Genomic DNA, 132,106 nt, shown 5'->3' with positions numbered 1-132,106 from the left:
GAGGAGGAGGAGGACGAGGAGGAGCAGGAGGAGGATGAGGAGGAGGAGGACGAGGAGGAGGAGGAGGACGAGGAGGAGGAAGACGAGGAGGAGGAGGAGGAGGACAAAGAGGAGGAGGAGGACAACAAGGAGGAGGACGAGGAGGAGGACGAGGAGGAGCAGGAAGAGGAGGAGGACGAGGAGGAGGAGGACGAGGAGGTGGACGAGGAGGAGGAGGACGAGGAGGAGGAGCACGAGGATGAGGAGGAAGAGGACGAGGAGGAAAAGGAGGACGAGGACGAGGACGAGGACGAGGAGGACAAGGACGAGGAGGAGGAGGAGGAGGAGGAGGAGGAGGACGAGGAGGAGGAGGAGGACGAGGACGAGGAAGAGGAGGAGGAGGACGAAGACGAGGAGGAGGAGGACGAGGAGGAGGAGGAGGAGGACGAGGAGGAGGATGAGGATGAGGACGAGGACGAGGAGGACGAGGACGAGGAGGAGGAGGAGGAGGAATGAGGAGGAGGAGGACAAGGAGGAGGAGGAGGAGGAGGACGAGGACGAGCAGGAGGAGGACGAGTACGAGGAGGAGGAGGACGAGGAGGAGGAATACGAGGAGGAGGAGGAGGCGGACAAAGAGGAGGATGGGGACGAGCAGGAGGAGGACGAGTACGAGGAGGAGGAGGACGAGGAGGAGGAAAAGGAGGACGAGGACCAGGAGGAGGACGAGGAGGAGGAGGACGAGGAGGAGGAGGACGAGGAGGACGAGGAAGAGAAGGATGAGGATGAGGACGAGAAGGACGAGGACGAGGAGGAGGAGGACGAGGTGGAGGAGGACGAGGAGCAGGACGACGAGGAGGAGGAGGTGGAGGACGAGGACGAGGAGGAGGAGGACGAGGAGGAGGAGGACGAGGAGGAGGAGGGGGGAGGACGAAGACCAGGAGGAGGAGGACGAGGAGGAGGAGGACGAGGAGGCGGAGGACGAGGAGGAGGAAAAGGAGGACGAGGACCAGGAGGAGGACGAGGAGGAGGAGGGCAAGGAGGAGGAGGACGAGGAGGAGGAAAAGGAGGACGAGGAGGAGGAGGAGGAGGAGGAGGACGAGGAGGAGGAGGAGGAGGAGGACGAGGAAGAGGAGGAGGAGGACGAAGACGAGGAGGAGGAGGACGACGAGGAGGATGAGGACGAGGAAGAGGAGGAGGACGACAATGAGGAGGACGAGGACGAGGAGGAGGAGGACGAGGAGGAGGAGGAGGAGGAGCGGTAGGAGGAGGAGGAGGAGGACGAGGACGAGGAGGACGAGGAGGACGTGGAGGACGAGGATGAGGAAGAGGGAGGAGGAGGATGAGGATGAGGAGGAGGAGGACGAGGATGAGGAGGGGGGACGAGGACGAGGAGGAGGAGGAGGACGACGCGGAGGACGAGGACGAGGACGAGGACGAGGACGAGGACGAGGAAGAGGAAGAGGACGAGGAGGAGGAGGACCAGGAGGAGGACGAGGAGGAGGAGGAGGAGGACGAGGAGGAGGAGGAGGAGGACGAGGAGGAGGACGAGGAGGAGGAGGACGAGGAGGAGGAGGATGAGGAGGAGTATGAGGAGGACGAGGAGGACGAGGAGGAGGTGGACGAGGAGGAGGAGGAGGACGAGGAGGAGGAGGAGGAGGACCAGGAAGAGGAGGACGAGGAGGAGGAGGATGAGGACGAGGAGGAGGAGGAGGAGGAGGAGGACGAGGAAGAGGGGGAGGAGGACGAAGACGGAGGAGGCGGAGGAGGAGGACAAAGAGGAGGAGGAGGACGAGGAGGAGGACGAGGAGGAGGAGGGCGAGGAGGAAGAGGAGGAGGAAGAGGACGAGGAGGAGGAGGAAGAGGAGGAGGAGGAGGAAAAGGAGGACGAGGACGAGGACGAGGAGGACAAGGACGAGGTGGAGGAGGAGGAGGAGGAGGAGGAGGAGGAGGACGACGAGGAGGAGGAGGAGGAGGAGGAGGACGAGGACGAGGAAGAGGAGGAGGAGGACGAAGACGAGGAGGAGGAGGACGAGGAGGAGGAGGAGGAGGACGAGGAGGAGGAGGACGAGGAGGAGGAGGAGGACGAGGAGGAGGAGGACGAGGAGAGGAGGAGGATGAGGACGAGGACGAGGAGGACGAGGACGAGGAGGAGGAGGAGGAGGATGAGGAGGAGGAGGAGGAGGGAGGGACGAAGACGAGGAGGAGGAGGACGAGCAGGAGGAGGACGAGTACGAGGAGGAGGAGGACGAGGAGGAGGAAGACGAGGAGGAGGAGGAGGAGGACAAAGAGGAGGAGGAGGACGAGCAGGAGGAGGACGAGTACGAGGAGGAGGAGGACGAGGAGGAGGACGAGGAGGAGGAGGACGAGGAGGAGGAGGACAAGGAGGAGGACGAGGAGGAGGAGGAGGACGCGGAGGAGGACGAGAAGGACGAGGACGAGGAGGAGGAGGACGAGGAGGAGGAGGACGAGGTGGAGGAGGACGAGGAGGAGGACGACGAGGAGGAGGAGGTGGAGGACGAGGACGAGGAGGAGGAGGAGGAGGAGGAAGAGGACGAGGAGGAGGAGGAGGAGGACGAAGACCAGGAGGAGGAGGACGAGGAGGAGGAGGACGAGGAGGAGGAGGACGAGGACGAGGAGGAGGAGGACGAGGAGGAGGAGGAGGAGGAGGAGGACAAGGAGGAGGAGGAGGAGGAGGAGGAGGACGAGGACGAAGACGAGGAGGAGGAGGACAAGGAGGAGGAGGACGAGGACGAGGAGGAGGAGGAGGAGGATGAAGATGAGGAGGAGGAGGACAAGGCGGAGGAGGACGAGGACGAGGAGGGAGGAGGAGGAGGACGAAGACGAGGAGGAGGACGAGGAGGAGGAAGACGAGGAGGAGGAGGAGGAGGACAAAGAGGAGGAGAAGGACGAGCAGGAGGAGGGACGAGTACGAGGAGGAGGAGGAGGAGGAGGAGGAGGATGAGGAGGAGGAGGACAAGGAGGAGGAGGAGGAGGAGGACGAGGAGGAGGAGGAGGAGGACGAAGACGAGGAGGAGGAGGACGAGCAGGAGGAGGACGAGTACGAGGAGGAGGAGACGAGGAGGAGAAGACGAGGAGGAGGAGGAGAAGGACAAAGAGGAGGAGGAGGACGAGCAGGAGGAGGACGAGTACGAGGAGGAGGAGGACGAGGAGGAGGACGAGGAGGAGGAGGACGAGGAGGAGGAGGACAAGGAGGAGGACGAGGAGGAGGAGGAGGACGCGGAGGAGGACGAGAAGGACGAAGACGAGGAGGAGGAGGACGAGGAGGAGGAGGACGAGGTGGAGGAGGACGAGGAGGAGGACGACGAGGAGGAGGAGGTGGAGGACGAGGACGAGGAGGAGGAGGAGGGAGGAGGAAGAGGACGAGGAGGAGGAGGAGGAGGACGAAGACCAGGAGGAGGAGACGAGGAGGAGGAGGACGAGGAGGAGGAGGACGAGGACGAGGAGGAGGAGGACGAGGAGGAGGAGGAGGAGGAGGAGGACGAAGACGAGGAGGAGGAGGACAAGAGGAGGAGGACGAGGACGAGGAGGAGGAGGAGGAGGATGAAGATGAGGAGGAGGAGGACAAGGCGGAGGAGGACGAGGACGAGGAGGAGGAGGAGGAGGACGAAGACGAGGAGGAGGAGGACGAGGAGGAGGAGACGAGGAGGAGGAGGAGGAGGACAAAGAGGAGGAGAAGGACGAGCAGGAGGAGGACGAGTACGAGGAGGAGGAGGACGAGGAGGAGGACGAGGAGGAGGAGGACGAGGAGGAGGGGACGAGGAGGAGGACGAGGAGGAGGAGGAGGTGGAGGACGACGACGAGGAGGAGGAGGACGAGGAGGAGGAGGACGAGAAGGAGGAGGAGGAGGACGAAGACCAGGAGGAGGAGGACGAAGAGGAGGAGGAGGAGGACGAGGACGAGGACGAGGACGAGGAGCAGAAGGAGGAGGAGGAGGAGGAGGAGGAGGAGGAGGAGGACTAGGAGGAGGAGGACGAGGATGAGGAGGAAGAGGACGAGGAGGAGGAAAATGAGGAAGAGGATGAGGAGGAGGACGAGGAGGAGGAGGACAAGGAGGAGGACGAGGAGGAGAACGAGGAGGAGGAAAACGCTGAGGAGGACGAGGAAAAGGAGGATGAGGATGAGGAGGAGGAGGAGACGAGGAGGAGGAGGACGAGGAGGAGGAAGACGAGGAGGAGGAGGAGGAGGACAAAGAGGAGGAGGAGGAGGACGAGGAGGAGGAGGACGAGGAGGAGGACGAGTAAGAGGAGGACGAGGAGGAGGTGGACGAGGAGGAGGAGGAGGACGAGGATGAGGAGGAGGAGGACCAGGAAGAGGAGGACGAGAGGAGGAGGATGAGGCGAGGAGGAGGAGGAGGAGGAGGAGGACGAGGAAGAGGGGGAGGAGGACGAAGACGAGGAGGAGGAGGAGGAGGACAAAGAGGAGGAGGAGGACGAGGAGGAGGACGAGGAGGAGGAGGGCGAGGAGGAAGAGGAGGAGGAAGAGGACGAGGAGGAGGAGGAAGAGGAGGAGGAGCACGAGGATGAGGAGGAAGAGGACGAGGAGGAGGAAAAGGAGGACGAGGACGAGGACGAGGAGGACAAGGACGAGGTGGAGGAGGAGGAGGAGGAGGAGGAGGAGGAGGACGAGGAGGAGGAGGAGGAGGAGGAGGACGAGGACGAGGAAGAGGAGGAGGAGGACGAAGACGAGGAGGAGGAGGACAGAGGAGGAGGAGGAGGAGGACGAGGAGGAGGAGGACGAGGAGGAGGAGGAGACGAGGAGGAGGACGAGGACGAGGAGGACGAGGACGAGGAGGAGGAGGAGGAGGATGAGGAGGAGGAGGACAAGGAGGAGGAGGAGGAGGAGGACGAGGAGGAGGAGGAGGAGGACGAAGACGAGGAGGAGGAGGACGAGCAGGAGGAGGACGAGTACGAGGAGGAGGAGGACGAGGAGGAGGAAGACGAGGAGGAGGAGGAGGAGGACAAAGAGGAGGAGGAGGACGAGGAGGAGGAGGACAAGGAGGAGGACTAGGAGGAGGAGGAGGACGCGGAGGAGGACGAGAAGGACGAGGACGAGGAGGAGGAGGACGAGGAGGAGGAGGACGAGGTGGAGGAGGACGAGGAGGAGGACGACGAGGAGGAGGAGGTGGAGGACGAGGACGAGGAGGAGGAGGAGGAGGAGGAGGAGGACGAGGAGGAGGAGGAGGAGGACGAAGACCAGGAGGAGGAGGACGAGGAGGAGGAGGACGAGGAGGAGGACGAGGACGAGGAGGAGGAGGAGGAGGACGAGGAGGCGGAGGACGAGGAGGAGGAAAAGGAGGACGAGGACCAGGAGGAGGACGAGGAGGAGGAGGGCGAGGAGGAGGAGGACGAGGAGGAGGAAAAGGAGGACGAGGAGGAGGACGAGGAGGAGGAGGACGAAGAGGAGGATGAGGAGCCGGAGGACGAGGATGAGTAGGAGGAGGACGAGGATGAGGAGGATGAGGAGGAGTATGAGGAGGACGAGGAGGAGGAGGAGGACGAGGAGGAGGAGGACGAGGAGGAGGAGGATGAGGAGGAGGAGGACAAGGAGAAGGAGGAGGAGGAGGATGAGGAGGAGGAGGAGGAGGACGAGGAGGAGGAGGAGGAGGAGGAGGACGAAGACGAGGAGGAGGAGGACGAGGAGGAGGAGGACGAGGACGAGGAGGAGGAGGACGAGGAGGAGGAGGACGAGGACGAGGAGGAGGAGGACGAGGAGGAGGACGAGGAGGAGGACGAGGAGGAGGAGGACGAGGAGGAGGAGGACGAGGAGGAGGACGAGGAGGAGGAGGAGGTGGAGGACGACGACGAGGAGGAGGAGGACGAGGAGGAGGAGGAGGAGGACGAAGACCAGGAGGAGGAGGACGAGGACGAGGACCAGGCGGAGGAGGAGGAGGACGAGGAGGAGGAAAAGGAGGACGAGGACGAGGAGGAGGAGTACAAGGAGGGGGAAAACGATGAGGAGGACGAGGACGAGGAGGATGAGGATGAGGAGGAGGTGGACGAGGAGGAGGAAAAGGAGGACGAGGACCAGGAGGAGGACGAGGAGGAGGAGTACCAGGAGGAGGACGCGGAGGAGGAGGACGAGGAGGAGGAGGACGAGGAGGAGGACGAGGACGAGGAGGAGGACGAGGAGGATGAGGACGAGGAGGAGGTGGACGAGGAGGAGGAGGAGGACGAGGATGAGGAGGAGGAGGACCAGGAAGAGGAGGACGAGGAGGAGGATGAGGAGGACGAGTAGGACGAGGAGGAGAAGGATGAGGATGAGGACGAGAAGGACGAGGATGAGGAGGAGGAGGACGAGGAGGAGGAAAATGAGGACGAGGACGAGGAGGAGGAGGACGAGGAGGAGGAGGAGGAGGAGGAGGACGTGGAGGATGAGGATGAGGAAGAGGACGAGGAGGAGTAGGATGAGGAGTCGGAGGACGAGGATGAGGAGGAGGAGGACAAGGAGGAGGAGGAGGAGGAGGACGAGGACGAGGAGGAGGAGGACGAGGAGGAGGAGGACGAGGAGGAGAACGACGAGGAGGACGAGTACGAGGAGGAGGAGGACGAGGACGAGGAGGAGGAGGACGAGGACGAGGAGGACGAGGACCAGGAGGAGGAGGACGAGGAGGAGGAGGACGATGAGGAGGAGGACGAGGAGGAGGAGCACGAGGATGAGGATGAAGAGGACGAGGAGGAGGACGAGGACGAGGAGGACGAGGAGGAGGAGGAGGATGACGAGGACGAGGAGGAGGAGGAGGAGGAGGAGGAGGAGGAGGACGAGGAGGAGGAGGAGGAGGAGGAGGAGGAGGAGGACGAGGATGAGGACGAGGACGAGGATGAGGACGAGGAGGAGGAGGAGGAGGAGGAGGACAAGGAGGAGGAGGAGGAAGAGGAGGAGGAAGAGGAGGAGGACGAGGAGGAGGAGGAGGAGCACGAGGAGGAGGAGAAGGAGGAGGAGGAGGAGGAGGATGATGAGGAGGAGGAGGATGACGAGGATGAGGAGGAGGAGGAGAAGGACGAGGAGGAGGAGGAGGACGAGAAGGAGGATGAGGAGGAGGAGGATGAGGATGAATAGGAGGAGGACGAGGATGAGGACGAGGACGAGGAGGGGGAGAACGAGGATGAGGAGGAGGATGAGGAGGGGGAGGATGAGGACGAGGACGTGGATGAAGTTTACTTGGAGGAGGAGGAGGAGGAGGATGAGGACGAGGAGGAGGATGACGAGGATGAGGAGGAGGAGGAGAAGGACGAGGAGGAGGAGGAGGACGAGGAGGACGAGGAGGAGGAGGAGGACGAGGAGGACGAGGAGGAGTATGAGGACAAGAAGGAGGAGTACGAGGACCAGGACGAGGACGAGGACGAGAAGGAGGACGAGGCGGAGGACAAGGAGAAGGACGAGGAGGACGAGTAGGACTACGAGGACGACGAGGAGGACGATGAGGACGAGGAGGAGGGCCAGGAGGAGGACAAGGAGGAGGACTAGGACGAGGAGGAGGAGGAGGACGATGACAAGGAGGTGTAGGACGAGGAGGAGAAGGATGAGGATGAGGAAAGGGATGAAGATGCAGATGACAAGGAGGATGAGGAGGAGGACGAGGAGGAGGACGAGGAGGAGGACGTGGAGGAGGAGGAGGAGGAAGAGAAGAACGACGATGATGAGGAGGATGAGGAGGAGGACAATGACAAGGAGGATGAGGATGGGGAGGAGAAAGGGGAGGAGGAGGAGGAGGAAGAGGAGGAGGAGGACGACAAGGACTAGGGCAAGTATAAGGAAGATGGGGAGGAGGAGGAGAACAAGGTAGAGGAGGAGGCAGAGAAGCATGAAGAGGAGGAATAGAAGGAGGAAGAGAGAGGACCAGGACATGGAGGATTATGAGGTTGAGGAGGAGGTGGACAACGAGGAGGAGGAGGAGGAGAAGAAGGATGAGGACGAGGACGAGTAGGAGAAGGATGAGGATGAGGAAAAGTATGAAGATGCAGAGGACAATGAGGACGAGGAAGAGGAGGAGGAGGAGGAGGAATAGGAGGATAAAGAGGATGAGAATGAGGATGTGTAGGGGGACATTGAGGAGGAGGAGGATAAGGATGAGCAGGACAAGGAGGTGGAGGAGGAGGGGGAGGACTAGGATGACAAGGAGGACAAGGAGGACGAGGATGAGGAGGAGGAGGAGGAGGAGGAGGAGGAGGAGGAGGAGGAGGACGAGTAAATGGAGGATGAGGACGAGGAGGAGTGCGGGGGTTTGTAATTTTCCCTTCTTTCCCCCATTCACCCTGCCCCTTTCTTATGCGTTCCCTGTGTAAATAGTGACGGGAGACTAGTCCATTCTATAATGTCAATAAGTCTCAGTTTATTCCAAGCACACATGTACACTTATACCCGTTATAATGAAGCTCATGCATATTGCAAAACTTAGGCTCATCATTGGTGTATTAAAAACAGGTCAACCCCGCCTTTGGAGCTTTCTGAGCTTGCTTTGTTTTCCCTTACATTTATCTTTTTGCTGACCATTCTACTGTTGGGAACCAGCTTACCCAAGGACATAAGATATTATTGCTACATCTGCTATTGCTGCACTGTGCAATTTTCAGCTACTGCTTCACTAACTGCAGGTAGTCATGTCCTTTCTCACGAAGCCATTCATCCACAAAACTCTCCACATTTCTTATCATTCATGCTATGACATTCAATAGCCCATTATCAGCAAATGTCTGTCCTGAGGGAGGATTGATTGTGGAAGAGATAAGGAAAAACTGCCCACTTAACACAGGACAACTGCCATACAGATGGCAAATAGAACACATCTTGCTTTTCAGTCAGGGACAGGAGGACACAAACAAAATCAGCTGAGAAGGCGGCACTCTGAAAAGCAAACCAGAACTGACAGAAACTGAATGGGACAGAAATCAATAATTCTGATAGTTTTACTTATTATCAAAATAAATCACACCCACCCAGCCCCACACAATTCTGATCCCACACCCTCAAATTTGGATCTCACTTCTCCCGATCACCTTCCAACCCCATCTCATCCTGGAGGCTGAGGAATTGAGCAATTTTAGCATGGGACTGAGGTGAGAACCAGCCATTTTGAGGTAGGATTGAGTCACTTTGAGGTGACAGACAAATCCACTTTGGGTTTTGGAGTGGAAAGATATGGAGAATACTACCAGATATCCCCCAAGAACCCACAAATCCTCCAGAATATGTTCCCAAACAGTAAATTCCACCTCAAATACCTCTTAAATGGTGGGACTTCTGACATCTCCGGTCAATACTCTTTTTAGTCATTTTTCAGGTGTTTTTAAGTGATAAAGACAAATCAGAAGTAAATTAGGGCCAAACCAAAACCAGAGACCCCTTGAGCATCCCCTGGACACTGGACAAAACAAACTCAGCAGAAATCAAAGTTAACCCTACATAAAATGCCTTGAGGAAGATTTGCTCTTCCCACAAGTCATTTCTGATGGAAACACAAATAAATCCCAAACATGAATAGACAAACAACAGAAGCAATTCTGTGGCAATTCCAAATTTCATCAGTTCCAGCACAGCTCCAGCTCAGATGCTGGCAGGTTCCAAAAAAAATAAAAAACAAACAAACAAAAAAAAAAAAAAAAAAAAAAAAACAAAAAAAAAAAACACAACATGGAAATTTGGCCCAATACAGATTATTAAAAGGAAGGGAAAGCTCTGTATAGCTATCACAAAGGTGACAGGGACCAAGAAAATAATGCTTTTCCCCCCAAAGCCCGTGAATTCAGGAGTTATTTGGGAAATTACCTACTTGAGCTGGGCTTCTTGTAGGATTTAAGTAGCCTTGTGTTCCTCACTTTGGGGTGAATGATCCTTGTCAGTCTTGCTGGTATCATTTGGTCCCTTTCCTCCAGTGATTTTAACAGAATTTTCAAAGAAGGAAAACAAAATATTTTCTTTACACTGGCCACCCACAAGAGCCATTTTCCTCGTAAGTTCTCCCAAAAGTCACTCAGAGGAAGCTGCATCCAAGCTTCCAAGAGATCCTCCAGAAAGAGCCACAAACTCCTCAGAGGATAGAACCAGGCTGTTGTCAAAAGCACTTGGGGTCAGACAACAGAGCCCTGAACTCACTGTGTAAAATAATGTTGCAATCTGGATAATAAAATTGTTAGAGAGATGCCTCTGCCCCAATTAAGGTGCTAACAAGACCAAATCCAAAGTGGATTTTATTGAACAGTAAATGTGAGGTAGAGAGAGATGCAAAGAAAGAGAAAAGGGGAGAGAGCAAGGGAGTGACAGGGACAGAGGTCTCCCCTGGGGTGGGGCAAGTGTGACATTGTCCCCTGTGTGCGTGGCCTTCCCAGGGTGGGGGTTTTACACCTGAGCCAGTTTGGGTAAGGGGGGTGGTGTTCACCCCCCACCCCGAGCAGGGATTGCCTCACTGTTTCAGGTTTCAGTGTCAGATGTAACCAAAAGTGTTTTCAGTCTCCATCTCCATAAACTGTTATCAACAGGTGGGGCAATGTTCTTTATCTCTTCCATGGCTCAGCCCTGATAACGCCCTCCAGGGGCCATCTTCTGTTAATGGGCCATTGAGTGTCACTGCAGCACTGATAAAATTACATCATCCCATTGTGGGATGCTCCGCCCAGAGGGAGGAACCAAGCATTCCTGCCTGGATATAATCTCACCATTTGCAACACCACAACCACCTTGCCTACTGCATTCCCAGAGGACAAGAGCTCCATAAGCACCACTGGACCTTCAGAGGAAGACCAGACCCTTCTACAGGATCACTGCTTTGACAGAATCACGTTCATCACTCCAGCTGGACTGCAGCCACCATTTCATCAGACTGCTACCACCACCCTGAGCAACGGGGTGTCAGGTTATATCCTGACTCTGTGAGTTTAAACCAGTGTTTCTGTATCATTGCTTTGATCTTAATTTTCTTATTCAATTGTCATTCTGGCTTAGACTCTCCCCCTGGTTTGCTTTGAAGCCAGTACAAATCTCACTGTGCTCATCACTTGTTTTCCTCCCAAAACAGGATTTCCCATACCCAAAAGTTCGCCACATGGAGAACTTTGTGAGGAAGAGGAAGATGCCTCAGGACCCCCAAGCAGGTGAGGAGGAAGTCAGTGCCCCTTTCCCCCTCTCTCCTGCTCCATCTCCCAGCCCAGCATGGCCCCCAGCTGCAGGACAGCCCCGCTGCCGGTGCCCTCCTGCTGGGGATGCCCTGGGGGGATCTCCTTGCCCTTCCCTGTGGCATGGAGGCAAATCCCATCCTCTCCTTGTCCTTCCTCCCCCAGAGCAGGAGCTGAGGATGGAGATCAGGAAGGATAAATCCCTGCAGCAGAACCTTATGGAAGAAGCTGTTTTAAGCAACTCCACAGCGCAGGAATCCAACAGGGAGGAAAATCCCCAGCGACACCACAGGAGGAGGGGCTGCAAGCCCAGCCCAGGATGCTCTGAGGAGGAAAGATCCACTCTGGGCCAGGAAGGTGGGCAGAGCTTCAGCCAGAGCTCCAGGCAGAGCTTGGAGCTGGTGGTCCCTGAGCAGCATCATGATGGGGAGAAGCCCTACGAGTGCTCAGAGTGTGGGAAGAGCTTCAGGCAGATCAATAATCTGAAACGACACCTGATGATCCACACCGGGGAATGGGCCTATGAGTGTGGGGAGTGTGGCAAGGGCTTCCGCTGGAGCTACCAACTCATCAGGCACCAACGCATCCACACTGGGGAGAGGCCCTACAAGTGTGGGGAGTGTGGGAAGGGATTCAGCTGCAGCTCTGCCCTTGTCCGCCACCAACGCATCCACACTGGGAAGAGACCCTACGAGTATCCCAAGTGTTGTAAGAGTTTTCAGACCAGCTACAATCTCCTTGTACATCAGCGGATTCACACAGAGGAGAGGCCCTTCCGCTGCCCTGACTGCAGGAAGGGCTTCAACCGGGGAGAGGCCCTACATGTGCCTCACTTGTGGGAAGACGTTTCACAGCAGCTCAAATCTCCTCCTGCATGAGCGGATTCACTCCGAGGAGAGGCATTTCCTCTGCCCCGACTGTGGCAAGGGCTTCAAGCAAAACTCCACTCTTGTCAGCCACCAACGTATCCACACTGGGGAGAGGCCCTACTTGTGTCCCCAGTGTGGGAAGAGCTTCACCCAGAGCTCTCACTTGACCAAACACCAATGGAGCCACCAGTAAGGGAAGTCCTGAAAATTCTCCAGCTGCAGGAAGAGCTTTGTGCACTGATCCAGTTTAATCCCCCATTGGAGGACAATGTTGGGAAGAGCCCTGGTGATCCATGTTCCCTGTGATCCATGCTGGGAAGACACCTGTACCTTCTCCTGCCCCTGCCAATGACCTGATGTGGGATTGAAGAACATGAGGGTCTGGCCATGGCCCTGTCACTACATTCACTCCCACCTCAGGTCATTGCCGGGGCAGGAAAGGGACTCTCTCTGTCTTTCCCTGAGGAGACGGGTGTCCTTTCCATGCAGGAGGAAACATGTGGATAGGAAGATACAATTGATGGTGATGTAGTTTTCCCTGTAAATAGTTTTTCTTATCCCTTCTGTTGTCAATTTTTTTTCTATTCCTGTTTGTTCCTCATCTCGTTGCTATTCCCAGTAAATTGTTTTTATCCCAGCCTGAGATCTTTCCCTTTTTTCATTCAATGGAAGGTGGGAGGGCAATGAGTGCATGCAAGGTTTTAGCGGGAGCAGGAAATTGAGAAATGCCATTCCTGAACCCCGGCCTGTGGAAACCAAGCATCCCAGCTGATGCCAGCCCTGGTGGCCATGGCAGCAGCCTTGGGAGCGGGTCCCTGGCTGGGGCTGAGGGAACCTCTTCACTCTGGTGCCCAGGGACAGGAGTGGAGGGAGCGGCTGCAGCTGAGTCGGGGCAGGCTTAGGTTGAATCTCAGGAAAAGGTTTTTGCCCAGAGGCTGCTGGGGCACTGCCCAGGCTCCCCAGGGAAGGGTCCCAGCTCCAGGGCTCTCTGAGCTCCAGCAGCGTTTGGACAGCGCTGCCAGGCCCCGGCTGGCATTGTTGGGGTGTCCTGTGCAGGGCCAGCAGTTGGACTCGAGGATCCTGATGGGTCCCTCCCAGCTCAGCCAATTCTGTGGTTCTGGATCCATGACCCTGGGGATGGGAGTGCCAATGGTTGCCATGGCAACGGGCTCCAGGCCTGAGCTGGTGTCCATGGCAACCACTCCTGGCATGGGGTCTCCATGGAGCTGCCCAGGGACTGACCATAGCAACAGGGGCTGGGGATGGTTGCCATGGAAACTGACCATAGCAACAGGGGCTGGGGATGGTTGCCATGGAAACTGACCATAGCAACAGGGGCTGGAGATGGTTGCTATGGAAACTGACCATAGCAACAGGGTTTCCTGGTGATGGTTGCCTCCTTAGGATGAGATTTGTCACTGGACCTCAGATGGGTTCCATGGGGACTTTCCAAGAGTCTCCAGGCTGTTCAAGAGCTGGAATGTCACACATAGAGACAGGGGCTCCATGGAGCCCTCCCAAGGGTTTCTGGGGATGGCAAAGAGCCGTGTGGTCAGAGGCAGTCACAGCCGTTCCATGGTGACATCCCAGGGCACCTTGGGCTGCAAAGACACCAATCTGTCACAGGCACTCACGGGGGCTCCACGGTGACATCCCAGGAGTCCCCAGGCTGCCAAAGAGCCAGGATGTCACACACACTCCTGTCATGTGCAGAGTGGGAGCTTCAGGCAAAAGCTTTATTTCTTTATTGGAGAAACTCCTGCTGAGTCATGAGATGGAAAAATGACACCCAACAGCCACCATGGATCCTCAAACCCCTGCAGGGTCCCCAGACTTCTACAATTCCTTCTAAGAGAGGAGACTGGGAGTGACTGAATCCACACCCAGCCCCAGAATTTGTCAAAGGTTTATGTATAAATGATTGGACAGGTAGAATTGAACAATTTGTCAATGCAATTTTTCCTACAGGATTAATGGAATACCAGATATATTTATATAAATACAATCAGATCATGACTAGACAGTAAGCTCTTAACCAGAGTTATTTACTCCACAGTCCAGAATCTATAACAATTATAGGATATTCTGCTCTAGGAAGCAATTTTGAAGTCAGCAGGGCCTTGCTGGAGTGGTTTGAGCCCATTGCAGGCAGAGCCTCCTGCTCCGGCAGGAACTGCCTTTCCTGTGCCAGGAGCAGGGCAGGTCCCGCTGCAGGAACAGCCCCAGGCCAGCCCCAGCACAGGGAAGGCCTCGGGCACAAGGGCAGAGTGCCGTGCTGGGAGCTGTGCCAGGGACAGCCCGAGGCACTAAAGGCACCTTGGCAGCAGCAGCTGCTTGCAGGGCATGGCCAGAAGCCTCCCTTGGCACCCGGCCTGGTGGCCAGCGCTGCAGAGCTGCTGCCTCAGGGCTCATTTCTGGCTGGGCTCTGAAAAGCCACTTCTGCTCCAGGAGCCTGTCTGGGAAGCCATTGGCCCAGCACCTTGGGGACAAGATATTATCAACAAAAATCTTCATGCCAGCAGAGACAAGGCAGAGGCAGAGGAAAGGGGAGAGCCAGGCCCAGGGGACAGGGCTGCCATGGTGATGGCTGTGAGGTCACTGCCCCTGCAGCAGCCTGGCTGCCCTCAGCAGACATTCTGGCCAGAAGTGTTGTGAGGGCACCCAGCCCATCTGAGAACCCACACAACAGGAATTCCATCCTTGGGGAGGGGATTTCACTGGGTCAGGTTGCACACACTCCCTGATTTTGGAGCATTCTTGGGATGGGGAATACATCTCACTGGAAAAACAGTTGCCATTTTGTGCCACTCTCATAATTATAAAATATTTCATCCTTATAGCAAATGTAAATCCACCCTCATTCAGTTTAAAGATATTGATCCTTGTACTGTCACTGCAAGATTTTGCAGAAAATAACTTTGACTGTTTTTACATTTTCACAGACCTCGTAGAGGATCCAAAAATCTCCCAAGATGGGGTTTGGAGGCCTCATCACATAACCAGCACGTAGAGGCTGCAGGCTCTGGGGTCAGTGATATGGTGATTGAGGACAGAACAGGAATAGCCTGGGAGGGATTGAAGGGTGACTTCAGAGAGGATGGAGATTTTCTTCCTTGTATAAAACAGTGAGAAAAAGAAATAATGGCACCAAGGGCAGCTGGGGAGGCACAGACTGGACACCAGAAGAAAGGAATTTCCCTCCCAGGGCAGGGCTGTGGTGCAACACGTCCCCAGCAGGAGCCTGGAGCAGCCCAAGGCTTTGTGTGGCCAGGCAGGGGCAGCAGGAGGCAGAGCTGCCAGCAAAGGAAGGGCCAGCGAGGTGGGGCAGCCGGGGGTGACGACAGCCTGCAGGGACAGAGGCGCAGGGCAGGGACACCGTGGGACAGCCTGGGCTGCAGAGGGCTCAGGGATGTGCAGCATCTGCAAGGCCCTGACAGAGCCAACCTGTGCAGCCCTTTGGCCATGGCTGCTGGCCCTGGGCCTGAGGCCACGAGGGGACAAGTGACCCTTGCGGCCCTGGGGCCTCAGTGCCTCCTTGTCCCTGCTCAGCAGCCTGGCAGGGGCCGCCCCATGGTCCTGCCCTTGGCACTGCACATCCCCACATGCCAGTGCCCATCCCGGGAAGAGCCCTGAGCAATGAGGGAGGGACAGGATCTGCCTTTCCAGGGGCTGGGGCTCAGGCCTGGGCCCTTTGCATTCCTGAAACACATACAGGTTTGCTCAGCACCAGAGACACCTTCCCCTTGCTTGTCTCCAGCTGTCATCAGTGTCTCCAGTATTGTGCTCTGACTGGAACCTGGGGACACTTTCTCAGTCCTGTCCCTCAGTGGGACCCATGTGTGAGAACCCTGGGTTTGGCTGGGGTTCTCGTGTGGTGGTAAAGCTTCTCCTCCAACCTGTGTTCCCAAAGAAAAACTCCGCAGCCTCTTCTTGGTCGGTCTCAAGACGATTTATTGCTAGTTATCTAACAGATTAGGTTCTCGGGCTGTGGCCTTTTGGTCAGCGGCCCAGGCAGAGACGCACACACTCCTGACACCCTGACTGTCCAGTGTCTTCTTCTCTCTCTCCGCTCAGGGCTGCTGCTATCTTTTATAAGATATATTACATATAACATGTTTACAATTATTCCGCAATACCTATTACCTACGTTACCAAGTGTTTTTCTATTCTAAACCAATCTATGAGTGCCAACATCACCAAGAACATGGAGGTAAGGAAGAAGAAAGAAGAAGGATGGCTTCAGCCCACTTTCCTCCATCTTAGAACTTCTGACCCCCATGTACAAAGTAAAAACCCCCCTCTACATGCACTAAAACCCCCCTGTACACTACCAAAATTTTTTCCCTCTACTTTGTGACTGCATTTACTATACTATCTAGCATTTTGTGACTGCTTGTTCCACCTTCAAAGTTGGTAATTCATGCCATGGTTCAAACTCAAAATCACAGCTAAATCCAGCTGCCTCCGGGGGTCCAGACTGCGTCTGACCACGGCCTGGAACCTCTAAAAATGTCTGAGAGACATTTTGAGTTCCCACATCTCCCCTCCCTGTTTGAACCAAAAACACCTGCTTTGCCACTTTGTTCCAGGCCCTTCGAATACACATGAAAATGCATGGCATGACAAGCAGAAGAACTACAAGCCCTATAAGAATGTAAGATATTATTTTCAAAATTTCTTTCCACACTGGTGAGAGATCAAAAAGGTTAAAGAAATCATCCCACCAGGACCCTGTTACTTTTTTCAACTTGGTGATACTACTTTCTATTTGTTTCATATTTTCATGAATGGATTTTGAATGATCGGACAAATTCATGCAGCACATCCCCTCAAATTCTTCACATCCATGCCCATATGACAGCAGCAAATAATCAATTGCCGCCCTGTTTTGAAGCACTGCCTGTCTTGCACTGCTGATGTCTGTTAACATGTCACTCAGTGCAGACGAAATGGCACAACTGTGTTTGCTCAACCAGCAAGCTATGTGGTCCAATTGTGTCAAGGCCACCCCCGATGATGTTTGGGGTGAGAAAATTGCAACTGCAATTCTCCGAGCCTTGTCCCAGGTATAAACATCATCATCACAATTCGGACTATATTGATCAAGGGATCTTTTTTCCCCTGCGTGTCTGTTCCTTTAAAGTTTTCAAATCAGGCGTTATCAATGAGAGCTCCCCAATGCTGCATGGACCGCCCTTGATTTTTGCAGGGATAGCAGGCCAAACTCTTTCCCCGCAAATCAAAAACACTCCCTTTGGTAAAGTGACTGGGTGTTGAAGGGATGCTTTGCTTGTCACCTTGGTGTAATTGCACCAGGATGATGCATTTTTATAAAAAGACTGATTCGAAGTGACATCTATTGTATGATTATCTGTCTTTGCCACTCCCACTGGATTAAATTTGATACAGTATTTCATTTTTGTTGACCCAAAAATGTCTAACTCTGGGGGTTCCAGGTGAGCCACAGGAAGGTATTGTGTCCAAGCATGCCACCCTTCCACAGGATCCAAAAAGGTTTTCAAAACCTTTGGAGGGATATTTTTTGGAATTGGCCACTCCTTCACTGGCACACCTACCAAACATGTTGAAAGTGGTTTCCCTGGCTTTGAATGAGTCAGACAAATACTGTCCAGACCCGCTGCCTTTGCCAAAGTTTCCCACACATTTTCCCTCTGTTGTTTTATGGGAAAGTCTGTCTCATTGTCCAAAGCAACAGACAAGAGAATGAGACACATGAACACTACCTGTCTAAACTTCATGTCCATGTCCCCAACCTCTGTGAAAAACCCCTCAATGCAGCAATGTTCAAATGACACTTAATTTCCCTGAAAAAACCCCAAGTCTCTGAATAATCAGTCGTTGTCTGACGAGACGTCTGCAGTGTTGTTGTCTGCCTCCGTCTGCGTGCTCTCTTCTTTGCTCCTCGGGTCTGCGTCCACCTGCGTCTGCACCCGGAAAGGTTTCACGTGCCTCGCCGACACCCACTTCGGTCCTCGCTCTGTGGAAACACAAGCGAAACCCTTGCCCCAAGTTATTAATGTAAATGGACCTTCAATTTGTCCTGATTCTGGATTTCTGATCAAAACTAAAGGATTTTCCCTTAACTTTGCTTGTGCACTGTTTGTAAAATGCCTAACAATTGGCGGTGTGGGCTCTGAGAAATAACCATTTAAAAAATTCAATACATACAGAGCTTTGTTCAGCCGCATATAAGGTGTTGAGCCTGCCTCTCCCCTTTTCTGTTTATCCAAGAGGGATTTCAGGGTGTGATGTGTTCTTTCAATGATTGCTTGACCTGAGGGAGAATAAGGAATACCAAAAATGTGCTTCACTCCCCATTTTTTCAGAAATTTGTCAAGCACTATGCCTGTATAAGTTGGACCATTATCTGTTTTTATTTCTTGTGGCACCCCGAGTGATGCAAATGCTTGTAAAAAGTGTCTGCAGGCATGTTCTGCGGTCTCCCCTGTATGTAATGATGCAAAAATCGCCCCTGAAAATGTGTCAACTGAGACATGGATATTTTTGAGCCTCCCAAAAGATGGGTATTTTGTGACATCAGCTTGCCAGAGCTGAAGACTCTGCAATCCCCTTGGATTGACAGCTCCTGTAGACGCAGGAGGCTGCACAAGCTGACAGTCTGGACAAGCATTGATGATCTCCCTCGCCTGACTTTTGGAGAGGCGAAAGGATTCCATCAACGCCTGTGCATTCTGATGGAAAAATGCGTGGCTCAATTTTGCCTGCTCAAAAATATCCAGCAATGTCTGTGACATAGTCATTGTGAGTCTGTCTGCATTAGCATTTTCTTCTGCTAAGAACCCTAGGAGTGATGAATGTGCCCTGATATGCATGTTCTCTACTTTCTAGGATCGTCCTTATGCATGACAAATATGAATATAAAATTTCATTGTCAGTGTGTTTCAAAAGTGACCCCTCCAACCGTTTGACCACATTTGCAACCTATGCTGAATCTGTGATCAGATTGATGGTTTCTGAAACAATTGAAAAACCCTGACCACTGCTGCCATATCCACAATTTGTGGTGAACCCTGTACTATTTTAATATCTGATTCCCACTCCCCTGTTTTTGAATTTTGCCATGTGACCACTGATTTGTGAGTTTTTCCCGAACCATCAGTGAACACTGTCACCCCTTCCACCAGTTCCTGGCTTATTTTTGGTTTTTCCCTGAAATTTACTTTCACATTCAGCATCCTGTGAGCTGGAAAATGAACAGTACAAATTCCTGGATAACCTAACAAAGCAATTGCAAAATCCTGTGATTTTTGCATCACCCATTCAAAATACACTTTCTTTAAAGGTACATGAATAACTGAGAAATCTCTGCTTGACATTGTCAGCAACCTGGTTCTCGCCTTAATAATAATCTGTGCTACCATTTCTAGATCCGTGAGAATTGTTTTTGAGGGCCTGTAAGCTAAGAAAACCCACTCTATCAACAAAAGAGGGTCCACTTGAGACAAATCCCACTGAAAAATCAACCCATATAACTGTGCCGTTTCCCCCAACACCGCTAAATGAAAAGGCAATGATTCTACAAAGTGATGTGCTTGTCTCTGCTGAATCATGTCTGTGATCTTTTCAAGGTCTCTTTTTGCTTCAGGCGTCAGAGTTCTGGGAGATTTGATGTTATTGTCCCCTCTCAAAAGGTCGAGCAACGACGAGATGTCATCATTGCTGATTCCCAGGATCGGTCTCATCCAGTTGATCTCCCCCAAAAGCTGTTGCAAGTCCTGGAGATTGGTGACCTTTGTGTTGATTTCCAGTTTCTGTGGCCTTATTGTTTGTTTCATGATCTTCCACCCTAGGTATTTCCAAGGTGCAATTTCCTGTATTTTTGGTGTACTAATTTCCAGTCCTGCTTTTTGCACCTGTGCAATCACACAGTCACGAACTTCTTGCACCTCCTGTTTTGTTGGTGCTGCAATGAGCAAATCATCCATATAATGGATAATTTTTGGTTTTGGATGTTTTTCTCGTGCTGGATGCAAAGCTTGGGCCACGTACCATTGGCAAATGCTTGGAGAGTTTTTGAGTCCCTGAGGAAGAACCGTCCAGTGGTATCTCTGCAAAGGTTCCTCTCTGTTGATGCTTGGGACAGAAAATGCAAAGCGTGGAGCATCATCTGGATGAAGTGGAATGCTGAAAAAACAGTCCTTGAGATCAATGATCACAAGTGACCAGTCCCTTGGGATCATCGAGAGAGATGGAAGCCCAAGCTGCAGTGGCCCCATGTCCTGATGACCTCGTTGATTTTCCTGAGATCATGAAGCAGTCTCCAAGACCCTGAAGTTTTCTTGCGAATGACAAACACTGGGGAATTCCATGGGCTGTCTGTTGGTTTGATGTGTCCCTTCTGCAGCTGTTCTTGGACCAACTTTTTCAATGCACTCAATTTTTTCCGCTCCAGGGGCCACTGATCCACCCAAACAGGATCATTTGTTTTCCATGTCAGTTTCAAAGTGGCGAGTGCCACAGTGACCCCTGTCAAAAATCCAATTCTAATTTCAGTCTCCATTGTGCCAAAAGGTCCCTTCCCCATACTGTGATGGGCTCTTGCACGATGAAAGGACGGATAACTGCTGTCTTTTTTCCCGGGCCTGTGACAACAATTGCGTTCTCACTCTGCATGCACAGGGAACTCCCCCCTATGCCTGTGAGAGAACCCAAAGGTGCAACCAAGCCCCATTCCCGAGGCCAAAAAATGTATGAAATAACTGTAACATCCGCTCCTGTGTCGAGCATCCCTGGAATAGCAATTGTCTTCTCGTTACAAGTCAACTGACAAGTAACAATGGGCCGATCCCGGCTCAAATGTTTCACCCAAGATGCATGCACTTCTGCTTGATCACCAGGAAAAGAGTCCTGTTTGTTGAACACCGGCATGGCTTGCCTTTCTGGATGAGATGGCAGAGCCACAGCTCGAGCAATCGGTGTGTTTTATGGAATTGTCAGAGGTGGTCGCAAGGCTTTTGCCGTGACCATCAACTCCTCATTACGGTTTGCTGAAATCAAAGATGAATAAACAACAAGTCCAAGGATACTGCTCCTGTCCCTGGCCATTATTAAAAAATCCTGCCTTTTCCAAGAAGTCCCTGTGACACCTGTAGGTATCACTGCATGGCTATTGTCCAAAAGACACGTCAATTTGGAGGTTGCCAAGACGCATTGGAATCCGGGTGGTACCAAGTCTGGGTCGCTGGGGATTTTGGAGATTGCTCTGCTGAGGGGTTTTGTTTGTTGCTCCCTGAGGATTGTCCCTGCTGGTTCTGTGTCACTGCCAGGATTTGTGTCTGAGTGCGCTAGCGTTGATTCGCGCTCTTTTTCCCGTTTCCCGGAATAGGAAGAAGTTTCCCATCCACATCTGTTTGTGAGTGACACTCACTTGTGAGATGTTTCCCTCTCCTGCATCAAGGACAAAGGTCTGGTGGCTTGTTGGGCTTTGAAAGTTGTGGGCAATTCCTTTTAATATGTCCTTGTGCCCCACACCCAAAGCACCGTCTCTCTGCATTAGGGTTGCCCTTTGTATAATTTGCAAGAGCTTCCCTAACACGTTTTTCAATTCGATCCCCCAAGTGTTCCTCCATGATGGAAGCAACATGTTGTGGTGTCCCCACCTTGCTGCATGCCTCAATCATGTCTGCCAAGGTGGCCTGGTGCGCACCATTCTGATGATCCATCTGCACTCTGGATTGGCATTGGAGAACACGAGGCTTTTGACCAGGTGTGGTTTCGCTCCCTCCTCGCTCACCTGCCGCTCCACCGCCTGAGAAAGACGATCCACGAATGAAGAAAACAGCTCCAAAGGACCCTGTTTGATCTCGGTGTAGATGGTGTCCTGGACCCCCGCTGGAGCAATCTGAAGAATTGCCCTCCGTGCTGCCTCTTTGATGTCGCTGAGCACATGACGCGGGAGCCTCACCGCCTGTTGAGTTGGATCATCCTCAGGAGGATCACCAGCAAGCTGCACCATGGTGAGGTTCGCATTCGGCCCGCCCTGGTATCTGGCTCTCAGCTCCTCCAGGGATCTCCTCCACGCCTTCTGCCACACGAGAGCTTGGGTGTCTGTAAGAACTGATGTCGCAAGATGTTTAAGATCATATGGTGTTAAGTCATACATTCCAAAAATACTTTTTAACATTTGCTTGAAATATGGTGATGACAACCCATTGTCCCGAATGGCCTTTGCTAAATCTTTGATTGCTCCACGGTCCAGGCGTTCCCATCTCGGGTTTTGGCCCTGAGCGTCATAGTTCACCAGCATTGTTATATTTCCTGAGCCCTGCAATAAACCTTTCTCTTTCTCCAACTCTGCTTGAATGTCATGCCAGTCCACTTTTGCGCTCTGCAAAGCTGTAAATTCAGTGGGTACTTGCCTGTAGAGTGGAGTCATCTGCTGTGGCTGCAGTTCTGGTGCAGCAGCACTCACTGATACCAACGGCGTCTGCAGCATCTGCGAAGATGAAGGCTGGAAGTCTCTGGAGAAAAGTGAAGCATCTGCTGTGGAGGAGAACACACGACTGCCTTGCATTATTTGGAAAATTTTTGGAAGATGAACCAACAGTTCTGGCTGTGACTCCAAGGCTGTGCTTAAATATTGTAAAAGAAATTCAACAACCCCCTTTGATATTAAAATTGACTCTCCCTGCCCCGAAAGTTTGGCAGACCTTGATTTTGGAATTGTCCAAGCTGGAACACCCTCCGACGCGGTGATGCGTATCGTTTCCTCCCGTTGCTGGGCCTCAGCAGAAGTGTCCTGAGTCCCGCACTGTTCCGGTGTCAGTGGAGGTTCCTGCTGCCGTGCAGATGTGACCTTTTTCACCCTGGAGTTTTTCTTATAAGAAACTGGAAAAAAGTCCTGCAATGTCACAGTCCCACCACTGGGTGGCGCAGTGCCTTGACCGGACAAGTTCTGTGACGCCTGTTGCAATGTTGTGGTTCCGCCGCTAGATGGCGCTGCCGCCTGACCAGCTGAGGTGGGAACCGCACTCTGCTCTTCAATCTGCACTTCCGATAAACATTTGAGCATCTCTTCTGTCAACTGATTTAAATTTGCAAATCCCGCACTAATTCCTGATAAACCTTTGAGCATTTCTCCTAATAACTGATTCACATTTGCGATCCCTGCAGTCGGTGAAACTGACTCTTGTTGCAATAACTGTTCTAACTTGGCCATGTCAGAAGCAGACAGGGTTTTACTGTGGGCTTGGGCTGTCTGTTGCCATGGGAACTGTGACGGAACGGTGCCCTGAGGAATGTTTACCTCCTGGCCACGCCCCATCCCTGCCTGCGTCATCTCAGGGGAGTGAACGCTCCTGCTCCGACCCCGGCTATGCTTTGGCCTCGTTCCGCCCCGCACCGCCTCCGAATCAGAGCCACTGCCATCCCCCCCAAGGCTGCTGTATCCACCCTCCTGTTCCCATTCCAGCCCTGATGTTTCCGTCTCGCTTTGCCCGTCTCCTGGCTCCGTGCCAGCACCCACAGCCTGCACGCGCCGGCTCTGCCCCTGTGTGCCCGTCCCGCGCGTTCGAAATGTGAGAAATCCCCTCCACCCGTGGCTGTCGGGTTTTGCTCAACCTTCGCGTGCATGCCCGCTGTCTGAGCTGCAGCGAGGAACGCCTCCCGCTGTCCCTCTGCCGCTTCCTCAGCAGCCCTGGCTGCCGTGGTCAGGGAGCCAAGTTCCCGCGCCCTTTGGGCGGCCGCTTCTGCGGCCTCACGGATTCTCGACACCGAACGCATCCCCGGGCGCTCCGAGCGTACCACCGCCACACTCGCACCCCCCGCTTTCGCCCCGATCCGTCCTGCCCCATCCGCTCTCCCCGGCCTTGCTTTCTGCGCGGGCTGTTTTGAACTCCCAGCCTGTGCAAATGCGAAAGCACTTTCCTCTCCCTCCTCCCCCTGCTCTGCACTCACGTTCACACCTTCCCCCACTGGAGCTGCTGCCGCCGCCGCTGCCGCCCCACCGTGGGTTTGGACTCGGGCAATGCCTTCCTCCCACTGAGGGTCGCGGCTGTGCCTGGCTTGCTTGCCTCCATCTGGGGAATTTCTGCGTCGGAGGAGCTTAGGGACTCTTGGGAAACTGAGGAACAGTGAGAGCCTGGGGACACGGGACGCGATGGGGTATCATCTCCCTGATGTTCCACAGGAAGCAATCCTGCCTGTCCTGTGTCTGTGGTGAGAGGGGCTGTCCCAAGCTGCTGGCTGGACTGTCCCCCACTCTGTTTGTCACCAGGAGCCGTAGCTGCCTGGCTTGAGCTGCCGTGTTGTGAGAGTGACTCTAAAACTGTTCTTGCTGAAGATAAAAGTTTTGCGGCAAGCTTATTATTTTTTTATAGCCTGATAATATAATTGCTTATTAATTTCCTGCCAAAAATTTGGCTCATACAATAAATCTGGATATGAGTGTGGGAAGTTACACCTCACCCATAATAATAAATCTTTCATCTCCTTTTGAGCAATCTCCACCGGATGGGCAGAGATGATGCCCTGGAAGGCAGATACTATTTCTTTTTCCTCTTGGGAGAATTCCCCCCCCCATGTTCTTAATTTTGACCGTTCTCACCAAAAGCTGTGTCAGCTTGAGGTCAGTCCGGAGATGGCACTGATCACCGTCCAGCAGGTCACAGGTGAGAGATTCCAGGCACGCTTCTGGGTCATCTCCTCCCTGGAAAGTCCCTGAGACGAGTTGTTTCACTGAAGGTCAGGTTCTTATCTCGAGCTGACCGCTCCCTCTCTTGGAATTTACGGCAAGTGTGTGTGCTCTGCTCTTCTCTTTTTTTTCTCCGCTGATGCAGGTTGGAGGTTGTTTGATGTTTCTTTTCGGTCTTCTTGCTGGTGCCCACACTCAGGGATGCCAGATGTGAGAACCCCGGGTTTGGTTTGGGGTCTCATATGGTGGTAAAGCTTCTCCTCCAACCTGTGTTCCCAAAGAAAAACTCCGCAGCCTCTTCTTGTTCGGTCTCAAGACGATTTATTGCTAGTTATCTAACAGATTAGGTTCTTGGACTGCAGCCCTTTGGTCAGCAGCCCATGCAGAGAAGCACACACTCCTGACACCCTGACTGTCTGGTGTCTTCTTCTTCTCTCCCCCGCCCAGGGCTGCTGCTATTTTTTATAAGATATATTACCTATAACATGTTTACAGTTATTCCCCGATACCTACTACCTATATTACAAAGTGCTTTTCTACTCTAAAACAACCTGTGAGTGCCAACATCAACAAGAACATGGAGGCAAGGAAGAAGAAGGAGGAAGAACAGGATCAGCCCACTTTCCTCCATCTTAGAACTTCTGACCCCCATGTACAAAGTAAAAACCCCCCTGTACAAGTGTTAAAACCCCCCTGTACAATACTAAAATAAATTTCCCCTCTGCTTTCTAACTACTTTTACTATACTATTTAACCCTTTGTGACTGCTTGTTCCACCTCAAAGGTTGGTAATTCATTCCATGGTTCAAACTAAAAATCACAGCTGTTTCCAGCTGCCTGCTGGGGTCTAGACTGTCTCTGACCAAGGCCTGGAACCTCTAAAAATGTCTGAGAGACATTTTGAGTTCCCACAACCTGAGAGCCTTTGGCAGTCCCTGCCCTCAGTGGGGCCCAGTGATGCTCCAAGGGACTTGGAGTTTTGCTTCTGACTCCTTGAGCAGCTTCTTCAGCCTTCTCTCAGTGTCTGAGTGTTCTGGACTCAGCCCCAAATCCACCGTGGGGATCATCAAAATACAGAAAGCCCTCAGGGGTGCTTTGTCTTCATTCAATTGTCTGCAAGTCTCCAGGGCTTGTGCAGCTGATTGGAGTCAGTCTGGAGTTCTGTTAAGGAGGAAGATTTCCAAGTGCACGTCATGACCTTTTATTCTTCAATCAAATTAGTGGGGTTTTTAATTTCCCAGTTTGGAGAAGAGCGGATAGAAGCATTCCCCAGGTGATCTTGACACTGAAGTTCTCCTTAGGAGGTCTCGGCATGAAGAAGAATGAGCCCCCTGAGGGCTGACCCTGTTTGGACAAGCTGCTCCTCACCCCCAGCCTCACCATGTCTGACATCGCCCACCTGGCACTGACATCCCTGTGCCCTGCAGCAGAACCTTGTCCCTGAGCTCTGCAGCTCCATGTCCCAGCCCATTGCACCGTGTCCCACCTGCTCTCCTCAGGGCTTTGCCTGCACACAGGCCCAGGAGAAGATTTCCTCTTGGGAAAGAAAGAATGCAAAAGCCTGAGCAGGTTTCCTGAACAACAAACCCCACTCAGGAACCACCTGCTCAGTACAGGCTGCCTGGAATGGTGTCACCTTTCTAGAAGGGACCACACTTTCTACAAGTGTGACCAGAAATGATCTCTGGAAGCAGAATTCTCTGAGTCTCCCAGCTGAATTCTCTGTCCCTGTCCTTTCCCTGGATCTCTGTTGCAGATGGAAGCTGCTGGTGCCATCCTCACCTTTAACTTGTCTTTGGAATGCAAACAGATGTTCCCAAGTGTTTTAAGCGGGATTTGCTCAATGTTTTTATAAATCTTTTGTGTTCCCCATGGAATGAAGGGGACATTTTGGCACTGAGGGGATTACGTGGAAGCAAGGAGTCAATTGTGACCCTGGGGTCCCATGGAACCAAGGGGCCATGGTGACACAGCAGGGCCACATGGATCCAGTGGTCCATTGTGACACTGTGAATCCAAGGAGACCATGGAGACACCCCCAGAACCTCATGGAACCAAGGAGTCCATGGTGACCCAGCAGGGCTGCATGGAGCCAATGGTCCATGGTGACACTGCCCATCCAAGGAGGCCATTTGGACACTGCAGAAGCTCATGGAGTGAGGTGGCCATTGTGACACTGAAGAACTTCATGACACCAAATATCCATGGGGACACAGCAGGGCATCATGGAACCCAGGAACCGCTATTGGCAGTACTGAAACTCATGGAACCAGGGGCCGTGGTGGCACTGCAGCACCAACACAGCTGCTGCACCTTGTCCCCTGCCCTGCACAGCTCCTTGGGAGGCACAGCAGGAGCAGCACCCTGGGAGCCTCGGGAATGCCCCTCTGGGATCCATGGCACACACTCCCAGGGGCTGGAATTCCAGTTCCCAGCCAGGAAAAGATGTTCCTGCCCTTGAAGGCAAAGCTCTTATGGAAGAGTCAAAAGCCAAGTGCAGCAAGATCTTACAGTGAGATTTCACTGCCAGCCTTCAGAATTTCACCTGTGCTTGCTATAGCTCATGGATTGGGAATTAAATCACGGCAGGGCCTTTGGTGAGAGCTGCCCTGGGTCAAGGGAGGCAATGAGAGAGAAACAGAGCAGGCAAAGGAAGGCAGGAGAGAAAGGAGGTGTTTTGGTTTGGAAGGAGAGGTGTCTGCTAAGGATGGCAAGAGCCTCCCCTGAAATGTAAAAATGTAGACCCTTTCTTTCAGAATTGGTATTAATTTGAAATTAAGGGGGGCTCTCAGGTAAAAATATGGGAGCAGGAATCACAATTTTTTTTTAATAAGGAAGAAAATTAAAACATGAACAATGCAGTGAACCAAAACAACACTGACAGAGTCAGAATACAACCTGACACTCTGCTGGCCAGGATGTTGGCCACAGTCTAATTGGAATTGGGGCTGCAGTCCTCCAGGAGTGTCAGGTGTGGTTCTGTTGGAGAAGTGATCCTGTAGGAATGGGAATCTTCTTCTGAAGAGGAAGGGGCAGCTGTTCCTATGGGAAAATCCAGCCCAGAAAAAGCTGTGTTGGTGGGCCAGAATATCAAGACTAGATGCAGGTAGGAATGCTTGGCTCCTCACCCTGGGCGGAATATCTCACAATGGGATGTTACAGTTCTTATCAGTCATGCAGTGACATTCAATAGCCCATTATCAGCAGATGTCTCTCCTGAGGGAGGATTGATTGTGGAAGAGATAAGGAAAACTGCCCACTTAACACAGGACAATTGCCATACAGATGGCAAATAGAACACATCTTGCTTTTCAGTCTGGGACAGGAGGTCACAAACAAAATCAGCTGAGAAGGCAGCACTCTGAAAATCAAATCAGAACTGACAGAAAATGAATGGGACAGAAATCAATAATTCTGATAGTTTTACTTATTATCAAAATAAATCACACCCACCCAGCCTGTAGTAGATAGGGACAGGTGAACGGAAGATTTCGGGATGTGACGGAAAGAAAGACCCCCATCCCCCTCTCACCCTGCAACATGTTATCCATTTACCCCAAAGAATGTAACCACACCTAACCCAGTAGTTTTCCACTCCTGACTAACCCTAGAGACCCTACCAACCCCTCCTGATGTAGCAGAGTCCCCCAAGACTATTTAAACCCATGAGATAAGATAATAAACGCTTTTGACTGTCCACCACATTGGTGTCCTGCGTGTGCCGTTAGCCCGAGTGGCCCAGGGGAGACTGGGCTGCCGTGCTGTTCCTTGCAACCAGGTCGCCTTGCCTTCCCCTGAAGGCAACATAACTGGTGCCGAAGCCCGGGAAAGATTAGCTCGGGTAGCGGGCGTCGCCTGGACAAGAGCAGCGGCCAGACCGGTGAAACCGTGTTCTCGGTGAGGGAGACGTCCCAGGACTCGCGATCGTCATGGACGCCATCGCCAGGGTCGTGAGGTTCATAAGCAATGGGGAATTGAGTGTAAGCTCAAAGACTTTTATCTTGCTATAGCAAGGCTGCTTGAGCTTGGGGCAATTGAACGCCCTGTGGATGTTTTGCATCCAGAGATATAGGAAAAATGCACAGCCATGCTGGCCGAGGACACAAAATCCTCAGGCAGCGGCAAATGCCTTAAGGCGTAGGGCAAAGTAGAGAAAGCCCTACGCAAAGCAATAGAAGAGCAGGAGACATGGAGCGCGGCGCGTACGTGTTTATTAGTTACACCCAAGCTAGGGGTAGGAGCGGCAACGCAAACCGCCCCTGAGGGTGATCCGCCCGGGAGCGGGCATCCGGGGGGGCCCGGCACGTCGCCCCCCTCCCCGGGCCGGGGCCCGGGACCCCCCGCGGAAACCTCCCAAAAATCCGCGGTTTCCCCATCCGCCCCACCGCCGCCGGTCGGTGGCCCGCTGCCAGAAGTGCAGCGGCGCGCGGGGTTCTGTTGGCGGAGGCTGGCAAGGGAAGCCAGAGGCGCGGAGGCCGTGGCTCGGGAGGAGATCCTACCCACGCCGCCTCCATATCCCTTTGAAAATGGCGCCGGCAGCCAAGGGGAGGGGCGGGGCGTGGGCAGTCTCGGCGTGAAGAGCCCAGAGGCGCGGAGTTTCGCTAATGCGCGTGTGCAGGAGAAAGAGGAGGAGAGCGGCAGAGGGCTCGGAGCCGATCGGCAGCCGCGCCTGACGCCGCTACCATGTAAGGGAGAAACCCTCCCCTGCAGGAGGCAGGGCGAGCCTGGGGGGTGGCAGCGGCGCCACCCCCGGGGGGAGGAGCGGGGTCGGAGCTGGACAAAACGGCACCGAGCCCCGGAAGTGTGCTGGCATTCGACTTCCGACTCGGAGTCCGGCAGCAGCTCCGGCAGCTCGGAAGAGCTGTCGGGAGCTGGCTGGGACTCTGAGACAAAGAAAATAGAGCCAATGCAATTTAAAACAAAACCAAGTAAAGCTTTAAGCCGCACCGAAAAGCAGCCACAATACGAACCAGCCCAGTTTACCGACTGGGGAGAAATAAAAATAGCCTGTGCTGAATGGTCCCCAGCCGGCACGGCAGCCCGCCGCGGCGCCTCCACCCCAAGCACGCCCGAGAGGAGCCTGTTGGGGCTGCGGGAGGAAGGGGCATCTGGCCAAGGAATGCAGGTCCCGGACCCAGGGAAACGGGAGAGGGAGGGGGCGTGCGGGCCGCACTCAGCCTCCTCCCGCCGCGAATGCAAGGCGGCCCATCTATGCCAACCCCCAGTGGGGCGGGGTGCCCTTATACCCCATACCCACACAGGAGGCAGCCAACTTCGTACCCTCACCAGCGAATTTCGCAACACAGCCTGCGGTACCTTCGTACCCACTACCACTGCAAACAGCGCCTGTGCCACAGGGTCAGCAGGGGACGCCCCAGAACGGGACCCCTGGGTGGCCCTGGCCATGAAAATAGGGAAGGAGCCACCGAAGGTGTGGGGGACATGCCGCCTTTATGGCAGTCAGGACCCCCACGTCATAGGGCTTCAGTTTTGGGCAGACACAGGAGCAGACTGCTCGATTTTTCCCCAAGCGCTGTGGCCCCGACACTGGCAATGCAAAGAAGTCCCCCCAGTGAACGGAGTGGAAGGGCCGTCCCGAGCTTGGAAAAGCACCCAATTAGTAGCTATAACGCTTCATACAAAAAAGGGACCAGAGCAAACAGTAGCAATCCACCCCTACATTTTGCAAAACTCTCCACCCCTGATAGGAAGGGACATCCTTGCTATGTTAGGAGTCAGGATTACAAATTTATAATAAGGGCCACTGCCGTACACCCACTGCTGCCAATCAAACTGACTTAAAAATCACCAGACCCCATATGGGTCGAGCAGTGGCCCCTGTCAAAGCCTCGAATGGCAGCCTTGCTGGAACTGGTCGACCTCGAGCTGCAAAAGGGTCACATAGAACCCTCCACCAGCCCGTGGAACACCCCTGTGTTTGTATGCTAGAAGCTACCTTTCTAACCCTAAACGAAACCAAACCGAACCTGACTAACTCCTGTTAGCTTTGTTATGATGTTAAACCCCCTTTCTACTAAGGCTTTAGACACCCCCTTCAGTTACTCCACAGCCAGTGCCCCCCACCAGTGCAGATGGGACACTCCCCGCAGAGGAATCACCCTGAGTCAAATCACAAGTATTTTAGCAATGCAACTTTAGCAAAGCAGAAAGGCAACTTCTGCACTAAAGTTGTCAAGCCCAACAGAAAGACCAATAAGTGGGTGGTCCCATCCGCATCTGGGATGTGGGTTTGCCAGCGATCCGGAGTGAGTCCTTGTGTGTTCCTTGCCAAATTTAATGATTCTATTGACTTCTGTGTCCAAGTTCTGATTGTTCCTAGGGTCCTGTACCACTCAGATGAAGAAGTGTACCACCTTTTCGAAGAACCTGACAGACTGCACAAAAGAGAAATAATCACAGGTATAACTATCGCAATGCTGCTCGGCCTGGGAGCAGCTGGTACAGCCACTGGTGTCTCAGCCATCGCAACCCAACAGCACGGACTCTTTCAGCTGCAAATGACCATTGATGAAGACCTGCAGAGGATCGAGAAATCCATCTCCTATCTAGAGAAATCAGTCTCTTCGCTTTCAGAAGTAGTTTTACAGAATAGGCGAGGACTGGACCTCTTGTTCATGCAACAAGGAGGACTGTGTGCAGCTTTGAAAGAGGAATGCTGCTTTTATGCAGATCATATGGGAGTTGTTAAAGACTCCATGGCAGAACTCCGAGATAGACTGGCTCAGAGAAAGAGAGACAGGGAAACCCAGCAGAGCTGGTTCGAATCCTGGTTCAATCAATCACCTTGGCTCACCACTTTAATTTCCGCCCTGGTAGGTCCACTGGCAATACTGCTTTTAGCTGTTACCATAGGACCATGCCTGCTGAACAAGCTAGTCTCATTTGTTCAGGCCCGTCTAGAACGGGCAAACATTCTGTTTGTAGGCCAGCAACAAATGCTGTAAACCAAAAACTGCGAACACAGTCAGCTGCAAAAGCCTTCAAAACTCACCTTGCGAGATTTACTCAGGTTTACCAAAAACCCTTTTTTCCTTACCAAGTTACAAGTTTGTACCTCACTCCAGTGCCTATATCTACGACTACCTCATTTTACTTATGAAAAGGAGGGGGGAGATGTAGTAGATAGGGACAGGCGAACGGAAGATTTCGGGATGTGACGGAAAGAAAGACCCCCATCCCCCTCTCACCCTGCAACATGTTATCCATTACCCCAAAGAATGTAACCACACCTAACCCAGTAGTTTTCCACTCCTGACTAACCCTAGAGACCCTGCCAACCCCCCCTTACGTAGCAGAGTCCCCAAAGACTATTTAAACCTATGAGATAAGATAATAAACGCTTTCGACCGTCCACCACATTGGTGTCCAGCGCGTGTTGTTAGCCCGAGTGGCCCAGGGGAGACTGGGCTGCCGTGCTGTTCCTTGCAACCAGGTCGCCTTGCCTTCCCCTGAAGGCAACAAACCAGTCAGTTGAGAGGCCCTTGAATGACCAGAGAGCACCTAGAGGAAGAAATCTGGGGCAACAGTTAGGACATAGAACCAGCTGGTCTGGTGAAGTGATGCCCATGACCATTTCAACAGGAGAACAGGAAAGCCCTGAAAATGGGGGAGATGTTATAAAGAGAATATTGGAGACTCAAGAAGATGGGAAGATCAGTATTTCTTCTCTTTCTCCAACAGTACACCTCCAGGAAATTCCTGTTACTGGTGGGGAAAACTTTGATACTTCTTAAAAGTAGTGAACTAACCCAGAGAATAAAAATGTCCTTGTATAACAAGATATCTTAAGACTATGCCCATTTCCAGGCAGACATCAGCTGTGTGCCCATGAACAGGCATTGCCACTTGTGCCCTGAGGTGCCGAGCTGGGACAGGATCTCTCCGAGAGGAGCTGAGGGAGAGCAGAGCACCTTGCAAGCTGCAGGTCCCTGCCAGCCCCGCAGGGCTCCTGTGCCATCAACATCTGCTCTGCTCCAGTCTGGAACAGGGCCCAGCACAGTGCTGGGATCATCAGAGAGCTGAGGTGTGTGCTGGAATTCCATGCCCTCCCCATGGCGCAGCAGCCCTGCATTTCCCTGCTCCAGCCTTGGTCTCCAGCACAGCCATGGAGGCTCTTTGGGCTCCTGAGTGTTCCTGCAGCCCCCAAGGGCAGCTGAGCTCTGCCTTGGGCACAGGCAGCCCTGGCCAGCGCAGGCCATGCTCAGCAATTCCTTGTCTGTGCCCGGCCTTGCTGCCAGCCCCGGCAGCGGCTGCGTGGCCCCTCTGTGGCCCTGTGCTGGCCCAGCCATGGTGCCACAGCCCCTGTGCAGCCCAGCCCAGGACAGGAGCATTGCGGCTGGGAACGGCCCCTGTGCCGTGGGGCCCTGGGCAGCCTTGGGGCTCTGTGCCCCATGGCCTCCCTGCTGGGCAGCCTCTGCCAGCTCCTGCCGAGCCCGTGGCACCTGTGGGGCTGCACAGACAGCCCTGCCCGGGCTCTGCCGGCCTCGGGGCCAGCAGAGAGGCGGCCAGGGCTGGCCATGGCCGGGAACAGGCCCTGAGCCCCGCAGGAGGATGGAGCTGGGTCACAGCCAAACTCAGCCCAGGACAGAGCTGGGCTCAGCAGCCAGGGCTGCCCAGGGCTGGCACAGACAGAGGCTGGCGCTGACAAATGTCCTGGGCCCCTCCCTGCTCTGTCCGTGCCCCAAGGGCACAGAGCAGCCTCCTCTCTCGGGCTCTTGCCTGTTTTCAATGCCTGCCCAGGCGCTGGCCCTGCCCCACAAGGCCTGGGCTGAGTCCTGCCCCTGCCCGCTCAGCCAGGCTGAGATGGACACTGATGGTTTCTGTGCCAGGCTCTCCCAGCCCAGCCCAGCTCCCTGCCAGCTCTGCCAGCTGCCCTGAGCTCTGGGCAGCACCAAGGGCCTCTCCCCAGCACAGCCCAGCCGGCTCTGGCCCCACAGCTCTGCTCAGCCCAGGCTGCTCTGGGCACTGCCCCACGGCCTCAGCCCCTGCCAAGGGCACAGCAGCAGCTGCAGCTCAGCCAGGACTCAGCCCCACCATGGGGGAAGGGGCTTGGCCAAGGCCAAAGGAGCTCCCTGGCTGCCCTGCTCCCCTCTGCCTCAGGTGCTGAGAGCTCTGCAGCCCCTCCTGCCATCCCATCTGCCCAGGCCAGCACAAGAGCCCCGGCCCTGGGGCCCTCCAGAGCTGCTCCTGCTCCAGGCCCAGGGCCCATCCCAGAGCTGGGGCAGCCACAGAGCTGTGCCCATTTCTGCTCATTGCTGCTCTGATGGGGATGGATCCTCAGCCACTTGGGGGTTGATGATCAATTTTACTACTCCAGAGGGCTCTTCTTTCTCGAGCTCTTCAGTTACAGAATTCAGTGGGAAAAGCTCAGAAACATTATTCAAAAAAAGGTTTTAATTCTTCTGTGGTAAATTAGACAGATTTTAGAAGTGAATTCAAAGTAAATATATAGTAAATTGAAAACATTGCTGAGAGAATTTTTTGTCCTGTTTTCTTTTCCTGTTTATATATTGATATCAGCAGTGTCCAATCGATATTGACCTCCAGCACCTTGTAATGCAGTCTGAACAGTTGTGGAAAATCAAATCTTTTCATGGCTAAAAATCAAATTTTCTCCCCAGCCCCACCACACCATTTCCCTCATCCAACCCCTGGCAGTCAGAGAAGGATGGCCAATGGATCACAGCCAGCCAGAGTGGATTTAAGAGGGGCAGGTCCTGCCTGAGCAACCTGATCTCCTTTTATAACCAGGTGACCCACCTGTGGATGTGGGAAAGGCTGTGGATGTGTCCATCTGGACTTCAGCAGAGCCTTGGACACTGTCTCTGACAGCATTCCCTGGAATAGCTGCAGCCCACAGCTTGGGCAGGTTCCCTCCTGGGTGGGAGATGGAAGAGCTGGCTGGAGGCTGGGCCCAGAGAGGGGTGGGGATGGTGCTGCACCCAGCTGGTGTCCAGTCCCTGGTGCTGTCCCCAGGGATCTGTGTTGGGCCCAGCCCTGTTTAACATCTTCACCGATGATCTGGGTGAGAGGATCGAGCCCACCATCCCCAAATTTGCAGGTGACACCAAGCTGAGTGTGAGTGTGGATCTGCCTGAGGCCAGGACAAGAAGACACAGCCTTCAGCTGCAGCAGGGGAGGTTTAGGCTGGACAAGAGGAAGAAGTTCTTCACAGAAAGGGTGAGTGGGCATTGGAATGAGCAAGCCAGGCGGGAGGTGGCAGAGTCACTGTCCCTCTCCAGTGGCACTGAGTGTCATGTCTGGGTGACAAGGCGGTATTAGGGCATTGGTTGGACTTGATGATCCCAAAGGTCTTTTCCAGCCTATTTGATTCTGTCATTCTGTGATGATTGGGACACTCTGGGGCCACTGTGACCCTGCAGGGCCTCGTGGAACTAAGAGGACCATGGTGACACTGTGCAGCCCCATAGAACCAGGGCTCCATTGTGGTGCTTTGGGGCCCAATGGAACCAGGGAGTCCCTGTGACACTGAGTCCTGGTGGAACCACAGAGGCCATGGTGACACTGCGGGGCCACGTGTGACCGAGGGGTTTCACCACTGTGACACTGCCAAACCAAGGAGAGCATTGGGAGAGTCCAGGGCCCAGTGGAACCAAGGGGCCCTTCTGACACTGCGGGGCCTCATGGAACCCAGGGGACACTGTGACACTGCAGGACCTTGTGTAACCAAGGGGCCACTGTGACACTCTGGGGCCTCAGGGAATCTGGAAGGTCATTGTGACACTGTGTGGCCTTGTGGAAACAAGAAGTCCATTGTGACACTAAGGGGATTTGTGGAACCACAGAGAGCATTGTGAAAGTGTGGGACCTCATGTGACCATGGGGCCTTTGTGACACCCTGGGGCCCCATGGAACCAAGGGGCCACTCTGAAACTGCGGCACCAACGAGAACATTGTGAAACTGTGGAGCCCCATGGAACCAAGGAGTCCATTGTCACATTTTGGGGCCCATGGAACCAAGGAGACCAGTGTGACAGTGCAGGGCCTGGTGTAACCAAAGGGACATTGTAAAACTGAGGGGCCCCTTGGAACCAAGGACATCTTTGCAGATGACACCAAGCTGGATGTGCGTGTTGATCTGCTGGAGGGTCGGAGGGCTCTGCACAGGGCCCTGGACAGGCTGGATCCAGGGCCCAAACCCAACAAGGTGAGGTTTAACAAGTCCTAGTGCCGGGTCCTGCACTTTGGCCACAACAACCCCTGCAGTGCTACAGGCTGGGGACAGAGTGGCTGGACAGCAGCCAGGCAGAAAGGGACCTGCAGGGACTGATGGACAGCAGGCTGGACATGAGCCAGCTGTGTGCCCAGGTGGCCAAGAAGGCCAATGGCTCCTGGCCTGGATCAGGAATGGTGTGGCCAGCAGGAGCAGAGCTGCTGTGCCAGCAATGATCTGTTCCCAGTTCTGCACCCAAACATTGCTGCTGCAGCTTCAGAGAAAGCAACAAAAGGGCATCTCTGCAGAAAACTGTGCTGGGAGACCCTTGACTTCCTTCAATGCCACTGAGAGTGCAGTCCCTCATTGGCACACTCTGTGGGTACAGGGAAGGTGGAGAGAAACAAAATAAGAAATGGCACAAAAAATGACATTGCTGTGTGGACAACATCAAAATGCAAAACAAAGAAAAATACACTCCAAATGGAAAAGAACAAGAAGTATAAAAAATTACTTTTATTACAAGTGATTTGCAGAAACTGGCCAGCAGTTTAATGTTTCTGAAAGCATTCAGTCATCAGTCACCTCACTGCAGCCTTGAGCTCCTGGTTCCTCAGGCTGTAGATGAGGGGGTTCAGGGCTGGAGGCACCACCAAGTACAGAACTGACAGGGCCAGATCCAGGGATGGGGAGGACATCGCAGGGGGCTTCAGGTAGGCAAACATGACAGTGCTGACAAACAGGGAGACCACAGCCAGGTGAGGGAGGCAGGTGGAAAAGGCTTTGTGCCGTCCCTGCTCCGAGGGGATCCTCAGCACAGCCCTGAAGATCTGCACATAGGAGAAAACAATGAACACAAAACAACCAAAAATTATACAGCCACTAACCACCAGAAGCCCCAGTTCCCTGAGATAGGAATTGGAGCAGGATAGCTTGAGGATCTGTGGGATTTCACAAAAGAACTGGCTCAGGGCATTGCCATGGCACAGGGGCAGGGAAAATGTATTGGCTGTGTGCAGCAGTGAATAGAGAAAGGCACTGGCCCAGGCAGCTGCTGCCATGTGGGCACAAGCTCTGCTGCCCAGGAGGGTCCCCTAGTGCAGGGGTTTGCAGATGGACACGTAGCGGTCGTAGCACATGATGGTCAGGAGGGAAAACTCTGCTGTAGCGCAAAAAGTGAAAAAAAAAAGCTGTGCAGCACATCCTGTGTATGAGATGTTTCTGGTGTCCCAGAGGGAATTGTGCATGGCTTTGGGGACAGTGGTGCAGATGGAGCCCAGGTCGCTGAGGGCCAGGTTGAGCAGGAAGAAGAACATGGGCGTGTGCAGGTGGTGGCCGCAGGCTACGGCGCTGATGATGAGGCCGTTGCCCAGGAGGGCAGCCAGGGAGATGCCCAGGAAGAGGCAGAAGTGCAGGAGCTGCAGCTGCCGCGTGTCTGCCAGTGCCAGCAGGAGGAAGTGGCTGATGGAGCTGCTGTTGGACATTTGCTCTGGCTGCACATGGGCACCTGTTCATGGAGAAAGGACAGGGACAAGTCAGGAGAGGCTGCTTGGAGCCAAACCTGGGCCATTCCCTGCAGCCTGTCCTGCTGGGACTCACCCACCCTTGTTCCTGCTCTGGGAAAACCTTCACCCAGGTCCCTGCCCCTGAGCTCCAGTTGTGCTGGCTGAGTGTGCCAGGAGCAGCCCAGCCTGTGTGTGGGGGCTCTCGAGGAGCCATCCCTGCCCTGCTGCCCTGGATTTGTGGTCCTGTGGCAGAGGAACAAGTCTGGATATTCAGGAGTTGTCAGGGGAGTCACTTCTACTGTATAAAAGTGCAGTACTTTACTTGCTATCATCTCCACTCACACTTCTAAGGTAAACAGATGGCAGGATATGATTTTAGGAATACTTTTCCTACCCACACATCATTCTTGGCTCTCTGAGTTTAGAAATCCCCAGTATTCCTGCTGCACTCAGAATTTGCCACAGAGAGATGTGAGAGGCAAAGGATTCCCTGTGGATGAGGGAAGGTGAGGGGCTGGATGGGCTTGTTCCCCCAGCACTGCTCTGTTCAGCCCCCTCTGCTTCCCTGAGCATCTCCCTGGGCCTGGACATCCCCTCCTGAGAGGTGCCTTGTCCCTGCCAGCGCTCAAAGAGGCCATCCCACCCTGTGTGCCCTCGGCCCGGCCCTACAGAAACCTGCCTGTGTGCAGGGCCCTGGCTGGGGCAGGCTCTGTGTGCAGCTGGGCAAGGGCAGCTCAGGAGAGCCCTGCTGGGCCCTGCAGAGGTGATGCTGCTGCTGCCCAGGGCTGAGGAGTGGCTGAAGGCCCTTTGGGAGGCTCCCAGCAGAGACACTGACCAGCCAAAATCACAGTTCTGGAGTCTCTGTAAATGTTCTAACATTCCTTTGATGATGCTGTGCATCCCTTTCAACTCACAATGTTCTGTGAATCTGGGATTACAATTCCTGTTCTGCTTCTCTCATCCCCCTGTTGTCTATAATCAAAAGAGAAAAAAAAGAACCCTTGCAACAGTGTTAGAACAGTGAAGTTAAAACCAGACCTTTATTGGAAGCTTCCAGGTGTCCCAGAGGGGATGAGGAACACCCAGCCCCTGATTTCAACAATTTGTTAATGTTGATTATTTAGGATATTTAACAGGAACATCCAATGGGAGATTCATTACCCAGTTACACAACCCTGGCTCAACCCACTGGAATAAGTCCAGGGCCTTCTTTGTCCCAGTTTTTCTTATCACTGCTTACATTCAAAACCCAAAATACTCTTCTTGTGGGTTCTTTCTCTGATAAAAAGATTATATAGCACTTTAAAAATGTATTTAGACAGGTTATAGTTCTAAAATCTAAGAGAAGGTAAGGAAACATACTAGAGTTAATTAAGGATCATAAATACATTAAATATATAATAGTAGTTAAAAAGAGTTATTTAAGAGTTTAATAGAGTTAGTTAAGGATTATAATTTTAAAACTACGTAACAGTAATTTACAGAACTATGAATATATGAAAAATATATAAAAAGCAAAAATATTTTTATCATCATCACAACTTCATCATCTTTCTCCAAGCAGAAAATTGAAAACACTCTCAGAAAAGCTCCTGACCTTTACAGCAAACCCAGGCTTACCTCCTTTGGGAAGTGTCCTCCGGAGCTGTGCCCAGGCTGGTCTGGAGCTGGGAGCAGTCCTGCCCCAGCCAGCCCCTCTCAGCAGCAGCACCTGCCCTGCTCAGGGTGGCTCCTTCCCCCCACAGCTCCTGGCCAGCGCTGGGAGCAGCTCCAGGGCCGGCTGAGAGCTGTCCCTGGCAGGCAGCAGAGTCCCTGGCCCAGCACAGCGCCCTGGGCTGCAGGACCCTGCTCTGCAGGACAGCCCTGGGCACCCCTGGCTGCTCTGCACAGGAGATGAGCAGAGAATGCACTCACAGGCTCTGTGGGCATTGGGATGTTCCAGCTTTAGGAGATGGCTCCAGGAGCTGCAGCTGCATTGTCCTGCAGCCAGAGGTTCCTGTGCCAAGGGCTGGCAGTGATTCTGCCCCAGGCACTTCTCAGCCCCTTCCCAGCCCTGACTGATTGAAGCTCTCTGTGCCTCTGTGCTGTGCCCGGGCTGGCTGCAGGCAGTGCCCCAGCCCTGCTGGGCTGGGAGAAGAGCTGCTCAGCAAGAGAAATGTGCTTTTGAAGCTCTGCTTGGTTACCAGGATCACCCTCTGTGCCAGGAGCCTGGCCCAGCTCAGCAGCACAGACACAGCACAAGGACTTTAATGACCCTCTGGGGCTTTGTGCTCAGGCCCTGAACATCAGGCCCTGAGAGGGAGCTGCAGAAACCTCTGGAGAACTCCATGTCAGAATCCAACTCCAAAGTTTCTTGGACTTTTAATGGGTCCCACTGAGGGACACGACTGAGAAAGTGTCCCCAGGCCCCAGGCAGAGCAGAGAACTGGAGGCACTGATGCCAGGTGGGGACAAAGAGAAGCCAAGTCTTGGTGCCCTGGGGCACCGCAGGGTCTGTGCCACCAAGGGCTGTGAGGAGACACCTTGTCCTGAGGCCCTGGGGCCTCCTGGCACAGCCCCAGCCAGGCTGGGCACTGTCAGCCCCTGGTCCTGCCCTCAGCATCCCCCCCATGCCCACATCCCAGTGGCCTCAAGCATCTGCTGGAAGGAGTCCCTGGGGAGCCTTGGTCAGGAATGGCCCTGGGGGCTCCTTCATGCTACCAGGGACTGCAGGTTTTTCAAAGGACTTTAGCTTTTGCTTTTGCCTTGCAGTCTCTGAGAGCTTTGTGCAATCATGGCCTCCAATATTCTGCTGTAATTAGTCCCTGGAGAGGCTTTGTCAGTAACAACACTCAGTGGGGCTCATTAATGCTTCAAGGTACTCAGTTCTTTTAAGGTACTTGGTGTTTCACTTTTGTTACAGACTTTGTGAGAAGTTTATGGAATCATGGCCCCAATTATCTGCTTTAATGAGTCCTGTGAGAGCTTTGTACTGACACTCAGTGGGGTTCATTAATACTCTGAGATACTCAAATTTTGTGAGGTTCTTTGAATTCTTCTTCCAAAACTGAGAGGTTTTTGTGCCATTTTGAGTGTCTGAGAGGTTTTTGTGCCATCCTGGCCTCCAGTTCACTCCTCCAAGGAGTCCATCAGGAACCGTTGTTGGGGATGGATCTCAGTGGGTCCCATTAATACCTCGAGAAACTTTGGGGGTTTTTTCTGACTTTTGCCTCCTGGAAAGGTTTGTGCAATCTCCTCTCAGGCCCTGAGGTTCCAGGGCTCAGCTCCAAATGCACCACGGGGCTCATTAGGATCAAGCAAGTCCTGACAAACCATGGCTGTGCCTCGATTTCCCTCTTGTCTGGGGCAGTTCATCAGGAAGATTTCTATGGTGGTTTCCGTTTGCCTATTTGATATTTCCTGGTCAACGCATCAATTAGTGTGGTGGGTTCAGTGCTGGCTAATTACCAGTGCACTCACTAGAATATACTTACTCATTTCCTGCTGTGAGATAGGATTAGGAGAAAGGAAAAGTGGGCTCAAAACTTTAAAAGAGTGTAAAGAAAAGTTTATTAACAGTAACTAAATGAAAGAGTAATAAGAATATGAACAAAACTTTCAGATCACATCCTCTCTCCATACAACCTGACAATGTAGAGACAAAACCTGAAATTTTCAAGTCAGTTTACCACCTCTAGAATATTCTAATCTTTCTTCAGTTCACATCAGGAGAGAAGTACCTCTTGTTAATGTTATGGAGAATTCTCCACAAGAAAACATTTATCTCATGGCTTTTCATTTCCATGAATAGCCACTGCCTGGAAAAATCTTCAATTGTGAAGTCCCTCCCATGTTTTCACAGCTTTTCCCACAGCTCTGTTTAGCGGCCATGCCAACTTATGGGGTATTAGTTTCAAGATGAGCTGTTTAAGAGCAAAGGATCTCTTCATCTTTTTATGAAATCATCTTAATCTCTGGGAACAGACGCCTTCTTTTCTCCCTGAGGGCACAGGGTCTCATCACTCTTCTCTCTTTCAATGTTCAGACTTCTCATGAGATCACAGCTACTTCAACATTTCCCTACTTTAGCATGGAGGCCTTTGCTGAAACAAGTCATCTCCTCATACTTTTCAATGCCTTATAGGGAAAAAGATTGTCTGATGTATCAATGACATCCTTCTCCACAGCTTTAGCAGAGGATTTCAGCCCCAAGATCAAGGCATCTCCTCATCCCTCCCATCTGGGACTCAACTTCCTCTTCCCTGACCTCAGTGTGTTCATGTTGCTCCTCTGTGTGCCTGCCCTGTGTCCTTTTCTCTCACTGGAGGGAGGATGGCAGCACTGGCAGAGTCAATATCTCCCCCTGGGTCTACAGATGGCTATTTGACTCTGGCTGGGCTTGATGTCCAATTCTTATTTTGGCCATGCTTCCTGGACATGAGGACCAGTTGTTTTCCATAGGAATGAAGGAACAGAGTCCCACTGTTTTAGGGGCAAATGAGAAGTGACCACCTAAGGACAAGGCCAGCCAGAGCTGCCAGATTTTGTTCTTAGAGATACCCTTGAATATAGGAAATTTTTTAGGCAGAGTATCAGTTTTGGCAATGGGCATCTGAAAAGACAGACAGTTCTTTTCCATACAGAGGAGAGCACGGAGCTGCAGTTCTCCAGGAGCTGATGAGAAGCAGCCCTTGACATCCCAACATCAGCCAGACCTGTCAAGTGGCCCCTGGGAGGCCAAGCCAGCCAGACCTGGTCCATGTTCCCTCGCTTCCATGGGGCCCCACAGTGTCCCAATGGACCCTTGCTTCCAGGAGGACCTGAGGTGTCACAATGCCCCCTTGGTGACACCAGGCCCTGAAGGGTCGGAATGGTCTCCATGGTTCCATCAGGCCCCACAGAGTCATAATGGTCTCTGGGTCCATGAAGCCCCGCGGTGTCACCATGGCCCCTTGGTTCCATGGTCTCCAGTGGTGCCACAATGATCCCCTTGGTTCCATGAGGTGCCCACAGTGTCACAGTGATCTCCATGGGAAGGAAAGCACCGAGCCCCAGTGTGGCAGGGGCAGCCACCAGAGGCCAAGGCCAGCCAGACTTGACGGTACTGACAGATTTTGCCTGGGAACAAACCTTGGATATAGGGAATTTTAGAGGTGGGATCACAGTTTCAGATATGGACACCTGGAGAAGTATAGGTTTTTCTGTAGGAAGGAAAGCCCAGAGCCAAAGTGTTTCAAAGGCAGATGAAGAAAGAGGTGGCTTCTGGGAGGCTGAAACAGCCAGACATGATCTTCATGGCAGCTTTTGTCATGGAGGAATCCTTGCATACACAGAATTTGGGAGGAGGAATCTCAATTTTGACAACAGTCACCTTGAGAAGAAGGACAGTTATTTCCACTGGAGGGAAAGCACCAAGCCCCAGTGTTTCAAAAGCAGATGACAAGCAGCTCCCAAGAGGCCAAGGGCAGTCAGACCTGTCTGTTCTGGCAGTTTTCACTTGGGAGCAATCCTTGGATGTACAGAGTTTTGGAGGAGGAATCCCAGTTTTGGCCATGGCCCATGGAGGAGAAGGAGAGTTCTCTCCCATAGGAAGGAAAGCCCAGAGCCCCAGTGCCTCAGGGCAGGTGAGAAGCAGCCCTGGACATGCCAAGGTGGTCAGGTAGTCCCCAGGAGGCCCAGCCAGCCAGACCTGGTCCGTGATCCCTTGGTTTGGTGGTGATGCCTTGAGAGGCTGCCTAGAACAGAGCTAGGCAGTGTTAAAGGAATAAAGCAGGTATTTATTAAAAGGCCTTCAAGGGATACATCTTGGGCAGTACAAGAGCCTGGCCCTGGCTCCATCCTAGATGGAGCCCAGGTCACGAGTTTTCACTGGGACAAACAGGGGGATTCGGTCCGGCAGGATGTGTAAAACAATCTCCTGTAATATCTACCTGTTCTCACAGAGAGCACTTGGCTGCAGGGACACATTCCCATCGTTCCTGCCCAGGTTTCAGGATTCAAACACTGCTGTCCTTCCCAGGAGCTGTTCCTTCATCTGCCTCGGGAGGCCCTTTGGCCTCTGGACCCACACTCTGGCTCCATTATTAGCACTGCTGTAATGCAAACGCTTTATCTCCACCAACAGCAGTGATTTGAGGTGGATCTCCTTTTTTCCCAATTGTTTTAAACACTGACAATATCAATAATTGTGCTACCCTGTCATGGGTTTGAATAATCCAATCTTGTTCAGTATTCTTTAACAAAATTACTTCATTTTCTCCTTGATAATCTGCATCAGTTCCTCCTCCCATGGCATGAGCACTTTGCAAGGCCAAGCTCCAGTGAGCAGTTACCAAACCATAGTGTCCTGGAGGAATCTGGATTCCTGATCCTGTATTTTTAACTCTCCTTTGCTTCTGATTTATCCTGACTAATTCCAGTGGATGAAGGTCCAGCCCTGCAGCCTCTGGGCTGGCCCTGCCAGGGCCATCACACCCAGAACAATTTCCCAGGCAGTCCCAGTCTCACTGCCCAGGGCTGTATTTGCACACTGGGAGCAGCCGTGCACAGCCAGGGGGTTTCCATTTCCCCAGGGGCCATTGTTAAGGGCATGGAGCACATCTGGAGATGGGTTCTCCATGGGGACAGGTTCCCATCTCCTCGTTCTTTAAGTGGTCTTTTAACAAGCCCTTTTCTGCCTCCTCCTCCTCATCCTCCTCATCTTCCTCCTCCTGCTGGTCTTGCTCGTCCTCTTTGTCCTGTTCCTCCTCCTCGTCCTTCTCCTCCATTTACTTGTCCTCATACTCCTCATCCTCCTCCTCCTCATCCTCATCCTCCTTGTCCTCCTTGTCATCCTAGTCCTCCCCCTCCTCCTCCTCCTTCTTGTCCTGCTCATCCTTATCCTCTTCCTCCTCATCATCCTCCTCCACATCCTCATTCTCATCTTCTTCCTCCTCCTATTCCTCCTCCTCCTTGTCTTCCTCGTCCTCCTCCTCCTTGTCCTCCTTATCCTCCTCGTCCTCCTTGTCCTCCTCATCCTTGTCCTTTTCCTCATCCTCGTCCTCCTCCTCATCCTCCTCCTCCTTATCCTCCTCATCCTTATCCTCCTCTTACTCCTCATCTTCCTCCTCCTCATCCTCATTCTCCTCCTTCTCCTCCTCCTCATCTTCCTCCTCCGCCTCCTCCTCATCCTCCCTATCCTGCTCGTCCTCATCCTCCTCGTCCTTCTCCTCCTGGTCCTCCTCATCCTTGTCCTCCTTGTCCTCCTCATCTTCATCCTTTTCCTCATCCTCATCCTCATCCTCCTCGTCCTCCTCCTCATCCTCCTCCTCCTCCTTCTTTTCCTTCTCCTCCTCGTTCTCCTCCTCCTCATCATCCTCCTCATCATCCTCCTTGTCCTCGTTCTCTCTCTTCCTCCTCCTATTCCTCCTCCTCATCTTCCACGTCCTTTTCATCCTTCTCCGCCTCCTCCTCCTCCTCTGAGTGTTGTTCTCAGGATTCAATGACTCTAGGATTCCAGGAACCTGAAACTCTGGGGTTCCATGGCTCTGTGACCCCATGGATGGATTCAGGACTGTCTCCAAGGCCACAAGGGAACTGCAGCGGGAGGGGCTGCAGTGCAGGGGCACCAACAGCTGAGAGGTGACTGCAGCTGCTGCTGCTGCTGCTGCTGCTGCTGCTGCTGCTGCTGCTGCTGCTGCTGTTTGTGGGGGTGCTGCTGGCAGGGGCAGGGCCCTGGTGTGGCTGAGCGTTGCCATCTCAGCCTGTGAGCTCCTGGGAGCTCAGGACAGGGCCAGGACTGACCCAGGTTGGCACTGCACTTGAGGACAGACACAGAGAATGGAAAGTGCCCACAGAGTGGTTCCGAGCAGGTCTGTGGGAAGGAGGAGGGAGGGAGGATGAATCCCCTGCCCAAGGCTGCCAAGGGAAGGCTTTGGGAGGGAAAGCAAGCCTTGACCTGACACTAAGCCCTTCAAGGGCCCAGTTGCCCATGCTGAGCAGGATTTCATTGGGCTTTGTCTCATGACAGTGCCTGGGTCAGAAGTGGTGGGAGGAGCTGAAAAGCAGGGCCATGTATTCCCTCCCCCCAGCCCATTTGGGAACATCTGGGCAAGGTCTCCATTGTCTGCCTGCAGCCAGCTTGGGGGGCCCTTCCTCTCCTCCTCCTGCTTGGGGGACTGGGCTTGGTTTCTTCTGCCATCTGCAATGCTGAGCTTCTCTCTCCTCAAACCCGGCTGCTCAGGTTTGTGTCCCTGTCTTGCACCTTCCTCCTCTTCTTCCTCACCACGTGCTCATGGAGCCTCTTTGGGCAGCTGGACTGGAACTGGCAGCAGCAGGCAAACCCTGAGGAGCACCTCTGGCCTCCAGCCTTTCTGCAGGGCTGGCCAGAGCCTTCCTGCCAGGGGCGAGCCTCTTTCCTGTCTCTTCCCGAGGCAATATAGTCTGGATCTTGGCTCTGTCCTCCTTTCTTTCTCTTTCAGGGAAGGATCAGCCATGGCTGAAGGAATCTTCCATAGGTACCTGGTGCTGATGGCCATTCTCAGCATCAACCAGCCCTCTGGAAAGAATGGGATTTCTCCTGAGGATGATAAAGGAATTGTCCAGAGGATGAAGGAGCAGGAGGTGATCCTTTGGCAACACCAGCTGCACTTGGAGGAGGAAATTGCAGACCTGGAAGCCAGACAGGAGTGTCTGGCATGGCCTCTGTGGGAACTGGAAGAAAGATCCATTGGCACACATGCACGGTGGTTTGCTTGGGTGTCCCTGCCACTCTGGAGGCAGCATAGGAATGGAGCCAGAGGGGAGAACAGAGAAGAAAAGACTGACCCGGGGCTCCTGGGGAAAGCCTGGAAAGGAGTGGCCTTCCTGACAAAGCCCTTTGTGCTGCTCAGGGCCATTTGCATCTCCAAGGGCAGAACTGGAGGATATCTTCCAGCATTTGTGGATAGACTTGTTGAATTACCTCTTCAATTGCTTCATTCCTGTAAGACAAACTTGGTGCTTGAAATTCTTTAAGTTCCTTAGGTTAAGAATGTCCTTATTTCTATGTAATGATTGTTAAATATACTGTATTGATTGCTATAATGTCTTTATTGATGGTTAGAAATACTCTACATTGTTAGAAATACTTTGAATTGACTGTTAAAAATTCTCCATATTGGTTGTTAGAAATAGGTTCTGTATTGATTATAAGAGATACTCTTTGTATTGATTGTTAGAGATACCCTATATTGTTAGAAATACTCTGTACTGATTGTTAAAAATACTCTGTTTTGATTGCTATCATCTCTGTATTGATTGTTATACTCTGTATTGATTGTTAGAAATAGTTTCTGTATTGATTATTAGAAATACTCTCTGTAATCATTGTTATAAACAATAGGCTTCTATTAATAAGATAGATTTAAACAAAGGAATAAACTTTTCAGAGTTGTTTGTTTGCAACCAGATGACTTCCTGTTATCTTTTGTCTCTGGCATTCTCCTTGCACCCTGTGCTCCCCTTACAGACTGAAATGCAAACACCACAGAAACAGAGACCCAGTGTGCAAAGCACAGCCAGGGGTGTGTGCTCCTCTGAAGGGACAGACATTTAGGGGAGGATGTTTCAGAAGGAGGCTGTGGACATTGTGGCTGGAAAGCAGGGAAGGAACAGTTTGGCACGAGCTTTCCTTCAGCAGGAGGGGAGCACACAGAGGAGTTTGTGTCAAGTGAAGTCTGACACTGCCATCCAGTGCTGGCAAGAAGGGTGGAGCAGAGAAGCTGAGAAAAGGGCCTCAGAATGTTTAGTGATGATGTCTGGACTTCAGTGATGGGGACAAAACCTTCCTAAACTGAACATTAATTCTCAAACCCATAGCATTTTGGGAAGGAATGTTACTTTCTTCACAGCATCAATATATTTTCCTACCCTCTTCAGGTAAGAAAGGATTTCAATCCTTGTCTGCATTAATGGATGCTGGAATTCCTAGTGCTTCCTTCAGACTTCTAGGGATTGGAGGGTGCACTGTGGGCTGTGAGGAAACACTTCCCAGGCATGGCCGAGGTTGTACATCTGTTCAAACAAAGGGGAACTGGAGAGGGTTCTTTCAAAGCTTGACTCCTCCCTATTCCATCAGCAATAGTCTCACAGGATTTATGGGTCAGGAACATGTACAACACATCGCAGGGAAGCTGGGCAAGCAGTGAGTGCTGTACCAGCACGGCCAGAACGGTGCAAGAGGCGGCGCCAAACAGGCTGAGGCAGCCAGGCCAGTCCCATCTTTCCAGGGCTCGGGGCTGAACACACAACTTCAATAACGTCAGGTGCTCTCCCCACAGAGCCTTCTGCAGAGCTCTGGGTTAGGACTGACAGCTTTCCTCTTATTTCATATCAGAAAGAGAAATTTTTCTCTTGTTTTGCCAATCTTACCTATGCAGATGTGATGGGAGGCCATCTCTCTGTTTGTGTAGGTGTTGAACCTGGGAAAGACAGTCTGTAGTGTCAGCTGGATACCTGAGGGCTGTCACATAAGCAGTAAGTGTGAGCTGTCAATTTAAATCATGATAAGTAATGTAGTCCGTTCCAATCCTTCTTAACATTAAAATTCAGTGACACCTGTGGCTCCAGTGGGCTGTGGATCAGGCATGTGTCTTTACCAAAAATGTAATGGTTATTATAATACTTTTCAATTGGGATATTTCCAAAAGCAGGAGGGTCTTGGTGTGAAATTAGTATCCAGCCTAATGATTGCAAAAAATTATGAGTTTTATTGAATAAATGCACATGTACAAATGTGCCAGCAGTTAATCTCTGTGATTAGTAGGTTTGAGGCATTTTTTTCATTTAGTCTGTAGTGTGAACTTCAGTGCCTGCAGACTTACATATTAAATTTCTCTCTTGGTCACCACTTGATGATTATCGTCACTAGAATGAAATTCTTAGTGTAGTGAGGAGGTGGGAAATAGATAAGAAAGTCTGTTGGGATTGCATGGGAAGGTTTTGGTAGGTGAAGTAATGGTTTCTGTAAGAAGCTGTTGGAAGCTCCCCCATGCCCACAGAGCAAATGCCAGCCGGCTCCAGGAGAGGCACACTGGCCTGGGCCGGGCACGTCAGGGATGTGCTGATGCCTCTGTTATTGCTGTGAATATGTAAACTCACTGAAGAAGGGAAAAGCAATTGCAGCAAAGGAATTGTGTCCAGAAAGGAGCGAGGATGTGTGAGAGGAGCAGCCCTGCAGACAGCCAGGTCACTGCAGGAGGGGCAGGAGGTGCTCCAGGCACGGGGATGCTGAGATTGCCCTGCAGCCCTGGGGCAGCCCTGGGGAGGCAGCTGAGCCCTGAGCACAGGGAGGGCACGGGGATGCTGAGATTGCCCTGCAGCCCTGCAGGAGCACATGCCCCAGCAGGAGGATGCCTGAGAGGAGGCTGTGAGCCCGTGGGAGGCCTGTGCTGGAACAGATTGCTGGCAGGGACCTGCAGACCTGTGGAGAGAGGAGCCCACCCCAGAGGAGGTTTCCTGGTCGGACGTGTGATCCTGGGAGGACCCAAGCTGGAGCAGGCTGTCCTTGAAGGACTGCGCTCTGTGGAAGAGTGATCCCCGCTGGAACAGTTTGGGAAGAACTTGTCAGGAAAATTAATCCACAAACACCAGAGGTTTATGTCATTGTCACATGCCCCCAGCTGGGTAATAATTAGCATTGACCCCATGATTCACAGAAGGCTGATCAACCTCTTCATTATATTATATATCATTATTAAGAAACCCATTGCTTTTATACAGTTATAATACACCTGGACCTAATTGGTCCACTAATCCAAACACCACCAACATTGGCTAATTAAAAATCACCCTTTGGTAAACAAATCTCCATAACACATTCCAAATGTTCACAACAGCAGGTGCAGCAAGTGAAGATAAGAATTGTTTCTCATTCTTTTCTCTGATCTTCTCACAGCCTGCCCCCAGGACAATGCCTGGGAAAGTTATTTCTCTCTGTGGCCAGAGAGCTGCTGCCACAGGTTTATGTCCTAAACAGAGACAGAGGAGTCCTTTTATTTTATTCAAATAAAGGGAGAGGCCATGGGGCATTCTCTTGAGGTCTTTCCAATTTTTGGAGGACACAGCCTCCTTTTTATCCTAATTTCCCTTCTGTCTTTCCACACTGGATAAGGTACTTAAGTGGTACAGACTTCCTGATATGCCTGATACCAAAGATTCCCCTCTAATCTATGACCCTCACGTTTAGATTTTCATTTTCATGGAATCTATGTTTTTTCCCCATCGTTTCTTTCATCTTTCAATATCCAATTTCATTTATCAGTAAACATACAGTTTGTTTGCTGTCTGAGATTGAGAGGCCAGATGTTTTCTATTGCCATCTGTGTAGCAGTTGCCTCTGGACTGTTTTCCTTATCTCCTGTGAATGGGCCCATCAATGTTTCCCACATGGCTCAGAGATAACTCCCTCCAGAGCCATTTCTGTTTAATAGGGGATCAAGTGTTGCAGCATTTCTGAGCATTTCTGAGGTCATGATTTATGTTTGGAATGAGATTTGAGCTACTCCAGTCTGGGCCTCAGATTTGGGCCCTGTGAGGCCTTCCAGCCTCTGAAACAGTTAGAAATTAAGAGTTTGTGGTGCAGTTAGAAATCGTATTAAGGTGTGATGGGGAGCACTGGGCTGTCTGGGTGTGAAGTAGTATAGGTTTATAGTGTAAGGTTTCGGCCACTTTAAGACAAAGATAAACAATGTTAGCTTGCCAATCAGAGTGCCTTTGTAAATTGTAAACTATGTAGAAGTGTATAAAAACTGCCATCTTCTCTCAAATAAGTGGAGAACATTGCATTAATAATATTGTTTGGATGTGCGTTCTGTCCGGCCAGCTTTCTGGTTTTATGACGTCCCTGGCTTTTATCAAGGACCCACTGTGTTACTGAGAATGAAATCAGCCCATGGTGAGATGCTCCATCCAGGGGGAAGAGCTAAACATTCCCACCTAGATATATCCTGGGATTTCTAGACAGAGAGGCAGCCTTCCCACAGGTTTCCAAGAGGACACAGCTGGGGTTTTCCACTGGACCAACTACACCTTTTATACAGGACCACTGCTCTCACAGAAACCAGCTTTGGCTGCCCTCTGGCAGAGAAGCCCTTTTGGGGCACGGGTTTCTGGGCAGGAGACGGGCACCGGTGCTGCCAGGGCTCGGGGGAACTCTGCTTGGGCGGGGACTGTGCCTCACTTGCTGCTGTCAGCGCTGCCCGGGCCCCAGGGCTCAGAGCAGCATTCCTGCCCTGGCCCACACGTTCCTGGTCTGTGTCCCACGGCCGTGCTTAGGATGGCCACCGTGTGGGACGTGTCCCTAGGAGGCCGTGCCAGCTTCTGTGGAGGCCCCGTGCCCTTCCTGCCGCGGCTGCGTCGGCAGCTGCGGGGGCTCCTGCTGCTCTGAGCCCGCAGAGCAGGACAGCGTTTGCTGATGGGCTGAGCCCTTCCTAAAGATCCTGTTGGGCTGTCTGACACACCTGGGGCAAGGCATTCCTTCCACCCTGGGCCACTCTGGGGGGCTGGGGGTGGCCCCAGGGCAGGTGGCAGTGCGTGCAAGGGCCCTTGGTGACACGGTGCAGCATGGTCACCGTGGAATGGAACGGGACAGGGGATCCAAGGGCCCTTGGTGACACGGTGCAGCATGGTCACCGTGGAATGGAACGGGACAGGGATTCCAAGGGCCCTTTGTGACACGCAGTGGCATAGGTGTTGGTAGTGACAAGGCCACACCACAGTGCTCGGTGCACGCGACGGGACAGGACAGGACAGAGTGGTGCTGTGAGGAGCCCTCGCACAGCCACTCGTTCCTGGCTGACTCCGAGGCTTTCCCGAGGCGTTACTCCTGCAGGTGATGTCGTGGGCAGAGCAGAGCATTTGGTGACCCTTGGCCTTCCCAAGGCATCTCTTCTGCAGCTGCCCTCGAGGGCAGACTGTGGCATTTGCTTTGCACCATCCTTGACAGGAGTCTCCTGTCCTTGTGGCTGGAGCCCCCAAGAGCAGAGTGCAGGACTTGCTGACTTGGACCTTTTCCGAGCCACCTTCTCCTACAAGTAGCCATGAATCCAGGTAGTGACGTAGAGCACAGACCTACAACTGTGCCCAGGGTGGCCTGGGGCAAGGAAAAGAAAGAAGGCCCTGGAGCTGCCCCAGCACAGCAGCCTGAAGAAGTGAAGCAGTTCCAGCCACGGCAGAAGGGTGAGTGGCAGAGCCAGGCCACTTGGACACAGACAGCTTGGCCCTATCCCATCCCATCCCATCCCATCCCATCCCATCCCATCCCATCCCATCCCATCCCATCCCATCCCATCCCATCCCATCCCATCCCATCCCCTGGGGACGTGCCCATAGACAGGACAGAAGAGGGCCTGGGCAGACACCCCGCAGTGCCCGTGCTACATGCCCTGGGGCATCCCGGGTCTGTCCCTGCCTGGGCAGCGCAGGGCTGGGCTGTGTTCTCCGGCCTCTCTCGCAGCCCCTCAGCTCGGGCTGCGCTCGCTCTTTGCCAGGTGCAGCCGTGCAGCGCACACGAGAGCAGGAACGCATCCGTGGCCGCTTCCGCAGAACAGCACAGGTACCTGCAGCCATCCCCACCTGGGCTGGGCCTGCTGGCACTGCTCAGCCCAGCAACACACCTGCAGCACTCCATGGCTTCTTGCCCTTCTCCTACAGCTCGTTTGCAAATTCATCAAGAGAATTCGGCAGGAAGAGACCAGCGCCATGGGCCCTGGGCTCAGAGCATACTCAGAGCTCCTCGGACATGAGACCAGTGCTGCCCTGCTGGATTTGCTTGTGCAGAGGGGTGTTTCCAGAGCAGAGCAAGTAGGCAGCTGTGGCCAGGCTTCAATTCCCCCATGACTCACACGGCTTCTCAAGCCACAGTGCTGGGCCCTGTGAGCCTTTGAGGCCATCACATTGTGGTGGGAAGGGAAGCACTTCTCTGGGGACACTGGGAACACTGCTCCCTCTGGCAGCTTTCCAAGTCTCCCTGTGCCTTCTCCAGGTGTCTGCCATGGTGAGGTACATCCACCAGTGGCTCATGGCCAATAATTCTGCTGAGCACAGGCTGGACAACGCCCTGCTGTATCTCACAGAAGCGCAGCCAAATGACGCAGTAATGACACTCCTGCGTGTGGCCCCATCCTGTGACAGGTACGGGGCCCACCTGCCCAGAGGGCTCAGGGCTCACCCCAACCCATTGCCCTGCACAGCCTGTCCCAGGTGTCTGACCCACAGAGAGTCCCAGGGCCCTCTGGCTGCTCCCTTTGCCAGCCCTGACACTTCAGCCCCCGAGCCTGCTGCCATGCTCCCTCGCTGCCCCACAGGGGCCTGTCCCCACAGGGCTGGGCTGCCTGGCTGCTGCTGGAGAGGAGCAGTGGGCAAAGGCAGAGCCGTCGGTCAACCCGGGCCCCTAGAGATGCCCAGGCCACGGTGCTGTGTCTGAGATCCCCTGAGACAGAGCTCTAACCCCACAGAGCTGCCATGGCCATGTGGAAGACCATCATGTGCACACCCTGGACTGCAGAGCTGGCACAGCAGATACTCCTGGATGTGCTGTGGAGCTGGCCAGAGCACAGCACGTGCACCTCCGATGGGGACAAAATGGGTGTCTTTGTCCTGGCTGTGAGTTTCTGCCAGTGGCCTTTGCTGGCCCCAAGGTCACCTGTCCAGCAGCTCTCCATCCTCCTTCCCCCACTGCATCTCCCTGCCTCAGGCACTGGCCTGAAAGCTGGCCTAGGGACAGCTGCAGGGCCACCAGGCCCACTGCTCCCCCTGTGGCTCTCCGGGCCTCTCCCTCCCGTGCTCGGGCCCTGCCACACGGACACCTCGGCACTGAGCCCTGTCTCAGGGGGCTTTGTCCTTTGCAGGCAACTGTGGTGATATGGAAGATCCACCAGGAGTCCTGTGTCCCAGATATAGTGATGGAGCATTTCCCACAGTTATTTGTGCATCTGCTCTTCCAAGTGCTCTTCAGAACCAAAGAGATGCCAGAGGCGGTTGGTACCTTCTGGAAGGGATGCCAGGAAGAACACGGCCTTGCCACCAGCCCCAGCAGGTGCTCTATCCCAGTCCTTTTGTCCCTGCCACACAGCCAGGGCAGAAGCCAGTGTTCCCAGTGTGACCCGGGCTTTGCTCTGCACTCAGGTTTGCAGTGAGGACCCTGAAGTCCCTGCTGTGCCAAATGGACTATGAGGATGTGGTGTTGTCAATGGAACGCAAGCGTGGCTGGGACACGCTGCTCTGTGCTGACACCCAGCATTATGCCGTGGGTCTGCTGGCCAGCTGAGACCCCCTTCTCCCCATTGCTCCCGGCATTTCTGCTCTGTGTCTGGGGTATTCCACTCAGTCCCTGTGGCTGTGGGCCAGAGGCACGAGGGATGGCCAAGCAGACTGGGAAAGGCTGGGAGAGGAGGGTGCCCAGTAGCAGCCACATCTCAAAGGGCCCAGGTCCCCCTGCAGGTTGGGGGTAGAGACAAGAACTGTGTCAGTCTGTCCTGGGAGGGGCTTCCCCCCACCCTGGCTCAGGGTCTTAGTGTCGTAGGAGCAGGCCCCCAGCCGGGTAATCATTATCACTGACTCCATGTATTGCAGAAGTCTGATCAATAATTAACTTTATTAGGAAACCCATTGTTCTTATAGATAGTTATGATATAGGTAGATTTAATTGGTTTTCTAGTCTAAACACTATCACCATTAGTTAATTAAGAAAGAACCCTTTGGTAGACAAATCTCCATAACATATACCACATGTTCACAATACGAGGTGCAGCATGTTAAGATAAGAATGTTTTTTCTTTCTTTCCTCTGATCTTCTCAGACTTTCTCAGGCAATGCCTGGGAAAGTTGTCTGTTTCTCTCTGAGGCCAGAGAGCTGCTGCCACATCTTAGTGCCATTTTCCTCCATGCAGAGAGATGCACAATGAATCCATCTGCTTGTGCAAAAGCATCTCATGATGTCTCCTTCAGTTGCTCCGCAAAGAGATGCCATACTGGCACTTCCCTGCCCTGGCATTCCTTGTGGGGGTGAGTCTGAAGGCCGGCACTGCCTCCCAGCTCTCTGCCCTCTCGTAGCCGCAGCTGCCTGGGACGGTGCCCACGCCCTGTGCTGCTGCCTGGTCCCCGCCCTGTGCGGTTCTGGGCTCCTGCCGGCCGGGTCCCCTGTCACTGCCCTGTGCCTTTCAGGTCCTGCATTGCCTGGACTTGGGTGCATGCAGTGACAGCATCATGGATCTCTTGTCGAGGCACTTGCTGAGTGAGTGCACAGAGATGCGCCGCCAGGTTCTGAGGGCCCTCCTCTTGCTCAGGGATAATCCCTCGCTGGTAAGGAGGGGCAGCAGCTGAAGCCGTGCAGGCAGCGTGGGGCTGGGGAACAGAGTCGCTGGAACTTGGCTGGGCTTCAGGCACTGGGGCAGCCGCTCCCAGCTCTCCTGCCTCCCACTTCAGCTGCCCGAGTGCTGCGGGACAGGCCTTTGGCCTCTAGGCCCTGTGGCAGCAGGGTGGCCTTTCACACACCTTTGCTCCGCACAGGCCAAAAGAATGTGGAGCCTGACCGAAAGCCTCGGGGAGCTCCTGCAGGAAAATGATAGTGATGTGGTCAGGATGGCCATTGTTCTAGTTAGTGATTTGTTCCTGGATAATGACGCCCCAATACCCAGCCTCATCACCCTGCAGCTGGCTAAGGTGCTCCTGCCACTCTTTGAACACGTAAGGCTCTGTGCCCTCAGCCACGGCCACTGGCTGCTGCCCAGACACTTGGTGCCCTGTGGAGATGCAGGCCTGCACCAACGTGGGCCAGAATCAGCTGATGCCAAGGTCTTGTTTCCTTCCTGTTCCACAGGATGATAGCCACATGCAGCAGCTCTCCATGTTTGTCTTTCGAACCTTGCTGTCTGCTGTAGCAGAAGAAGGAAAAAAGCCCCTGATGACACAAGTGTGTCAGAGCCTGCTGCCACTCTTCTTCCACTGCCATGAGGAGAATCAGTGTGTGGCAGAGGTGAGGACACCTGGGCTGCTGCTGTTCCCCTGGGAGGGGGCTCGGCTGCCTCCTGCCCTGGCGCCTTGCGGGCTGCAGCCTCCTCCTGGCCCTGGCACAGGGATGCTGATCCTGGGCCCTGGGCTGCGGGGCCATTTCCGTGTCTCTATTGCTCTCCAGTCTTCTCGGGAAACCCTGCTTTGTTTGGCCAAATTCCTGAATAGGAGAGACCTTGAAAAATCTGTAAAGAAGGAGAAACTGCGGAGGTTCATTAAGATCCTGGTAAGGAGGGCCGGGAAGCTGCAGCCCCAGCCTGGAGCAGCCCCTGAGCGCGGTGCTCGGTGTGCGGGCTGGCAGCTGTGCCCCTGCCCGCTGCTGCAGCCCGAGGCCGCACGGGCTCTGCTCCAGGCTGTGCTGTCAGTGTCACATCACAGACATGTCAGTGTGACATCACAGAGATGACCGTGTGACATCACAGAGAGCTTCATGGTATCATTGAGATGTCAGTGTCACATCACAGAGAGCTGTGTGAAATCACAGAGATGTCTCTGTGACATCACAGGAGCTTGCATGACATCACAGAGATGTAAGTGTGACATCACAGACAGCTGTCTGTGTGACATCACAGACATATCATTGTGACATCACAGAGATGTCAATGTGACATCACAGAGAGCTGTGTGACATCACAGGGATGTCAGAGTGACATCACAAAGATGTCTAGGTGACATCAAGTGGAGCTTGTGTGACATCACAAAGATGACCTTGTGGCATGACAGAGAACAGTGTGACATGACAGAGAGTTGTGTGACATCAAAGAGATGTCCATGTGACATCACAAAAAATTGTGTGACATCACAGAAATGTCAGTGTGACATCACAGATGTGACCGCGTGACATGACATAGAGATGTGTGACATCAAAGGGATGCCAATGTAATATCACAGTATTTTGTGCGACATCACGGATATGCCAGTGTTACATCACAGAGATGTCCGTGTGACATCACAAAAAGTTGAGTGACACCACAGAGAGCTGTGTGACATCAAAGAGAGTTGTGTGACATCAGAGAGATGTCTGTGTGACATCACAAAATACTGTGTGACATCACAGAGATGACTGTGTGACATCACAGGAGGTTGTGTGACATCACTGAGATCTCAGTGTGACATAACAGAGATGACCGTGTGACATCACAGAGAGCTTTGTGTCATCACAAAGAGCTGTGTGACATCATAGAGATCTCCATGTGACATTACAGAAATGTCTCTGTGACATCACAGTAGATTGTGTGACATCACAAAGGTGTCCATGTGACATCACAGAGAGTGGTGTGACATCACAGAGATGTCATTATGACATCACAGAGTGTGTGAAATCACAGGGAAGTCAATGTGACATCACAGAGAGCTGTGTGACATCACAGAGATGTCAGTGTGACATCACAGAGATGTCATCTTGACATCACAGAGATGTTCATGTGACATCACAGGAGGCTGTGTGACATCACAGAGATGTCCATGTGACGTCACAGAGAGCTATGTGATGTCACAGATATGTCAGTGTGACCTCACAGATATGTCTCTGTGACATCACAGGAAGTTGTGTGACATAACAGAGATGTCAGTGTGACCTCACAGAGAGCTTTGTGACATCACAGGGTTAGTGTGACATCACAGAGAACTGTGCCACGTCACAAAGGTTTCAGTGTGACATCATAGAGATGTAATTGTGACATCATAGGAGGTTGTATGACATCACTGAGCTGACCGTGTGGCATCACAGAGAGCTGTGTGACATCACAGAGATGTCAGAGTGACCTCACACAGATGTCTTTGTGACATCAAGTGGAGATTGTGTGACATCACAAAGATGATCTTGTGACATGACAGAGAGCAGTGTGACATCACAAAAATGTCTCTGTGACATCAGAGGAGGATGTGTGAGAGCACAGCGATCACATAGAGCTTTGTGGCGTCACAGAGTTGTCTGTGTACATCACAAGAGATATTGTGACATCAGAAAGATGTCCCTGTGAAATCACAGAGAGCTGTGTGACATAACAGAGATGTCAGTGTGACATCACAGGAAGTTCTATGATATCACAGAAATGTTTGTGGGACATCACAGAGGGCTTTGTGACATCACATAGCTGTCACTGTGACATCACAAACAGCTATGTGACCTCACAGTTTCAGTGTGACATCACAGAGATGTCCGTGTGACATCACAGAGAGGCCGAAGGCCTTTCCCAAAGCACTGGGGCAGGTGAGGCAGGAGAGCTGGGAGCAGCTGCCTCAGCTCCTGAAGCCCTGACAGCCCAAGGGGCTGCTTTGCCCAGCGCAGCTTCAGCCACTGCCCCCTTCTCACCATCCAAGGATCCTTGGTGAGCAGTGCGAGGCCTCAGTCAGGCTCCACATTCTTTTGGCATGTGTGGAACAAAAGCGTGTGAAAGGCCACCCTGCTGCCACAGTGCCCAGAGGCCAAAGGCCTGTCCCGCAGCACTCGGGCAGCTGAAGTGGGAGGCAGGAGAGCTGGGAGCGGCTGCCCCAGTGCCTGAAGCCCAGCCAAGTTCCAGCGACTGCGTTCCCCAGCCCCACGCTGCCTGCACGGCTTCAGCTGCTGCCCCTCCTTACCAGCGAGGGATTATCCCTGAGCAAGAGGAGGGCCCTCAGAACCTGGTGGCGCATCTCTGTGCACTCACTCAGCAAGTGCCTCAACAAGAGATCCATGATGCTGTCACTGCATGCTCTCAAGTCCAGGCAATGCAGGACCTGAAAGGCACAGGGCAGTGACAGGGGACCTGGCCGGCAGGAGCCCAGAACCGCACAGGGCGGGGACCAGGCAGCAGCACAGGGCGTGGGCACCGTCCCAGGCAGCTGCGGCTACGAGAGGGCAGAGAGCTGGGAGGCAGCGCCGGCCTTCAGACTCACCCCCACAAGGAATGCCAGGGCAGGGAAGTTCCAGTATGGCATCTCTTTGCTGAGAAACTCAAGGAGACAGTCTGAGATGCTTTTGCACAAGCAGGTGGATTCATTGCGCATCTCCCTGGAAGGCGGAAAATGGCACTAAGATGTGGCAGCAGCTCTCTGGCCTCAGAGAGAAACAGACAACTTTCCCAGGCATTGCCTGAGAAAGTCTGAGAAGATCAGAGGAAAGAATGAAAATCATTCTTATCTTAACATGCTGCACCTGGTTTTGTGAACATATGGAATATGTTACAGAGATTTGTCTACCAAAGGGTGCTTTCTTAATTAACTAATGGTGATAGTGTTTAGACTAGAAAACCAATTAAATCTACCTATATCATAACTATCTATAAGAACAATGGGTTTCCTAATAAAGTTAATTATTGATCAGACTTCTGCAATACATGGAGTCAGTGATAATGATTACCCGGCTGGGGGCCTGCTCCTACGACACTAAGACCCTGAGCCAGGGTGGGGGGAAGCCCCTCCCAGGACAGACTGATGCAGTTCTTGTCTTTACCCCCCACCCTGCAGGGGGACCTGGGCCCTTTGAGATGTGGCTGCTACTGGGCACCCTCCTCTCCCAGCCTTTCCCAGTCTGCTTGGCCGTCCCTCGTGCCTCTGGCCAACAGCCACAGGGACTGAGTGGGATACCCCAGACACAGAGCAGAAATGCCGGGAGCAATGGGGAGAAGGGGGTCTCATCTAGCCTGCAGACCCACAGCATAATGGTGGGTGTCAGCACAGAGCAGCGTGTCCCAGCCACGCTTGCGTTCCATGGCCACCACCACATCCTCATAGTCCATTTGGCACAGCAGGGACTTCAGGGTCCTCACTGCAAACCTGAGTGCAGAGCAAAGCCCGGGTCACACAGGGAGCACTGGCTCCTGCCCTGGCCGTGTGGCAGAGACAGAAGGACTGGGATGGAGCACTATCTGGGGCTGGTGGCAAGGCCGTGTCCTTCATGGCATCCCTTCCAGAAGGTATCAACCGCCTCTGGCATCTCTTTGGTTCTGAAGAACACTTGGAAGAGCAGATGCAAAAATAACTGTGGGAAATGCTCCATCACTATATCTGGGACACAGGGCTCCTGGAGGATCTTCCATATCACCACAGTTGCCTGCAAAGGACAAAGCCCCCTGAGACAGCGCTCAGTGCCGAGGTGTTTGTGTGGCAGAGCCCGAGCATGGGACGGAGAGGCCCAGAGAGTCACAGCGGGAGCAGCGGGCCTGGTGGCCCTGCAGCTGTCCCTAGGCCAGCTTTCAGCCCAGTGCCTGAGGCAGGGAGACGCTGTGGGGGAGGGAGGATGGAGAACTGCTGGAGAGGTGGCCTTGGGGCCAGCAAAGGCCACTGGCAGAAACTCACAGCCAGGACAAAGACACCCGTTTTGTCCCCATCGGAGGTGCACGTGCTGTGCTCTGGCCAGGTCCCCAGCACATCCAGGAGTATCTGCTGTGCCAGCTCTGCAGTCCAGGGCGTGCACATGATGGTCTTCCACATGGCCATGACAGCTCTGTGGGGTTAGAGATCTGTCTCAGGGGATCTCAGACACACACCGTGGCCTGGGCATCTCTAGGGGCCTGGGTTGACCGACGGCTCTGTCTTTTCACACTGCCCCTCTCCAGCAGCATTCAGACAGCCCAGCCTGTGGGGACAGGCCCCTGTGGGGCAGCGAGGGAGAATGGCAGCAGGCTCGGGGGCTGACGTGCCAGGGCTGGCAGAGGGAGCAGCCAGAGGGCCCTGGGACTCTCTGTGGGTCAGACACCTGGGACAGGCTGTGCAGGGCGATGGGTTGGGGTGAGCCCTGAGCCCTCTGGGCAGATGGGCCCCGTACCTGTCACAGGATGGGGCCACACGCAGGAGTGTCATTACTGCGTCATTTGGCTGCGCTTCTGTGAGATACAGCAGGGCGTTGTCCAGCCTATGCTCTGCAGAATCACTGGCCATGAGCCACTGGTGGATGTACCTCACCATGGCGGGCACCTGGAGAAGGCACAGGGAGACTTGGAAAGCTGCCAGAGGGAGCAGTGTTCCCAGTGTCCCCAGAGAAGTGCTTCCCTTCCCACCACAATGTGATGGCCTCAAAGGCTCACAGGGGCCAGCGCTAGTGGCTTGGGAAGCCGTGTGACTCATGGGGGAATTGAAGCCTGGCCACAGCTGCCTACTTGCTCTGCTCTGGAAACACCCCTCTGCACAAGCAAATCCAGCAGGGCGGCACTGGTCTCATGTCCGAGGAGCTCTGAGTAGGCTCTGAGCCCAGGGCCCATGGCGCTGGTCTCTTCCTGCCAAATTCTCTTGATGAATTTGCAAACGAGCTGTAGGAGAAGAGCAAGAAGCCATGGAGTGCTGCAGGTGTGCTGCTGGGCTGAGCAGTGACAGCAGGCCCAGCCCAGGTGGGGATGGCTGCAGGTACCTGTGCTGTTCTGCGGAAGCGGCCATGGGCGGGTTCCTGCTCTTGTGTCTGGTCCAGGGCTGCACCTGGCAAAGAGCGAGCGCAGCCCGAGCTGAGGGGCTGCGGGAGAGGCCGGAGAACAGAGCCCAGCCCTGCGCTGTCCAGGCAGGGAGAGCCCCAGGATGCCCCAGGGCATGGAGCACGGCCACTGCAGGGTGTCTGACCTGTAGTAGATAGGGACAGGAGAACGGAAGATTTCGGGATGTGATGGAAAGAAAGAGCCCCATCCCCCTCTCACCCTGCAACATGTTTTCCATTACCCCAAAGAATGTAACCACACCTAACCCAGTAGCTTTCCACTCCTGACTAACCCTAGAGACCCTGCCAACCCCCCCTGACGTAGCAGAGTCCCCCAAGACTATTTAAACCCATGAGATAAGATAATAAAGGCTTTTCGACCGTCCACCACATTGGTGTCCTGCATGTGTCGTTAGCCTGAGTGGACCAGGGAAGACTGGCTGCCGTGCTGTTCCTTGCAACCAGGTCGCCGTTGCCTCCCATGAAGGCAACACTGCCCGGGCCGCTCTTCCATCCTGTCCATGGACATGTCACCAGAGGATGGGATGTGACGGGATGGGATGGGATGGGATGGGATGGGATGGGATGGGATGGGATTGGGCCAAGCTGGCTGAAGGCACCGGCCTTGCAGCCTGGCTCTGCCACTCACCCTCCTGTGCTGGATGGAACAGCACCACCTCTTCAGTCTCCTGTGCTGGGGCAGCTGCAGGGTCGCCTTCTTCCTCCTCCATCCAGGTCAGCTTGGGCACTCTCAGGGCTCCCTGCCCCATGTCACTGACCGGATTTCTGGCTACCCTCAGGAGAGATGCCTTGGAAAACTCTGGGCTACCAAGTCCCACGCTCTGCCCTCAAGGGCACCTGCAGAATTGAAGTCTCGGAAGGCCACAGGTTACTGAGTCCTGTGGTCTGGCCTCGAGGTCAGCTGCAGGAATAATACCTCAGAAAAGCTCTGGGTAGGGCAGGAACGAGCGCGCTGTGCGGGGGCTCCTCACAGCACCGCTCTGTCCCGTCCTGTCCCGTCACCTGCTCCGAGCACTGTGGCATGCTCTTGCCACTTCCAGCTCCTATGCCAGCATGTGTCACAAAGGGCCCTTGGAAACCCAGCTCCATTCCATGCTGCACCGTGTCAGCAAGGGCCCTTGGACACCGGGCTCCATTCCATGCTGCATGTGTCACAAAGGGCCCTTGGAAATACTGCCCCTGCACTGGGGCTGCCCCCTGCCCACCCAAAGTGGTCCAGGTTGGAAGGAATCCCTGGCCTCAAGTGTCTGAGACAGCCCAGCAGGATCTTTAGGAAGGGCTCAGACCATCAGCAAACGCTGCCCTGCTCTGCGGGCTCAGGGCAGCAGAAGGAGCCCCCAGGGCTGCCGACGCAGCCACGCTGGGAAGGGCACAGGGTCTTCCACAGAAGCTGGCACGGCCTCCTCGGGACACATCCCGGCTCGTGGCCATCCCAAACCCGCAAGTGTGACACGGACAAGGAACTGTGGGCCAGGGCAGGAATGCTGCTCTGAGCCCTGGGGCCCGGGGAGCGCTGGCACCAGCAGGTGAGGCAGTCCCTGCCCAAGCAGACCTGCCACCCCTGAAGCCCTGGCAGGGCTGGTGCCATCTCCTGCCCCAGAGACCTGTGCACCCGGGGGCTTCTGTGCCAGAGGGAGCCAAAGCCCAGGGGCACTGGGGGCTGTGCTCCTGCCTGCAGGGGCTGTTGGCAGGAACACCTGGAGCGACTGCTGGCAACAATGAGTAGATGGCAAAATGGTTAACCCTGCCCCGGGATAGAGATCTAAGTGGCCAATAGAGTACAGCTCTCCCCTCTTGTTCCCTGCAGCAGAATCAGGACCATGAACAAAAGCAGTCACAGATATTCTTTCTGGGCCCTATAAGCAAAGCTGTGCCAAACCACAGATGCTGCCTTCAAACAGACTCAAATTCCAGCCTAGACCTCTCACCTCCCAGACAACTCATTCTCCAACACACCTTCAACACCAACAGCCTGCAAACACCGCACAGAAGCCCTCAACATCCCGCCAGGACCCCCAGCTGTCCCTGTCCCTGTCCCGGTCCCTGTCACTGTCCCTGTCCCTGTCCCTGTCCCTGTCCTTGTCCCTGTCCCACCCTCCCACAGATGCCCTGGTTCCCTGATATGCCATGGGATGGCACTCAGGAGGATCTGCTCCAAGGCCTTCCCCGGCAGCAAGCTCAGGCTGCCAGGCCTATGGATCCTGGATCATCCTTCCCACTGAACCTTCCATTGGCATGGCTCTTCCATTGGCACATCTGCGCTCAGCTGGGACTACTCCGCTCACCCAGGGCTCCTGGTAAAGGACGGAGAGCAGCCTGGCAAGCTCTTTCTCCAGCTCCCTCTGTGCTCTTGGGGAAGGTAGAACCTTCCACAGGAAAGCAACTGGTGCCACAAGGAGTGGGTGGCATCAGGCACCTCTGGGGAAGCCCCTCAGGAATGCTGTATCCTGAGGGAACACTGTTGGCCTTGACCTGTTGGCACCTGCAAAAGCTTAAAATCAGCTGCCTCAGCTCCCAGGGCCTCTCTTGGCCAGAATCCTGACGTGGATGCAGAACGGCTGCCAGGCACTGCTGGGACCCAGCGGGACAGGACCGGCTGTCTCGTGTCCACGCAGCATCCCTGATACAGCCAGGGCCATCCCGAGAGCAGACAGACGCTCACGGGCCAGCAGAGAGGAGCAAGGAGCCCTGGGCTCCTCTCAGGGTACCTCAGCTGGGCTTGCTCCACAACACGCCCCCATTGGAAGGCCTGCTGATGCCCAGCTGCCAGAAATGCCTCCCTTGTGCTCTCCAAGATGCACAGGGAGAGCCAGTGAGCAGGACACTTGGGAGGCAAACCTTCCAAGCCTTTTCTGAGGCCTGGCACACACCAAGATCAGCCAAGACTCTCCACCACACTGCCTGGCCCACCCAGCCCAGCTCTGTGCTGGCCCTGGGCCACAGCAGTTCCCAGCAAGCAGGAGGCAAATCTTGCCAAGAGATGCAACACAGCAGACAGGGAAGATGTGAAAAGTGAGCGTGTAAAGGCCTTTTAATTCACAGCTCCCACAGAGAGCTTTGGGGCTCACAGATGGACAGAGATGGTTCTGCTCACCCCTCTGTCCAAAGGGGGGTAACACACGCTGCTGCAGGTGCTTGGGTTGGTCTCTGCAGGTCCAGGTGGATGCCAAACCTGCTCTTCACAGGCTTCTCCCTTGCCCTGCCCCTCTGCCAGGTTCTCTAAAAACCCTACAGCCCTGCCTTTGCCCTGTCTTTTGGGGGTAAGAAATGGATTCTGGAGCTTTGTGAAACCAAGCCCCATCTCGTTTGTTCCTGGCACCCGCAGCTGCACGCTCCCTGGACACCATGAACTCAACTTCTGGAGAATTTGTGGGTTCTGGGGGAATTTTGGGCAGTGTTCTCCATCTCTTTGCACTCCAAAAGCCAAGAGGGATGAATTTGTCACCACAAAACCACTCAATCCCACTAAAAACAACTGAATTTTTACCTATAAAGGCACAATCCCACCTCAAATTGCATGTTCTGACCTCAAAAAAACTCAATCCCACAGAAAGGTCACTTGATTCCACAGCTGCCAGGGTGAGATGGGGTTGGGAGGAGATTGGGAGAAGTGGGATCCCAGTTTGGAGTGGTGGGATGTATTTGATAGCAAAGAAAACTTTCAGAGTTACTGATTTATGTCCCCTTCATTTTCAGTCAGTTCTGTTTGTAGAGTGGCTCCTTCTCAGCTGATTAAATTCCTATAAAAATCATTTTTTTAAAATCAGCTGGCCCAAACAATCCAAAAGCCAACATTCATATAAAACAACCCATCTGCAATTATATTTTTTAAAACTATTTAAATTTTTTTAGAGTGTTTAAGGGTGTTTTTAAAGTTTATTGTTTGCTTAAATTGTATGAGACATTACAGTGGTGTTTGGTTTCGTGTTTAGTATATTTGTAGTATGAATTGTTTCACTAAGGTGTGTTCGAGTGTATGTTTAGATTGGCCGGTGCTGCGAGAGGCGCTGGGCTCTGCCTGGCAACTGATGAGTCAGAGCCGTCCCGGGCGCTGATTGGCTGAAAATCGCCAGGCGGGACCAGCGCCGAGTTCCTGCCTGGGAACTGAATCGTCATCAACGCCGCGCGCTCTGATTGGCCAGGATCTGCTTCGGGGCGGGGCCGGGAGGAACTGGGGACCCCCAGGAGCCCCCCGGGTTTGGGGTTTCCATCCCCCCTCGGCCCCCGGGGCGGCCTTGGGGCCACCCCAACACCCCCAAAATGGGGAGGGTCCCCGGAGCCGCTTGGAAGCCCCAAAAATGGGCTGGAAGCGGCAGGAGCCGCCCCAAGAAGGGATTGAAGGGTCCGGTCCGGGAATGGCTCCGATCCGGATTGGGGCGGGCTGGGATTGAGGGAGGGTCCGGTCAGCGGCTGCGGAGGGGCTGGGATTGGGGAGGGGTCCGGGATTGAGGGGATGGGTCCATTCCGGGACTGGGGCAGGATCGCTCCCTGGGGGTGGGCTCCATTATTGAGTCAGGGTCTCTCCCCTTCCCGATCCCAATCCCGTTCCCTGATCCTGTTCCCGATCCCATTCCCATTTCTGTTCCCGTTCCCGGGCCAGTTCCCGATCTCATTCCCAACCCCATTACACTCCCACTCCCGATCCCGATCCCATTCCCGTTCCTGTTCTCGATCCCGATCCCAGCGCTGTTTCCAGGGAATGGCTCCTATCCCAACCCCGACCCCAAACCCGGGGGGTCAAACACTGGGGTCAAACACCCCAAATCCCAACACTGGGAGGGGGGAGGTCAAACAGCCCCAAACCCAAACTCTGGGATGTCAACCTCCCCCCTGCCCCAAACTCCAAATTTTAGGATCAAACCCCCCAAATCCCAGATCCTGGGGTGTCAAACACTCCCAAAATCCCAAACGTTGGTGTTAAACCCTCCTGACCCGAAATCCTGGGTTTCAAAATATTTGGGGTGTCCAACACCCCCAATTCCCAAAGTCTGGGGTCAAATACCACCAAATCCCAAATCCTGATGTGTCAAACACCCCCAGCCCCCAAAGTTTGGGGTTAAAACCCCCAATCCCCGACTCCTGGGGTTTGAAATACCTGGGTTGTCCAACCCTCCTCCTCTCCAAAGTTTGGGGTGAAACCCCTCAATTCCCAAACTTTGGGGTCAACCTCCTCAATCCCAAACCCTGGGGTGTCAAATCCCCCTGATCTCCCCCACTTTGGGGTTAAATCCCCCAAAATCAGTTGGTCAATCCCCCCAGTTTCCAAATTTTTGGGTCTAAACCCCCAAACCCCAAATCCTGGAGGTTGAAACACCTGGCTTGTCCAATCACCCTGATCCCAACGTTTGGGGGTGAAACCCCCTGATCCCCAAATCATGGGAAAAAAACCGCAAAATCCCAAAGCCTGGGGTGTTGAACTCCCCCAGTTCCCAAAGTTTGGGGTCAAAAACTCCCAAACCCCAAGGTGTCAAACCCCCCTAAACCCCAAATTTTAGGATCAATCCTCCCAGTCCCCAAAGTTTCGGGTCATGACCCCCCCATATCCACTCCAGTCCTGGGGGACACAGTGGGGTTTGTTTGGGATTATTTGGGGTTTGTTTGGGGTTATTTGGAGTTGGTTTGGGGTTATTTGGGGTTTGTTTGGGGTTTTTTGGGGTTTGTTTGGGGTTATTTGGGGTTTGTTTGGGGTTATTTGGGGCAGCTCCAGGTGCAATGTCTGCAGAAAGACCCTGGGTACAGCACCGGGAAAAAAAGGGGAATGGGTGGGAATTGGGGGATTCAGGATGGGGAAAGATCCTGCGTGGGAAAAGGGGATTTATGGTGGACAGGGAAGGATTTGGGATGGGAAAAGGGGATTTGGGATGTGGAAAGGGGAACAAGGCGGGGAATTGGGGTGGAAAAGAGAGATTTTGGTATTGGAAAAGGGATTTGGGGACAGACAAAGGATGTGGGGAGAAAAAAGGAGAATTTGTCATGGGAAAAGGAGGATTTAGGTTGGGAAAAGAAGGATTTAGGGTCAAAAAGACATTAGGGATTAAAAGTGATTTTGGGGTTAAAAAAGGAGGATTTGGAATAAAAAAAATGAGGATTTGGGATAGAAAAGGAGGATGTAGGACAAAAAAGGATTTAGGATAAAAAAGGGAGGATTTGGGCTGGGCTGAGCTGAACTTACCTGGGGGAGTGGGGGCGTGCAGGGGGTTTGGGGCAGGGTCAGGACCATTTTTGGGGCAGTTTTCTGAGATTTTGGAGTATTTTCTTGGGATTTGGTGGGAGGTCTATGGGATTTGGGTGCAGGTTTATGGGATTTAGGGTGTTTAGGGGTGGTTTTGAGGGATTTTTGGGTGTTTCTATGGGATTTGGGAGCACTTTTATGGGATTTCAGGGGTTTCTATGGGATTTTGGGGTGCTTTGAGGGATTTCAGGGTATTTCTATGGGATTTTTAGGTGGTCTGGAGGGACTGCAGGGTGTTTCCATGGGATTTTGGGGCAGCTTGAAGGCATTTGAGGTGTTTTGGGGCAGATTTATGGCATTCAGGTGCAGCTTTGAAGAATTTCAGGGTGGTTTGGAGGGATTTCAAGGCATTCCTCTGAGATTACAGGGTGGTTTGGAGGGATTTGGGGTGTTTGGGGGCAGATTTTGGTTATTTAGTGGTGGGTTTGAGGCAGTTTTTGAGGGGTATTTCAGGCCCATTTTGGGGGGGTTTGGGGTTATTTTGGTGGGGTTTGGGGTGTTCTGGGTCACTTTTTGGCGAAGGAGATCTCCATGGGTGGCTCTGGGTGATGCTGGAGCCCTGCAGGGCCTCGCGGGCGGCGCCCGCCTGCACCTCGGTGTCCAACTGCAGCGAGGCGATGTTGCGGCGCCCGGGCACCAGCACAGCTCCTGGAACCCCGGGAACCTGGGATGGGAACGGGGCCAGGAGAGCCCGGAACACCCGGGAGCCTTCCCCAGACACCCGGGAACCTTCCCCAGACACCCGGGAACCTTCCCCAGACACCCGGGAATGTTCCCCAGACACCCGGGAATATCCCCCAAAATCAAGAAATGCTCAAAAAAAAAAAAAAAATCCTAAACATTTCCCCCAGAAATTCAGAAATGTTCCCCAAAGAAATCCAGAAATGTTCCTCAAAAAACTCCTGAAATATTCTCAAAAAACTAGGAAATTTACCCAGAAAATCCAGAAACATTTCTCCCCAAATCCAAACCCAACCCTGTTCCCCATCCGGAATAATTTCCAAACAATACAGAAACATTCCCAAAAAATCCAGAAATTCCCCCTCAAAAAAATCCAAAAATCCCTCCCCAAAAAACCAGAAACTCCCCCACCAAAAAAATTCAGAAATTCCCCCCTAAAAAATCCAGAAATTCATCCCCAAAAATCCAGAAATTTCCCACCAAAACTCCAAACATTTCCTCCCTAAGAAGTCCAGAATTTCCTCCCACTCAAATTTGTTATTTTCCTCAAAAAACTCAGAAATTTCCTCCTAAAAATCCAGACATTCCCCCCCAAAATTCCAATATTGTCCAAAAAAAATCCAGCCCCAAGCCCCCTCAGCCTCTCACCCCCCAAGCCCCAAAATCCCGCAGTGCCCAAAGCCCGGCCGGAATGCCGGAATGCCGGGATTGCCCCAGATCTCCCTGGCTGAGGAGCAGGGGGAGCATCAGCTCCTGGGGCTGCTCAGGGAGCTGGGCAGGAACAGGATGTGCTTCGGGGCTTTCCCACAGCTGGGGGAACCGGGAGACAAACCCCAAAAGCTGCCCAGAGCTGCCCAAAGTCACTCTGGATACGCAACACAAAATCTGCCCAAAATCCCAAGAGAAAACACCAAAATCCCAACAAAATCCTGAAAAAAACCACAAAAAAATACCCCACCGAAATATTAATAATTAAAAAAAACTCACAAAAATCTCCCCAAAATCCTCCACAAAAATATCACCAACATCCCATAAAATCCCAAAAAAAACTACCCAAAATCCAGCAAAAATCTCCCAAAAAATACTCCCAAAACCCCACCAAAATCCAATAAAAATCACTCAAAATCCTCACAAAAAATCCCACCAAAAATACCATTAAAATCACATAAAAATTCCACCATAGAATCCTCGAAAATGCCAGAAAATCCACACAAAATCCCAGGAAAATCTCCACAAAAATTCCACCCAAAAGCCCACAAAACTCACACCAAAACTCCTCACAAAAATCACCCCAAGGCTCATAGAAATCCCTCAAAATCCCCATAAAAAATTGCCCTCAAAATCCCCAGAAATCCCACAGAAAAATCCCTCAAAAAGTCCCACTAAATTCCCATGAAAATCCCACAGAATCCACACAGAAAAAAACTGTACAAAAATGCCCCCAAAAGTTCCCCAATCACATAAAATCCACACAAAAAAATCCCACCAAATCACCCAAAATATCCCACCAAAATTTCCCCAAAACCCCCCCAAAATCCACTCCAAATCCACTCAAAAAATTCGTACCAAAATCCCACCAAACCACTCTCAAATCCCACAAAAAATGCCCCCAAGTCCTATCACATCCCACCCAAAGCCCGAGGAAATGCACCCAAAAAATCCCCACGAAAACTTCCCTCAAAATCCCAGCCAAACCTCCCAGGAGCAGCCCAAGAATCCCGCAGAGATCGCTGCGAGTGCCCGAACCGCCCGGGACAATCCCCGAGCCATCCCCGCCCGGCCCCGCGCTCCGGCCCCGCTCTCTGTGGGGCCGGGGCCTCTCCCCCCTTGGCTCTGCGCTGGTCCCGTTCGCGCTCCGCTCCCGCTCCCGCCCCACCAGCGCTCCCTGCCCTGGGCCGCGCTGGCCGAGCCCGGCCGGGCGCGCTGGATCCGCTGGGACGGCGCATCCCGGCCCCGGCCCCGGCCCCGCGGGGCTCCCGGGGCAGCTCCGGCCGGGATGCGGCACTGCCGCGGGGCTTTGGGCTTTCCCGGCGCTGCCCGGCGGCTCCCGGGGATCTGCGGCTTCCCGAGGGACTCGGGGAGCTTCCAGAGGGGACCTGGGCTGGCTCCGGGGGGATTTGGGATCAGTCCGGGGGGAGCTGGGGACGGCTCGGGGGGTTTGGGGTTGTTCCCGAGGATTTTGGGGGCATCTGGGAGAGGTTCCAGAGGGGATCTGGGGCTTTCTGAGGGGTCTGGGGGAATTCAGAGGGGATCTGGGGAGAATCTGGGGCTTTCTGAGGGATCTGGGGGAATTCTCAGGGATCTGGGAGAGTTCCAAGAGGGATTTTGGGGTTTTCCAAGGGATTTTCCGAGGTATTTGGGGAGGTTCCAGAAAGGATTTGGGGCAGTTCCAAAAGCAATTTGGGACGTTATTGAGGGATCTGGGGAAGTCCTAGAAGGAATTTGGGGAATTTCAGAGAAATTTTGGGGGAATTCAGAGGAATTGGGGAGGTTCCAACAGCGATTTGGAGTCCTTCCCAGGGGACTGGGGGTGGACTGGCTGGATTTATGTTTCTTCACAGGATTTTGGGTTTTTTCCCCAAAATGTCCTGTTTTCTCAAGGATCTGTGGACTTTTCCCTGGATTTGGGTATCACTATGGGGTAGAAGGGGAAGCTTTGGTAGATTCAGTGTGAATTCTGGGGGGTTCCTGGATGGATTTGGGTGTTTTCCATGGGATTTTGGGTGTGTTCTCAACTGCGTTTTGGGATTTTTTTCCCCAGAATTTCAGGATTTTTCCCAGAATTTGGGTATTTTCCCCAGGATTCTGTTCTCATCATGGGTTTGTCCCAGAAGGGGAAGCTTTGGGTGGTTATAGTGTGGATTTTAGAGATAATTGAGGCTGGATTTGGGGTTCTTCCAAGAATTTTGGCTTTTTTTTCCCTGGAATTTCAGGATTGTTCCCAAAATTCCAGGACTCCTGCTCGGATTTCTCTCTCACGGTGGGTTTGTCATAGAAGGGGAAACTTTGGTGGATTTGGGTGAATTCAGGTGTTTCTGGTTGGATTTGGGGATACAGGTTCATTTGTGCAAGTGAAATATAATTATTATTACTAATAATAGCAGTTATATAAAAATATAACATGATCCTTTTTTTTGACATAATAAAAAATTGATAATGTGAAATAATGCTGACAATACAAATTTGTCAGCTTTGGCTGCCCACTGTGACACTGAAGACCCTACAGAAAAGGACTGGCCAAGACCCAAATGTCAGTGGTAAACTCTGCAAGATTGTGTACGACAAATACCAGAGGAATGCATGAAATTGGCTATTTTTATAGGGCTTGCTGATACTGTGGTGTGGAATGCTTTGTCTGTTACATGAGAAATACAGTGATTAAGAATGCTGGGTTTTTCATGTACCAGACAATCCACAAGCTGCAGGATCGGTTGAACTGGTGAAGGGTTTGTAAAAAGAGCAGTTAAATAATGAGTGCTGGGAACTTGTCCCCATGGAGAACCCATCTCCAGATGCGCTCCATGCCCTTAACAATGGCCCCTGGGGAAATGGAAACCCCCTGGCTGTGCATGGCTGCTCCCAGTGTGCAAATACAGCCCTGGGCAGTGAGACTGGGACTGCCTGGGAAATTGTTCTGGGTGTGATGGCCCTGGCAGGGCCAGCCCAGAGGCTGCAGGGCTGGACCTTCATCCACTGGAATTAGTCAGGATAAATCAGAAGCAAATGAGAGTTAGCAATACATGAACAGGAATCCAGATTCCTCCAGGACACTTTGGTTTGGTAACTGCTCTCTGGAGCTTGGCCTTGCAAAGTGCTCATGCCATGGGAGGAGGAACTGATGCAGATTATCAAGGAGAAATTGAAGTAATTTGGTTAAAGAATAGTGAACAACATTGCATTATTCAAACCCATGTCAGGGTAGCACAATTATTGATATTGTCAGGGTTTAAAACAATTAGGAAAAAAGGAGATCCACCTCAAATCACTGCTGTTGGTGGAGATAAAGGGTTTGGATCCAGCAGTGCTAATAATGGAGCCAGAGTGTGGCTCCAGAGGCCAAAAGGCCTCCCGAGGCAGCTGAAGGAACAGCTCCTGGGAAGGACAGCAGTGTTTGAATCCTGAAACCTGGGCAGGAACGATGGGAATGTGTCCCTGCAGCCAAGTGCTCTGTGTGAGAACAGGTAGATATTACAGGGGATTGTTTTACACATCCTGCCGGACCGAATCCCCCTGTTTGCCCCAGTGAAAACTCGTGACCTGGACTCCATTCTAGGATGGAGCCAGGGCCAGGCTCTTGTACTGCCCAAGGTGTATCCCTTGAAGGCCTTTTAATAAATACCTGCTTTATTCCTTTAACACTGCCTAGCTCTGTTCTAGGCAGCCTCTCAAGGCATCACCACCAAACCAAGGGAACACGGACCAGGTCTGGCTGGCTGGGCCTCCTGGGGACCACCTGACCACCTTGGCATGTCGGGCTGCTTCTCACCTGCCCTGAGGCACTGGGGCTCTGGGATTTCCTTCCTATGGGAGAGAACTCTCCTTCTCCTCCATGGGCCATGGCCAAAACTGGGATTCCTCCTCCAAAACTCTGTACATCCAAGGATTGCTCCCAAGTGAAAACTGCCAGAACAGACAGGTCTGACTGCCCTTGGCCTCTTGCGAGCTGCTTGTCATCTGCTTTTGAAACACTGGGGCTTGGTGCTTTCCCTCCAGTGGAAATAACTGTCCTTCTTCTCAAGGTGACTGTTCTCAAAATTGAGATTCCTCCTCCCAAATTCTGTGTATGCAAGGATTCCTCCATGACAAAAGCTGCCATGAAGATCATGTCTGGCTGTCTCAGCCTCCCAGAAGCCACCTCTTTCTTCATCTGCCTTTGAAACACTTTGGCTCTGGGCTTTCCTTCCTACGGAAAAACCTGTACTTCTCCAGGTGTCCATATCTGAAACTGGGATCCCACCTCTAAAATTCCCTACATCCAAGGTTTGTTCCCAGGCAAAATCTGTCAGTACTGTCAAGTCTGGCTGGCCTTGGCCTCTGGTGGCTGCCACTGCCACACTGGGGCTCGGTGCTTTCCTTCCCATGGAGATCACTGTGACACTCTGGGCACCTCATGGAACCAAGGGGATCATTGTGGCACCACTGGAGCCCATGGAACCAAGGGGCCATGGTGACACCGCGGGGCTTCATGGACCCAGAGACCATTATGACTCTGTGGGGCCTGATGGAACCATGGAGACCATTCCGACCCTTCAGGGCCTGGTGTCACCAAGGGGGCATTGTGACACCTCAGGGCCTCCTGGAAGCAAGGGTCCATTGGGACACTGTGGGGCCCCATGGAACTGAGGGAACATGGACCAGGTCTGGCTGGCTTGGCCTCCCAGGGGCCACTTGACAGGTCTGGCTGATGTTGGGATGTCAAGGGCTGCTTCTCATCAGCTCCTGGAGAACTGCAGCTCCGTGCTCTCCTCTGTATGGAAAAGAACTGTCTGTCTTTTCAGATGCCCATTGCCAAAACTGATACTCTGCCTAAAAAATTTCCTATATTCAAGGGTATCTCTAAGAACAAAATCTGGCAGCTCTGGCTGGCCTTGTCCTTAGGTGGTCACTTCTCATTTGCCCCTAAAACAGTGGGACTCTGTTCCTTCATTCCTATGGAAAACAACTGGTCCTCATGTCCAGGAAGCATGGCCAAAATAAGAATTGGACATCAAGCCCAGCCGGAGTCAAATAGCCATCTGTAGACCCAGGGGGAGATATTGACTCTGCCAGTGCTGCCATCCTCCCTCCAGTGAGAGAAAAGGACACAGGGCAGGCACACAGAGGAGCAACATGAACACACCGAGGTCAGGGAAGAGGAAGTTGAGTCCCAGATGGGAGGGATGAGGAGATGCCTTGATCTTGGGGCTGAAATCCTCTGCTAAAGCTGTGGAGAAGGATGTCATTGATACATCAGACAATCTTTTTCCCTATAAGGCATTGAAAAGTATGAGGAGATGACTTGTTTCAGCAAAGGCCTCCATGCTAAAGTAGGGAAATGTTGAAGTAGCTGTGATCTCATGAGAAGTCTGAACATTGAAAGAGAGAAGAGTGATGAGACCCTGTGCCCTCAGGGAGAAAAGAAGGCGTCTGTTCCCAGAGATTAAGATGATTTCATAAAAAGATGAAGAGATCCTTTGCTCTTAAACAGCTCATCTTCAAACTAATACCCCATAAGTTGGCATGGCCGCTAAACACAGCTGTGGGAAAAGCTGTGAAAACATGGGAGGGACTTCACAATTGAAGATTTTTCCAGGCAGTGGCTATTCATGGAAATGAAAAGCCATGAGATAAATGTTTTCTTGTGGAGAATTCTCCATAACATTAACAAGAGGTACTTCTCTCCTGATGTGAACTGAAGAAAGATTAGAATATTCTAGAGGTGGTAAACTGACTTGAAAATTTCAGGTTTTGTCTCTACATTGTCAGGTTGTATGGAGAGAGGATGTGATCTGAAAGTTTTATTCATATTCTTATTACTCTTTCATTTAGTTACTGTTAATAAACTTTTCTTTACACTCTTTTAAAGTTTTGAGCCCACTTTTCCTTTCTCCTAATCCTATCTCACAGCAGGAAATGAGTAAGTATATTCTAGTGAGTGCACTGGTAATTAGCCAGCACTGAACCCACCACACTAATTGATGCGTTGACCAAGAAATATCAAATAGGCAAACGGAAACCACCATAGAAATCTTCCTGATGAACTGCCCCAGACAAGAGGGAAATCGAGGCACAGCCATGGTTTGTCAGGACTTGCTTGATCCTAATGAGCCCCGTGGTGCATTTGGAGCTGAGCCCTGGAACCTCAGGGCCTGAGAGGAGATTGCACAAACCCTTCCAAGAGGCAAAAGTCAGAAAAAAACCCCAAAGTTTCTCGAGGTATTAATGGGACCCACTGAGATCCATCCCCAACAACGGTTCCTGATGGACTCCTTGGAGGAGTGAACTGGAGGCCAGGATGGCACAAAAACCTCTCAGACACTCAAAATGGCACAAAAACCTCTCAGTTTTGGAAGAAGAATTCAAAGACCCTCACAAAAGTTGAGTATCTCAGAGTATTAATGAACCCCACTGAGTGTCAGTACAAAGCTCTCACAGGACTCATTAAAGCAGATAATTGGGGCCATGATTCCACAAACTTCTCACAAAGACTGTAACAAAAGTGAAACACCAAGTACCTTAAAAGAACTGAGTACCTTGAAGCATTAATGAGCCCCACTGAGTGTTGTTACTGACAAAGCCTCTCCAGGGACTAATTACAGCAGATAATTGGAAGCCATGATTGCACAAAGCTCTCAGAGACTGCAAGGCAAAAGCAAAAGCCAAAGTCCTTTGAAAAACCTGCAGTCCCTGGGAGCATGAAGGAGCCCCCAGGGCCATTCCTGACCAAGGCTCCCCAGGGACTCCTTCCAGCAGATCCTTGAGGCCACTGGGATGTGGGCTAGGGGGGATGCTGAGGGCAGGACCAGGGGCTGACAGTGCCCAGCCTGGCTGGGGCTGTGCCAGGAGGCCCCAGGGCCTCAGGACAAGGTGTCCCCTCACAGCCCTTGGTGGCACAGACCCTGCGGTGCCCCAGGGCACCAAGACTTGGCTTCTCTTTGTCCCCACCTGGCATCAGTGCCTCCAGCTCTCTGCTCTGCCTGGGGCCTGGGGACACTTTCTCAGTCGTGTCCCTCAGTGGGACCCATTAAAAGTCCAAGAAACTTTGGAGTTGGATTCTGACATGGAGTTCTCCAGAGGTTTCTGCAGCTCCCTCTCAGGGCCTGATGTTCAGGGCTGAGCACAAAGCCCCAGAGGGTCATTAAAGTCCTTGTGCTGTGTCTGTGCTGCTGAGCTGGGCCGGGCTCCTGGCACAGAGGGTGATCCTGGTAACCAAGCAGAGCTTCAAAAGCACATTTCTCTTGCTGAGCAGCTCTTCTCCCAGCCCAGCAGGGCTGGGGCACTGCCTGCAGCCAGCGCGGGCACAGCACAGAGGCACAGAGAGCTTCAATCAGTCAGGGCTGGGAAGGGGCTGAGAAGTGCCTGGGGCAGAAACACTGCCAGCCCTTGGCACAGGAACCTCTGGCTGCAGGACAATGCAGCTGCAGCTCCTGGAGAGATCTCCTAAAGCTGGAACATCCCAATACCCACAGGCCCTGTGAGTGCATTCTCTGCTCATCTCCTGTGCAGAGCAGCCAGGGGTGCCCAGGGCTGTCCTGCAGAGTAGGGTCCTGCAGCCCAGGGCGCTGTGCTGGGCCAGGGACTCTGCTGCCTGCCAGGGACAGCTCTCAGCCGGCCCTGGAGCTGCTCCCAGCGCTGGCCAGGAGCTGTGGGGGGAAGGAGCCACCCTGAGCAGGGCAGGTGCTGCTGCTGAGAGGGGCTGGCTGGGGCAGGGCTGCTCCAGCTCCAGACCAGCTCCAGAGGGCACTTCCCAAAGAAGGTAAGCCTGGGTTTGCTGTAAAGATCAGGAGCTTTCCTGAGAGTGTTTTCAATTTCCTGCTTGGAGAAAGATGATGAAGTTGTGATGATGATAAAAATATTTTTGCTTTTTATATATTTTTCATATATTCATAGTTCTGTAAATTACTGTTACGTAGTTTTAAAATTATAATCCTTAACTAACTCTATTAAACTCTTAAATAACTCTTTTTAACTACTATTATATATTTAATGTATTTATGATCCTTAATTAACTCTAGTATGTTTCCTTACCTTCTCTTAGATTTTAGAACTATAACCTGTCTAAATACATTTTTAAAGTGCTATATAATCTTTTTATCAGAGAAAGAACCCACAAGAAGGGTATTTTGGGTTTTGAATGTGAGCAGTGATAAGAAAAACTGGGACAAAGAAGGCCCTGGACTTATTCCAGTGGGTTGAGCCAGGGTTGTGTAACTGGGTACTGAATCTCCCATTGGATGTTCCTGTTAAATATCCTAAATAATCAACATTAACAAATTGTTGAAATCAGGGGCTGGGTGTTCCTCATCCCCACTGGGACACCTGGAAGCTTCCAATAAAGGTCTGGTTTTAACTTCACTGTTCTAACACTGTTGCAAGGGTTTTTTTTTTCTCTTTTGATTATAGACAACAGGGGGATGAGAGAAGCAGAACAGGAATTGTAATCCCAGATTCACAGAACATTGTGAGTTGAAAGGGATGCACAGCATCATCAAAGGAATGTTAGAACATTTACAGAGACTCCAGAACTGTGACTTTGGGTGGTCAGTGTCTCTGCTGGGAGCCTCCCAAAGGGCCTTCAGCCACTCCTCAGCCCTGGGCAGCAGCAGCATCACCTCTGCAGGGCCCAGCAGGGCTCTCCTGAGATGCCCTTGCCCAGCTGCACACAGAGCCTGCCCCAGCCAGGGCCCTGCACACAGGCAGGTTTCTGTAGGGCCGGGCCGAGGGCACACAGGGTGGGACGGGCTCTGTGAGCGCTGGCAGGGACAAGGCACCTCTCAGGAGGGGATGTCCAGGCCCAGGGAGATGCTCAGGGAAGCAGAGGGGGCTGAACAGAGCAGTGCTGGGGGAACAAGCCCATCCAGCCCCTCACCTTCCCTCAGCCACAGGGAATCCTTTACCTCTCACAGCTCTCAGTGGGAAACTCTGAGTGCAGCAGGAATGCTGGGGATTTCTGACCTCAAAGAGACAGGAATTGTGTGTGGGTAGGAAATCAATTCCTAAATCCAACCCCTGCCATCAACTTCTCTTAGAAGTGTAAGTGCAGATGGTACCAAACCTTTCTGCAGAAGGAGTGATTCCCCTGACCAATCCTGAATATCCAGCCTTGTCCCTCTGCCACATGGCCACAAACTCAGGGCAGCAAGGCAGGGATGGCTCCTCGAGAGCCCCCACACACAGCCCTTGCTGCTCCTGGCACACTCAGCCAGCACAACTGGAGCTCAGGCAGGGACCTGTGTGAAGGTTTTCCCAGAGCAGGAACAAGGGTGGGTGAGTCCCAGCAGGACAGTCGGCAGGGAATGGCCCAGGTTTGGCTCCAAGCAGCCTCTCCTGACTTGTCCCTGTCCTTCTCCATGAACAGGTGCCCATGTGCAGCCACAGCAAATGTCCAACAGCAGCTCCATCAGCCACTTCCTCCTGCTGGCACTGGCAGACACGCGGCAGCTGCAGCTCCTGCACTTCTGCCTCTTCCTGGGCATCTCCCTGGCTGCCCTCCTGGGCAACGGCCTCATCATCAGCGCCGTAGCCTGCGGCCACCACCTGCACACGCCCATGTTCTTCTTCCTGCTCAACCTGGCCCTCAGCGACCTGGGCTCCATCTGCACCACTGTCCCCAAAGCCATGCACAATTCCCTCTGGGACACCGGGAACATCTCCTACACAGGATGTGCTGCACAAGATTTTTTTTTCTTTTCTGTGCTGCAACAGAATATTTCCTGCTGACCATCATGTGCTATGACCGCTATGTGTCCATCTGCAAACCCCTGCACTACGGGACCCTCCTGGGCAGCAGAGCTTGTGCCCACATGGCAGCAGCTGCCTGAGCCAGTGGCTTTCTCAAAGCTCTCATGCACACAGCCAATACATTTTCCCTGCCCCTGTGCCATGGCAATGCCCTGGGCCACTTCTTCTGTGAAATCCCACAGATTGTCAAGCTCTCCTGCTCCAAATCCCACCTCAGGGAATTTGGGCTTCTTGTGGTTACTAGCAGTTTATCGTTTTGTTGTTTTTTGTTCATTGTTTTCTCCTATGTACAGATCATCAGGGCTGTGCTGAGGATCCCTTCTTAGCAGGGACGGCACAAAGCCTTTCCCACCTGCCTCCCTCACCTGGCTGAGGTGTCTCTCTTTGTCAGCACTGCAGAATTTGCTCACCTGAAGCCTGCCTCGATGTCCTCCCCATCCCTGGATCTGGCCCTGTCAGTTCTGCACGACGAAATCCTGCTCAGCGTGGGCAACTGAGCCCTTGAAGGACTTAGTGTCAGCTCAAGGCTTGCTTTCCCTCCCAAAGCCTTCCCTTGGCAGCCTTGGGCAGGGGATTCATCCTCCCTCCCTCCTCCTTCCCACAGACCTCCTCGGAACCACTCTGTGGGCACTTTCCATTCTCTGTGTCTGTCCTCAAGTGCAGTGCCAACCTGGGTCAGTCCTGGCCCTGTCCTGAGCTCCCAGGAGCTCACAGGCTGAGATGGCAACGCTCAGCCACACCAGGGCCCTGCCCCTGCCAGCAGCACCCCCACAAGCAGCAGCAGCAGCAGCAGCAGCAGCATCAGCAGCAGCAGCAGCAGCAGCAGCAGCTGCTGCAGTCGCCTCTCAGCTGTTGGTGCCCCTGCACTGCAGCACATCCCGCTGGCACCAACGTTCCCTTGTGGCCTTGGAGACAGTCCTGAATCCATCCATGGGGTCACAGAGCCATGGAACGCCAGAGTTCCAGGTTCCTGGAATTATAGAGTCATTGAATCTTGAGAACCACACACAGACGAGGAGGAGGAGGAGGAGGAGGAAGAGGAGGAGGAGGAAGAGGAGAGGGAGGAGGAATAGAAGGAGGACGAGGAGGCGGAGGATGAGGAGGAGGAGGAAGAGGAGGAGGAGGACGAGGAGGAGGAGGAGGAGGAGGAGGAGGAGGAGGAGGACGAGGACGAGGAAAAGTGCGAGGAGGAGGACAAGGAGGAGGAGGAGGAGGAGGAGGAGGAGGCTGAGGAAGACGACGAGGAGGAGGAGGAAGAGGAGGAGGAGGACGAGGAAGAGGAGGAGGAGGAGGACGAGGAGGAGGAGGACGAGGATGAGGAGGACGAGGATGAGGAGGAGGAGTAGGTGGATGACGAGTAGGAGGAGGACAAGGAGGAGGAGGATGAGGACGAGGACGACGAGGACGAGGAGGACGATGAGGACGAGGAGGAGGAGGTCAAAGAGGAGGAGGAAGAAGAGGAGGAGGATGAGGACGAGGAGGCGGTAGAGGACGAAGAGGAGGAGGAGGAGGAGGACAAGGAGGACGAGGATGAGGAGGAGGAGTAGGTGGAGGAGGAGGAAGAGGAGGACAAGGAGGAGGAAGATGAGGACGAGAAGGACAAGGACGAGGAGGACGATGAGGACGAGGACGAGGAGGACGACGAGGACGAGGAGGACGAAGGGGACGAGGAGGACGATGAGGAGGACGAGGAGGAGGACGAAGGAGGAGGACGAGGAGGACGAGGAGGAGGAGGAGGAGGAGGACGACGACGACGATGACCAAGAGGAGTTTGAAGATGAGGAGGAGGAATAGGAGGAGGAAGAGAGAGAACGAGGACAAGGAGGATGATGAGGAGAAGGAGAACGAGGAGGAAGAGGAGAATGAGGATGAGGAAGAGGAGGAGGAGGAGGAGGACAATGACAAGGAGGGTGAGGATGGGGAGGAGAAAGAGGAGGAGCAGGAGGAGGAATAGGAGGAGGAGGAGGACAAGGAATAGGAGGAGGCAGAGAAGCATGAAGAGGAGGAATAGGAGGAGGAAGAGAGAGGACAAGGACAAGAAGGATGATTAGGATGAGGAGGAGGAGGACAACGAGGAGGAGGAGGAGGATAAGAAGGATGAGGACTAGGACAAGGAGGAGAAGGATGAAGATGAGGAAAAGGATGAAGATGCAGAAGACAAGGAGGACGAGGAGGTTGAGTAGGAGGAGGAGGAGGAGGAGGAGGAGGAGAACGAGGACAAGGACGAGGACGAGGACGAGGACGAGGACGAGGACGAGGACGAGGACGAGGACGAGGACGAGGACGAGGACGACGACCACAAAGACGACGACGAAGAGGAGGTGGAAGATGACGAGGAGGAATAGGAGGAGGAAAAGAGAGAACAAGGACAAGGAGGATGAGGAGGAGGAGAACGAGGAGGAGCAGGAGGAGGAAGAGGAGGAGGAGGAGGACGACAAGGACTAGGGCAAGCACAAGGAAGATGAGAAGGAGGAGGAGGACATAGAAGAGGAGGAGGAGGAGAAGAATGATGAGGACGAGGACGAGGGGGAGAAGGATGAGGATGAGGAAAAAGATGATGATGCAGAGGACAAGTAGGAGGAGGAGGAGGAAAAGGAAGATGAACAGGAGGAGGAGGAAGACAAGGTGGAGAATAAAGAGGAGGAGGACAAGGATGAGGAGGACCAGGAGGAGAAGGAAAAGGAGGATGAGGATGAGCAGGATGAGGAGGACAATGAGGAGGATGAGGAGGATAAGGATGCGGAGGATAAGGAGGAGGAGGATGAGGAGGAGGACAAGGATGAGGAAAAGGACGAGGATGAGGAGGATAAGGAGGACGAGGAGGAAAAGGAGGACAAGGAGGAGGAGGATGAGGAAGACGAGGAGGAGGAGGAGGAATAGGAGGATAAAGAGGATGAGAATGATGATGTGGGGGAGGACAAGGAGGAGGCCGACGAGGAGGACGAGGAGGATGAGGAGGAGGACGAGGAGGACAAGGAGGACGAGGAGGAGGAGGAGGAGGACGAGGAGGACGAGGAGGATGAGGAGGAAGACGAGGAGGACAAGGAGGACGAGGAGGAGGAGAAGGAGGAAGAAGAGGAGGAGGACGAGGAGGAGGACGAGGAAGAGGACGAGGACGACGACGACGATGACAACGACGACGACGACGAAGAGTGGGTGGAAGATGATGAGGAGGAATAGGAGGAGGAAGAGAGAGAAGGAGGACAAGGAGGATGATGAGGAGGAAGAGGAGAACGAGGAGGAAGAGGAGAATGAGGATGAGGAGGAGGAGGAGGAGGACAATGACAAGGAGGATGAGGACGTGGAGGAGAAAGAGGAGGAGCAGGGGGAGGAAGAGGAGGAGGAGGATGATGACAAGGACTAGGGCAAGCATAAGGAAGATTAGGAGGAGGAGGAGGACAAGGAAGAGGAGGAGGCAGAGAAGCATGAAGAGGAGGAATAGGAGGAGGAGGAGAGAGGACAAGGATAAGGAGGATGATGAGGATGAGGAGGAGGAGGACAACGAGGAGGAGGATGAGGAGAAGAAGGATGAGGACGAGGACAAGGAGGAGAAGGATGAGGATGAGGAAAAGGATGAAGATGCAGAGGACAAGGAGGAGGAGGAGGAGGAGGAGAAGGAAGATGAACAGAAGGAGGAGGAGGACGACAAGGAGGAGAAAAAAGAGGAGGAGGACAAGGATGAGGAAGACCAGGAGGAGAATGACGAAGAGGATGAGGATGAGCAGGATGGGAAGGACGAGGAGGAGGAGGAGGAGGAAGATGAGAAGGAGGAGAAGGAGGAGAATGGGGATGAGGAGGACAATAAGGAGGATGCGGAGGATAAGGAGGAGGAGTATGAGGAGGAGGACAAGGATGAGGAAAAGGACGAGGATGAGGAGGACAAGGAGGACAATGAGGAGGAGGACGAGGAAGACGAGGAGGAGGAGGAGGAATAGGTAGATAAAGAGGATGAGATTGAGGATGTGGAGGAGGACAATGAGGAGGAGGAGGAGGACTACGAGGACGAGGACAAGGAGCAGGAGGAGGAGGAGGAGGACGACGACAAGGACAAGGAGGAAGAGGAGGATGAGGAGGACGAGGAGGACGAGGAGGAGGAGGATGAGGACGAGGAGTAGGACGAGGAGGAGGACGAGGAGAAGGACAAGGAAGAGGACGAGGAGAAGGACAAGGAGGAGGACGAGGAGGAGGACGAGGAGGAGGAGGAGGAGGAGGAGGACGACGACGACGAAGAGGAGGTGGAATATGAGGAGGAGGAATAGGAGGAGGAAGAGAGAGAATGAGGACAAGGAGGATGATGAGGGGGAGGAGGAGAACGAGGAGGAAGAGGAGAATGAGGATGAGGAGGAGGAGAAGGAGGAGGACAATGAAAAAGAGGATGAGGATGTGGAGGAGAAAGAGGAGGAGCAGGAGGAGGAAGAGGAGGAGGAGAAAGATGACAAGGACTAGGGCAAGGACAAGAGAGATGAGGAGGAGGAGGAGGGCAACGAGGAGGAGGAGGAGGAGAAGAAGGATGAGGATGAGGATGAGGAGGAGAAGGATGAGGATGAGGAAAATGATGAAGATGCAGAGGACAAGGAGGACGAGGAGGAGGAGGAAGAGAAGGAGAAGGAAGATGAACAGGAGGAGGAGGACGACAAGGAGGAGAATAAAGAGGAGGAGGACAAGGATGAGGAGGACCAGGAGAAGGACGAGGAGGATGAGGATGAGCAAGATGGGGGCGAAGAGGAGGAGGAGGAGGAGGAAGATGAGGAGGAGGAGAAGGAGGAGAATGAGGATGAGGAGGACAATGAGGAGGATGAGGAGGATAAGGAGGAGGAGGAGGACGAGGACGAGGAGGAGAAGGATGAGGATGAGGAAAATGATGAAGATGCAGAGGACAAGGAGGACGTCCTCCTCCTCGTCCTCCTCCTCATCCTCCTCGTCCTCCTGCTCATCCTTGTCCTCCTCCTCGTCCTTGTCCTCTTCCTCCTACTCTTCCTCCTCCTCCTCCTCGTCCTCCTCATCCTCCTCCTCCTCATTGTTCTCCTCCACATCCTCCTTCTCATCCTCTTTATCCTCCTATTCCTCCTCCTCCTCCTCGTCCTCCTTGTCCTCCTCATCCTCATCCTTTTCCTCATCCTTGTCCTCCTCCTCATCATCCTCCTCCTTATCATCTGTATCCTTATCCTCCTCATCCTCCTCATTGTCCGCCTCATCCTCATTCTCCTCCTTCTCCTCCTCCTCATCTTCCTCCTCTTCCTCCTCCTCGTCCTCCCCATCCTGCTCATCCTCATCCTCCTTTTCCTTCTCGTCCTGGTCCTCCTCATCCTTGTCCTCCTCCTCTTTATTCTCTTCCTTCTACTCCTCCTCCTCCTCCTCCTACTCAACCTCCTCGTCCTCCTTGTCCTCTGCATCTTAATCCTTTTCCTCATCCTCATCCTTCTCCTCCTCGTCCTCATCCTCATCATTCTTCTCCTCCTCCTCCTCCTCCTCATCCTCATCATCCTCCTTGTCCTTGTCCTCTCTCTTCCTCCTCCTATTCCTCCTCTTCATGCTTCTCTGCCTCCTCCTCTTCCTTGTCCTCCTCCTCCTCATCGTCCTTGTGCTTGCGCTAGTCCTTGTCATCTTCCTCCTCCTCCTCTTCCTCCTGCTCCTCCTCTTTCTCCTCCCCCTCCTCATCCTCCTTGCCATTGTCCTCCTCCTCCTCCTCATCCTCATTCTCCTCTTCCTCCTCGTTCTCCTCCTCCTCCTCGTCATCCTCCTTGTCCTCGTTGCCTCTCTTCCTCCGCCTATTCCTCCTCCTCATCTTCCACCTCCTCTTGGTCGTCGTCGTCGTCATTGTCGTCGTCCTCCTCGTCCTCCTCCTCGTCCTCATCGTCCTCCTCGTCCTTGTCCTCGTCTTTCTCCTCGTCCTCCTCCTCCTCGTCCTCGTCCTCCTCCTCCTCGTCCTCCTCTTCCTCCACGTCCTCGTCCTCGTCCTCGTCCTCCTCCTCCTCCTCCTCCTCCTCCTCCTCCTCCTCCTCTTCCTCTTCCTCCTCGTCCTCCTCATCCTTGTCCTCCTCCTCTTCCTTCTCCTCCTCCTCCTCCTCCTCATCCTCCTTGTCCTCTGCATCTTCATCCTTTTCCTCATCCTCATCCTTCTCCTCCTCGTCCTCGTCCTCATCCTTCTTCTCATCCTCCTCCTCCTCCTCATCCTCATCATCCTCCTTGTCCTTTTCCTCTCTCTTCCTCCTCCTATTCCTCCTCTTCATGCTTCTCTGCCTCCTCCTCTTCCTTGTCCTCCTCCTCCTCCACATCTTCCTTGTGCTTGCCCTAGTCCTTGTCGTCCTCCTCCTCCTCTTCCTCCACCTGCTCCTCCTCTTTCTCCTCCCCACCTCATCCTCCTTGTCATTGTCCTCCTCCTCCTCCTCCTCCTCCTCCTCCTCCTCCTCATCCTCATTCTCCTCTTCCTCCTCCTCATCCTCATTCTCCTCTTCCTCCTCGTTCTCCTCCTCCTCATCATCATCCTCCTTGTCCTTGTTCTCTTTCTTCCTCCTCCTATTCCTCCTCCTCATCTTCCACCTCTTCTTCGTCGTCGTCGTCGACGTCGTCGTCATCGTCGTCCTCCTCCTCGTCCTCCTCGTCCTCCTCCTTGTCATCCTCCTTCTCCTCCTCCTCATCCTCCTCGTCCTCCTCCTCGTCTTCCTCGTCCTCCTCGTCGTCCTCCTCCTCCTCCTCTTCCTCCTCCTCCTCCTCCTTGTCCTCCTCCACATCCTCATTCTCATCCTCTTTATCCTCCTATTCCTCCTCCTTATCCTCCTCATCCTCGTCCTTTTCCTCATCCTTGACCTCCTTTTGCTCCTCGTCCTCCTTATCCTCCTCATCCTCGTCCTTTTCCTCATCCTTCTCCTCCTCATCCTCCTCCTCCTTATCCTCCGCATCCTTATCCTCCTCATTGTCCTCCTCATCCTCATTCTCCTCCTTCTCCTCCTCCTCATCTTCCTCCTCTTCCTCCTCCTTGTCCTCCCTATCTTGCTCATCCTCATCCTCCTCGTTCTTCTCCTCCTGGTCCTCCTCATCCTTGTCCTCCTCCTCTTTATTCTCCACCTTTGTTAGAGGGAATGCCGCGGGAGACAAGACTCATGATATCATCAAGTCTCAGTTTATTGTAACAGATTACACAGTTTATATAAGTTCGTTAATTAGCTCATACATATTGCAAAAGCCAAGCTCATGATTGGTTGCTATGTGACTTGTACTATTATCTTAAAAGTATCGTTATGATCGATACATGCCTGTCCAGCTGGCCTTGCAGTTAGAACAGCTTAGTACCCCCTTTGTTCTTCTCTATCTACTTCTACATACCAAGCAGTTTCAATATCCTGCTTTCTGCACACCATCTACTCTTCAGGGCCATGCGAACTTTGCAGCAGTCACGTAGCCCTCCCTATTTGGATTAATTTTACAGTGTCATGTCCCTTGTCGTTCAACCATTCCTCTGTCAGGCTCTCTTCACACCTTGTCCTCCTCCTCCTCCTGTTCATCTTCCTTTTCCTCCTCCTCCTCCTCCTCCTCCTCCTCCTCCATGTCCTCTGCATCTTAATCCTTTTCCTCATCCTCATCCTCCTTGTCATTTTCCTCCTTCTCCTCCTCCTCCTCATCCTCATTCTCCTCTTCCTCCTCGTTCTCCTCCTCCTCCTCATCATCCTCCTTGTCCTCGTTCTCTCTTTTCCTCCTCCTATTCCTCCTTCTCAGCTTCCACCTCCTCTTCGTCGTCATTGTCGTGGTCGTCGTCCTCCTCGTCCTCCTCCTCATCATCCTCCTCCTCATCCTCATTCTCCTCTTCCTCTTCGTTCTCCTCCTCGTCCTCATCATCCTCATGTTTTTGTTCTCTCTCTTCCTCCTCCTATTCCTCCTCCTCATCTTCCACCTCCTCTTCGTCGTCGTCGTCATCCTCCTCCTCTTCTTCCTCCTCGTCCTCCTCCTCGTCCTCCTCCTCATCCTCCTCGTCCTCCTCCTCGTCCTCTTCGTCCTCCTCGTCCTCCTCCTCCTCCTCCTCGTCCTCGTCCTTGTCATCCTCATCCTCCTCCTCCTCGTCCTCCTCCTCCTCCTCCTCCACCTAGTCGTCCTCCTCACCCTCGTCCTACTCGTCCTCGTCCGCCTCCTCCTCTTCCTCCTCCTCCTCGTCCTCCTCATCCTCGTCCTTCTCTTCGTCCTCGTCCTCCTCGTCCTCTTCCTCGTAGTTTTCCTCGTCCTCCTCCTCGTCCTCCTCATCCTCCTTGTCCTCCTCCTCCTCCTCCTCCTCCTCCTTCTCCTCCTCCTCCTCCTCCTCTTCCTCCTCCTCTTCCTCCTCCTCCTCCTCCTCCTTATCCTCCTCCTCCTCGTCCTCCTTCTCCTCCTCCTCCCCCTCGTCCTCCTCCTCCTTGTCCTCTTCCTCTTACTCCTCCCTCTCCTCCTCCTCCTCCTCCTCCTCCTCCTCCTCCTCCTCGTCTGTGTGTGGTTCTCAGGATTCAATGACTCTAGGATTCCAGGAACCTGGAACTCTGGGATTCCATGGCTCTGTGACCCCATGGATGGATTCAGGACTGTCTCCAAGGCCACAAGGGAACGTTGGTGCCAGCGGGAGGGGCTGCAGTGCAGGGGCACCAACAGGTGAGAGGCGACTGCAGCTGCTGCTGCTGCTGCTGCTGCTGCTGCTGCTGCTGCTGCTGCTGCTGCTGCTTGTGGGGGTGCTGCTGGCAGGGGCAGGGCCCTGGTTTGGCTGAGCGTTGACATCTCAGCCTGTGAGCTCCTGGGAGCTCAGGACAGGGCCAGGACTGACCCAGGTTGGCACTGCACTTGAGGACAGACTGAGAATGGAAAGTGCCCACAGAGTGGTCCCGAGGAGGTCTGTGGGAAGGAGGAGGGAGGGAGGATGAATCCCCTGCCCAAGGCTGCCAAGGGAAGGCTTTGGGAGGGAAAGCAAGCCTTGAGCTGACACTAAGTCCTTCAAGGGCTCAGTTGCCCACGCTGAGCAGGATTTCGTCGTGCAGAACTGACAGGGCCAGATCCAGGGATGGGGAGGACATCGAGGCAGGCTTCAGGTGAGCAAATTCTGCAGTGCTGACAAAGAGAGAGACTACAGCCAGGTGAGGGAGGCAGGTGGAAAAGGCTTTGTGCCATCCCTGCTCAGAAGGGATCCTCAGCACAACCCTGATGATCTGTACATAGGAGAAAACAATGAACACAAAAGAACAAAATGATAAACTGCTAGTAACCACAAGAAGCCCAAGTTCCCTGAGGTGGGAATTGGAGCAGGAGAGCTTGAGGATCTGTGGGATATCACAGAAGAACTGGCCCAGGGCATTGCCATGGCACAGGGGCAGGGAAAATGTATTGGCTGTGTGCATGAGAGCATTGAGAAAGGCACTGGCCCAGGCAGCTGCTGCCATGTGGGCACAAGCTCTGCTGCCCAGAAGGGTCCCGTAGTGCAGGGGTTTGCAGATGGACACATAGCGGTCTTAGCACATGATGGTCAGGAGGGAATACTCTGCTCCAAGGAAGAACAGAAGGAAAAAGAGCTGTGCTGCACATCCTGTGTAGGAGATGTTCCTGGTGTCCCAGAGGGAATTGTGCATGGCTTTGAGGACAGTGGTGCAGATGGAGCCCAGGTCGCTGAGGGCCAGGTTGAGCAGGAAGAAGAACATGGGCGTGTGCAGGTGGTGGCCGCAGGCTACGGCGCTGATGATGAGGCCGTTGCCCAGGAGGGCAGCCAGGGAGATGCCCAGGAAGAGGCAGAAGTGCAGGAGCTGCAGCTGCCGCGTGTCTGCCAGTGCCAGCAGGAGGAAGTGGCTGATGGAGCTGCTGTTGGACATTTGCTGTGGCTGCACATGGGCACCTGTTCATGGGGAAAGGACAGTGAAGAGAAAAAGGAGATGCCTTTAACCAAAATCAAAGGCATTTCGCATGAACCTCTTTTTTCTATGACACACATGGACATATTTTTGTGTTCAAGAGTCCTGCGGATTACTTTTTAAGCTCCCCCCATGTCTCTCCTGGTGTTCTTGGAATCAGAAACCTTTAGCATTTCTGCTTCCCCCAGGGTGAACAAAGCAATTTCTGTGAGGCAAAGTGATAAGTGGAGAGTAAGGGGAGATGGCCTGTCGTTCTCACCTGTTCAGATTTCTCTGGGATTTAACCACTCTCAGTTAGAGGACGATCACGTTCCCATGCTTCCCTAAAATGTCACCAGGCACGGCTGAGAGCAGATGGATCCACAACAGCTCAGCTCCACATTTGGATCCAAGAACTCACTTTGCTCCTTTCACCCACCCAACAGCATTTTCAGTGTCACAACACCTCTGCCTTTCCTCATCAATCTTATAAATCAGAGATGCTCTAGGACAGCTTTGCACTCTGCATTGAAGCTCCCAGCTTGGACTGAAATCTCAAGGAGACTTCCAAGTGTCCTTCTGATGGCACTGGATGAAGGGAGGTGCAGCTCCTTCCCTGGCTGCACTGCCAGCACTGCCCAGAGCCGGGCACTGGGGACAGCTGTGTCACCCTGAGCCAGCTGTGCCCCTGCCAGAGCCCCCAGTGCCGGGCAGCTGCTCCCAGCCCTGTGCTCTGCAGAGGGAACTGGGCCCGGGGCTGCAGAGCTGCCCCACGGCTCTGCTGCAGCTCTGCCTGCACAGGAGGGGCTGCACGCCTTGGAGCCCCGGCCCTGAAGGCAGAGGCTTGGCTGGGGCACAGGAGGGAGGGGGCTTGTGCAGAGGGAGGGGCTGCACTGGAGGGGATCCTCTGGACATCTCTAAACTCTCTCTGCCACAGCATTTCTGGGTTTTGTTTTCTCTCCTTCCCTGATCTTCTCTCTGCTTCCTGGAGATTTTCCTCCTGCAGGTGTCTCCCTGTGCCTGATCTCTCCGTGCCAGCACTCCCAGACCCCAAATCTCTGTGCACTCTCCTTGGCCTGACAGAACTCTGCCTGTTTGCAGGGCACTGGCTGGGGGCAGGTTCTGTTTGCAGCTTGGAGAAAGGACAGCGCAGACTGAGCCTGATGGGCCCAGCAAAGGTGATGCTGGTTCTGTCCATGGGCAGAGTGGCTGAAAGCACATTAGGGATGTCCTGTGAACCTATTGATCACTAAAATAACAGTTCTAATGTCTCATGCACTTGTCAAAATTCGAATTCCACCATTAATATTTATCCCCCTTCCCTGCTACTCACCAATAATAGGAAACTTAATAAAAAGTCTTAAGGAAATTTCTTCCTTTTTATCAAAATCGCTGTCTTGGAAATATTCTATGACTTATCAGAACCCCTCAGTATGTCAGAGCTTCATGAGCATTTCACCTGCCCTGCACCAGAAATACTCAGAGTTGTACTCACAGGGTCTGTGGGCATTGGGATGTTCCAGCTTTAGGAGATCTCTCCAGGAGCTGCAGCTGCATTGTCCTGCAGCCAGAGGTTCCTGTGCCAAGGGCTGGCAGTGATTCTGCCCCAGGCACTTCTCAGCCTCTTCCCAGCCGTGACTGATTGAAGCTCTCTGTGCCTCTGTGCTGTGCCCGGGCTGGCTGCAGGCAGTGCCCCAGCCCTGCTGGGCTGGGAGAAGAGCTGCTCAGCAAGAGAAATGTGCTTTTGAAGCTCTGCTTGCTTACCAGGATCTCCCTCTGTGCCAGGAGCCCGGCCCAGCTCAGCAGCACAGACACAGCACAAGGATTTTAATGAACCTCTCAGGGGCTGCTGTTGTTTTCATTAGTCTCAGTCCCAGAGAGTGTGCTCAAAAAACTTCTCAAGAACTCAAAGTGAGATTGAAACATTGAAGTTTCTTGGACTTTTAATGGGTCCCACTGAGGAAAACTACTGAGAAAGTGTCCCCAAGTAGAGCATAATGCTGGAGGCAGAGCTAACAGCTGGAGACAAGCAAGGGAAAGGTGTCTCTGGTGCTGAGCAAACCTGGATGTGTTTCAGGAATGCAAAGGGCCCAGGCCTGAGCCCCAGCCCCTGGCAAGGCAGATCCTGTCCCTCCCTCCTTGCTCAGGGCTCTTCCCGGGATGGGCACTGGCATGTGGGGATGTGCAGTGCCAAGGGCAGGACCATGGGGCGGCCCCTGCCAGGCTGCTGAGCAGGGACAAGGAGGCACTGAGGCCCCAGGGCTGCAAGGGTCACTTGTCCCCTCGTGGCCTCAGGCCCAGGGCCAGCAGCCATGGCCAAAGGGCTGCACAGGTTGGCTCTGTCAGGGCCTTGCAGCTGCTGCACATCCCTGAGCCCTCTGCAGCCCAGGCTGTCCCACGGTGTCCCTGCCCTGCGCCTCTGTCCCTGCAGGCTGTCGTCACCCCCGGCTGCCCCACCTCGCTGGGCCTTCCTTTGCTGGCAGCTCTGCCTCCTGCTGCCCCTGCCTGGCCACACAAAGCCTTGGGCTGCTCCAGGCTCCTGCTGGGGACGTGTTGCACCACAGCCCTGCCCTGGGAGGGAAATTCCTCTCCTCATGTGTCCAGTCTGGACTTCCCCAGCTGCATTTGTGGCATAATTTCTCTCCCTGCCTGATTCCCACTATGGAGAAAAGCTCCACCATTTTGGAATCCACCTTTCAAGCCCTGCCAGGCCACTCCTGATCTGTCCTCAGTCTCTTCACAACTGAGCCCAGGCACATCAGCCTCCATACATGGGTTATGTTCCTGAGGCCTGAAAACCCAGCTCGGGAGATCTCTGGGCCCTGTCCAAGGTGTTTGCAAAGGAAAACATTCTGCTCATATCACCAGAGGCCAAGGCCAGGCAGAACTGTCCTTCCTGGCAGCTTTTGTCTGGGAGCAATCCTAGGATAGATGGAATTTTGGCAGCCAAATTCCAGTTCCTGCCATGGCCCCGGGACAAGAGGGTCAGTTCTTTTCTGCAGGAAGGAAGGCACAGAGCCCCAGTGCTTCTGAGGCAACTGAGATGCGACCATCAGAGGCCAAGGCCAGCCAGAGCTGGCAAGTTTTTTCTGGCAGATACCCTTGCATACCAATTTTGTCCATGGATGTCTGAAAAGAGGGACAGTTCTTTTCCATAGCAAGGAAAGCACAGAGACCCAGTGGTTCATGGGCAGATGAGAGGCAGCCCTTGACATTCCAAGATCAGCCAGACCTGTCAGGTGGCCCCTGGGAGGCCAACCCAGCCAGACCTGTTCCCTGTTCCCCTCATTCCATGGAGCCCCACAGTGTCCCAATGGTCCCTTCCTTCCAGGAGGCCCTGAGGTGTCACAATGCCCCCTTGGTAACATGAAACACTGAAGGGTCGGAATGGTCTCCATGGTTCCACAAGGCCCCACAGAGTCATGGTGGTCTCTGGGTTCCATGGAGCCCCGCGGTGTCACCATGGCCCCAAAGTCCCAATGTACTCCATGGTTCCACCAGGTCCTCACCGTGCCACCATGGTCTCCACAGGAAGGGAACAACCCAGCCCCAGCGTTCCAGGGGCAGATGAGCCACAGCCACCAGAGGCCAAGGGAAGCCAGATCAGATGGTGCTGGCAGATTTTGTCCTTGGATATAGGGAATTTTAGAGGGGGAATCCCAGTTTCAGACCTGGCTGCCTGGAGGAGAAGGACAGTTCTTTTCCATAGGAAGGCAAGGACGGAACACCGGTGTTTCAGGGGCAGATGAAAGGTGACCATTAGAGGCCAAGGGCAGCCAGACCTCTCTGTTGTGGTATTTTTTTTTGTCTGAAAGCAACCCTTGGATATAGGGAATTTGGGAGGTGGAACCCCAATTTCGGCCATTTCTGCATTGTTAAGAAGGATGGGTCTTTTCCATAGGAAGGAAAGCCCAGAGCCCCAGTGTTGCAGGGGCAGAAGCAGAGAGAGAAGGCTCCTGGGAGGCCGGGCCAGCCAGCCCTGTTTGTCCTGGCAGCTTTTGTCACTGAGAAATCCTTGGACCTAGGGAATTCTGGAGGAGGATTCCAAACTTTGGCCATGGGCATCTGGTCGAGATGGATGGTTTTTCTCATAGGAAAGAAAAGCGTGGAGCCCAGGTGTTTTGGAAGGAGATGAGAGGTGGTCACCATAGGCCAAGAGAGCCAGACCTGTCTCTCCTGGCATCTTTCATCTGGGGGAAATCCTTGGATATTCAGAATTTTGAAGGTGGATTCTTAGTTCTGGCCATGGGCACCTGGGCAGGAAGAAGAGTTCTTTTCATTAGAAAGGAAAGCACAAAGCCCCAGTGTTTCAGAGGCAGATAAGAATCAGCTCTTTGGAAACCAAGGCCAGCCAGACTTGTCTCTCCTGGAAGCTTTCACCTGGGAGAAATCCCTGGATATAGGGAATCCTGGAGGCGGATTCCTAACTTTGGCCATGGGTGCCTGGATGTGAAAGGTGCTTTTTTCCCATAAGAAAGAAAAGCACAGGGTCCCAGTGTTTCGCAGGCAGATGAGAGGTGGCCCCTGGGTGCCCAAGCCAGCCAGGTCTGTCTGTCCTGGCAGGTTTCATCTGGGAACAATCTTTGCATAGAAGCAAACTAAGAAGAGGAATCCAGATTTTGGCCATGGCCACCTGGAGGAGAGGGACAGTTCTTTCCACAGGAAGGAGAGCACCGAGCCCCAGTGCTCCAGGGGCAGATGAGCAGCAGCCCTGGACATGCCAAGGTCAGCTGGACCTGTCAGGTGGCCCCCAGGTGGCCCAGCCAGCCAGGCCTTGATGCCTTGAGAGGCCACCTAGAGCAGAGGCTGGACAGTGTTACAGGAGTAAAGTGGGGATTTATTAAAAAGGCCTTCAAAGGATTCACCTGGGCAGTACAAGGGCCTGGCTGAGGGTACATCCAGGATGGACGCCAGGTCACACGTTTTCACAATTTTGTAAGATTTGGTTCATTTCCATATTGGGGTTAATTGTCAATTACACCTTCAGGTTATGCAGTCCCACCCTCCCAGTCTGCTCTCCTACATTTGCTGGTGTTTTCACTTTTTGGGCCTGAAGCTGCAGCGGTGTCTTTGGTTCTCGGGCAGGAAAAGGATTGTTTTGTCTGACTACACTGTAAGAGAACTTGCTGACACTCTGCATGAAGTTCAGAGTTACAGACTGATACAGGACAGAATTGGGAAAATATGGAAGCTAAAACTTAAGGCATCAGCCTGTTCCATGTTCCCTTGGTTCCATGGGGACCCACAGTGTCACAATGGCTCCTCGTGACACTCTGGGCTGCAAAGTGTCACCCTGGGCCCTTGGATCCATGGGAGCTTCCCAATGATCCCCTCTGATTCCATGAGGTCCCCAGGGTGTCACAACTGACCCATGGCTCCATGACGTTCCCCAGTGTCACCATGGTGTCCTTGGACCTGCCTTGTCACAACTGACCCATGGCTCCATGAGGTTCCCCAGTGTCACCAGGGTGTCCTTGGACCTGCCTTGTCACAACTGACCCATGGCTCCATGATGCTCCATGAGGTTCCCCAGTGTCACCGTGGTCGCTGTCAGAGGCTGGATGAGATCAATGTCCCCAGACACCTTGGGCTGAGCTGTCAATCAGTCACTCTGCTGGGACAGCGCTGACCCAGCTCTGAACACCTGAGATATCAGAAGTCCCAGCTGGGGGGAGGCCCACGAAGGCCCAGGGGCTTAAAACCAAGGAGCACAAGGCCAGCCCCTGGTATGGACTCTGCCTTCTCCTGGGGTTTGTGTCTCACCCACACTGGAAGCCCGGGAGCTGGGAGCCACATGTGTGTCTTTCTGTGGAGCTTCTGTCTTCCTGTCTCTCTCTCTCTTTCCTCTCCTCCTAATGCTCTTTATATGGAACATTTGTGGGTACCTGAACAACTTCAGTGTTTAGGGCTTTCCAGGCTAAATGGGCTGAGTGAATGAAGTTACTGCTATGACAAGTGATTTAAGTTGGATTGGATTTGTATTAAATACTTTTCCAAAGTTTCCTGTTCTTTTCTACTTTGCCAGTAAAATTTTGGGGATCCCGAATGGGCGCTGAGGGGCACTTGGGGGTCCCGGAGGGTCTGGGGGACACTTACGGGAGAGATGGGGGCGGTACCGGGATTCTGTGGAGCGCAGGGCATGACGGGCGTTGTAGTCCCGGCTTTAATGGGGCTCTATGGGGCCGCAGAGCATGACGGGAGTTGTAGGCAAAAGAAAAGATGGCGCAGGCTCCAGGCTCTGCCCCCAAAGCCATAATTCCTGGCGCTGATTGGTTGGGGCTGTGATAGGCGGGAGCCTCGGCCAATGGGAGCCAGTGCGGGCGGGAACAGCCCATTCAACCCCTCCAGTCCCTCCCAGCACAGCCCAGTTCATCTCCAGTACAGCCCAGTACAACCCCAGTGCCCCTCCAGTCCCTCCCAGCACAGCCCAGTTCATCCCCAGCACAACCCAGTACAAGCCCAGTGCCCCTCCAGTCCCTCCCAGCACAGCCCAGTTCATCCCAAGAACAGCCCAGTACAGCCCCAGTGCCCCTCCAGTCCCTCCCAACACAGCCCAGTTCATCCCCAGTACAGCTCCAGTGCCCCTCCAGTCCCTCCCAGTACAGCCCAGTTCATCCCCAGCACAGCCCAGTACAGCCCCAGTACAGCCCAGTACAGCCCCAGTGCCCCTCCAGTCCCTCCCAGCACAGCCCAGTCCCTCCCAATACACCTGAGTTCATTCCCAGGCCCTCCCAGTCCCCCCAGTTCCATCCATATCCCGCTCCAGTGTCCCCCAGTCTTCCCCACAGCGTTCCTGCCCATTGCGGGGCAGCGGCGCAGACGGAATGTCCTGCAGCCCAAACCTCCTGCTCCTGCCACACAGTGCCAGCCTTCTCCCCTCCTCCTCCTCTCCCAGCACGGCACAAATTCCAGCTCGGAGGAGGCTTCCCCAGAGAGGGCCCCGGCTCCTGTCTCAGCCCGAGTGTCCCTGCAGAGGAACAGGCATCCTTCAGGCACTTCCACAAGCTCAGGGTTCCCATTTCATGGGGAATCTGGGATGAAAATGGCCTTTTTCAGAAAGACAAATGCAGAGGAGATGGATTAGAAATTATTTGGGAAAAGTGACCCTTCTTCCAGACAAAGTTCACCAAGTCATTGCCTGCATTTCTCCTTTTCAGATTCTTACAGTCATCTCCTGAAAGGTCCAGATTGTTCTGGTGCTTTTCATGAACTGATTGAACTCTTGATATATATCAGTGCATGAGATGTGGAAGCTTCTAAAATGAACACAGAAACAAACTCCCTCTGTCAGCCCATTTTCATCTTCTACATCACTTTCAAGCTGTCCATAGGGGTGTTGGAATGATTATCACACAGCTCTCCATTTCTGGCTGCAGGCTCTGGAGATTCTTTCTCTGCATTCAGTCAGGCTTGCATTCCCTGACAATTCCTGATAGCCCATCATGGTTTCTTAGGGTAGAACAATAAGAGTGAAAATCTCACCAATGGCACAACTGCCCAGCCCACAAGGAAAAGAAAGAACAAATTGTAAAGTTCTTCAACTATTTCTCCCACTTTACTGCAAGAGTAGCTGCACACAGGCATGGAAAGCCAAGAGAAGCTGCAGCTGGTGGCACATCTTGTGACAGAAGCTTCTAAAAGCTTCCTCGTTCTCCAGCCAAGGTTCTTGGAAACAGCAAACAGGACTGTGTAGAAGATTCTGGGAAAACTGAAACAGCTTTTAAGAAATGAAATTAAAATGGAAATAAACAATCCAAGATGTTTTTCTCTGTTTATTTTTAGGCTACCCTTTTCTATCTTTCACTACTTCTCCTTCCCATTAATTGCAAATGGATCTCACTTCTATGATCCACGACGTGGCAAGTTTTAGACAGTGTAAAATACCATGAGCTACACAAAGTTTGCCTTCCCCTGTTTTGAGGTTGTTTTTTTGTTTTTTTTTTTCTGGAAATGAGTGCTGGGGACTAAGTGCAGTTCTTGGGTCAGGTACAAATTCAGCATTGAGGGAATGTGCTCCAAGAGTGTTTGACCCTCAGCAGGGACAATGCACAGCCGTGACCGAGGGGATTCCTGTGCCCCTGGGCAGGAGTCCAGGCTCTGGGTCTGGGCTGGACACGGCAAAGTTCCCGTGTTTGGACAGGCTCAGGGGCTGCCCCGGGGAGCGCGGGGCTGGGCGCGGGTGTTATAAACGAGCACAATAGGCTGTCAAATCCAATTAAAAGGATTTATTAATAGTAGAAGGCGAAAGCAAACCAGCGCGCGCTGGGCGGCAGTCGTTCCAACTACCGCGCCTAGCTCCCCGTTTCCCCCCCACTTATTGGGTTGTCTCTTCCGGGTGTGTGACGCTCTGGTGACGCTCCAGTGTCTCTTCTGCGCAGGCGCACCCTGTTGTTAGGTGGTTGTTCTCTGCCTCTTGATGGCGCCAGTGGTCTTCTTTAAGGTTGTCTCTGCGACCTGGAAATTCCCTCAAAAACAAGAAATGTTATCTCGAGGCACGTTTACATGTTTTGCCAAGTCTGTAACGGAACTATCCTTGAAACATATCTATTTGCTTAGGTGTTTGGGTGCCTAGTAGCAGCCTTTTCAAAACAGTTCTAACTCCCTAAAAACTTCGTAACGAAGTCAACCTTGAAAGATAGTCACTGGAATGCATGAGATAGACACTGGAATGCCTGACAAGATGAGAACATGTTCAGACAAGTAAAAGCTCTAATTAAAACTCTATTCTGTGAATATGAGAGACTCTATATGAACAAAAAGGCCTTATTTTCCTAACAATATCCCCCCTTTTTATTTTAACCTCCTTTTTGTTCATTAAAGCGTTCTAACTCTCTCTTGCTTAACTCTAAATACTCTTCAGTCTCTACTTCGCTAAGTGGCTCATACTTTGGCTTTACTATCATTAAATGTGCAGCTTCTAACCTATTTTTCACTAGGGTAATAAGTTTGCTAAGGATACATGGTCCAAAAGTAAGTATTAGAATTAGTAAAATTACTGGTCCCGCAAGGGTGGATAATAGAGTGGTCAGCCAGGGAGAATATGTAAACCAGGATTCATACCAACTTTGCTGGGATTCTCTTTCTCTTTTTCGTTGTTCTATTTGTTTGCGTAACTCAGCCATCGTGTCTTTTACAATACCTGTGTGATCTACATAAGCGCAACATTCTTCTTGTAAAGCAACACATAGTCCCCCTTGCTGTAAGAACAACAAATCTAATCCCCTTCGGTTTTGGAGGACTACCTCAGAAAGGGATTTTACTGATTTAACTAGTTCACTTATGGCTTTATCTATTCTACTTAGATCTTCATCTACAGATGTGCGCAGAGCTTTCATACCTTGGGTTTGACTTACTAGGGAAGCGACCCCTGTTCCGACTCCCGCTCCCCCTATGCTGAGCAAGATTGCTACCGTTAGTGCTGTAAGTGGTTCTCTCTTAACCAAGTAGTGTTCAGGGGTTTGTTGATGTTCTAACACGTATTCTTTTGGGTGGTATACGATTCTGGGGATTATTAGAACTTGAATGCAGAAGTCTGAATTATTAAAGGCTTTTACCGATAGGCAGGGTGTAACTCCAAGTTGTTGACATACCCATTTAGTATTGACTGCTGGCATAAGCCAATCAAAAGGCTTGTCTGTTCTGTTAATGCTCATTGTTGTGTTGCAGAGGTGTCGCATATCTGCAGGAATTTTTCCTACGCATCTTCCTTGCCCACTAACTTGGGACAAGGTAATGCCTGGAACATTATCTCCTTCTTTTTTCCAGAGACACTCCTTTGGATTTGTACCATTTATTTCCCTTGCTTCGGATGTAATCCCAATAGCTTCATAAAAGGGTGGATTTATCATATAGCAAAGCCAACATCCTTTAGTTAGGTTAGGATGGGTATGATTTAGAACCCCAAAAGTAGCTTGCATGATTTTCCATAAAGTTGTATACCTCTGCACTAATAACTGAGGTTCTTGATTATCTTTGTCTATAACATTATCTCTGGCTTTATTACTTTCTTTTAAGTCATTGCTTATTATTGGATTTGGGCCTATAGGGCTAGGGTCGTGCGGCGCTACTTCTTTTTTTATTTGAATCAGATTTCCCGGATCATGTCCTTCTATCCAATGCCTAACCCCCCATGTTTTGCCTATTAACCACCCAGAATCGCTTGGTTGAGTGATATTTAGGTAAAGAAAGGTGCAGTTCCCAAGTAAGTTTTTCCCAGTCCAAGGCCACTCTCGTGGTCGTTTACATCCTACTGGTCCATGTCCTACCTTTAAATATTTGTCTAATCCCCCACCCGGAGCCCACGCTGATGCTATTGTTTCACAGCCCCAATAGGCACAGTAATAATGTTTGGGGTAATTACAGTATTGCTTCCCTGGGTTTGAAGCGGGGCACATATAGAAGCTTGTTAAGTTTAACAGTCGCCCGCATTTTAAATTCCGAGTTAAATCACAGATTCCAACTTTGAAGCTCGGTGCTCCAGGTCCCGTTATTGTTTGTAAAATATGACGGGTATCGTGATCCTCCCATCTGCTTAAGGTCCATTTAAAGGGTTCATGTGAATTAGCTGTAGCACTCTGAAGGGGAAACCATACAAACATAAAAACCCATAGGATTGAGTGATACGCACTGCAGGGGAGGATGTTACTTATCATGCTCAGTTTTACATTCCCATTTTCCCTCATTCCGTTGTCACCATTCTCATACTCATGATGATTTACGTTCTCTTTCAAGGTTTGGGAGGGCCCCTCATCCCCACTATCTACCTCTCTGTCTCGCCTGTCAACTTGGTTGCTACAAGTTACAGGGCAAGCCATCTTCCCGACAGCAGAGATATTCTTCAGGGGTGGGATCGTTCCCTCTCTCCCACTTTGATCTCCGGGAGATCCAATTTTTTGTATTCAACTGTGGAGTGTCGCACCTGAGTTTTTTAACTAATTTGCGACACTTAACCTGGACTATATCCGTGAGAAACGGACCCAGGGGCTCGTTGGAATGGTAACAGTGGAATTCAGGGTTGATTCCCTTTACGAAAACCTCCCACCACTCAGGGGATCCTTTAGTCAATTCCCGAGTGGCAACCTTGTAATTTAGTACTTCAGATGTCAATTTGCGCTGCTCCAGCCAGCAGCGTTGACATACACTTTTTGGAGCTCTCCCCTTTCTGCAGTGAGCCCACCACAATCCTTTACAGATTTTGCAGGAAAAACAGGCAAAAGGGTAACAACGACAATCTAACCAACTACACCTTACTCTAATACTTTGATGTTCAGCGTGGCCCTCCCCTTCCCAAGGTCTCTGTTCTTTTTCAAGTCGGATGAACCGATAGAAGGGCTGCTGGGCTGAATCCTCTAGACGTTTACAGTATCCTGGAGGTTTTGTTTCTCCAACTAGTTGTACTTGCAGTTCCCAGTTATCTCCAACCCAAATGTCTTTAGAGCTGATAGAGCTCATGAAAATTATTTGTAAGTTCTCTTTACTGTTAGCTTTAAATCCCCCGGCTTCCCGTCAATTTTCCAGCTCGCTTCTTTGGAAGCTGTATGAAATCGAGTTGGATCCACTGGCCCCTTTATTCTGCTAGCATGAGTCCATCCCTTCTCTGCTGTACGGACTGCGGAGTCAGTGGTGATTAAAACCAGGTATGGTCTGTCCCACTTTGGGGTGATCGAATCTTCCTTCCAGCTCCGGATGAGGACCCAGTCGCCGGGTTGTACCTGGTGTAACACAAGATCTAGGGGTGGTCTTTGGGCCCACATCCCTTTTTCCCATAACTGTTTTTTATATTTCATTAAAATGGTTAAGTATTTATTAATACTTTGATCAGTAATATTAGGATTGGTTTGAACTTTTTCTAGGGAATAGGGCATCCCATATAGCATTTCAAATGGGGATAGTCCTACATCAGCTCGTGGCTGAGTTCGAACATTTAATAATGTCAACGGCAAACATTTTATCCAGGATAATTTAGTTTCTAGTGTTAATTTGGTGAGTTGTTTCTTAATTTCCCCATTCATTCTTTCTACCCTTCCCGAACTCTGTGGATGCCAGGGAGTATGTTGTTCCCATTTTGTGCCCAGAGCTTCTGCTAGCATCTGTGTTATTTTTGAAGTAAAATGGGGGCCTTTATCAGAGTCTATCGTCTCTGGGACCCCATATCTAGGTATTATTTCTTCCAGCAAGGCTTTTGTTACTGTCCGAGCTGTTTCTCTGGCAGTGGGGATTGCTTCTACATAATGTGTTAAATGGTCCACTATAACCAGAAGATATTTTAGTCTCCCTATCTTGGGGAGCTCAGTAAAGTCTACTTGTAAATTTGAAAAGGGCCTCTTTGCCACTGGCCTCCCACCTAGGGGTAGCTTCCTTAGGTTTCTTCTGTTTACTCGTAGACAGGTTGGACAGCTTCTAGTAATCCCTTTCGCTAAGTCATGTAGGCCCACTGTCATATAATGGGTGGCAAAGTGATCCACCAGTCCTTGAGCGCCCCAGTGTGTTCTCTGGTGTAATTTACTGAGCATCCGCTGGGCTATGGCTCTAGGTAAAACCTCCCTCCCATCCTTTAACAGCCATTTCCCTGATTCCTCTTTTATTCCCAATTTTGTAAGCTTCTCTTGTTCTTCCATTGTAAATATAAGCTTATCCTGGGTAGTAGACCCAGGGTTCTTTGGGGTATCCACAAGGTCCTTCCTAATTCCCTCACTTAAGGTTAATGTCTTGATAATTGCAGCTTTCTTTGCCTCATAGTCTGCCGCATTGTTACCCCTACTCCGGTAATCCATTCCCCGTTGATGCCCTTTTAAATGGACCACTGCTATCCTAGTAGGGCCTCTCAAGGCCCTCAGGAGGGCTATTATTAGTTTCTGATGGATTAAGTCCTTTCCCTGTGAATTTACGAGGCCTCTCTCTTCCCATAATTTTCCAAAAGTGTGCACCACCCCGTATCCATATTTAGAATCTGTATAGATGGTCCCCTCTTTTCCTTTTAATAGTTCCAAGGCTCTTAGGATAGCGTATATCTCGCAGGCTTGGGCTGACCATGTTTTGTCTAGGGGTCCAGATTCGATTACTTTTAAATCAGCCCCCCCCACTATGGCATATCCTGATCTCCTTTGCCCCTCAACTACTCTGGATGACCCATCAACAAACAATTTTTCTCCAGTCTCTAATTCTTCTTCCTCCAGGTCAGGTCTAATTTTGGTTTGTTCTTCTATAGTAATTACACAGTCATGTATCAGTGATTCAGTTTCGGGCTCTCCGAAGAGGAAGGAGGCTGGATTTTGTAATGAGGTGGTTTCTAAAGTGAAATTAGGGGTTTCTAATAGAATCCCCTCATATTTTAGGAGCCTGGCGTCGGAGATCCATTTGTCTGCTTTTTGTTGCATTACACTCCGTATGTTATGTGGAGTTAATACCTTCAGAGTGGCATTAAAGGTGATCTTCCTTGCTTCTTCTACTAACTCCGCACAGCCTGCAATTATTTGTAAACAGCCCGGCCATCCCCTGCTTACAGGGTCTAAGATTTTAGACAGATATGCAATAGGTTTCTTTTTCCCCGCCCAGTCCTGGGTAAGTACTCCATAAGTTACTCCATCTGCGATATTAACAAATAAAAAGAAGGGCCTCTTTAAATCTGGGAGGCTTAGGACTGGAGCATGGACCAGAGTTTCTTTTAATTCTTGGAATTTAGATTTTTCCTCCTCTGTCCACTTGAGGTGCCCGTCTTGGGTAAGTTTTTGATACAAAAATCTTGCCTTCCCACTATAGTTCTCAATCCACTGCCTACAATATCCTGTAAGTCCTAATACCTGATGAATTTGCCGTTTACTTTGCGGTAGGGGCAGAGATAGGATTGCTTGTACTCTATCTGGATCAATTCTCTTTTCTCCCTTTTTCAAATAATGTCCCAGGTACCTAACTTCTTCTTCTACAAATTGTAGTTTTGCTTTAGAGACTTTTAATCCTTTTAGTCCCAGGAAATTCAATAGTTTAATACTTTCCTTCCGGACTTTGTCTTCTTCTTTACCTGCTATTAACAAATCATCCACATACTGAACTAGCTTTACCTCTGGGTCTGTTTTATAGTCCTGCAAAATTTGTTCCAGGGCTTGCCCGAATAAATTAGGTGATTCCGTAAAGCCTTGTGGAAGTACCGCCCACCTGAGTTGCTGTCGCCTCCCCGTGTCAGGGTCCTCCCATTCAAAGGCAAAATAATCTCGGCTGGATTCGTCCAGAGGGCAAGCCCAAAAGGCATCCTTCAGGTCTATTACACTATACCACTCATTTTCAGGTCCCAGTTTGCTTAAAAGAGTATAGGGATTTGCCACTACTGGGAATCGGGCCACGGTTCGCTTATTAATTTCCCTAAGGTCGTGCACCAGCCGATAGGATCCGTCTGCCTTTTTTACCGGGAGTATAGGGGTGTTAAAAGGCGACATGCAAGGCTCTAGCAGTCCTTGGTTTAACAGCCTTTCAACCTCAGGTTTTAACCCTCTCCTCCCTTCTAGTGAAATTGGATACTGTTTTATTCTTACCGGGATTTCAGGATTTCTGATTTTCACTGTAAATGGGGTTATATTTAATTTGCCCACAGTCCCTGGATTATACCACACTTCGGGGTTTATTTTCTCTTCATCTTCTAAACGGAGGGAACAAAGTCTGATCTTTAATTCCTTCTCTACCACCTCAATTTGAACTCCCAATTCAACAATCAGGTCTCTCCCTAACAAATTGTAATCCGCTTCAGGAACTAATAGGAAGTCACCCAACCCCACTTTAGTTCCCGATTCCACCACCACCCCTTTGATAATTTGTACTTCAAAAGGTTCCCCCTTAGCCCCTATTACCGTGGCTGTCTGTTTTGACAAATTACAGCCCTGAGGCAGAAATTGAATAGTAGATCTTTCTGCCCCTGTATCGACCAGGAAATCTATTTCCTGGCCTTGGGGACCCACCTTCAATTTTATCAAGGGCTCTTTCTGATGTTTCTTGGTCCCCATAAAATAGAGCCCCTGACTCCCCTATTCGATTTTGAACTCTTCCTCGTCCCTTAGCCTCCTCCTGCACTCCCTCTTGAAATGTCCCTTCTTACCGCAATAATAGCATACCCTCTCTCCTACCTTTCCCTTGTCACCCCCCCCTTTCCGAGTAACTCTCTTTTGTTCTTCCTCTACCCGCCTGCTTTCCCTCACTGCAGCAACCATCATTTTCACCTGTCTCTTCTGACTTTCATCCTCTCTGCGGACATAAACCTTCTGCGCCTCTCGCAATAATTCTGCTAAATCCCTGTCCTGCCAATCATCCATTTTCTGTATCTTTCTCCTGATATCATCCCAAGATTTAGAGACAAACTGGACTTTGAGAATTGCCTGTCCCATTGGGTTATTCGGGTCTAATCCCGAGTACAGCTGGAAACTTTTCCTTAACCTCTCTAACCATTCAGTGGGGGTTTCATCCTTCTTTTGTCGGTCGTTAAATGCTTTATTTATATTCTGGCCCCTAGGAACGGACTCTCTTATGCCATCAATTAATATGGTCCGAAAGTCCCGCATGTTAGCTCTATGGGCCTCATCCTGGTTATTCCAATTAGGATTCTGGAGAGGCCATTTGGTATCGGCCGGCTGCTGGGCATGCGCGGGCAGGGCATCCCAGGCTCGCATTCCAGCAACTCTTATCATGTTCTTTTCCTCGGCCGTGAATAAAATGTTAAGTATAGCTTGTAATTCCTCCCAGGTGTATATATTAGGACCTAGAAATTGATCCACCCGCTCTGCCACGCCCAAGGGGTCTTCTAGCAAATTTCCCATCTCCTTCTTAAAGTCTCTAACATCCCCCGAACTTAAAGGCACCGAAATAAATCCAATCCCCGGCTGTGGTCCCCCCATCGGCATTTCCCTTAAGGGAAATAGTTTGCCTTGCGTCTTACTTCGGGTAAGAGGACCACGCGAGCCTGAGGGTTGATCAGAGTCTGAGTCTGATTCTTCCTCATCCGATTGTGGAGGAGGAGGGGGTGCATTTGGTGCAGGGGGAATGTAGGGCGGGGGTGCAATGATTACTTCTTCCGCTCGCCCCTTCTTTTTCTTTCCCCCTGAAGCCTCCGAGAGTTTAAACACGAGCACCTCCGGCTTTTCTATCCAGACTTGGGCATAGGCACTCTCCTCAAGGTTAGAAGGTTGTTTAGCGTGTACCCAACCATTCAATAGTTGCTTTACCCAGTCCTCTGAGGACCCAAAGATGGGCCAAAACACTCCTTTAGAAATCTCTTGTCCTCCCCATACTTCTATGCAATAGTGTATCATCTTTGCCTTATCCTTCCCAGGTGCCCCTGGAAAGTGCTCCCAATTTGTTAGCATAAACCCTAAGGGACTCTCCTTAGGAATTGGGGGAAGTTTTACCCCCGCCGGGGAGGGGGATTTATCCTTGCTTCTCCCCTGCCCCATGTCCTCCGGAGTACCTTCAGTCACTCACGACAGCACAATCGCTTCCCCTGGTTCGTGGCCCAGGCCCTCGCGGGCTCTGGAAAACGCACTACTGAGGGTCCACACTCGCTTGGAGAATCCGGCTGCCAGTCCTCCTCTCACACACACACACACTCGCCGTACTCCGGGATCCCGAACCCCGCCCGAACGGATCCCCTTTATACTCACGCGTCCTGCGCCTTCGTCCGGACTTTTGTGCACAAAAATTACGGGGTACCCTGGGCCCGCTTCCCTTTCTTTGCTTTCGCTCTCTAGGCTTTTAGGTTCGTCGGTCGGGATGAGGGTAAAAACCCCGGTCTGAGTCCGCTCAAGGGAGCGGAATCGTGGCGCCCCTCTCAGAGAGAGGTTCCCCAGATCCCGATCCGAGTCACGGCACCAAATTGTTATAAACGAGCACAATAGGCTGTCAAATCCAATTAAAAGGATTTATTAATAGTAGAAGGCGAAAGCAAACCAGCGCGCGCTGGGCGGCAGTCGTTCCAACTACCGCGCCTAGCTCCCCGTTTCCCCCCCACTTATTGGGTTGTCTCTTCCGGGTGTGTGACGCTCTGGTGACGCTCCAGTGTCTCTTCTGCGCAGGCGCACCCTGTTGTTAGGTGGTTGTTCTCTGCCTCTTGATGGCGCCAGTGGTCTTCTTTAAGGTTGTCTCTGCGACCTGGAAATTCCCTCAAAAACAAGAAATGTTATCTCGAGGCACGTTTACATGTTTTGCCAAGTCTGTAACGGAACTATCCTTGAAACATATCTATTTGCTTAGGTGTTTGGGTGCCTAGTAGCAGCCTTTTCAAAACAGTTCTAACTCCCTAAAAACTTCGTAACGAAGTCAACCTTGAAAGATAGTCACTGGAATGCATGAGATAGACACTGGAATGCCTGACAAGATGAGAACATGTTCAGACAAGTAAAAGCTCTAATTAAAACTCTATTCTGTGAATATGAGAGACTCTATATGAACAAAAAGGCCTTATTTTCCTAACACGGGGGCGAGCGGGCAGCGGATACACGGACACGGGGACACACGGACACGGGGACACACGGACATGGACACACGGACATGGGGACACATGGACACGGGGACACATGGACACAGGGACACACGGACACGGGACACACAGACACGGGGACACACGGACACGGGGACACACGGGCACGGACACATGGACACAGGGACACACGGACACGGGGACACACGGACATGGGGACACACGGACATGCACACACGGACACGGGGACACACGGACACGGGGACACATGGATACAGACACACGGACACGGGGACACACGGACATGGAGCTTCAGCTGCAGTGGCAGCGGCAGTGAAAGCAGCGAAAGCAGCGAAAGCAGCGAAAGCAGCGAAAGCATCTGGCACTGGGGCGAGCTGGTGAGTGAGCGGGGCCAGCGGCAGAAGCCGGGCCGTGCCGGGCGGGGATGAGCCGGGGCCCGGCAGGGTGGGAGCTGCCAGGACACCTGGAGGGAGAGCGGGCGTGGGGCCAGCGCAGGGCGCAGAGCATCCCGGGCTGGCTGAGGGGTTCCCGACCCCCGGCACGGCATCAGCCCCACTGACGGCATCGTGCTCCTCCCGCAGCCCCACGGCACCAGCGCAGCCCTGGAGATCGCGCTGCTGGACAAGGTCTCCTCTGGCTGTGCTGGTGTCATTCAGCTCCTGGAGTGGCTTCAGCTCCCCGACAGCTTTGTGCTGGTGCTGGAGCATCCGGAGTGGTGCCAGGACCTGTCGGGTTTCCTGGCGGAGCGGGGGTTCCTGCCGGAGGAGGAGGCGCGGGGGCTGCTCCTCCAGGTGCTGGAGGCCGTGCGGCGCTGCCCCAGCTGCGGGGTCCTGCACAGGGACATCAAACCAGGGAACATCCTGCTCGACCTGGCCACCGGGCAGCTGACACTGATCGACTTTGGCTGTGGCACTTTCCTCCAAGACACAGCCTACACCCAGTTTGCAGGTGAGCCCTGCCAGGGGATGCTTCTGGGCATCTCATGGCCCAGCCAAGGTGCAGCACCGGGGCTTCCCCTATTGCAGCCGGGATGGGATTAATGCTGGAGCCAGGTTGATTTGAGTGGGGGTGTGAGGGGGTCCAGCTCCCATCCCTTCTGACAGCCTTCAGCACCCACTGTGCCCTGGGCTGGGGCTGGAGCTGGGGCAGCCAGCCCTCTGGCACACCAGTGCAGTCCCCTGTGCAGGGAGCCCCAGCCCCAGAGCACAGCACTCAGCAGTGCAGTCGGGGCTGGAGCAGCTGCCCTGCAGCCCTGGCCTGGCTCTTTGTGGCAGGGAATGCTCCCTGTTTGCAGCTGTCCCTGCAGGATGGCCCCAGGGCAGAGCCCAGCTGGGCTCCCACTGCAGCCCCTGAAGCTTGGGGCAGACAGTGGTCCCAGAGCTGAGGTTCACGGGGAGCTCCCGGAGCTGTGCCTCTCACTCTGTTGCCGTGTCACCGTGCAGGCTGGCTTGTACGGGGTGAATGTACCAGCCCTGGTTTGACTGACAGGGGCCGGGCCCATCACATCTCTCCCAAGGCTGCAGGCATTGCCCAGGCCAGAATCTGAAGGGGCACAGAGATCAGAGCAGTGAAATCATCCAGACCGGGTTTTCAAAGGCCCTTTAGAAGGAAGGGCTTGAGAATAAACGTTCTCTGTTTGCCACATGAACATCGGGGAGAGTGGTCTCTTTGGCTCCAACCCACTTTCCTCCCTGAGCCAACGTTACCCACCCCCTCACACGTCCCCCTCGTGCCTTCCCACTGCCTTGTCCTGTCAGGACTCCCACAGCCCCTCATCCCTTCGTGGCCCCGTCCCCTCAGGGTCTCCCCAGCCCGGCCAGCCTGCCCGGCAGCAGCGCCGCAGCCCCACAGGAGCTCCAGAGGAGCCCCACCAAGAGGCACCTGGGAGCCCTCAGCAATCCAGCCAGCAACACACGGGCAGGAGGACACGGATGGCGCTTCCTGCCTGGGACAGGGCTTGTGGCCATCTCCAGGCACCGCTCTCACAGAGATCCCCACAGCTCCAGCCCCTGCCCATCTACTCTGTGGGCAGCACAAAGGCTTCATCAGAGCCACCAAAGGCCAAGGGGCTTCTGGCCATTTTCCCTGCAACCCTGCATGCCTTGGCAGCTTGCTGAGCCCAGGAACCCTTTTCTCCCTCTTCCCCTCAGCCCTGCAGAGCCTGGGCAGCCAAAGAAAGATCCTGGGAGTCTGACTATAGCAACACATCCTATATTTATACGCTAAAGAAAAACAAAAATAAAGAAAAGAACAATCTTAAAGAAATGAAACATTCCTGCTGGCTGGGGTGGCTCCAGCAGACAGAGCCTCTGGAATCAACTCTCTGCAGAGCTCCAGCAGCGCAGCCAGCCGAGCCCCGACAGACGAGGCCGTCTCCTCCATGCCCTGCAGAGCCGATCACGCAGGTTGTCAAAGGTGGAATATGGAGCACTCTCTGCTTCCTGGAGGATATACAATGCTTGAACTGCCAGGCTTGCTACGGTGACGCTGTTGTCATTTTCCAAGCCTTCAAGGGCTGAAAGAGAGAGGAACAGAGCCATGGTCAGTTCCCACATCTGAGGGGACCCGAGGGGACTCTGTGCCAGGGCCATCCCAGCCGGCTCTGGCCATGGCCAGAGGGAGCAGGGACCAGCTGGATCAGCCCGAAGCTGCTGGCCACGAATCCCCCAGGTGCCCTGAAAGCTCTGTGTGCTCTGCCCACGCCGGCCCTGGTCCGCACAGGGAGCAGAGCCCTCCGCAGCCGGGGCAGGGCTCGCAGCTCCCCTGGCAGCCCCCGCTGGCAGCCCGCTGCCCTCACTCACCCTCAGAGAGGAGCTGGAGCTCTTCCTTCCTCCCCCTCAGGTGCCGCCCGGCCGTCCCTGGGAACACAGAGCCTGTCAGGCCCAGGGCACAGCTCCCTGCCAGCGGCGCCGCCAGCCCTGTGCCCACACGCCCTCCTGGCCCGGCTCGTGGCTCACCCATGAACCTGACGGCCGCCTCTCGCAGGGGCTCCTGTGGGCTCTGCAGGTAGGGCAGGGCCCGGCGCAGGTGCTCGGCCACGCTGCTGCTGTCCTCTGCCAGCTGGAGAGAGCGACAGGAGGGAAGGGTTGGCCCCGCAGCCCCCCGGGCCGGGGCTCCATGGGCACCCGGCTGGGGCCGCAGGAGCCTGGAGCAGAGCCCGCGCGGCCTCGGGCTGCAGCAGCGGGCAGGGGCACAGCTGCCAGCCCGCACACCGAGCACCGCGCTCAGGGGCTGCTCCAGGCTGGGGCTGCGGCTTCCCGGCCCTCCTTACCAGGCACTCGGGGAACTGCCACAGCTTCTGGTTCTGAACCATCTGTCCAAGATCCCTCCTCTTCAGGAACTCGGCCGCACAGAGCAGCGTTTCCTGAGAAGCCTGGAGAGCAGCAGAGACGCGGAGATGGCCCCACAGTCCAGGGCGCAGGACCCCGTCCCTGTGCCAAGGCCAGCAGGAGCTGCAGCCTGCGAGGCGCCAGGGCAGGGCCAGCCCAGCCCCTGCCAGGGGCCAGCGGCAGCTGCCGAGTCCTCACCTCTGCCACTCGCTGGTTCTCATCATGGCAGTGCATGGAGAGTGGCAGCAGGCTCTGGCGCACGTGTGCCTTCATGACCTTTCTCTCCTCTTCCGGAAAAAAATCCAGCATCTCCTTGAAGACAAACAGGGAGCACAACTGCACCTGGCTGTCCTCCTGTAGGAAAGGAAGGAAGAAAGACCTCAGCGTCAGCTGCTTCAGGCCCACCTGGGCACAGCCTGTGAGTGCACAGGGCACAAAGTGTGCGGGCAGCACCCGCTGGCCGTGGCTGGAGGCGCAGACCCTTACATTGTCAAAGAGTGGCAGGAGTGCCTCAGCCAGCTGCAGGGCGATGGTGCTGGTTATTGGGGCACCATTGCAGAAAAATAAAGCTCTGAGGAGAACCGTGGTCATCCTGAGCATGGTGCTGTCATCTTCCTTCAGGAGTTCCACGAGCCTCTCATGCAGGCTCCACATCCTTATGGCCATCTATTTGTGGAACACAAGTGTGTGAAACACCATCCTGCTGCCACAGGGCCCAGGGGCCACAGGCCTGTGCCAAAGCCCTGGGGCAGCTGCAGCAGGAGGCAGGAGAGCTGGCAGCAGCTGCCCCAGTGCCCCAAGGCCAGCCAAGCCCCAGGGACTGCCTTCCCCAGCCCCACGCTGGCAGCACGGCTTCAGCCCCTGCGCTCTTCTCACCGAGACACTGGTGGTGCCGAGCGCCACGAGGCCTCGGAGTGCCAAGCGACGCCTCCCCCTGCACTCGCCCTGCAGGTGCTTGGACAGGAACTGCAGGACGCTGTCCCGGCACTCACTCACGTTCAGGTGCTCCAGGATCTGAAAGGCACAGGCCGGTGATGGGGGAGCGGCCGGCAGGAGCCCAGAACCGCCCAGGGCCGGGCCCAGGCAGCAGCACAGGGCGCGGGCTCCGTCCCAGGCACTGCGGCCAAGAGAGGGCAGAGAGCCGGGAGGCAGCTCAGCGAGGCAGCGCCGGCCTTCAGGCTCACCTCCACAAGGAACGCCAGGGCAGCCAAATCCCGGCACGGCGTGTCCTTGCTGAGCAGCCCGAGCAGGTGGAACGCAATCGTGGAACACGCGGCTTCGGATGCGCGGTGCATTTCTCTGACAGGAGGAAACACGAGTCAAAGCCCTCAGCCAGCGGGGGCAAACCTCTCCCAGGACTGCCTCACAGAGGTCTGGCCTTTCTCCACCACCCTGCAAGGGACAGCTGAGCCCTCTGGGAGGTTGCTGCTCTTGGGCACGCTCCTCTCCCAGCCTTTTGCAGCCTCCTTGGCCGTCCCTTGGTGACAAGGCCTTCTGGCCCACGGCCACAGGGACTGTGTGGGGCACCTCGGGCACAGGGCACACATGCCGGGGACAGCTGGGGAGCAGGGGGTCTCACCTGGCCAGCACGCCCACAGCACAGTGGTGGGTGTCAGCACAGAGCAGTGTGTCCCAGCCACGCTTGTCTTCCATGGCCACCACCACATCCTCATAGTGAAGTTGGCAGAGCAGGGCCTTGAGGGTCTGCTCTGTAAAGCTGTGCACAGAGCAAAGCTGAGGTTACACTGGGAGCACTGGCCCCTGCCCTGGGCACATGGCAGGGACAGGAGGACTGGCATGGAGCACCTGCTGGGGCTGGTGGCAAGGCCGTGTTGCTGCTGGCATCCCTTCCAGAAGGTATCGACCTCCTCTGGCACATCCAGAGTGCTGAAGAGCACTTGGAAGAGCAGATGCACAAAGAGGCCGGGGAAATTCACGGTCACTACATGTGGCACACAGGGCAGCTGGAGGATCTTCCACATCACCACGGTTGCCTGCAAAGGACAGAGCAGCCTGAGACAGCGCTCAGTGCCGAGGTGTCCGTGTGGCAGGGCCCGAGCACAGGAGGGAGAGGCCCGGAGAGACGCAGGGGGAGCACCGGGCCTGGTGGCCCTGGAGCTGCCCCGAGGCCAGGTTTCAGCCCAGCGCCTGAGGCAGGGAGACGCCGTGGGGGAGGGAGGATGGAGAGCTGTTGGAGAGGTGGCCTTGGGGCCAGCAAAGGCAGAAACTCACAGCCAGGGCAAGGACAGCCGTGTGGTCCCCATCGGAGGTGCACGTGCTGTGCTCTGGCCAGCTCCCCAGCACATCGAGGAGCACGAGCATGGCCGGCTCTGCAGTCCTCAGCGAGCACATGATGCTCTTCCACATGGCCAGAGCAGCTCTGCAGGGTCAGAACTCTGTCTCAGAGGAGTCTGGGACACAGCAGCGTGGCCTGGGCGGCAGCGGGGAGCTGAGCTGCTCTGCCAGCCCTGCCTCTGCCCACTGCCCCTCACTGGCAGCCCGCAGGCAGCCCAGCCCTGTGGGCACTGGCCCCTGAGGGGCAGGGGGGAAGCATGGCAGCCCTGGCAGGGGCCAGGGCTGGCAAAGGGAGCAGCCAGAGGGCCCTGGAATTCTCTGTGTCAGACACCTGGGACAGGCTGTGCAGGGGGAAGGGCTGCTGAGCCCTGAGCCCTCTGGGCAGGTGGGCCCCGTACCTGTCACACAATGGGGCCACACGCAGGAGAGCCATCACCACGTCAGAGGGCTGTGCCTCTGTCAGATCCAGAAGGGGCCTGTACAGATTGTACTCAGGAAACTCATTGGCCACGAGCCACTGGTGGATGAACCTCACCATGGCCGGCACCTGGAAAAGGCAGGGGAGACTTGGAAAGCTGCCAGAGGAAGGAATGTGCCCAGCTGCCCCAGAGAAGTGCTTCCCTTGCCACCACACTGCCATGGCCTCAAAGGCTTCCAGGGAGCAGCAGGTGTGGCTTGGGAGGCCAAGCAATTGCTGGGAGGAGAATAGCCAGGCCACAGGCTGCTTACTTGCTTTGGGCTGGAAGGACCCTCCTCCACAAGCATATCCAGCAGGGCAGCGCTGGTCTTGGTTTTGAAGATGGGAGAGTAGACTCTGAACACGGTGCCCATGGCGCTGCTCTCTTCCTCCCGAATCTTCTTCATGAATTTGCAAACCATCTGCAGCAGAAGGGCAAGAAGCCCGGGATGCTGCATGGAGTGCTCCGAGCACAGTGCTGGGCTGAGCAGTGCCAGCAGGCCCAGCCCAGGTGGGGATGGCTGCAGGTACCTGCGCTGTTCTGCGGAAGCGGCCACGGGTGCGTTCCTGCTCTCGTGTGCGCTGCACGGCTGCACCTGGCAAAGAGCGAGCGCAGCCCGAGCTGAGGGGCTGCGGGAGAGGCCGGAGAACACAGCCCAGCCCTGCGCTGCCCAGGCAGGGACAGCCCCGCGATGGCCCAGGGCACGGAGCACGGCTGTGGGGTGTCTGCCCGGCCCCTATTCCATCCTGTCCATGGGCATGGCCCCAGGGGATGGCATGGCATGGCATGGCATGGCATGGCATGGCATGGCATGGCATGGCATGGCATGGCATGGCATGGCATGGCATGGCATGGCATGGGGCCAAGCTGGCTGCAGGCACCAGCCCTGTGGCCCAGCTCTGCCACTCACCCTTCTGCCGTGGCTGGAACTGCTCCAGCTCTTCAGGCTGCTGTGCTGCGGCAGCTCCAGGGCCTTCTTTCTCCTCCTTCCCCCAGGCCAGCTTGGGCACGCTCGCAGGTCTGTGCTCTACATCACTGCCTGGATTCATGGCTGCTTGCAGAAGGTGAAAAGGAAAAGGTCCAAGTCAGCAAGTGCTGCAGTCGTGCCTTGAGGGCACCTGCAAGAGTGAAGACTTGGGAAGGCTACAGGACGGCAAGTCCTGCACTCTGGTCCTGGGGGCTCCAGCCACAAGGACAGGAGACTCCTGACAAGGGCAGTGAAAAGCAAATGCCACAGTCTGCCCTCGAGGGCAGCTGCAGAAGAGATGCCTCGGGAAGGCCAGGGGTCACCAAGTGCTCTGGTCTGGCCACGAGCTCACCTGCAGGAGTAATACCTCAGGAAAGCTCTGGGTCAGCAAGGAACGAGTGTCTGTGCAGGGCTCCTCACAGCACCGCTCTCTCGCGTCCTCTCTCGTCGTGTGCACCGAGCACTGTGGAGTGTAACTGTAACTTGTAACTGCCAACACCTCTGCCAGAGCGTGTCACCAAGGGCCCTTGGAATCCCTGTCCCGTTCCATTCCATGGTGACCATGCTGCACCGTGTCACCAAGGGCCCTTGGAATCCCTGTCCCGTTCCATTCCACGGTGACCATGCTGCACCGTGTCACCAAGGGCCCTTGGAATCCCTGTCCCGTTCCATTCCACGGTGACCATGCTGCACCGTGTCACCAAGGGCCCTTGCACGCACTGCCACCTGCCCTGGGGCCACCCCCAGCCCCCAGAGTGGCCCAGGGTGGAAGGAATGCCTTGCCCCAGGTGTGTCAGACAGCCCAACAGGATCTTTAGGAAGGGCTCAGCCCATCAGCAAACGCTGCCCTGCTCTGCGGGCTCAGAGCAGCAGGAGCCCCCGCAGCTGCCGACGCAGCCGCGGCGGGAAGGGCACGGGGCCTCCACAGAAGCTGGCACGGCCTCCTCGGGACACGTCCCACATGGTGGCCATTCTGAGCACGGCCGTGGGACACAGACCAGGAACGTGTGGGCCAGGGCAGGAATGCTGCTCTGAGCCCTGGGGCCCGGGCAGCGCTGACAGCAGCAGGTGAGGCACAGTCCCCGCCCAAGCAGAGTTCCCCCTGTCAATCATGGTAACACCTCACCGTTCTTTTCTGTATAAAATTCTGTGTATTGTTCTCTGTCACCCATCTGCAAGGGCCCTTTGCAAACATGGGGACAGAGGACAGTGTGCATCTAATTTACACTGGAGCTGCAGCATTCCCCTCCAGGAACTGTTAGGGGAGAACTCAGGCCACAGGCATAATGATTCTTGGTTACAAATTCAACTTATGTCTAAGAGCAGAAAGTTATTTAACCCTGAGCCCATTTAACCCTTACAGAAAAACCCAATTTTAAAAAACAACTTTTCAGCACTTGATCCTTCAGTGAAAAACCCAACTCCCACAAAACAGCCTGTAAACAGAAAAACTGTTTGTAAACTTGAGAAATAATTTGTAAACAAATCAAATCCTTCTATGAATTGTCCATTAGGCAGGTGATCATTTGTAATGCTGTCTGTGGTTTCCAGTGTCCATATTTTAGGCAGCTGTATCGTACTGTTGTAGGATTTATTGTAAAACATGAGAACAGACTCAGAGGGGAGGAGGGTGTACCCTCAATCCAACCCCTTTCCCCTTTTTTCTTTGTATAATAAATAATAACAGGAACAGAACATGGATTTTGAATACTATTAACTTATGCAAAGTTTCATCCAGGTTTACTGATAACATTTTTCTTTACCAGCCAGGTTCAGGGTGAAGAACTTGATTGGGAGATGTTTTGATCAGGGCAAGGAACTTGGTGGGGAGACATTTTCTGTATTTATATTTTATCTAGTGCAAACCATATACTTTTTTCTCTTTGTTAGAAGTTAGAAATTTTGTTATTGACTTTAATAGCTGACTTTTAAAATGATGACAAATGGCAGAATTCAGTGAAAAAACTTTACAACTGCAATTTGCTTATGAAAAATCCAAGCTCTGTGTATACCTCAGTGGATATTCTTTGAATCATACCAGTTTATCTTGAAGCAATGCAAGAATAATTACTCGAATATTAAGAAAAGACATGTTAATTCACATACTAGGACTTCTTTAAGACAATGATTTACTAAAATATGAATATTAATCTAATATCGATATCCAACTGAGACAGACAAAATCTCTCTAAGAGTTTAAAGTTAGAAAGTGTATGTTTATTGAGACAGCCGGGCATTACGTGGGATAATTCCCTAATGCACACTGCAAAAATCACAGGTATTACAAAGCTTTTTTATTTACAGAAGTCTTGAATACACAAAATATGAATGCATATTCATATCCCTGTCACTTCCTCTGATCCGCTTCACATGCTAATTGGCAAAAAGGCAATTAAGCATGTGTGGTTCTGTTCCCTGAAATGACTCAGGGGTCCATTTTGGGGAGGGATGTCCAAAATGAAGAAGTAAAATAAGTCTTCCTCGTTCTGACCTTTCTGCCTTTCGCATGCATACATGACAAATGAATCCATGCCGTTTTCCTGTGCTTAATGGATTCCTAAAGAATGGGAAGTCTGCAACTTTTTTTATCATCTTCACTTTTGGCCCTGGCCCACACTTGGAAGGAGTCAGATAAACCCGTGTGGGCATTTCCCTTCCCAAGGGGCTCCTGGGGAGACAAAGGAGACAAGAAGGATTCCCCATCTCATGACATTCCCTTTTTTCCTTCAGTAGCCCTATTGCAGTCACTGCATACAAGAGTTTACTTGATCCCTTTGGTGCCAGGGAGCACCCAGAACTTGAACCTTACTGGATCCAGCCCTGTCTGCCTATCACAGAGGGAAAAGATAAAGAACCTGGGTGGGGGTTGAGCCAAAATGGCATTTTGCCACTTCTGATCTGCTCCCAGCTTTTGCAGCAGGGCAACAACCCCATCTCTGCAAACCACTCCCTTTTGCAAGGCACACGTGGACCTCGCTGGTAGCTCAGGGCTCCTGAAGGGGCTGCTGCAGTTGGCAACTGGAGCTGTTGTTGAACTTTTCACATTGCTAACCCCCCCCTGCCAAATGCCATCAAGTGGCTGAGGAAGGACACAAAAATATTACCCTGGAGGAAGTGGGGCCAAAAGCTTGGAAAAGGATGAAAGAAATGTTCTGATGATGACAATGTCAAAAAACCACAATTTATTTTTGATAGCAAATGAATACCCACAGCCCTCCAGCCCTCCCAGACTGGCAGCCGAGTGGGGCCGTTTCCATGGCGTGAGGAGCTGGCAGCCTGCAGAGAGAAACCAGAGAGCCACGGTCAGTCACAGAAGGCTCCTGTGCCCCTGTCCCACCACGGCCTGTGCCTGGGCCAGGCTGCTGTGTGCTCAGAGCCCAAACCTCCTGACCCATTCTCCGTTTTTAGAGAAGGGCAGAGTGGTAAGCCACATTCCATCTCCTCTGCTGAAGCACAGCCCAGCAGCCTCCTCAGAAGCTTCCAGGGCGGAATGCCTGTGTGCCTGGTTTCCTGGCTCCCCGGCAGACCAGGGGTTAAACATTGGGTGTCTCCTGGATTGTCCCCGGAAAGAGCCCATCTCTGCACCGAGCTACCTTTTTTCATTTGGAAATTAGGTCTTTCTTTCTCTGCCATCTATGGTTTCTCCAGCCCGGGATGCAACCACCGGTCATTTAAAACTTTAAGAATCTTTTTGTACAAGCACAACTGACTTGATGTATATTTTACATAAGCACGAATTATTCCATAACATATATTACAATGGGGCTGCAGAGATACCCCTGCAGGTCCATGGGGATGCGGAGATCCCCTGCAGATCCATGGGGATGCAGAGATCCCCTGCAGATCCATGGGGATGCAGAGATCTCCTGCAGGTCCCTGGGGATGCGGAGATCCCCCTGCAGGTCCATGGGGATGCAGAGATCCCCTGCAGGTCCATGGGGATGCAGAGATCCCCTGCAGGTCCATGGGGATGCAGAGATCCCCTGCAGGTCCATGGGGATGCAGAGATCCCCTGCAGCCCCTGGAGGAGCCGGGCTGGAGCTCGGCGATGCCCGAGAGGAGGCTGTGAGCCCGCGGGCAGAGGGGCCCCGCTGGAGCAGCCTGTCCTGGCAGGACTGAGCCCGTGGCACAGTGACCCACGCTGCAGCACTCGGAGGGGGCTGTGCCCAGGGGATGGACTCCGCTCCGAGAAGTTCCTGGAGAAGTCTCGGCCGGGAGAGAGCGCAGGGTGCAGCAGGGAACGACTCCTGTCCCTGAGCAGAGGGAGAAGCCCCGGGGGATGAGCTGAGCATGGCCCCATTCCCTGTCTCCTGCCCTGCCGGGGGAGGAGGTGCAGCTGGGAGCAGGGAGCCGTGGGGAAAGCTGCATTTAAGGCTCTGCACTGACTTCTCCTTCTCCTGCTCCGAGTCTTTGGAGTTTTCTGACAGAAATCTCTCCCCTGCCCCACCCACCCACAGGGCTTCGGGCAGGTTTCCCTTTTCGGGGGAAATCAAAGAAAAGCACTGATGCACTAACGAGGGGCAGAAGAAGTGAGGCTCCTGGGCTTCCCGCAGAGGCGGAGGCACGGGAGGCGCAGGGCCGGGAAAGCCGTGGCGGGAGGCGCGGAGAAGTTTGTTTGTGTGGGCAGCTCAATCCCGGCTCGGCCCGGGCCCGTGCCGGGGCTGTTCCTCATCTCCGGCTTTCCCCTCACGCAGCCCGGGGGCGCCGAGAGCGCGGGGCGAGGCGGGGCCGTGCGCAGAGCCCGCCCCGAGCTCGCTGCCATTGGCCGCCGGTGCCGTCAGTCGCGGTTGCGGCGCGCTGATTGGTGGGAGCGGGGCGCGGCGCGGCCCCGGCGGCGGGCTGAGGGCGGCCGTGGCCGCGCAGCGCCGCCATTGGCCGAGCGGCTGTGCGGGCCCGGCAGCGGCGGCAGCGGCCGGAGCGCGGTGAGGCGGCGGCGGCGGAGCTCGGAGGCGGCCCCGGCGCAGGTGGGAGCCGCGCTGGGCTCTGCGGGGGCTCGGGGCTGGCTGCGGGCGGAGGGGGCGGCAGGGGGCTCCGGCGGCTCGCCGGTGCCGTGTCCGGCCCGTGCCGGCCCCGGGCTGAGGGCGCTGCGGGAGCGGCTGCCCGCGGTCTCCTTCCCGCCGGGGCCGGGCAGGAGCCGCTGCCGGAGCAGCGCTGGCTCGGCCCGGCTGCTGTGGGTAGGACAGAGGGGCTGCCCCGCGGCCGGGAGCGGGCGGGGAAATTCCCGTCGCCGGAGGTTCGTGTGCCCGGGGGAGAGCGAGGAGTCCTGTCAAAGTGACTTTATTGCCGAGCAGGGGCAGAGGCCGTGGGGCATTTGCCGTGCGCTCTCTGCCGTGGCTGTAGTCCGCAGCCTCCTTTTTATCCTCATTTTCCCGGCCGCATCTCCCTCTGCCTTTGCCCACCGGCTGAGTTCCTTGGAAGGTTCCGACTTCCCGATGCGCCTGCTGCCTGTCCTCGTTAATGTGCACCCTCCTTTTGTATAACAGCCGATATTCATGGCTCTGTTAAGTCTTTGTTCTTCTCCTCGAAGTTCGGGAATGTAGCGGGACTTTGAGCAGCTCTCTGGGTCAATTTGTACCATTTCTTGGAACTGATGGTTTCTCCCCTTCTCTACAAGTGCCCGGCCCTATTTCCAGGCAGATTCACTCCTTGACTCTGTTTTGTCCTTCCCAGGCCCTCTTTGGTTTTGGGATTATTCTCGGTGCCCTCATTCCCTGTCCTTTTGTAGCCGTTTGTGGATCAGGAGGCCTGGCTGCCACCTGCATGCCCTGGCTCAGCTGCTGGATGAACTGCACTGCCAAGGTGTGGAGCATGGTAAAAAGATGAGAGTTGCTGCAGCACAGAAGAGGAGAAGCAGCATTCCTTTAACCCCTGGTGTGCCAGGGAGCCAGGAAACCGTGTCCCATTCCCATTCTTTCCATGTTTGGACCAATACATAAACTGCTCTCCTATTTCCTTTGTTAGCTTTTTCACCACTTTTCCCTTGTAATTTCTTTACCAGCAGCCGTTTAAGCCATTTAGTTTTCCACAAACTGCTTTTTTTTCTGCTCACAGGTAATCTGATCCCATCCCCTGGTGAAATGTTGTGTTCCTCATTTCAGTGTCTTGGTCGACAGGAAGGTCAGGAGCTGGAGCTGTCTGGTTGGTTCTTATTCTGAGGACAGCTTGTAATCTAATGATGCCATTGAAATGATAAATGGGTTCTCTGCCTCCTGATATGAATTGGTTTGGTTTTTCAGGGGCTGGTCCATGGTGTTGTAGGATTTTTTCTGGTGGTCCTTCAATACTTTTCCCTGTTTTTGGGTGCTCCCTTCAGTTGGGGCTGCCTCAATTGACTGCTTTTTTCTAATTACATCATCAAATACTTGAATTCCAACTGATTTCCCTGAACTTGTTCTAGCAAAACCCCCAGTGCTCTGATACACCCTGTACAGCACAGACAATGACAGCAGATGTTGGAGTGGGCAGAGGGATGATCCCCCCCTTATTTTAGTGAAGTTTTCCCAACATTCTCCATTTGCTGTTTCCCTTTGCAGCTTCAGCCATTTCTGTTGCAGTCAGAGATCCTCAGCATGGGCTCTGCCTTCAGCTGTGCAGATTCCACCTGTGCAAGCAGGCAGAGCTTGGGGTGAGGGGCAGAGGGAATCAGCCAATTCCTGCCCCAGGCAAGAAGAGCCAGGTACATTGTCCCCATTTTGCCCCAGCAGTTTTAATTTGCATTTCTAAAGCTCCTCTCTTGGCTGCCTGCTTAAGAGTTTAGGGATCACCTTTAAATCTCTTCTAGTGATGCAGCCTAAAGGTGAACTTCAAAAAGCTCAGATCAAAATTTTGGTATCTTTTGCAGCTACGCACGAACATAGACAAAAAATCCCAACGTAATTCAGCTTTTTCTACTTCCCCTCGGAAGAAAAACTCATTATCACCTCCTTTACCCAAACCTAACCAGCTATATAGAAGTATGAGTAATAAAAAAATACTCTAATGCTCTAAACTTTGCACTGAAACTGCAGGAAAAAGAAAAACTTCACTATTCTTTTTAGTGTTAAAATCAAGGCATTCCTTGATTCTGGCCAGGATGTGCAACAGAAATCATTCCAGCCGCACATAACCCGGGTGTGCAGAGTAAATCGTTCTATTACATGTGGGTTTTACTAGGTTTTTCCCAAAGTTGTGCAGTCTAAAGCAATCTAAATGGATTGGTTTAATGTTCTGTAGTTTCAAGTCCTGCAGTTTTTACTGTTTGGTTTCTGGTTGGACCCGGATTTCTTTGCTTCTGCTGTTAAAATTTCTTTCCCCAAGGCAAAGGCAAACCAAGCCTGAGTAGAAAAATAATTTTTTTTTTTTAATGAAACTTGCTACATTTTCCACCAACCCAGCTAATGCAGTGTGAGTGTGAGTGGAATTCTCCCGGTGTCTCCCCAGCAGCTGTGGCAGTGCAGGCCCAGCGAGCACTGAAGCTGCAGCAGTGGCAGCAAGGGCTGGCCCCGGTGGCTGGAGCTGCCCAAGGAGGGTGGCCAGGCCGAGGATTTCAGCAGAGGAGGTGTGGGCAGGCCCAGGGCCTTGCCCCGCTGTGGAGCCCTGGCTGCTGCTGCGCTGCCTTCAGTGCAGGCTCAGGGGGGCCTCCCATCCTCCTGCTGCAGGCGGGAAGTGCAAATCTCCGGGGCTGCAGAGACCTGGAGCCCAGGCTGAGGGGTCCCCCCGTGTTCAGCTGTGCTGGCGGCTGTTTCTGGCCTCGGGGCCCCTTGGCATGGGCCACGCCACTTGGCCACCAGTGGTGCTGCTTTGCACTCCTTAGGCAGAGCCCATGTCCTGCTTGGATGTTGGCAGCAGCAAAGTGCCAAGGCAGGCTCTGTGCCAGCCCAGCTTCCTGGGAGAGAGATTGCACCAGAGACAGGATTCTGGCCACAGACTGCTTTAAATGTGCATCCCTTATCTCCACCCTGCACTGGGTGGAGAATTCCCAGGGTAAGGAATTCACAAGGTCAATTCCAAGGGGAAATAATTGAATATCTGCCCTAGGTCTGGCTCTTCTTCTTGCCCAAGCTAATGGCAAAAGCCGTACCCATGGCATCTTGGTTTCTATCCCCAGCTTCCAAAGGTGTTTCTTTCTTTCCCCATTCATTCTTTGTACCCAGCCTGAGCTCTGGGTGAAGAGGTCCCATTGTATTCCTAAAGCTGCCATAAGCCCCTGGAGGATATTTCCTGTAAAATGAGTGCTGCTCTTTGAATCTGTTGCTTCCGCAATCCCTTTTATAGAAATTACTTCTTTTAGAGATGCCTTATTAAGTGATCCAGTGGTTGCTGAGCAATCAGAATTGCTTTTGCCCCCCTGTTAGGTGAGATGGTGTCACCAGAAGATATTGAAGCCTTCCTGCTCAGGGCATTTCAGTGCCAGGCTCTTACAAGCACACACAGCTGTGCCGGTTGAGCTGACCATGGGGGTAACCTGCGCTTTGTCTGATTCCCTTTCCTCAATAACAGCGTGTCTTGGAACTCTTCTCCCTTCTGCTGCCCTTGAAGAGCCATCCACAAAGACATTTTCTGCCTCAGGCCAGGGAATGTCTCCTGAATCTCCCCCAGGCTGGGTCTGGAGTTGTGTCACTTGAATGCAGTGCTGGGTTTCTTCCCAGCCCCTCTGTGGGCTGTTCAAACAGGAGGCTGGGTTAAACCCTTCCCCTGTCCTCAGTTCTGAATCCTCCTGTGCCACTGAACAAGTTTCACACTGTAATAACCGAGCACTGCTCATCCATTGCGAGGCTCTTTTGGTGATCAAAGCTTGAACTTGATGGCAGACTGGAACAGTTGGAGATCCTGTTGTCATCAGGTTTTGGGCCTCGGTTCCCATTGAAGCTGTGGCTGCACAATTCTGCAGACAATGAGGCCACTGTGGCCACTGGGTGAAACATTTTGGCCCAAGGATTCCTTTGGCATGGCCCTGTTTAACATTCACCTACAATTCCAATTTCTTTTCTGAGTCTGGAAGAGCCCCAGCTGAGGCATTGATATTTTTGGTTGTTCATTTTCTCAGGTTTTGCTCTCTTTCTCCTGTCACTACCACAGCATGGAGGCTGTGTGGGGTTAAAAAGTCCTACAAGGTTCTGATTGGAACAGAGAATCCTTAATCCATGTTGTGTAATTTCTATTAATCCTCAGAATTGTCCAGTTCCTTTTTGGTACTGGGAAATGTTACTTCTGTGATTGCCCAGACCCTCTCTGGGTCAATCCACCAGGAATCTTGAGTCCCAATATGTCCCAAATATTTAACCTTTTTCTCCGTCATTTGCCTTTTTTTAATTTCAAAAACGAAAAGATGAGTTTTAGACAGGAAATTCAGCCATTTCACAGAGGGTTTGTCTACCACTTGTTCTTGTCCTCCTCATTGGAGACATCTGATTCCCTGACTGGCAGGATAGGAGTGCTGTAGGGAGATATCCCTGGCTCCAAAAGGCCTGCCTTTAGCAGGGACTCCATACCAGGCTGTGAGCCCTTCCTTCCCTGCCCTGGAACAGGGTGTTGCTTTTAGACACCACTTGTCCTGGTTGCTTCCAAGTAGTTTGGAGAGGTTCCACATCAAATTTTCCCTCTGGGGCTGCCCACACCTCTGGGTTCCCTTCAGCATAGGCCTTGCCAGACATTTGACACAAAGGTACAGCAGCAATAGCCTCTGTATCACCTTTTACAATATTGCAATGCCACCATCAAATTCCTTCCTAGTTAATAACAATCACAGTAGGAAGAAAAAGAAATTAGTTTATTTCAAACCTATTTCCCACAGCTCCTAATGATTGAAAAATTATACCAGCTCAGGTTTCCCATGTATTCCCTTAATAATGAAAACACTTCTTTACAATTTTCCCCCCTTAGGTGTAAGATTCAGAGTGGATGGAGAGGCCCCTGTGTCCATCAGGAGAGGCCTCCTCTGGATGCAGACCCAGCCTGAATGTTCTCCAGGGCTCCAGTGTGGTGGGTCCCCGGTGGGATGGGAGCTCAGAGAGCCCTGACAATCCATGTCCATGCAGGGGTGGACTTGCTCCTGCTGAGGGTGCTGCTGTCTGTGCTTGCAGTGTCCTTGTGGGCTGCAGCTGGAGCCCTGACTCCTTCCCAGGGGCTGTTTGGGTGGGCTCTGCCCTGGCCAGGAGGGCAATGCCTCTGCCAGGTGCTTGTGGCCGACCCCGTCATGCCCTGGGTGCTGGGGCCCTCTTGGGCCCTGGGGTTGATCCCTCAGGGGCTGTAGGAACTCTGCCATGGCCTTTGCCTTCAGCTTGGCCTTTTGCTCATCCCTTCTTGCCTTCAGCTGCTGTGCCCTTGTGCCCAAGTGCTGCAGGGCTTCTTGTGCCACTCCTGCAGCCCCGGTCACTGCCTGTGGGTGCTCATCCTCTGAGAGCTGCTGAGCTTTCTGCAAAACCTTTCCTTTCTGCAGGGACCCAAAGCAAATCCTGAACAGCAAATCCTGATCCTTCATGTGCACTCTGCATTTCCCAGCTGTTCCTTTGTGTTCCCCGTTGTGCTCAGGGTCCCTGCCCAGCCCGTGTGGCAGAGCCGGTGCCTGTCCTGCCGCAGTGTCCAAAGGCGGCCCCCCCGGCGGGCAGGGCCGGCAGCTCCCCGGGGCCGGGCAGCGGCCGGGGCGTCCCGCAGCCTCCTGGGGGCCGGGGGCCACTGCCGGCCCTGCCCGGGGCTGGTGGGGTCAGGCAGCGCCCGGCGCTGAGCCCCGGCTGCCCCACAGCCCCGGCCCGGCCCCGCAGCTCCCCACAGGCCCCAGCCCGTGCTCCCGGTGCCGCACCTCTGCGCCCGGTGCTGCCGCTGCCAGCGCAGAGAAACCCCTGGCATCCTGACCTCCTGCTTTTCCTCTCCTGGAAACCGGGGATGGAAAGGATCTGGATCAGCTGGCAAATGTGAGGATAAGACCCTGTTGAAAAACATCTCAGTCCTCTGTATTTTTCTCTTTCTCCTCTTTTCCATCATCCTTTTTCTTGCCACATAGATTCCTCCTGCTGCTTCTTGCCTGAACCATATTCCTGCACACTCCTCTTCACCCGATCCCTTCCCAGCACACCAACCCCATCCATCCCCTGTTGTCCAAATCCCTTCTCCCCTTCCCTTATTGCCCCCCTGGGTGTCCATGTCCTTAATTACCTCTGGGGAAATATGCAAACTACCTCAACATTCTCCCAAGGGACCCTTCAGAGACATTTTGCGATAATCATCCCTTTGGCCAGGACCCCTCCCTGGCTTTCCCTTTTCTCCCCTCCATGGGTGCCCTGCCATGTTCACTCCCCAGGATCCCAGGGCACTCACTGATGAGATTTTCAGTGCTCTCTCCCTGCTGACTCTTCACAGACCCCCTGATGTGTCACTCGTCTGTCTCCTGGTCACTCCCGGGTCCCAAATCAATTCCCGGTGCTGCTGCCAGCCAAGGGAGCTGATCACCCAAAGTGGGTGAGGCACCTTCAGCTGCACTCCCTGCCCGCCGCCCCGGAGGGTGGAAGGAATTCGGGATGAGCCCCAGGGTGTGCGGGAAAATTGACATCACCAGACGATTCTGTCCACAAAGAATACAGAGTAGTACTGTAAAAGTAATTTCTTTCCTAAAACTGGGAGAGGCCATGGGACATTTCCCATGGGATCTCTCCAATTGTTGAAGGACACAGCCCTCCTTTTCATCCTAATTCTCCTGGCCACATCTCACTCTCTCTTTCCTCATTGGCTGAAGTACTTGAGAGCTACAGATATCCCAGTCCACCTACTACATACACCATTAATATGCACCCCACTTTCATATAGCAAACGATATTAATGGCTCTGTTAAGTCTTTGTTGTTCTTCTGGAAGTTCATGAATAGAGCAGGACCTTGGCTGAGCAGCAGTCTGTGTCATCAATTAATAAAATTTTCTGAAACCGATGTCTTCTCCTGTCACTTCCTTACATAAAAAAGTTGCCTGGCCCTATCTCTGAGCAGCTTCAGAGCATCTGTTTGTAAAGACACTTTCCTGTGGTTCCTTCCATGGGGTCCCCCGTTTGTGGGACATCCCCCCTGGAGCAGGGTGTCCCCTCTGTGCTGCAGCCCCAGGGCTGAATGTTGGTGCTTTATTTTTTTTTAGGGGCTGAATCTTTATGTTTTGGAGGAATTTTTTGCTGAATCTTGATGTTTGGGGAGGTTTTGATCTGTGTCTTAAAAGTTTGGAGGATTTTTATGCTGAACCTTGGTGTTTTGGAGGTTCTTGTAGACACACAATGCCCAATGACTTTGTGAGATGAAGTGGGGACAGGAGGAACTCCCAGTCCAAGATGCTCTGTTCTTTTTTTTTCCCCCAGACCAGGATTTTTCATTCCCGGGGAGGAATGAAAATGGAGGAAATGGAGGAGGAGGAAAAGCCCTGGAGATCCCGCACAAGGAGTGGCAGCAAACCCAGCCCAGGGAGCTGCGGGGAGGAAAGAGCCCCCCTGAGCCAGGAAGGTGGGCAGAGATCCAGCCAGAGCTCAGAGCTGGTGGAGAAACCTCGTGGCAGGGAGAAGCCCCACAAGTGCTTGGAATGTGGGAAGGGTTTCAGCCGGAGCTTGGATCTGATCCAGCACCAGGTGATCCACACTGGGGAGAGGCCCTACGAGTGTGAGGAATGTGGGAAGCGTTTCCGCTGGAGCTCCGACCTGAGACTTCACCAGAGATTCCACACCGGGGAGAGGCCCTTTGAGTGTGGGGAGTGTGGGAGGAGCTTCAGCAAGAACTCCATTCTGATCCAACACCAGAGGATGCACACTGGGGAAAAGCCCTTTGAGTGTGGGAAATGTGGGAAGAGCTTCAGCCAGAGGAGCAGCCTGATGCAGCACTCAGTAATCCACACTGGGGAAAAGCCCTTTGAGTGTGGGAAATGTGGGATGAGCTTCAGCCAGAAGGGCCACCTGATGCAACACCAGAGGATCCACACTGGGGAAAAGCCCTATGAGTGTGGGGAATGTGGGAAGAGCTTCAGGCAGAGCTCTGGCCTGAGGAGACACGAGAGGATCCACACTGGAGAAAAGCCCTATGAGTGTGGGGTGTGTGGGATGAGCTTCAGCCTCAACTCCCAGCTTACGGAACACAAAAAGATCCATACTGGGGAAAAGCCCTACAAGTGTGGGGAATGTGGGAAGAGTTTCAGAGAAAGCTCAGCCCTGATTCGGCACCAGGTGATCCACACTGGGGAACGGCCCTACACCTGCTTGGAATGTGGGAAGAGCTATGGGTGGCACTCAGACCTGAGAAAGCACCAGCGCATCCACAGCGGGGAGAAGCCCTACGAGTGTTCCCAGTGTGGGAAGAGGTTTCAGATCAGCTCCAGTCTCCTCGTACATCAGCGGAGTCACACCGAGGAGAGGCCCTACCGCTGCCCCGACTGTGGGAAGGGTTTCAAGCACAACTCCAATCTCACCGTGCACCGGCACATCCACACCGGGGAGAGGCCCTACGAGTGTGGGAAGTGTGGGAAGAGCTTCTCACAGAGATCAGTTTTGATCAAACACCAAAGGAGGCGCCACTAAGGGGGGAAGCCCTGTGAGTTCCCCAAGGGTGGGAAGAGCTTCTTATGCTCATCCCAGCTCCATTCCCTATGGGAGGATCCACGTTGGATGATCCTCAGTGACCTTCATTGGGCAGTCTTTGTGATCTATGGGCCTGGTCATCTGTGTTGGGAAGACTCTTGACTGGGAGGCTCCACATCTTCCTCGTTCCCTGCGGGCACCTAGATAAACCCAGTGGCAGGAACATCCACTGGGGCACAGACCAACAATGGGAATTCCTTGGGGAGAGCAGATTTAATGACTTCCAACTCCATAAAATCTTTTGCATTCAATCCTATCTTCTGGTGGCATCAAGGAATATTGAATGGTCTTGGAGGTATGTCCTAGGATGCTTGTATCTCCAGTTGTCTGTTCTGTTTATAGTGAGTTATAATTTTTGCACCTTTAAGACTTGTTCCAAGAACAAAGGAGGGAGAGAAGGACAGAGTTTGTTTTCAGAAACTGCACTCACTCCTCCACATTCCTGCTCCTGGGCCGGCTTGTTGCAGATGGACAGACAGAGGTACAGATCTCTCCTTTGCTGTTAATTAGTTTTAGCTACCTGTGGCAGAGAAGTTCCCTGGACTGTGGCTGTTTTTCCCTTTTCTTTGGACCTGTTTAAACCTGCTCTGGCCTGAACACCCAGAAGAGCACCGGCAGCTCACACCTGTGGCCCAGCGGGCCAGGCCTGGACTGTGGCATTTCCAGCACCGGAGGGACTGATAAGAGACTGAGTGAGCTGAGCTACAACCCACGGAGGGACTTCCTGAGTTTGTCTCTCTTTTAGAGCAGCAAGAGGTTTTATTGTTTAATATTGTTTAGGTTTTATTCTTTAAAAAACAGTTTTTTCCACTGTTCTCCAAGGAGATACTTTTCCCAAACTGGCTGGGGGAGGAGCCAATTGAATTTGCTTTCCAGAGGAATCCCTTTGGAGGTTCTCTCCCAAATTTGCTCTGAACCAGGACAAGGTCTTTTCCAACTTCAGGGATTCCACGATTTTGATTTCCTATTGCCCAAGGGTGTCTTCTGCAGCCAGATGGTGGAAAAACTGGGGAAAAGACCAAGATTTTGGAGACAATGGGGTAGAAACTCCACCAAAACGGTTCTTCCCTCCACCCAAGCACGTGGATCCTCAGCCGGCATGGACATGGAAGTCTTTTTCTTTTGGCCTTGATTTTGTTTTCATTTCTCTTTATCCCTTTAAAATATCCAATATTGAAGTAAAAATAGACATTGAACTAAGTTAGTGGATGTGGTCATGGTAGGACACAGACATGGTGGGACACGTGTAAGAATGTGCCCTCTGTTGACAGAGTAAACAAGTTAACCTTTTGTTCCCTTAAAAAGGACAAAAGGCCAGGTGTTTCTCTCCTCAATTTGGTTGAAAGACACCTCATAGGACCTCTGGGACTTCACCTCAAACTTAAGGGTAGCTAATTGGACAGGAGCCAAAAAGTCCCACCTAAGCAATTCCCTAGAAAAGAAGAGAACAAAAGAAGTTAATTGCTTTAGTGAAGTGTTTTAGCAAGAGCAAGAGCCTCTGCCCTGACTTGGCTTTTCTCTGTAAAAAGCTTTTTTATTTTTGCCTTTTATTAAAACTTTTTATTCCCAACACTGTCACATGAGCCATCCTGCTTGTTTTATGCCACCTGAGGTAGCTGATCTATCAAGGGTATAATGCTTATCTCTGAGAGCTTATAAGACCAGGCTCAAAAAGAGAAAAAGCATTAGACATGGAGAGTGACATGGGCACGAATGGACATGGAGGGGGACAGGGCCATCCCTAGGGACATGGGGAGACACAGGCATGGATGGAGACATGGGGGACAGTGACAGGGATGGAAACATGGTGGGGAGACAGCCATGGGTGAGGACATGGTGGGACATGGCCAGTGACAAGTGGGGACATGGCCATGGCCGGTGCCATGGGAGGAACTTGCAGGGGATGAGGGGGATGCTGGGTTTGAGGGAGTTGAGGGTTCCTGGGCAGGACTTGGGCCTTGCTGAGGCCTTTGGGGAGCCCAGGCCGAGCGGCTCCGGCTGCGCTGGGAGAACCTGGCAGAGGTTCTGGGGCAGCTGCTCAAGGACCCCTGACCTGGAGCCCCAGCTGGGCACTGGGCTCCTGGAAGGGGATGAACGTCCTTGTCCCTAGGAGGGAAATCCCAGCACCCCCAGGGTGTCGGGGACAGCTGAGGGGCCACAACAGGGAGGGGAAAGCCCAACAGAGCTGTCCTCCTCCTAAGCTACATCCTAAAAGTCCCAAAACTCAGGGATTCCTCCCAGGAAAAAGCTGCCAGGAGCTGCCTGAATTGAGGGAAAGGGGGGATGTGATCCCCAAACTGAACAGGAGGGGCCTGGATCCCCAAATCCAAGCCCAGGGGTGAGAGGTAGAGCTGGAGGCACAATGGGGAAGGGGTGGGAGAGCAGGGGAAAAGAGGATTCTGACCAGGAGAGGAATGGGACCCTCAGATTGAGTTGGGAGGGGTCTTTGGGTTGGGGGAACAATGGGAGTGGGGAGGGAAGGGTGGGGATGGGATCAAAAATGGGTGGTTCCATGGGGATCCCTTAGTGTCCCCATCGCTTGATCCCTGGAGTGATTTCCGTGAGGCTCTGGGAGGGGGGAATGGATCTGCACTGGGTGGGTCCCCAAGCCCCCTGCCCATACCTGGGGGGCTCATGGGAGGTTCCCTCTACCCAAACGCTGGTGCTGCAGCCATGGGGGAGAGGTGGGTAGGAAAGGGGGATCTGGGGTGGTCAATGAGAGGAGCAGTAGGAAGAGGAGAGAGAGATGAGGAGGAGGTTAGGGAAAAGAAGGAGCAGGAACAGGAGGAGGAAGAGGAGGAACCGCAGCAGATCCACACGGTTTGTCTGCCCTTCTGCCGAGTCTGCAGCTCCCCTGGTCAGGGCAGCATTGACTGCCCCAGATCCTGCAGGTAAGTGGGGAGGGGGAGCTCACCCCAAATCCATTGGGGGATTTCTGGGAGTTTTTTTTTTGCAGGGAAAGGGATATTTGGATCTTGCATTGCCCCAAAGGTGAGACGCAGATGTCCCTTTGGAGACTTGTGAAGGGTTCCTGTAGCGATCTCTGTACCGGCTGGGGCAGTGGTAACAGTTTGGGGGGGACATTGGTTTTGGGGTTCCAATTGGCATCGGAGTGGGGAGAGCAGCAACGGCCAATCCTGGAGCTGGGGGATCCCAGCAGCCTGGAGGAGTGGGAGACTCTGGAGATGAGCAGAGTCTGGGCCCATCCAACTGTGAACAGGGTGGTGACTTCTTGAGCTGGACTTGGGCAGCAGGACCAAGGTGCTCACCCTTTGTTTTTCCCCCAAGCCAGGATTTGTCCATCTGTCCTGGGTTGTAAGATAAGCTTGTATTCTATTTGCCATCTGTTGAAGGCAAACCTGTTGGGCAGGTTTTGTTACCTTTTCTAAGAACCGGTTTTGCTCCTAAGAGGTAATGGTTTGTTAGTGGGCCATTGACTGATTCAATGCAGGGCTGGTAACATAACACCATGCTATTGTGAGATGTTCCACCCAGAGGGGGAAGCCAAGCACTCTTTTATTGGATATAAGGGGGTACCTTTTTGGGGACAGAGCAGCTCTTTACTTTGGGGGATTGCCAGAGAAGCAGCTCGCTCTCTCTCTCTTCGCGGGATTCCCAGAGAAGCAGCTCTCTCTCTCTTCTTCGCGGGATCTCGCAGCGAATCAGCCGGGGAGGCGGCGGCGGCGGAGCTCGGAGGCAACCCCGGTGCAGAGGAAGACCGGCCCCACTGCCACCAGATCTTCAGAGGAAAACTATACCCTTCAAAAGATCACCACTGCAGCTGAAGTTCATCAGCCACTGCAAGGGGAGCAATTGTCCCAGCAGGACTGCTACTGGCACCCCGAATCCTCAGGTTCTGGACTTTTTTCACTGGTTTTGTTTGTACCGATTGCATTTGCCTTTTTAAATTGTTGTCTAGTTTTCTCCTAGTAAAGAATTGTTACTCCCATTCCCATATCTTTGCCTGAGAGCCTTTTGATTTAAAACTCCTAGTAATTCGGAGGGAGGGGGTTTACCTTCTCCATTGCACAGGAGGCTTTAGCCCTCCTTCGCAGATTCCTGTCTTGTCGAACCTAGACAATGGGCCAAGTTAATGCTTTGAGATGTTATTTTTGTTGATTGAATGCCATATTAAAATGTTTGCCAAAGTTTCACTGATTTTCTAAATTTCCCAGTAAAGGCTGTTTTGTTGCTTAGACCTCCTGAGTATCTCTTGATAGTATTGCTCTAGTGCATCCAACTCAGAGTGTTGCAGATGATAAATAGATATGATTGTTCATAAATAATACAGCTAGGATGAGAAAAGTTCTCCCAGCTAGCCGGATGTCACTTCTGCCCTTGGATGAATCCTGGAGTGAAATGGACTGTTCCATCCCACCCCCCAAAAGATTGTGTCTCATCCCACACCTCTGTACTTGCCCCTAAAACATCAGCGTCTGTAACCCTATAGGCCCATGCCTTATCCCAGCCCACCTAGGAGCCCCTGAAAAGGGGGCTCCGAGAAGCTATGCGGCCACTTGGAACCTCTTCCCGCTCTTGGAACCTCTCCCCTCTCTTAGAACTTCCTCCCCTCTTAGAACCTCTCCCTCCCCCCCTGGGGCTTCCCCTCTCCTAAACCCTCCTTTTGTCTCTCCCCTCCCCTGCCCTCTTAATCCCGGCTATGTGCTGCGCCTGAGAGCACGAGCCTTGGACCTTCCTACACCCCCAATAAACCTCTTTCCCCAAGAGCAACCTTCAGAGATCTCTGCCTCCCTCCACCCACACCGTGCTGGAGTGTGGTCATCCCGCATTTAGGTCCCTGGGCTTTTTGTTTTTTGAGTTGAAAAGACTAAAGTGGTTTCAGTGGTATAATATACACATTGCTTGTCAGGTTGAGATCAAAGCAGCTTTAGCTATAAGAGAATAGAAGATGTGTGCACTTGGCAAACTCTTATTTTTCCTCCACGTATGCTGTACATTCATCAAAGAGCATCTTCACAAGACATACTTTCAGCTGTCACCCACTCCTAAAACTATTGCAGCTGCCTTCCTTTCTTCCTCAAAAAGATAGAATGGGGCTTTTTTCAGCCCCAGCCATCCTTCTCACTGTGCAGAGATAGGGACTGTGCAGTGCCATACAAGTTCCTCAGCCTGGGGACAGGTGCTCATTCTCTCCTGCCTCCAATGGTGTGAGTAACAAACTTGCAAGCAGGAGACACTAACAGAAGCAGGTGTCTCTCACTTTTTTTTCTTTTTCTCTCTTTTTTTTTTTGTTGTCACTTTCCAGTATTCTGTGAGCAGTAAAAATCCTTAAATATTTGCAGGGGAAACTAAAGTTTTTGTTCTTGTTTTTGCTTGACTAAAAATCTGGGGGTTTGCCAAGATACAGATCAAACCAACAGCAATCACTGTCAGTGGGATTTTTTTCCATGTTGAAAAAGTTTAACAATTAAATTCCATCATTTACTCTGACATGTTGAGATATCAGTCACTATTGCATGGGCCAAGCACTTATTCTGGATTATATCTCCCAGTTATATAACCAAGTATTCCTTCAGTACGATGGTCTTTTTGCCAAAAGATTTGATGTTCCATAGAAGATGCAATTAATGTACAGAGTTTGTGCATAAAAAGAAAAATCCTCAATCTCTGACATATGTATAGAGCTGACAAAGGAAAGAAATTCAGTATCAGAGCTGGGTAAAATGGCTCATGGTTCAAGTGGTTGTTTTTAATGCTTTTAATAAAAAAATCCTCTGCTGTTGTTTTTAAATACATGTAGTCAAATCTGGAAATTTGAGCATAAGAACATAATGTAGCCACAGTAGGATAATGGACTCAAAAAAATAACCACTGAAAAGACTGAATAAAAAATAAACACTCCCCACTTTGTCCCCCAATTTTTCTGGAATTGTTTAAAGCTAAAAACTACAAAACCAAAATTTACAGAGCTATTTTTTCTGAAGTGTGGACTATACAGTAGTGATAATGAAAATGAGAACAAACCTCCTGGGATGGTTGTGCTACTTTGCCCTGCCAGATACAGAAACATTTCTATACTTTATGTATTTGATGTTGTTTTAAATTTTATTTC

At 53.0% G+C, this 132,106-nt stretch overlaps 1 protein-coding gene and 1 pseudogene across 1 annotated transcript; one reads left to right on the top strand and one right to left on the bottom strand.

Moving 5' to 3' along the window:
• Positions 1–11,035: 11,035 nt before the first annotated feature.
• On the top strand, positions 11,036–126,135 carry LOC144245875 (uncharacterized). The gene is given in 5 exon segments (XM_077790606.1): positions 11,036–11,095; positions 11,540–11,799; positions 12,005–12,163; positions 19,444–19,446; positions 124,965–126,135. Coding segments are annotated over 5 exon segments (1,653 nt in total).
• LOC144248427 (olfactory receptor 14J1-like) lies at positions 36,423–37,325 on the bottom strand (annotated as a pseudogene).
• Positions 126,136–132,106: the final 5,971 nt, after the last annotated feature.

This window comes from Lonchura striata, unplaced genomic scaffold, assembly GCF_046129695.1.
Source record: "Lonchura striata isolate bLonStr1 unplaced genomic scaffold, bLonStr1.mat Scaffold_123, whole genome shotgun sequence".
NCBI classification, from domain to species: domain Eukaryota; kingdom Metazoa; phylum Chordata; class Aves; order Passeriformes; family Estrildidae; genus Lonchura; species Lonchura striata.
This window is presented reverse-complemented; position numbering and strand designations above follow the sequence as displayed.